The following is a 122153-nucleotide window of genomic DNA, read 5'->3' on the forward strand; positions in this document are numbered from 1 at the left end:
GGGTTGGACGTGCTGCGAAATTAGAATCAGAAAACAAAACATCAATCGACGAGGAGTGGGAAAAGATAAACAAGATCTACACTAAGACTTAGTGAACAGTATATTGGATGTAATAGTTAGATCATATTAAGTAAAGTAAAGAAGAGGCGTAGGAAGCGAAGCGACCGAGGGATTAAGTACATCACTTTAGACTATTTAGCGATTGCTGATTGAATGAAAAAGTGGGTTGTGTTCTAAATAAGCATTAATAAATGAGTAAAGATTGATAATGCAAAGAACATGAACAATAATTGGCTTAAGAAAAGATGACAGAAAGAAACTAAATGAGGCCCAATCTGTGAGACTCAGACAACAGCAGAAAGACAGTGATATACAGAAGGGAGCGGAAAAGGTTCTATGCATCGATAAGAGAGCTTAAGTGAATGATCTACCAACAAAAGCAGAGGAGACCGCAAGCAGAGGGGAGCAAGAAAATCTTCACAAAATTGCAAAGGCAGTGTGTGGCATGAATAGACTATCCCTGAAACTCCATATCAAAGACAGAAGAGGAAAATTGCTGGCATCAGAGAAGGAGAGAGGAAATCTTAAAGAGACCAAATCTAACTCAAGATATTGATATCAGTGATCTAGAAGCAGGTGTAAACATCAACGTCAACGCACCATAAGTTCAAGGAATTGTCTCTGCAATACAAACTTTCAAAAAATGGAAAAAGCCGCTGGAAGTGACAATTTAATTATATGCAGAACTGTTAAAAAAAAAAGACACATTCCTTATTAATTTCATTGCTTTCAAAAAAAAAAGCCTTCGACAGCATTCATAGGGGAAGTCTCTGGAAAATTGTGCGATTATATGCCATCGACCAACATCTAACACTAAGTAGATATCATCAGGAGGTTTTTTCCGTCAACTTTAGATGCAGTGTGGAAACAGCAGAATCGAAAACAGGAGTCCTTTATGGCTGTGTCAGGTCATCAACACTCTTCATCATAGCCATTGACTGGGTCATGAGGAACACAACATCAGGCATTCCACGAGGCATTACATGGGGTACAGTTACAACACTTGAGGACCTGAACCTCGCTGATGACATCGCCTTACTCTTTCACTCCCACCAGCACATTCATGTCAAAACCACCAGACAACAAATATGCAGGAAACATTGAAGATAAACACCAAAAAACAGAGGTCATGATCTTAAATGTCAAAAAAAAAAAACACAAGGTGTTATACAGCAAAATATTACAATATAACCTCCTAGGTACTAACACTTTCACATACTTGGGTAGTAAAGTAACAGTAGATCGTGGAGAAGCAACTGATATCAAGCTCTGAATGTGTAAATAAGTTAATATTTGCAAGCACATGTATGAAGATTCAGTTTGTTCAGATCTTGGTTCTTTTGGCAGAAATGAGCCTACAGAAAGAATTCAAGTATTAACATAGAGACAGGTATAGCAGATTCTTCTCAAAGACTTTTTTTCAAATGTGCTTAGTCATGTACATTCTATATTGTACATTCTTTGCCAACGAAAGGCAGGGATGGGGCCATAAAAAATTATATTGAAGAGGGAAAATTACAAAACTCTTTCTTAAAAATCCAGGGCTGCAAATTGCTAACTTCAATTGAAGTACATTATTAAGGCGAGAGAGGCCAAGTCTTTTTATTCATGTATCGCAAAGGAATCCATTTTTTTTAAAATCCCAAAATAAGGTTTCAAATCGTCAAAATATAAAGCAATTCTCATTAGCGTAAATTCAATATCGTCTAAACCATTGCCCTTTGGACCACGTGGAGATTCATAAGGTAAGAAAAACACTAACGTGCCTTAGGATGTTGTATGGATTTTAAAATTCACAATGAATCACTTTGCTTACGTACAAAGTACTTACATATTGCTTTGTTTTACGTCAATATTTTGCGATAGAATCAGAGCCGAAGGTGTTATGATCTGTTTTTATGTGATATAAATGTACATGTATTACAAATTCAGCAACTTATTTACGTTAATATCTGCTTAATAGCAAAAGTATCTGAGATTTGTTGCAAGATATACTTTTCAAGCTCAATTTATGAACGTAATAATTTTGGGAAATAAGTTGAATAAGCATTGATACTGTAACTTAATGTGAACACAACCACCTACATGTCAAATTATTTTCAATCTTATTCATGTATTAATGATTTTATGATTACAATGCAAAATCAGTCAAAAATTAAATTTAGCAATCACCAGTAAAAAAGCAGGTATGCTTGCATGATTCACATAAAACACACCTACTGTGGTTATATTTTGTTGGAGTTCAATTTTTGTGGGTACTACTACATTATATTTTTGCACAAGAATGCAGGCAAAGTTTGCATTGTCGTTATTAAAAGTCATATCATGGATACGAATATGTTTGTTACGTGCAAGACGTTTTATTAGAGGCAATTAATGATTTACACAATGGCTCCTATTGCTTTTATACTTTATTGTAGCTAAATGCATTGTAGTCATGAATTTTTGATTTTCAAATCCAATCAAAATTTTGAACAATGATTTTTTTTCAAATCTAGAATTACAACATATACATACTGGTTAGACTGTTTATTATATAATTTATACTCGTTCATATTCCGAAGGAACTTCTTAGGTCTCATGCATCACTCAAGTGTGCTATCTGTTCTCTTCGTGTGTTACCCGACTTGCATCTCAATAAGTTTTCACTTTCTTCTCCGGAAAGCCTGTACTAATTTCAACCAATTTTGATATAAAGCTTCTATGCGTAAAGGGGAACAAAAATTATGAAATTTAAGGTTTTTGTCTGCCTGGTACCTGAGGGGCGTGGCAAATTTATTAAAAAACAATGCAATCTTCAAACTCTTCATTACCCCTGGATATCAAGCAGTCAGTCTACTGACATAATCATTATAAGCCATGAGATATTCACCAAAATTGTGAAATTCATGGCCCCTGAGCCGATGCGTTATAGGCTACAGGGTGTGGCTTGAATGGACATAAATTGAATAAAAAAATATATTTCTCAAAATTTCTTTACTCTTAGACATCTGACAAGCAAACTGTTTGTGCATTTTTAATAAACACTGAAACCTTTTACCAAAATTATGAAATTAATGGCCCATAATTCAGGTTCTAGGATGGAGCCTAATTGGTATTATCTCAAAATTCTGAAAGTAAAACAAATAGTCGATGTAATTAAAATCATTTTAACATTCCACACCGTCGGAACCCACAGGTTTTCTCATACAACATAACTAAATTAACATCCAAGAAAAATATGATAGGATTAGAATAAAAAAAACCATAAAACATCAAATATCGCCCACTTACGAGAAGCATGATTTTATTTCTCTAATGTTAACATTCAATTTATACATGTTGGCATGTTTATTTTAAAAATATTGACGTATATACATTCAACATAAATATTCTTACATGCATCTTATTTGTGTTTACATTCGACTTGTCTTGTTTACTGAATATTTTTTTGGTATACGGCAAGTTCAAACTCTCTTCACATACATATAAACTAGGTAAATTATTAGACTAAGTAACTTTTCAGCTGTGTATAGAGACGATAAATAAGTTCCGAACTTGAAGCTTTTCTTTCCATTACAAAATACAGAAATTCCCACAAGCTAGCTAAAAAAATTACATGTGGGTGAAATTGAGTTGTATGTGGACATAAGTTACATCTGATGACATGAATACATGTATTCACATGTATATAACTGTTTTAATCATGCATGTTTAAGCCACATGTGGCAATATTTGATATTTTCTGAACATTTTCCTAATTCAAAGGTGTATTGTATTTTCAATATATTAGCTGTTAAACTCAGTCTTGGAAAATATTAGAAGTTCCGAGCGACCATCTCCACATAAAGTACAAGTAAAATTGATGCAAAGCATCAAATAGGCCGCAATAAAATTTAACATTTCAAAAAGTACTTTCATAATTTAGCATCCAAGACAATCGCAAGATATTCAAAGCTGAAAGACGGATCATGTTCATTTCAGACTGTCTTCAAAGCCAAAAATAAAAAATATAATAAATAAAAAAAATTATTAAAAATAAATAAATAGAAATTTCATTTGTTCATTAAATTAATTCATCGATGTGGTAAAGGCAGTGATAAATGATAAGAATTAATTGTCATCAAAATGAAGATGTAGACCTATTCATATTCAGATCTCAAGATGAACCACGTGCTGATACCGGGGTCTTTGTCACGTGATGATGCCGATGATTTCTGTAAAGTAGGCTATGCTGCACGGCGCGGTGCAAAATGTAGAAAAAATTATCCTTGTGTCATTCGCAGCTGTAGAATATTCAAAATAATTTTTAATTGTTGAACAACTTTTCAATTTTTATTCATCATGCACTTTTACCTCTTAATTATTATCCGGAAAATCATAACGATTTGCATTCATATCTTACACACCCCCAGGTTGGGGAGTACCTATTGTAAACTCTTTTTACAAAATCATAAATTAAAGACTATCTGATAAGAAATGAAAATGAAATTGAAATATAATAACAACAATTAAGACTTAGTTTAAAACAAGTTTTCAAAATATTTTAATCATGATTTTATACATGTTATCATTAAAGAATTATTTCCATGAACTAATAAAGAAATAACGTCTCATATCCCCATGTGCACTTTCTAACACAACCACAAATAGATCGGCCGCTGCTGAAGCCGATAATAAAAAAAACACCTTCACATAAAAAAACCCATCTTCACATGAAAAACCACCTTCACGTGAAATAACATCAGCATAACATAAAAAACACCTTCACAAGCAATAACCACAGCATCCACAGCATAACATAAAAAACCACCTTCACATGAAATAACCACAGCATAAAAAAGCACCACCTTCACATGAACTAACCACAGCATAACATAACAAGAAAACATTGATGTAACCATCAATTGTCGCCCGGGAAATAAATAAAGTAAACAATGGAAATGAGTCTTGATCATCAAACCGCTTCGATATGTGTGAAAAAGGCATGCGTCTAAATGATGGAGACGATAGTCGAGAGTATTTTGAAAACTTATAGTCGGATGAAAATCGAACAAAAACGATACCCTTTTAAACTTTATCAATATTCCTCAAGTAAATGTTGGCTGCATAAAATATAATTTGAAACCAGACACATGCATCACCTATTTTCAAAAATGTCTTTCACTTAAAGAATATAAAACACGAACTGTGTAAAGTACTTTTTTACGTTTTTATGCGATAAATAAAATTCGATGTTCTAAAAAAAGGGACCTGTCGTTTTTTCGATAGTACATGATAAGCAACTTTATATAGTAAATATGAAAAACATACATATTTTTACAGATTCACTTTATGGAAGTAAATATATTGTGTATCTCGTAATTTATAAAGGGAAAGAACATTCTGATTAACAATCTTTTTATTGTTTTGAAAACCTTTAATTCTGAATAACTTCTCCCACCTCAATCCCAATATACCAACACTTAAACTTATATGTATAGAGCAGCCCGGTCCTCCGGGCTGCAATAAAGCACATCCTTCACATGAACTAACCACAGCATAACATAAAAAAGCACCACCTTCACATGAAATAACCACAGCAAGCACCACATTCTCATGAAATCAACACATAAGGCAGCTTTGGCGTTCCATACTGATCAGTACTGACATATGATGGACATATGTTTACAAAAAGAGTGATTTCATTAAATTTGGTCAAAAGAGGATGAAAATAATTTTTAAGAAAAGGTTAACATTGTTGATTTTTTTTCATGGTTTAATATTCAGATAAAATCCTGCTGGAAAACCGTATCCCAGATTTGGCTTCTGTTTTCCATAAACGTATAAAGAAAAGCTTTCTTTTAAAATATTTCTTGCCACGTGATATCCGGGCTGTACCGGTAAGGCTATCACGTCATATGGTTTTGCATTGATGTCATAAATAACTGTTCTATTAACATCTACAATATTTTCGTCAAGTCTTATATTTGATACGTTTCTACTTATAACAGTTATATAACTTGTTGTATTGAGATCAGGTACAACGAAGTGGTACTCCGAAAGAAGAGAGCGCTCATCTGGAATATACAACATAAATGCTGTTCCTATTCCGTCTGTATTGTTCTTGCCTGGCGTTATCACAGTCACCGAGACAAATCGGCTCGTCCGGATGTAAACGGGAATATTTGAATCCACATCTATATCCACATAATTATTTTGAACAAAGAGGGTCTCAGTTTTATTTTCTTGCCCCATAATATACTGTAATCGATAGTCATTTTTCATGGACAGTATCCTAATTTTATATCCTCTTAAGAAAGGATAAAAGAAAGGTGTAACAAACACGTGTTCAGAATCGTAATGTATGTCAAGATGAGAGTTATCCAATGGAATCATGAAGTTCATTCCACTACACGCATTATCATGATGCAAACGAGCACATTTGTTTCCAGTTGCCACAAATATGGGGTCAATAGAAGATATCGTACTTCCGGTTAAATCTACACCATGTGATATTACTAATGATTCATATTTGTTCATAATAAGTTGAATACTGTCATTGTAGGCATATCCTTGATTACCAATATGAATTGATTCACCCTCTGTCAAGTTTAGCTGAATTTTCACTATATTGTTGTCCCCACTTGATACAATAGATAATGTACTGTTGTAAAGATGAGCATATTTCACAGACACGGGATTCGGTTGAATAGAAGGGATATATCTATATTTATAATGAAATCTAGAATGTATAGGTAAAACCAAAAACACTGTTGTGGTGAACTTATCATGTTTAGCAGCGTAAACATTAACAAAAACATCGCATTCAATATGGACTCCTTTTTTCTCCACTTGATTTTCAAGTGCCATGTAGGAAGATGGTAGAAAGAGTTGATTTTCACCTTGTTTAAGTTTCAAGATGTATCGTTTAGTCAGCAGTGGTAGTGCCACCGTACAGGATCCAGAACTAATAGACACTATATACAATACACAGTAGCTTCTTCCGTCATCAGCAAACAGAGGCGGGAAGACCATGTAAAACTCCATTCCCATCAACCTGACAGGATCTGAAAACAAATATTAAAGTCACTGAGTCCTGATTTAAATAATAATTTTATAAATCTACCGTCAGACATTAAAAATATTCGCCCTTCTCCCAAGGTCAGGTTCCTATTTTTGTAGATGTAATTTTTTGATTGGGACAAAATGCATGGATCCCAGTAGTTTAAATTCATAAATCTCTCCATATTTATTTACAGTTTTGTGGCGATGTGTAAATGCATGTAACTTTAACAAACAACTAAAGTTAAACCCAAGAGTACAGTATACCTCCTATGTTAGCTGGAAAATAAATTGGTCTTTAGAAAAAAAAATAATTTTACATGTAGAAACAGATTTAAAGAATAAAAAGGTCTGATTATAACATGTGTGAACAAACTTTATCCATTTAGTTCTTTAGGACATATCGAGATATTAATGCTTAAATATTTTTAAAAACTCTTCAAAACATTAAGTTTGAAATAATGATTTTAAAAACACACCTTCTAGATTATTTGCCTCAATCCTGCTGATTTGGTTCTCTAACACTTTTATTTTGTTTTCGTAAAGGCGTAACTTTTCAGCAATTTTTATGTCTCTCCTCTCTTCGCATCGGAAATCTTCTTCGCGGAACAGGGACTGGGGATGTGAAAATTCCAAGCTTATCATTATTACATAACATGATATAATAAAACGGGTACTCATAATGTTGACCAGCCTTCTTTGCGAGGTACTAGTATTCTCCGCACTGTAGAGAGATGTGCCCCTAAAGCATGTTGACGCGACGAAGCAGTAAAATTTTTCCGAGCATGAAAATCAGATATTTGCAGATAGTGATTCAAGCGTGAATTTATCAAGGGGTCGCCATAGTCCGTTAGAGTTAAAGGGAATTATTAATGGGTGGGATTAGATAGGCTAAACTGCTGGAATATTGTCGTAAATAAAAATAGTCCAAGGAAAAGTCTATAAACTTCATTTATATCCTTTGAAATGGTTACATAATATTAGCTGTATTATTTTCCCTTGTCGGTACCCCATTGTATTCAAAAAAATATTTCTTTATTTAGTCAGTAGATGCCAGGTTAAAACCGGGTGAAGTCATCACATGTTGGGAAGGTCATTTCTTTGAAAGAAAACATTTTTAAAGTCCTACCCAGTGAAACCAATTTAAACGGCGCAATTGTCTAATAATAACATTTTTGCCAGATGATACACTTTTCACTTTAAAGCCCACCTGAACCAGAGTGAACTTACAGATTATCTATAATTTTGACGTCCGTCCGTCCGTCTCTCTTTCTGTCTGTTATACCTTTCACATTTTCAATTCTTTTCCAGAACAACTTGGCAGACTCAATCAATCTTGATTCGAACCATTCTAAGATAAAGCAGAATCAATATATGAAAATGGACAACGTTCCTTTTTAAGGAGAAATAATGAATAAATTATTAATGGGATCATTTATTTATCTCCTTTCTTTAAAAAATTATCTTTTTAATTTTATTTATTTATTCATTTATTATCATTTTTGTAAAAGTAGCGTAACATTACTTATTAATTACAAATATTATTTTAAAATCTGTAAAATTCCAAACAGTTAAAACATATCTACATATTTGTACATTGGATTGGGTTAAGAAATGGAAGCCAGTATATTTGTTCTGATATTTACTTTTCCCGTTGATACGCTACGCCGTAGCAACGGTTTTAAAAGGGGGGGGGCACCTCCCGAAAAAAAATTGACAGGCAAAAATAAATAAATTAATCAATTAATTAATTTAAAAAGTTTTTTTTTAACTCTAAACTTTTCACATTTTCGACTTCTTCTCAAGAAGCCATTTTCATCCAAACTTAACACAAATCATCCTTGGATTAAGGGTATTCAAGTTTGTTCACATGAAGGGTCACGTCTTCTTTCACGGAGAGATACTAGTAATTAAGAATTAGTGTAAATTAAATGGCATCTTTTAAAAATCTTCTTCTCAACTACTTGGCCAGAAAAGATGAAACTTGTGTGAAAGCTTCATTACACAGTGAAGATTCAAGTTTGTTCAAATCATGCCCCCCCCCCCCCCCGGAGGTTGGGTGTGGCTACAACAGAGTATCATTTTTTTTTTTTACATAGGAATATCTAGGAAATATCTTTAAAAGAACAGCAAAGCCGTGATTGGTTATATTAATACAGAAGTATCCTCAGGTAGTGTAAATTCAGGTTTATTCAAATCGTAACCCCCGGAGGTAGGATGGAGCCAAAATGAGGGATCAAAGTTTTACATAGGAATATTTAGCAAAAAATCTTTAAAAATCTAATCCTCAAAAACTGCGAAGCCATGATTAGTCATGTTAATATAGAAGCATTCTCAAGTAGTGTAGATTCAAGTTTGTTCAAATCATGATCCCCAGGTGAAGGATGGGGTTCACAATAGGGCATCAAAGTTTTACAAGAAATATATCTAGGAAATATTTTTAAAAATCTTCTTCTAAAGAACATCAAAGCTATGATTAGTCATATTAATATAGAAGCTTTCTCAGGTAGTGTAGATTTGAACTTTATCTCACTATTAAGGAAGGAGAGTAATTCTCCCTTTTAAGTAATTTAAGTAAGTTTGTTCAAATTATGAACCCTAGGGATAGGATGGGGCCACAACAGGGAATCAAAGTTTTATATAGGAATATGTAGGATTTTTTAAAAATCTTTTTCTTAAGAACAGCAAAGCTATGATTAGTCAACACCCTCATATAGATTCAAATTTCAAATCATGACCCCCTGGGGTAGGGCGAGCCACAATAGAAGATCAAAGTTTTACATAGGATTATACAGGAAAAAATCTTTCAAAGTCTTCTCAAGAACAGGAAAGCAATTAATATGGATGCATCCTGGGGTAGTGTGGATTCAAGTTTGTCCAAATAATCACCCCCAGGGGGTAAGGTGGAACTACACATATTTTTATTTTTTTCTCTAGCAGTAGTCAAAGTGCTCATGTGAGCGATGTGGCCCATGGGCCTGTTGTTTCATAAATTTATTTATTTATTATTTTATTTTGTCTTCTTTATTTTTTTTTTAATTTTATTTTATTTTGGGGGGGGGGGTCTGGTTTCTGACTAATTGAAATATTCAAAACTTTATTTGATTAAATGTTGTTGTTGTTGTTGTTGTTGTTTTAATTTATTTATTTAGATGTTTGGAATTTAAAAGATATTTTTCTTTTCTTCATACAGTTGTACAACTTTAAATAGGAATGGTAGGCTGAGTTTAAAATCAAACAGTTTTAAAATCTGCGGCGTATGAAAACATCTCCTCTTCTGCTTTGCAAATCTATACTTATAAATTAATAATTTTTGCAAATAAACTCCGAAACGGATGCACCAGAGTGTTCACTTACTCCTCTAAGAATACACTAGATACAATATGATGTCCGTAAACTATATTTAGATTTTACTCGCATTGTAAGTATCGTACATTAAATTAAAAGTCTACTTTTATTTTCTATAAACAGCCATGAAATAGCAAAAACGTGAGTATGGTGGCGTATCCGGTTGGCGGATCTAAGTTTCAGGCAATTTTTTATGAAACTGACAACAATCAATCGCGTATTTATCTCATAAAACGTCATCACTGAATTATTCAATCAAAATTTGATTTAAATGACATAAAAGAAATAAGTTGTGATAACCGATTAAAAAGGAAAATGTGCAAATTATTTTTGTCATTCACCGATCTTATTATTGACGGAAGCTTCTAGAACATCATATAGCATCGAGCCCGATGTTAAAAAGAAAAACGAGACAATATTATAGCTGTAGGAACATAAGAAAAGCTAATGTGTGAATGGCCATTGAAATAATGGTAAATCATTGATAACACTATAAGTTGTGAATATATTTATATATCGAAAGACTATTACATATATGTAGTAGGTTTTCCTAATGAATTTATCGGTAAAATGTGTATATATTCCTCACTGCTTACATGAAAAGAGAAAATTAATGAATAAGATATTGTTCAAATACAATTAAAGCTGTAAAAATTTTGTGCTTTAATCAATACATTTCAGTTTTTGTTTTTTTTTTGAATACTCGGCCTATTCATAGGGCGTTAAAAGCTAATTTTTACACAGATACTTGCGTCTTGGTTTATATATATGTATAAACCTTATTGATATGTAAAAAAGGTAAAGTATATTTTTTACATATCAATAAGGTACATACATATTTATAAACCAAGACACGAGTACCTGTGAATTTTTAACCCCCCCCCCTCCCCCAAAAATCAATTGATCAGTAAAATGTGCATATTCGCTGCTTTTAATTTAACCTTGACGGAAATGAAATAAGAGCATACAATATATCCATAGCATAGTATAACAGGTTTCACAATAAACATCAAGTAATGAAATTGTGTGTCAAGTTTTTGCAAAAGGGGGTGGGGTGGGAGGGGGGGGTGGAGACGCACATGCGGGATTTTGAACAAAGTGTTTCTTCCTGTTATAACCCTATAGGCTGTCAGTAGAAACTACAATATATTTTCTGTCGGTAGTGGTATAAATTCAATTCCCCGCGCTTGCGCGGGATTTCATCTAGTGTATTACAAAATAATGAATTTAGTTAAAAGTTTTAAACAATCGAAGACTTACAGAATTTTCTGAATTAACTCGGTGAAATTAATAATAAGGGACTTGTGTTTTCCAAACTAGTTAGCTTTTGAAAGCTTCCATTCTATAAAAACAAAGAGTGAAAAATCAGTAAAAGTGTTGATTTTTTTCTCTCTCTCTCATTAAACGCTCAAAACTTTTTTCTGGTATCATTTTGTATCTATGAATGACTACTTCACCATACATAAAAATAAGAAAAAAAAATAAATATACGAAGCATATAAAGTGAAAAAAATACCCTATAACTTTAGAAAAATAAAAGAAATTCGGGGTGTATCATCTAAGAGACCCATTGTTGCATTATCTTATTATGTAAGAGGGGAAATCGTTTAATCTTTTGAAATAAAAGTAGTCATTACATAATTGGCAACGGTAAATATTGATTTTTAATGTCGAGGAAAAAGACAATGACCTTGATCCTAAAATAAAACGGCTAAATTTAACCTAATTGATACCATCACTTATAGTGATATTGTTTCCTTTGGTCCGTGAAAATTTCATTATTATTTAAACACAATAAATATGAGAGGAATCCATCCTTAAGAAAAATCTTGTTATAAGCTGTAGACACGTGCTCTGCTTTTCATATGAATTTTAAACTATGTCAAGGTCATCAAACGTTGAAAATTAACAGTCGTTAAAATGGCAGTTAAATTTTGCATGCGATATAAAACAAGCTTACCTCTCGCCATTCAAAAGAAAGAAAGGGAGAATTTCTCTCCTTCCTAAATAGTGAGGTAAAGTTCAAAACCAATACACGTTCTAAAAAAATAAAGTCATTAAGATCCAAAGATAAAGGATGGAAATGAATGTTTCAGGTCCGTAGGGGAGGGGGGGCAGTTTTATCGAAGGGGGCGCAACCTAACAGAAATTCTTGAGAAGCAAACAAGAAAAGAAATCAGACATTTTTGAGGGGAGAAAAGATCTCGTAATTGCGAGAAAAAGATTTCGATAAAATATCTCGTAATTATTAAGAAAAAGATGTAGTAATTACGAGAAAAATTACCTTGTAATTACGAGAGAAAAAATCTCATAACTACGAGAAAAGATCTCGTATGTATGCACATGAGAAAAGATTTTGTTAACGTTATTACGAGAAAAATTATGCATATAGAATTGAGTTGCACAAACTATGAATAGCCTTGGGGTTTGTTTTGGTAACGGAAAAATGTTATCAAATCATGTTATCGCATTACTTTTTTAATGATGTAGTCAATTTGCATGTTTTCATGAAAATTTATGCATAAACGCCGGAAACATTTAATATGCAAATTCGAGAACAAACCGATTGATTACATCTAGAAACGAAAATTCTGAAGGAGGTCAGGGGCATATGAAAGAATACAGTCCGTAGGAGGGGAGGCGAGGACCGAAATTCCTTAAAGGTATCTTGGACGCGGGCTCAGTGGGTCCAGCCCTCGAAGCCCACGGAAGTCCCTTAAGGAGGTTCGATCCTGAGCTTTTGAGCAGATTTTGGTCTGGACCTTTATTTCTAAAAGTCTGCATCATTTTTAAGTTCTAACATTAAATCTGGATTCTACAATGCAAATTAAATTATATCCAATGAAAAAACCGCGATTAAATTCCATTCAAATAGGATTAAGCCAGGAACTATATTTTGTGGCGGAAGGTTTTTAAGAAGAAAATGATCAATTTTTCCCTTTTGAAATATATACAGTACTGTTAAGTTTAGATTCCTATTTTTCCATGCTGGTTGCACACAGAGCTGTTTTTGCAGTGAAATGTTTTATGCTGGTTCTGAAATAACTATTAAATTATTTCTTGTGAATTCTTTTATTGTATTGTGACAAATATAGTAAATATATTCTGAAAGTCCAGGAAAAAATTGAGCCAATTTTAGCATAAAATTAACACTTTTTTAGTAATATCTAAAAAATTACATCATAGACCCCCCCCCCCCCCCACACACACACACACTTTTGTTTTTCTTTTCTGAATATATAAGATAACATTGATCAATCTGCTTAAATTCAGCAAAAGTTTAAGACTTTAAAATAATTTTCTTGCTTGTTAAATTTTTAATGCTAGAAAAATCACATTTTGTGAGTGCAGAAAGGTCAAATAATTGATTATGCGAAGCAATTTGAAACTTTTTCTTAGTCACAATTTTAATGTGTCTTTTTTTAAAATAGACTAATAGTTTACTTTGTCCCATGATTTATTTGGATAAAAACATTGGAGGGTAAACGTCAATGCAGTAGTAAGATCTTTATTGGCGTATACATTACATATATTGCCACGAAGTTATGATTTTTGATTAAGACACAAATTTCAGTGCAAAAAGGTCATATTAGATATACTGTAGTGCCAAAAGAAGCATATTGATCCCCATTTTTTGTTCTGATTTTTAATTAAGCTAAGTGTGTAGAAACTAAAAATATACTTGACAAAAAAAGTTTAAGACTTTAAATATCAGGATCCAACCTCGTTAATTAGTTCAATAAAAAGTATTCTAATTCCATTTACCATAGCAGTGCAAGTAATTTTGGTACAAACTAGAGTGAATTATGTGTTCATATTATGGTCTCTTTTATATATATAATATTTTTTTTAATCAGGTCATTAAACATTTCCTTGGTTTATTTTCAACAAAAAGTACATGCACATGGTTTTTCCATTGTATGCAAGAAAAAATGGTAAGTACAGACCAGGGAAGGGGTAATTGAAAAAAATAATTGTAATTGACTGTAATTAATTACATTTTTTGAAGTAATTGGGAGTAATTTGCAATTCAACATTTTTTCAATTACTTGTAATTGTAATTTAATAAATTACACTGAAAAAATACCATGTAATTTCAATTACTTTTTCAATTACATTCAATTACTTTATTTAATACACATTCATGATATATTGTCACCACTACCTCCCCATTTTACTGGTTTTTATTTTATTGTTAAACATATCCTCAATCCTTCAATTATACAAAATCTTAGGTTAATGCTTACAAAAAAAAAATAATTAAATGATTGGCTTGATAATAATAAACTAGTTTCTTCCTAATCATTATGTTAATTTTGAATTTTTTGATCTACAGACGCTGCGTGAATTTAGGAAATATAGGGTCTTCAGAATTCAAAAGAACTGACCTATAGGAGAGAACAATTTCCTGCAAAATGTTACATTTCAGAATCAAAGTTCATTACTTATTTCCTATCGTGCATATGTTTTTTTTTTTTCAAATTTGCATATTGAACCTAAAAATTTATTATTTGCAAGCATTAAAATTGGCTAAAACAGCATTTCCCCGTAATAGCACCTATTTTTGCATGAATTTTGGCCTAAGAGTCCTCCAGAGCAGGCCTGCATCATAGAATTATGATATTTTGAAAGAATGTGACCGAAGGTATAATTAAAAATAGTTTTTTTTTAATTTATACCAACAAGTTATATATTCAGAATAGATCAGATGGTTAGACCGCTGACTCTTGAGCCGCAGTCACTTTATGTAAATGTTTTACGAGCTTTTTCTTGCACTTTCGTAACGTATTTACGAGAAATATTTCCTCATAATGAAAAAAATAAATGGGGACGTGGATTCGTAGATTTCTTTTAAAAACGTCGGGGCACCGTTACGAGTAGACTTGCTGACGTTGTGAGGATGACGTAGAGTTGGATTTTTTTTCCGAAGGGTTTAGAGTTATCGATCTTTGCTTATGGGTGATGAAAGGAAATTCCGGAATTAACAGCGATATGGTTTCATCATTTATAATTTTCCTGGAGCTTGATTACATCCGGTGTAGTTCCGCAAATTATTATTATGGGGAAAGAGATTTCATCCAATTGCCTCTTTTACTATAATTTATAGATTTACAGATGAAAAAAGCTTTACAAGTTCTCTTGTAAAACAAAGGTGATATTTTTGTGCTCAGAATCGATGATACTTATATGTTTGTCTCGAATTTCCTCAGCGTTATTTATCATATTTTATCACAAGCTTATCTTTTAAAAAGATAGGTGAGCTAGCGCTGTAGCTATCATAAACCACAGAATTAGATATCTGAATTATTGGATTAATTTGCTGAATCGATTAAGGGGACGACCATTTGATTTTGAGGAGGGGGGTCGGGTGGGAGGTCTGGCAAAATCTTTCGATTCAGATTATTTATTTTCATGCCAGTCAAGGACAGATTATTTTTTTTTTCAAGATGATCAAGAACAGATTATTTATTTTTCTTCTTCACTGAAAAAGTTTGACAAAAACAAAAAAAAAAGTTCAAAGAGGGACCGGGGGGGGGGGGTTTAAGTAGCAATAGTCAATGACAGATTATTTATTTTCTTGCCGGTCGTGGAAAGACAGTTATTTATTTTCAACTTTTTTGAGGACAGATTATTTATTTCCAAAATCTGCCACCCCCCTTCAGAATCAAATGGTTGTCCCTCATTATTAATAGGAAGACACAGTGGTATACTGGAGGTAGTGCTGGGCGGGGGAGGGGGGGGTGACTTAATTAAGAATGGTGAACGTACCAGCTATTCAGTGTTTTATGCAGAATATTCATCAGACTATTTATAAAAACGGCTATTGTTGGATTAAATTCAGGATACCCAAAGTCAAAAAACCTCTACAATATTGAACTTCAAAGCTTTGTTTTGAGTGGGTTTTCACATTGGCAATGGAATGAATCATTAACTGTGTTTTAAGCATTCTGTTGTTTACTGTAATTTCAATTTTGAAGTGAAAAATAAGAGATAAGAAGAACCAACGAACACCTATAGTTTAAAAATATTCCAGTGTGGTACTGTTTTGTAGCAATCGCATCCTTTCGGGCCTTTCCGGCAAGCTCGGAAAACATATCCGAGGTTGTTATTCTGAGCTTGCCGGAAAGATCCAGGAAGATAGTTAAAAATAGTAGTTTTTTAAATTATAATTTTAGAAATTAGAACTGATCTGTACAGTTTTGGCATTTTCTGTTACCTTTTGTACATTTATTTAAGATTAGACAACAAAACGCGAAACTTCAGTTCATATGTATTTTCAGATTAAAAAACGAAATTGACATTATACAGTTTATCTACAGTAGTATTCCCAGAATCCCCTACCAAGAAGTTGAGCATACGTATTCCAGTAAAAAAGACTAATGTAGTTGCTAGCGCTCGAGAGCGCTAGCAATAAGATCAGGGACCCATATACTAAGTCCCTGATAAGATATAATAGCAAATTATAAGAGCGTTATTCTCAAATACTTGTTTGATTTAAGAAGTTAAACGATAAAAGGTTTTATTTTTTAATCTTATGATAATAATAGATTAATAAATAGGTCATGTGCCAGTGGGAGACCTATATTTAATCAGGTCTGGTACAATCACTAGATTTAGCTACGTAGCTTGAATTACCTACATTGCTTTATTTACCTACCTGAAGTAGCTTTATTCAGCTACTGAAACTTATTTCTTAAATTTGCATTTTTCTCAGGATGTGCAGAAGATCGCATTTTCAGTCATAGCAGAGATAATATTCAACTTTCAATTGAACTCATCTGAACACAATTCAAGAAAAAAATCGCTTTCAAAGATGTGTCTTTTCTGCACAATTGCAATCAAAGTTCTGAAGTTTTGGGGCTATATACAACATTTAATTTGTGACCATGCAAACAGTTACTTTTTGAATGAAATAACAAAGTAGACCAGCTCTGGTTAGCATGATAATTGATTGGTTATAATTCAGCACAATGTGAAGTAATCGTGTTGATGTGCCTCAATGCACACAAGGTGGTGTACAGTTACTCAAACAATGAAAATACATCTTTTACCTTAAAGTGTTCAAGCGCAGCAATGTTTAAGCTATCTCTGCTCTGGATTGCTTTTTTAAAAAAAATCCTAGTACCGGTATAAATATTAGTAGTCATTTACTTGCGAATTTCTGTCTTTTTAAAATTTAAAGCAAAATTCGGAAAAGTTGTATTGAAATAGCTAAAAAAAAATAATAATAAAAAAGCTACGGTATTTCTAGCCAAGTAGCTAAATGCACTGATTGTGCTGGAACTGTTAATCAGAAGTGGTAATGTAATATGAAATACTTTTTTTTTTACCAACTCTGCCAATTAATTTTAAGTAACTCTATTTTATCCAAATGATTTTCAAAAGACTTGGTAATAGCAGCTGCCAGCATTTATTTTTACCACACACCAACTGACAATCTCCCTTGCAGAGTTGTCGTTCATTCCTCTCTCAGACATCTCTGCACTGGGCTCTTGTCAAGATTTTTGACATAAAGTTTCAAGGATTATTTAAAATTTTACAGATAGTTCTAGATCTCTTTAGTAAAAATCTACTTTAAAGGACCAACATCAATGCAGGCGTGTAATTATTAATGAATTAAAAGAAGCGCACTATTTCTTGTGCTTATCACAGTGATATACGCAAGCCAACTACAGAGGTGTATACAAGAGCAGATGGTAGAGAATGACCAACTGAGTGTAATTAGTATTATGATTCCATATATTGTCTTTGACAGATGGCACTGAATATAGAGAAACTATTGGGGGATGCCCAGATTCTGGTAGCCAGACTTAGAGACCATGACTCTACAGCTGATATTCTTATAGCACATACACAGACACTGCACAAAAGACTAGAGGCCATGAAACAGGTTTGATATAGCCTGATGTCTCACTGTATCATATTACTTTTTCATTTTCTTTCAGTACTTTTTAATTAATGCAGGAACCTTTTATACTGTATTTGTTAAGTTAAAAAGAAAACTTCCACGAGTGACATATTAAAAACAATTTTGAATTTTCTTTTAAAATCTTGGAGAAAAAGGGCATACAATATTGGATTATTTCACATAAGGTGAAATTGAAGAGTTCCATTGTATCATGCTACATCATCAAAGCAATCTATGGAGCTCAAAAATTGGCATTTTTCATGACCATTTTTTTTTTCCTTTCTGCTCATCTTGATTCTGTGTCTTCTTGAAGTTTTCAAACTAATTTCATGGTTAAACATTTTATAACAATTTTGGAAGGCTTGTTATATGATGCTTTGTTAAATTTCTTATATTATGAGTAAATAAATAATAAATAAATATTTTTATGCTACCAAAATGTATTTTCCACGTTTGCACACAATCATGTAGGCACTGATATAATTTCTTATTTTCAACAAAAGATTTATGACAAAAATGACTAAAAAAAAAACCCCCAAAAATATACATCAGTGATCCATAATATATGAATTTGCATCATTTCACAATCATGTCAAAATGAAATTTTTTTGAAATACTTATCTATTTTTAGTTGGTTTAGCTTTCCATATATACATTTTCTTACCCATGAGGAAAATTGCATGGTCAAAGCAACAAATAAGCAGAGTGAGACCATTTTTGAAACTGATTTAGAAAGATTAAAATAGACTTGGAATTAACTGAATGATATATTTTTTCTAAAATGCATACATAGTGCATTTGAAGAAAATTACGAACTCTGCTTCAATTATTTGAATTTATTTGGCTGAAATATACTAATAACTTATATATTGATGCAAAACATATTGTAAGAGGCAAAAACGTGACTTTCTTTTTTGATTTGTAAATAATTTGTGCATGTGTTTAAATTGCAAAAAATAAAAAATACACAATACAGTAGATGGCCAATGCATTGAGAAGCAAGTATACATAATCACTAGAATAACAAATACTGTACGTAATTTTCATAAAAACTCACAGTCATGAATGACTCTCTTTAGGTATTATCAATTACTGCTAAAATAAAATCTACACACCATTTTTTAGCATTTTTAACTCATTAATTTTCAGTTTCAGTTGTTTCAGACTCTGGACCAGTAGGTTTTTTTTTTAATTGAAATAATTATATTTCAGAAAGTAGTCATTACTTAAGAGAAGCAGAAATTACTATTCAGTCATGTTACATAAACATACTATTAAATAATGTAATTATAACCAATCCATGATTGAGCTAATAAAAGTACCAGTGATTTATCTTGACTCTAAAGAAAATTTTAAAGAATATATTTATAACTCCTAACATTAATATTATATAATTTTTTCCTTCTAGTATCAAGAAGATATTAACGAGCTCAATGAGATAGCTAAGCATCGTCCCAGGTCTACCCTGGTGCTGGGTATTGCCCAGGAGAACCGACAAATACGAGAGTTACAGCAGGAGAACCGGGAACTTCGTCTCTCTCTGGAGGAGCACCAGCAAGCCCTGGCTCTGATCATGCAGAAGTACAGGGAACAAATGATGAAACTGATCCAAAGTAATAAACAGGAGAAAGCCATTACACAAAGAAAGGACCAGTCACAGGTACACATAGAGAGATCTCATATAGTTATTAGAAAAACAGTGAATTTCATTTCAGTGTGTATCTGTTTGTGTATTTCATAGCTTAACAATTTTCTTGACATAAGCATACAAATATTTCATTTATAGGTCGTTTGAAATTTTTATGCTTATATGGCTAAAATGTTTTGGTTTTTTTTCATAAAGAAGTTTTGTTTTTTTTTTCAGCATTTAGAAAAGTTGATTGATAAAATCAGTGAAATGGCAGCAGTGATGCAGAAAGCAGTTACTACTGATGATGAACACTCCGCAAAAGACAAAGAGAAGCTGGTTCAGCTTCAGTACGAAAACAATGGCCTCCGCGAAATCCTAGAGGTTTGTACTACAGCCAAACAGAAAATTCTGGAGAGTGTTTCCATAGATGTGGATAGTAAAGCCATCCAAACGGAGGACTTCTCTAAAATGTCTGACTCGGATGATAATATATCACTGGACTCAGTTAGTACTGTAGTTGAACAGGACGATATTGGTCAAGAAACATAGACCTGTATAAATAGAAGAGAGAGAAAGTGATATTAGCTGCTCAGAATTGAGCTCCATTGTCTTGTTCTGTTTATTTGTATTTAGAATTTGTGTGCATTAAGAACAATAACCCATTTCACTGCTATATATATTGTTCTGATAATTAGAATTTTTCACTTGAATATTATTTATTATATAGTTGGTTTTCTTTGAATTTCATATTTTTCATTGCAATAAACATGATAAACTGTTCCGACATATAATTTTATTAATGTGATCATTCATGCTGTTATTTCTTGTTCCACAATTTTTTCTTGTCTTTAGATTGACAAGAGCAAGTCTTTTGGTGCCAACTGTCAACTTGTGGAAAATTAGGTTTTTTTGGTACTCTTTTTAAGTAGTACTTTGAGACTGCCAACTTGTGGAAAATTAGGTTTTTTTGGTACTCTTTTAAATAGTGCTTTGAGATATGATTGAAACTAGGATTTTTGCTTTTGTGATAATGAGATACAGAACAAGTTAAAGTTTCAAGGAATTTTGTCCAATATTTACAGAATTATGGCTCTCTGACACTGACAATTCAGTTTTCCAGACTTTTTAGATGTAATGCTAGTTTTGCCCCATTTTAAATTCACCCAGTTGCAGCTCTGTTTAAGAAATTATACTATCTTTGAATTCACTTCGTTTTGAATTTGCCCACCTGTGAGAAGGGCGAAAGGGGCGAAAATTTCCCTGTATACAGTATATATGTCAAGCAAAGGGTTCTCAGATACAAAAAGGACACTATCTTCTTATGTCCAGAGCAGTTTGACCCTATGGCCTAAAATGAATAGTGGTCATCTACTTACTAGAGGATACCAGTGTACGAAGTTTGATATCTGTCAAGAAAAGGTTTCTCAAGATACTGATATAAAAACATTTGGTCTACCAAATGACCAACCAACAGGTGCAAACCAAAATGCTCCATTTTCAAAGGGAGCATAGATAAGGTTATACAAGCTGTGCTTCATACAAAGACTACTTATGACCTGAGGAGGTGAGTCATAAAAAACCTAAACCCAGAGTCATTGTACAAGTTCAATTTCAATTTAATTATAGAAATATTTAACTCCAGTCCTCTCCTGGCCACATCTTGTAATAAAGAAACAAAGTTCATACATGGCTTAGTCTTGTTTTATTCCCAAAGGGAGAATTATTAGGATAACGCTCTGCAGGTGCCTTATAGTGATCAACTATCCTTTGTCCAACTGTCTTTTGATTTCATTTGTCTGGAGCATATTTTCACTACCCATAGCCCAGTTGGACTCAAACTTATCCCAGAGTGCCCATGAGTAAAGGGTATGCAGTGACCTTGAACCAATTTTCTAGATCTAAGGTCGAGGTAAAAAAAAAAAAACCTCTGTAAAATTTTTGTCCAGAGCATATTTTCTCTTTTCTTGGCCCAGGTGGGTTCATATTTCACGCAAAGTGTGCCCTTGGTAGAGGAAGTGCAGTGAGCTTGCATCAGTTTTCTAGATGAAAGGTCAAGGTCACAAGACCACTCCTTGTAAAATCCTTGTCTCTCTCCCCTTGGCTCAGTTGGGTTCATACAGTGTCTGTGGGTAGAGGATGTGCAGTGTCCTTGAACCAATTTCTGGATGAAAGGTCAAGGTCAAAACCTCTCTGTGTAAAATCTTTGTGCAGAGCACATATTCTCTCACCTTGGACCAGTTGGGTTCATACTTTACCCATAGAAAGCCCAAGGGAAGAGGGTATGCAGTGACCTTGAACCAATTTTCTAAATTGATGGCCAAGGGCAAAAACCCTCTCTGTGTAAAATCCTTGTCCAGAGTTTTTTTTCTCTCTTCTTGGCCCAGTTGGACTCATACTTCACCTTTATAGTGCCTGTGATAAGAGCGTGTGCAGTGACCTTGAACCAATTTTCTGGATGAAAGATCAAGGTCACAAAACATTGGCAAAAAAATCCTTGTCTGGAGCATATTTGCTCTCCTTAGCCCTACCTGCCTCAAACTTCACCCATAGAGTGCCTGGGGTAGGTCGTGTGCAGTGTCCTTGAGCAAGTTTCTAGGTTAGTGGTCAAGGTTATGTCAAATTTCTGTAAAGTTAGTTTCTTGAACATTTTTCTCCTATTGGCTCATCTGGCTCAAACTTCTCCCAAAGAGTGCCCTCACCTGCATGGAGCAGTGGTTAGAGCATTTGCTCTTGAGTTGTGGAGTAAGGAGTTGATCCTTATGTCACGGGTTCCAATCCCACTGGGGGACATGGAGATCGGTCCTTGTGATGAGACAGTATAAACCGAGGTCCCCTGTCACAGTAGGTGCTGGCACGAAAAAGATCCCTCACTGCTCAATGGCCCCAAGTGCAAAGTATAGGTAAAAATTTGCAGCTCTCCACCGGCAAGTGGTGGCATCTACATATGAGTGAAAAATTCTTGAGAGGGACGTTAAAGAACAATAAACAAGCAAAACAAACGAAGAGTGCCCTTGGATAAAGGGTCTTTCATCCTTATGTCCTTTGCTAAAAGCGAGCCCCTTTGAGATGATCACCTTCTTAACAATGTCTAGTTATCCAGTAAAATCTGAAGGAGTTGATTCCTTTATGTAGGTAAAAAATCTAATTCTCTGACAGTGGATGAATTTTTGAGTCTTTCTTGAACAATAGCTTCCTGACTAGAGTGCAATTCATGTCAAATTTACTTAAATATTAAAGTAATAAGACAAATTTGAAAACATAATTAAATTCTTTGGTAAAAACTTTCCTTCTTCCTAATAACTTTTCATTTTTGTAAGATATATGGTGTTCATATTTAGAAGCTAGCTTCCTGACTAGATTATCCTTTAGATCTAGCAAACATTATAATCAGATCGATTCCCAAAACGTCAAAATGACTGACTTCCGTGGAAATTTCATCTTGTGTTTTTTCAGTCAGGATCATTTAATTTAATTTATAATAAAGGATTATTATGGCATGTCAAACGTTGCAATATTCGATCTTTTCCATTTGTATTGTATAACTTTCCATTTGTATTGTATAATTTTTATTTGTATTGTATAATTTTTCATTTGTATTGTATAATTTTTCATTTGTATTGTATAATTTTCAATTTGTATTGTATAATTTTTATTTGTATTCTATAATTTTCCATTTGGATTTTATAATTTTCCATTTGGATTGTATAATGTTTATTTGTATTCTATATTTTCCATTTGTGTTGTAAAAAAAATCATTTGTATTGTATTATTTTTCATTTGTATTCTGTATTTTCCATTTGCATTGTATAATTTCTTATTTGTATTGTATAATTTCTTATTTGTATGCGATAATTTTTCATTTGTATTGTATCCGAGGATTGTTTATTTATTTCGTTACGAAGGATGTCATTGGTCATAAAATTTAGTCTGTATAAAGGTCTCAGGTGCCCATCACAAACTTAGTCTGGTATCCTTCCCACAATTCCGATCGCGACTCTCTACAAACACAAACTCGGCTCCTCTATTTGCGGTGCATGCTAAGGGACGACCATTTGATTCTCGGAGGGTGTCGAATCCGATTATTTATTTTCATTCTCTCGCAGGAGAGAATATTTATTTCCAATATGACCAGAGACAAGGAGAAAAACAAAAAGAAGAAAATCCGCCCAAACCCGAAAACTCAGTTTTTTGGGGGTGGGGGTAGTTACCACCACTCAAGGTCAATTTATTTATTTTCTCAGTCAGTATTCCTAAGGACAGATTATTTATTTGCCATCTACCAGCGCTCCCTTTTTAGAATCCAATGACCGTCTAACATGCACGCAAATACATATGCCGCCGAAATATGGCTGAAATATTGCCAACTCGGCGTTAAACAATAATCAATCAATCAATCAAGCAAATACATATGAGCCCAGTTTGCTTTGAGCATCCGGAACATCTTCAACCCGATACAGGCTGAAACTTGACCAATGAAATCCTTCGTAACGAAACAAATAAACAGTCCGCGGATACAATACAAATGAAAAATTATCGCATACAAATAAGAAATTTTACAATACAAATAAGAAATTATACAATGCAAATGGAAAATTATACAATACAAATAAAAATTATACAATACAAATGAAAATTATACAATACAAATAGAAAATTATAGAATACAAATAAAAATTATACAATACAAATGAAAAATTATACAATACAAATAGAAAATTATACAATACAAATAACAATTATACAATGCAAATGGAAAATTATACAATGCAAATGCAAAAGATCGAATATTGCAACGTTTGACATGCCATAGATTTTCCTGTTTTTTTTTTTTTTTATTTCCCTGTCATTTGATTAGTTACTTGTATCATTCCAATGAGAGGAATTCAGCTGTTATGTAAAGTTTACACTGACTTTGTGTGTGTGCAGCTGTATTTTTGTACAAGTGGCACAGATCAACTTGTCATGATTAAGAGAAATGTCTCGATTTGTTTTAAGGAACCAACTGATTCATTAAGATTAAAATTTACAGTTTTTGATAAGTCTTTATGCAATTTTTTTTTTGCACCTTTTATTGTAATTTTCTTTACTTAATGTGTCATGGGTATAAATTTCTACACATCTCTTAGTTAATGCATAAATAAATTTTGCAAAAATTTTGGATTTGTGGCCTTAACTTGACATTGTGTCAAAAATCTTTCTGTGTTCTAGCTTAAATTAAGCTATAAATATGGACATGCGTGTATTGGCAAAAATTAAATTAGGTGCGAGAATTCACCATTGCACCGAGTATATGGTAATCCTGCACTTTTGATACCCATTTTGATTTTTTTGTATGATACTTACTCCCTGGAATACTCAGCAAGCTCTGATGCCTTTATCAATAATCAAACTTCATTATCTCAAACTCAATAGGACTGAGCAACAACTTCAAAATATCTGAGGTTTCAAGATATTAAAGTTACAATACTTAAGAAATAAGTGGTTGGACTTCCAACTCAATTCGACATATCCACTGCATGTAATAGAGATATCAATGTTCAAGATTCTGAAGTTCAACAGTATATCACTAGCCTTCAGTCAAATGATGTAACTTCCCATTTTTACATCCATTAATTATTTATCTTAGCAATAAACAAGACTTCAACACAATGCAACACAATATTTCACATTTATTGGGTAGATAACTTCTACCAGCTATTTAGCATCAAATGTAACAGTTTATTGCACACAAATTGTTCTATACAACAACTCCATCATTTGCTTGATATTTGCAGGGGTATGTAATTCTAACAATTCACCACTGACTTCAAATGTCAGTATCCTACTATGGCCATCCCTAAATGTGAACAGGAATATGTTTCTTATCAATGCTGTTATAGTGCAAATTTAAAACATACTAAACTCCAATAAGCACATTCAAAGCATAAAAACTATGTAATGAAAACAATGTGGACTAGAACAAAACATTTGATATACTGAGTAAAACAAGGGAAAAAAATGTCTATTTATTTTGATTAATAACAATGAAAGGTAGGAAAAAAGATGTCTAATCAAAGAGAGATGGCATGTTTTTTGAAGAAAAAGATTCATTTTAATCTCCATGAAGATAAAAATAAAGTGGATGAGCGCTTAACTGTTGGATTTCTTAATATCATTTTTTAATGTATACTAGTAAGCAATTCTTTCACCAAAACCTAATTCATGGCTATCTCTAAATAAAAAATTCTAAGACTCCCACTCATCTTTGTGTATGTCAAACCTTGACCTTACTGAAATAAATGTACTGTACACTGTCAATTTCACAATGATAATAACCATACTAATTGCTTCATATGTACATGGAATTCTGCACTGACAAAAGTAATTTATGAAACACTTAAACAGCTTGTCATTTGTGTTATGAGGAAATCCATTCAAGTTTTAGAAATGTTCTCACTGAAAATTCAGCCGTTTTTCATTTACAAAAGAAAATTTACTTGCAAATCAAACCATTAATTACATTTGGCACCTTCAACATTATATTTTGCTTGCATAAAAAATTCAATAGTTAAACAGAATGCAATTCTTTGGTAATCGAAGAAACCAATTCTTAGGATAATTATCTTTGAAAGTTAGGTTTTATATACCAATAACAGTATAGAAAGCACTATTGTTTTCCCAACCTCATTAGTATATTACAAAAACGTACTACACTTATTACATAGGTATCTTATATAACAATGTTAGCAGAACAGTGGATGTCAAACATTTACACTCCATGTGTTTTATTCAAAAAGAGAAAAAAATACAGCATATGTTGCAATTTCATCATTTCCTCTAAAGTGACTCAAATTGGTAACATTAGTATAGTTTTACATATTAAATGATTTTGGCATCAAACTCGACAAAAAATGTGTTTAACACTAGTAACATTTCTAACTTAAATGTGTGTTACTCTCAGTATCTGTGAATTGTGATTTCTACAGCATAAACAGGTTTCAATGTAGTTTTTTTTCTCAGTTTTTCTTTTGTTTTCTATCTTTCCCTTCTACTTCACTCTGGATCTAGCCTTGCATTCAATATCAAGTTTATTAGTTTAAAATATACAATATGCTATAACTTTGGTCAATATTGGACAATGACTGTTTTTATACATCAATTACGAAGTGCCAGCACAATAATTCTTGTGTATCAGAGAGTAATACAAATGTAAGATGTCCCATTTTCTACCTGTTAAACAATCTTGTCAAAAAAATGTTATCTGAAAAAAAAATCATTAGTTTAAGAAGTAATTTTTTTTTCAAGTTACCATATACCTAGAGTAACTGGTAATTTTAACAACTTTTAATGTTCCAATATACTTATTTTGTTATGGGAAGCCTTGTGGTTTCTTAAGGAATGTTATTGCATGGGTAAAACAAGTTGATAAAAAAAAAACCAAATACTAACTCTGAAAAATTACCCACTGAACCTTAAAATATATATACATGTATATTAATTGATATATATAAATATTTATATCCTCTTGATTATTTAGTATTAAATTTAAGTTATAACAATTACAAATATTTTTTTTTCTTTTCTGAATTCCCTCTCATTAATCATTCTTAATAAATATTTTGAAAGGCATTCTTTCTATAGAAATCTGCAATATTACATGCACCCTTTCTACTGAAGTTGTGAATACATCTGAACGCTTCTTTAGGCAAAACTGCTCATTTATGACCTTTCATGCAACCAGTTCTAAGAAAAGCACATTCACTGAAAATTACAATAGAATGTAGTTAAAGTAGAGATATTTTAGTAAAGTTTTTCCATTTGCACAATGCATATCGATATATTAGAGTATCTGTTGTAATAATTCCTTTTCAAAAAGTACTAACATTTGACTGGACACCCCCCCCCCCTCCCCCCCCCCCCCCCAACCAAGAGAAACTTTATATCTTAATCAGGAAAATATTTTTGTACACTGTTCTTCCTATAGTTGATATAGGTGTATCAGCATTCACAATTTCAAGCACTTTGTAGGATATGTATACCTTGAAATGGATATTTTCTGCTGGCCCAATGATCTGAACTTATAAGATACCAAATGAATGCTAAGTAAAGTAAATTTCTGTGTCTACTGACTAGTTGTTGAGTAATGTAACCTCAATTAAAAGGATTTATGTTCAAGCACTATCCACAGCTTGCAAATAAAACTTATTTTAATTAATTTCATGACCTTTGGATACCAGCAGAATACATCTTTTCCATTGAAACTTATCACAACAATGAACAAACATCGGAATAGGCATGTGCGGTACATTAACAACAAAAACCATTGTATATACCATTAAAAAAATACAAATAAATAAAAAAATTGCTGTGCAACATTCTTGCTTTTTGTCTCATAAACATTAACAATGAAGTCTGTCAGAAGCAGCAAATCTTACTGTTTCAAAGATACAATTTATGAAGGCCAGCTTGCAATATAATGTCAACTGTTTAACACTCATATACATCATCCTATGTACACTTTTTGTACAGCTATGTACAGAATCCTATCTACATCACAAACACAACTGCATGAGATCCTTGGAAAAAGACAGTGATGTAAGCTTAAAGTGTTAATCACCATTTAGTGCACCCAACACAATATTTACCATTTCTAGACATGTTTTGGCATCAAAATTGATTTTCAAAAATCAGAAAGATTTCTTTTTAATTATAAGATGTCATCAGTAAGAATTATGTTACAAACTTTCATGACTGAAAGGTAGTACATGTACTTGTCTATTTTAAAAAGATGTTGAGTATTTAAGAAACAAGGCAGCTTAGGATGCAGGTCAAAAACCTCACAAAACAAATGTGAGGGGAGAAACCTGGAGTACTATTCATCCCTTAACAAACTAAAAAAAAAATATCTGTTTCATTCATGAGGTATTAATAATGAAGTTAGATTCCTGCCTGCAAGTAAAAGCTCCAATTTAAGACTATTTGTGTTAACTGATGTAAGCCATTACTGCTAAAATGGACGGAAAGCACTTGTCATATTTATTGTCCTATCAGCTGGCCTCATCACCCAAACTAATCCCAGCCAAATTCTTAACACCTGAAAAGCCATTTTAGCTGTTTTTAGTTAAAAACATAACTAAAATAATTAAATAATGTACGAATTATCATTTATATTTAGTCTAAGGCCAAGCTACTTAAAAAAAATCACGAACCAAACTACTGCAGGATATTTACGATAAAAAAAAGGGTTGCTTTCAAGCATTCATATTCAAATGAAGAGTTTACTTCTATCCAGTTATAATTAACTGGACAAGCATTTCATCCCTGTATTAGCTTCCATAACACCCACCAGATTTTATGTCAAAATATCAAAAACAATAATTATAACATACAACGATCCCAAGTACACATCACAAATATTACGATGTATAGTAACTATGTATCACATTGTTTTATATGTGTGTCGGAGAGACTTCCATACTGACACAGTTATTGTCCTTGTCTGAAGATGGCGCTGTGTTTTCTTTGCCTTCATTTTGATTGGGATCTGGAAGAAGCTGAATTAGTCCCTTCAGTAAGTCTTGAACCACTTCGTAGTCTTTCTCCTCAAGAAGGTCAAATTTTATATTGAACACCATGAAATGAGTAAACAAGCTGTTTAGATGACCATGCATCTGTAGTGTTACAAAGTCACTGTAGTGTACATGGTATATATGGGCTAGAATGTGGAACAAATATTTGTGAATCTTCTTCACTGTGGACTCAAATGTGCTTGGAAAAGTTTGACCTACAAGAAAAGATTACATTTTAGTACACATGTAATGGGTTACCTCCCTTGGACTAATAATATATGATATAAAAGTCTCACTTTCATTTTAAGTCATTAATTCATAAAATTACATCACATGGTATTTATATCGTATTCCATCAGTAATGACTATTTATAATCCCCATGTGATTCCTAAAAACTACGCCCTTTTGATAACAAAAAATACAATGACATTTATTGTGTTCACGTGGAATGTGACACAGTCTCAATTTGAACTCTATCTTATCAAATATTTACTCTTCACAGAAGTAACAAAGTATAAGGATAAAGATAATAAAGTTTACAAGTTCACATAAAGTAAAATTAGTACCTGTCTTAATCTACATAGGTAATGTCACATCATCCCATATTAAATTCTGAAATATTTCCAGTAAATTAAATTTCACATAAACTTTGCCTTTTGACAAGACTTACCAAACTTTGTAGGAAAGACAGTTTCATCGGAGATTTCTCTCTGAATGTTTGTGGTGACAATGTCTACATACTGAGGAGCACTGTACTTGTATTTCTTCCCTTTGTCATCATACCACAAAAATTGCCTGGAAATGAAGATCATCATTTATCAAACATACTACAATAGTATTGAAGTGGAGTGGCTACAGGCATAAACCTCTTGGTTTATAGGTATTTTCAATCATGGTGATTTTTCTTGATTAAGTAATATACTCATAATTATCAAGAATCAAAAATAAGAATTTTTTTTCTCAAAAACAAAACACACAAAAACAAAAAAAAAAAACAAAAAACAAAAAAAAAAAATAAAAACAAAAAAAATTGGACTCCTCAACTCTAACAGTATAATGCTATTTTCCCCTAATTATAATTTCTTTTAAAACACTGACTAATTTTTTCAATTACAGTGCTAACCTATTTTGAAGGGGGGAGGCTGTAATTTGTTTTTATTTTATTTTTTTATTATGCATTACTAGAATTTTGTTGAAAGTTGGTAGTACATGTATTTATGTTATATAGACTTAAAAGCAGTCAGATGCCTTAAATAGACCAAAAGTAAATTTCATATTTAAACCTGTTCCGTAAATAAATCCAAACATATACATCCCATGAAAATGACCCTGATCATTAATTGTCACTAAAATCATTTTTTACTATACCTGAAGTCATGTATATTTATTAATTCATACTCTAAAAATGAGACTCTTTTACTGTAAACATGTCATGAATATACCCATGTTAAACTAGTTTTCTGAACACAGAGAAAATGTAACATATATAATAAACAAGAGAATCAATATGATAATGAAACTTTAGCAGCAAACAGCTGTTGAATGTGTGCTCAATAATTAGAAATCAATGCAACTTATTATGTCAACCCTAACACATTGCTCATACTTGAAAAGCTGAATAAAGAAATTATTTTCCATAAAAATGGTAAAATTTAATATGTAATTTAAAACTAAATACTGTGAAATGCTTTGATTTTTTGCAGCCAAAACTATATCTAAAGATTTTAACCTCCAATTATTGTAGATGTTTTCCCACTCTCATGTGTTGTTATAAAAGTAAGCTAGTAAACAATCAGGTGCGGATGTCAGTGAGGATGAGTTCATTGACTGAACAGAGCTTACTGATTTGGACTTCCAGAGAAGTACAATTACAAAATTCAACATATTTAGAGTGCACATGGACAGAAGAGAAGCAGTGGACTATATCTTAGTCTTTCATTAACATTCAATGCATAACATACATAAAAATGCTATGGATAACGAAGTTTGAATTTTCTAGTAACTAGAAATAAGAAAACTGAGACAAATTTATGGTCTGTGTCTGCATGTCTATATATTTGTTGTGTTTTTTTTTCTTTATATCACCTGCAAACTTTATCAACAATCTTTACTATCTATTACATGTACTTTTAAGTTCTCATTTACATAATTATATATTGATACTTGACATTTGACACATCAAGGATGCTTTTCCAGGAAAGAAATAGTCTGATATAAATCACTGTTTTAATAAAACCTCTTTAATATGGCACAGAATATTTCCTTGTGTATACATACTTTGCACGAATCAAAGTTACTACTGCAAAATCCCCACCCTTTAAGTAAAGTTAATAACAAAGGCTTTATGAAATAAATCATCTGATATAACTGTTATCATGACTTTGAATGTCCTATGCATACAAAGCTACACTACCATCATTACCAAACTGTGTAAAGTGTTTAGATTATTGTGTATTGCACAAAAAAATCAAACAACCAATTCATTAATTTGCAAGTATAATTACGATATATCTATGTTTCAATAAGGGCACTTAAAATGAAATGGTAAAATATGTATGTTTTCCACAAACAAGGAGAGCAAAGTTAAGTGTTCTATTATGGAAATGACCTTAACCAATCAATAGAAGTGTATTCCTGACAACAGTCAATATAAATTTAGGAAATTGACATTAGGGAATTCCATGTTGGAGGTGGATCACCTCCAACAAATCAGAATTAGGATTCTTATCTATAAATTTTTATTTCCTGGTTTAAAAAGAAAATCAGGATTTGGGAATAAGATGAAAGATACAGATGGTACAGCACAATGGCTGGTATTCCTCAGATAAATTTCCTTGATAAGAATTCTATCTTAACTTCCCTCTGAAATTTTATTTCTTTTATAAATATATTTCTATTTACAGTCACCAAAATCAAAACCCCCAATTACTTTTCTTATTCATTCCTGCTTTATTCCACCAATACACTACACTACACATAACATACCTACCCACACTATTACCCTATACAAATGATTGACAATACCCCCACCCCCACCCCACCCCACCCCCAAGTCAGTTAGATTTACCTCCCCTCCAAATATACATGTATATATACTTTTAGATTCTCTTCCAGTAAGAGTTGCTTTTCCTGTTTCCATATACTTACACATTCCCTGGGCCTGTCATTGTACTACAGGTCTCGGAGTTACAGTACTCGGACACCACACCATACACAAGGTTCACATGATTAAAAAATGAGATTGCTGCAAAATAAAAATGCATGAATTTGTTAACTTTAGTATTGCAATTGATAACATAAATCAGAAGCAGTGTTATATTAAACCTGTAAAGCATGCAAGGTCAGCTAAATGTGTTGGTACAATATGCCTTAAACTTTATTGTTTTTTATGCTTTGATACAGTTAGCCTAACCTACACAATTGTTTTATACTTTGGTACAGCCTGTGTTTAATAACTATACAATGTTGTTTTTAATACTTAGGCTAGCATATTGTCTCAAATATATTGCTAGATTCTTTCTTTCTCCCTCTCTCAGAACACCAACACTTGTGTTCAATATTCACTTTGTAAAAAAGGCTGTCCATGCATATTATTCAAGGATACCATACACAATTTTACACTACAATTTAGGCAGTTATAGAATGTATGTGTTGCATAATTTCAAGTAATTTACACATAATAATACTTGAATGTTAATTTTTGGATGGACGTCCTGACAAGGAAAAAAATGAGCACGGAGGTATAAGTAAACTTCTCTTTCTATGTTAACATCGAATCATCGTACATATAAACAATTAAGCTAATTTTAACCAGTGTACAGTGTTTAAACATGCAGTGTTTAGCCAAAGTGGATTCATTGAATTTACTATTCAAATGAAAGGCAAAAAATATATAATTTCATTTCTTTGGTATCTACCTCTCAACTATAGTGGTAATGTTAAAGGCATGCATTTAATAGACCTGGTCTTAACATAATGCAATTTTTTTTTGTTTCAAAATTACTGCGCTATTGAATTCTTTAATCATTTTTGGTACATACAGTAAAACAAGATCATAGCGAGCATGCTTATAATAAATAGAACATTTTCAGTGAAGAGATTTTTATTCCCGGTGGTTTTAAAATAATATATTGTGAACTTAACGGATATCATGAATTATGTTTATAAAACAAAATCATCTGTCCCTGGCACTTTGCTTTAAGCATGTTTTACTGCACATATGCCTACAAGTTATACCCACTACATACCATGTGTTGCTAGCCACTCGTTTTTATCTAGACTGTGCGGAAGTGATACCAGTCGGAAGAAGTCGGCATCAGTCACTCGTTCCTTTATACAAGTGTCCTCTAGGTATCGTTTACTTTCCTCCGCAGCAGGGGGTGTTGGGGAATCCTTATCCTTCCGTCGGCCTTTCCTGAAGAATACACAATACCGTCATATTTCATTCATTTTGATTAAATCCAATTAGTAACTTGGTAACTTGAGACATAAAATCTAAATGTAAAATAATGTTTGTAATCTGGTTACATAAAAAATGCATCTCTGAAAAGCAATTTGACCCTAATACTTATTTATCCCTGAAGATCATTTTCATCTGTTAATGTAATGTATGTGTATCAATGAAAATAGTATGCAAAATCATGCACCATGATTTTGCAAAATCAATATTATAAAACATAGGGCTCAAATATATATAAAAACTGCATGGCTAGTACAGCTATTATAATCATGAACTTTAGCTTCTTGTCAGTCAATTAAAAAAAAACAAGTATATGAAATTTACTCTCTAACCATCTGACAGCCCAGTTTTAATCCTTTATTTGCTTATTGTGACCAACCATTGATAAATAAAAAGATTTATATCCCAGAGTTTAGATAATCACTTTTTCATGGGGTGATGCCTTAGTGGGCTGTGCTAGTCCAAAAGAGAAGCTTTTGTAGTGATCTAGGTCAGTTACATTTATATCACTGGTTTCTTGTCAGTTCACCTGACTTTAAGAAATGTGGTACGATTCCAATTAAAATCTGACATTCAAATTTAACATATAAATAGAATCCCTGCAGGCACGAAAAAATTATATTTTGCATGGAGTTATGGCTCAATAGCTTATAAAAATTGTACTGCATCCTGATCTTGTCTGAAATATCAAACCTCAACAAAATCTATTTTACTTTACAAATTGGCATATCTTATATAAAGTAATCAGAATCACAAATACAAAAAAAAAAAAAAAATAACAAAAAACAAAATCAACTTCATGTGTGTGTCATTACAATAAGCATTAAGACATATCTTAAATTTAGAAACAATAACAGGACACATTTATTGGAGACATATAGTTTAATTGAGTTAAACACAATACACCATTCCCCATCACACATATGTGAAGTGGTTAGAATCTTTTATGCTGATTTAATGGAGTTTGTCCTTTTATGAATAGCTAGACAATTAACGAATGATTGTTATCTATACTTTGTAGGTATGCAGGTGCGAACTCTTACACAAAACATTATTACAGAGAGAACATGATCTCCCTGTGGGTAGACACGTGGAGATGGGGACTCAGATGTTTCACCGTTACAGAACATATACACCTCTAACTTATAGTCCCCCAGAAATAGATCAATAAATGTTATTAATTATTCTAAGTACATCACATTGTTTTAAACTTCAAATATTCACTAAAGTACCAAATATTGTCCTGTATTTTAAACAATACACATTCTATTTTTTAAAATCAATAACCAAAAAGAAATCCATATTCCGAGCGTCATATAGATCTACTGTTATGCAGAATATTATGCACAGGAACTTGCAAGAGTTCTTGAAAGTTGAATACAATTAAGGAACTTAGCTCAGAACTTTGAATGACCTTTGTCTTGCAGGATATTTCACATCCGTATATTTAGAGTTATACCAGAATAATGCAGTAGGTGAATGCTGAATAACATCCTACCTGTGTCGCTTTTCAAACATTTTTCCTGCAAAAGCAGTGTGCACTAGTTATGAATATTAACCCCTTGCATACTGTCACAACAGTCAGTAAATCATGTGTCATACTACATCGTAAACAGGATTGTGAAATAGATATGTGTTAAAAATTACCCAATAAAACACAATGTAATATCAATTTGGAAGGGAGGAGGAGGGATATAATAGGGAAAAAGACTTTTAAACTACGTATCATTTATTATATCACTCTCTTCATTCAGCCTTCTGCTGGAAACTTAATACACAAAAAAATAGCCTAACTTCAACATGATCCATTAAGATTACAACAATCCAGGTACATCTGACTTTATCTTACCTGTGTTTTAATCCCATCCCACCTCTCCTTTCAATAGGAATCTGATGTAACACAGAATACAGCAGATCTAAACACATTACAATTTACCAATAACCTCAGATCAACGATGTACAACAACGTAGAATATGCAAATTGAATGCAATATCCCTCCTTCCCTGAGATTCTAGCTCTTGTATATCCCGGCCTCCAGGAAGATTATCCGACAAAATGACGGCTAATCATTGGTATAACAGCTGTCCTTTTGTCATCAATATTGAACCAGAAAACGAGTTACTTTGACATTCCATTGTATAGAATGAATTCCTGCAGCATCTGTAGTCAACTGTTTAATGCAGGACACAGTGTGATACAGACAGAAGAGGTTTAACCGAGGAGGAAATGTTGTAATGCAGACAAAATTTACCACAATGTTATATGTAATAATAACTACTACACATTAAATATGTTTAAAAACATCTAAAATTGAGAACTAGTAAATAATATAACTAAGCATAAATTCACTCCAAGTCAGCGGTTTTACTTATTTAAAAGATAAATTTGAAAAACCTTTTTTTATAAAAAGCACCTTAATTTAAAGGTAAGATTGATTGATTGATTATGTTGTTTAATGTCCCATTCAAGAATGTTTCACTCATGTGAAGACCTCACCTTCTTTAGGTGAAGTGACACAAATTTTGACCAACACCTGCTAATATGGGAACTATGTTTTTAAGGTCCTATCTGAAAGACCCATCATTTTCACTTCTAATGCCAAACCTGGGCAAAGAAACTTTACTTCTACCTCTGTTAATTAAATGTCTTAGGTTTGAAGCAGCCCTGGGAGTGAGAATAGAACCCAGACTCCTGATCACAAAGTGGTCCCCCAACCCACTACGCTACCATGACCACGGTTTCAAGGAAAAACATTTTAATACATGATATATACACTTTCAAACAAGACATAATTATGAATGCCCAACACATTAGTTAAAATTAATAAATGACCATCACTCATGACTTAATTCTTTGTATCATACGAGCGCTGACCATAACTTCAGATAAAGCTTTGAGGCGACATCTGACCAGACTTCAACTTAATAATAAGCCTTGATTCAAACAACAACTGAAACTGTGAGTGTGCCTTAACTTTTCATCAGGGATATGTTGATTGTATGTAGTACTACTCCTGTGCCATTAAAAGTGATATAAAATATAGTTAATTTTTCATCTAGAGAGCATGAAAATAATCCCAACTTCTTGATAAAAAGATTTATTCATCATAACAAATTGATGTTCAACTAACCCCCAGGTGAATGACCGAGAGTTTGACAAAGAAAAAGAAAGTGGTGAAAACCAATAATTGAAAAGATTTTATCTCATCATTGAAGCGAAAAAAGGACACTGCCACATCTATCATCATTTAATATGATCAAAACTGAAAAATGTGTCCTCTGTTATAATATAGAATTACATCATAATATAAAATTGTATTGGTGATTTAAGACTGCAGATAATTAACACTATTCTGGCTTGAAATTACATCTTCTCTTTGTTTCCACTTCTAGCTGTCATACTTGTAAATTTGATAACCGGTTCAATGTCACTGAATCTTATCAGTCTAGAGATATATACAGATGGGAGTTTATTCATCCTAGGTTAGATAATTATTATCTCATCTAGACAATGGTCGACATTTCATGTACAGGTCCAACTCTATAAATGGATGAAAGACTGGTACACCTTTAATATTATGTTTTGCATGAGCTATTGTTATAATTGATATGGCTATATGCCACATATCTGACTAATGATGCAATAGATACATGGGGCATATCTATACTTTATACAATTTCTGCTGACTCCAGCTTAAATCTGCACTCAATTGACCATGCCACAAATCTGTACTGCGGAGACCGCCACTCCATTACTGCCTCGGGGAAGAAAACTGTCCCAGTGTTGGCCTTTGGACTGTATTGCAACAGTCCAAATTTTTCTGACAACACTATTATATGATTAATTAAGCAGTACAAGGCATCATCTGAGCCTCAACATATCAATTAAATAGTCAGGTATCTATTTTGACTGATCAATAGGCAATACATGTATACACCTTATGACCCTGTCTTTTAAATCTATTGTCCTTTACTTAGTTAGTTTGTCTTATGTCAAGCTGTTCCAGGGGCTTGATGTAAGTGCTCTAATGTGTTTTGTACACTGTCTGAATAACTCTTTTCCGATTTTTTCCCTATGATAAGCTGGGTGTACTGCAAATTTAACTGTATGGAAAAAAATTCCCTTTACCTTCCTGTCTAACACAAAATACGATGTAACTTGTCGTCGTGACTAAGCTTACAAGAAAAGCATGTGTCATTCCAATCAGATTAAATAAAGAAAAAAAAACAGCTTATTTTAATATACAGTGATATACCTTTCTAGACTAATATATGAACTACTGCACCAAAATATGAATCATTCATGTCTTTAAATTCCAAGTGGTCTTACAACAAATGACTGTGCATGTCACTTCAACACATCATCAGAATTAGTTTTTTTATATATATATTTTATCAAGCAATAGTAACCTTTGTTTTAAAAATTCAATAAGACTTGATCTGTCTCTTTCAACTTTCACATCATGACATACCAGCAAACCAGTAATCTAACATTCAAAACTTTATAAATTAACTTACATTCTTCATTTAAATTAAGTCACCTTTATGCATTACATGTATGTATGTCAGTCTCAAACCCTGTGAATGCATAGTATTTTTGATGTTCTTTCAGAGCCTCTGAGGTATGTCAAGAGTAGTTTACAGGTTGTTAGTCAAATATTCCATACAATTAGTAAAATTTTGTATACAAAATATATGACTGCACCATAACAAGTTTAAAGGTTCTACAAAATTCTACCTAAAGCATCACCTAAGTCCCACCTAGATTCTTTCTGGACATCTCCCCAGTTTCAGAATTGGCTGTTTTAAAATAGAGGTGACCCCTTCCTGATTTTGTTAACAGATGAATCACAACTGTTAAACATTCTTGTTACAAAACCTTTACAAGTTTCAAGGAAACATTACTCATTGTTGAAAGTACATAATTATAATCACACTGGTTCAATAGGGATGTTTTTTCCTTCAAAATCTTAGTCTCTTTTATCTCTTTATTGTAACAGTCCACGTAATCAATTTTTGAAATCCATTCTTTCATAGCTGAACATGGAAAGGATCCAAATTCATGCTGACTAACACACAATCATTTAAACTGTCTGCAATCATTCTAAAAATAAAATTCTAAATATAAAATTTTGTATTGATCCATGGCAGAAACTACGTAATCAGTACTTTTACTCTCCAATGAGCTACATGTTGTCTTATAATCTGTTTAGCTTCTGTACTCAAGATTAGTACATCAGTATTTTAGTATCTCAAACACTATCAAATTCAAGGAATATATGTCAATGTAAGTTGGTAGTGTACCTTGACACTGAGACCATGCCTCTTTATCAGGAATTCCTAAATATCATATAATGAATTTATTCTCACTATGGTGTACTTATTGAAGTTTTACTGCATCTCTTTATTTTTTCTATCGGGTAATTATTAAAAAACCTTTAAAACTTTGTTTAAAAAACAGAATCCAAGTTTTCCAAATCTTTGCTTCATTTAAGGAGTTAGCTTATAACAGCTTACCCCCCCCCCCCCCCCAAAAAAAAATAAAAATGAAATGAATACTAAATCTGTAAATGTCCTTGCAATAATGCAAACAAGGAAAACCAAGAAAGGAAACTCAGTGTTGAACCCTATTTCCTAGCCAATGTGTATGTAATATGGACTGCAGAACTTCCTTTACTATAAGAGCCTTGATATGTGATTTTACTAACAATAGTTACTGAACCCCTCCAGTCTGATCATATCTTCTCTCGCCAATCCAACTGACCTTCAGATTACATATTGACGTACAAAACTTGTGACCTTACTGACTTCCTAAAAGGACCAATAGATAATGGTCACAAATATATTAACTAATTCAACAGCAAGTCCTTGTACTTTAAGGACACACCTATGTTTATCAGCACCCATCGTTGAACTGGCTGTTGTGGAAACTTTTCCAGTAAAAACAACTTGTGATGATCATACCTATCTTCTGTAGAGATAACAGTACAGTCAGTGCATATAGGTACAGAATTATAAATGATGAATGGTTAACAGATTCCTTAATGATGAAACCAAAAGGATTTTATTATAAAGATGAACATCTCCAGAGACTTTACTATACACTAGTTTTATCAAGCTGTAACTGTTCATAGGTCATAATCTATCATTACGTTCTTCTTCTTTTTATTTTTACAAAATTTTATTATAAAACAAATCTATTGCTTCATAACAAAGATGAAAACTTTAATTTCCCGTCTTTTCCAGATATAGACATCAGGCCACATTTTAGTCACCTCATATGAACAGGAAATAATAAAACCACAGAAGTCATGAATTATTGAGAATATAAACTAATCACTGATGCATTATATAAGACTGCATGTTTAACAACATGTAAGATAAATACATACAACCAGATTATATAATAATTATTTCTGTTACAATTTATTATTGTGAGTATAAACAAGTACATCTTCCAATTCTTAAAGATAAAAACAAACAAACAAGATTACTTGAGTAAAATGTTGAATAATATTCAGTTTAAAGAAACTTTTTATGAAATATTCACTCTTCCATCGATCAATGTAAATTCATTAGAAGATGCCTACAACTTTATTAATTTACAATTTAAATATATGTAACAGCTAGATGCGGACAAAGATGCCCAAGCAATGTCACATCAGCAAGAAGTAAAATATGGAGTTTCAAGTTTATATTATCACAATTATAAGCTGTAATTTAAGGAGTTTTTAAAGAAATATATGGATATATATGTAAATATAGTTATAAACACCAACTCACCAGAAATTGACAACAAACAACACTCCTGATGTCATCTTCAGAGTTGATTTAACCTTCAACATTCAGATGGTATTCAAGTTTGTAATTAAGGTCACCGAATTAATTAGCAATCAAGTAACAAGAAAATCTTAAATCATCTAGTTTCACACATATTTCATGCCAAGTGTACCCAGAAGACAATTCATCACTGTGGCACGGTTCTACAAGTCTATAATAATCCCCTTCTGCTTTTTCTTCAAATTCTCACAAAAAATCAAACTGATACACAAAAAGTTGCAACTGATAATTTAATTTGCTTGTCTTTGAAACATCGAATCATCATCACTTTTCAATTGCAACACGTGATACCAATAACATATGGTTTGTATTAACTGTCATACTTTTAATGACACCACCATAGCACAATCATTACAACAGCTGATTGTTACATATATCACCTGACCCGCTATTTGTACTTATGTAGGTAAACAGGTAAGGCAAGACAATCAAAGCCTTACTTCTCAGGATGACTTAGACCCCTGATAGTGTCACACTAAGATTTATAAATATAAATATGACTAAATCCTCCTTGTTTAGGAAACACGTGCTTTTACTACTTGCTGTATACTGTGTGGTGATTGATATGTAAATTACCCTAAAGATCTATGTTTGCTAATTTCTGATTGGTTGGTTTTTGTGGGCTGGTATTTGTTATGATTTTTCACTCGTGGCCAAGGACCTCTTTTTAAAATTCTACTTTAACTTTTGAAATTTTATATGTCCTGTTTACAAATTAGGGTCTACGTTAGGCTAAACCTTTAGTGATAATGATCATCTTACCTGCAGATAATAATTTTTTGATATTTCTTACCTCTAGTAAATACTCTCACTCATAAAGAAACCAAAAAAAAAAGAAGAAATGAAAAATCTTCACACAGCAAAAAGGAACACAATTAATGCTTCACATGATAAATTGATAATGGGGCAGAACAATTTATTTGTGTCCCCTCTCTCAGCCTGTAAATAGACTATAATGGTGACAAATTTTATGTTATTTCTGGCAGGCAGGGGGACAGGTGTCGAGAGACTGAAAACATCCTTATTTATAGAAACAGTAATTCAGCATTACCTGGAAGATTATATAAAGTTGCACATTTTCTTTAACTGCGTATCTTTGCTATGCTCATTTCCTGCCTATTGTAAGACAACTGGTCTCCCAGCAAGCACAAACAGAAAAGCACACATATCAATAACAAAAAGGTCAAAATATGCATTATTTTTCTGATTTCCATCAAACATTAAAAACATATTCTTAATGTAAAACTAGCAAATGGAATGTTGACTCACAGATTCTAATAAAGTTTATAAACCTTATATTCTTGGTGCAGTACTGGAATGTTCATGAATATTAAATAACAGTTAAAATTGTTGAATATGTTTTTTTTAAGGACATACGCAACGTAGTTTGAACTTTACTGTCTTTTCCCCTGGAGTTGAAGAGTTCAATTATTAAAGGAACTGTGTGTTACATTTTAATGTCTATATATACTATTGTACGCTTCTTCTAAAACAAGTTTGGATAAACAAAACATGTAGAATATATGTTTAGTAATTTTTGTGTATTTTTCTTTAAATTATAAGAGAATTTTCATCAACTGATATCTTTTCAAAACCCCTGGTAATGCATGCTGATTTTTTGTCTACGAACATTTGATGGCACTATAGTCTTAAATTAAGAATATCTTGAAAAATTATCAGTAGGTAAGGTACGTTGCGTATGTCCTTAATACCTGAGAAGTCATGCTCTAATTGCCAATGCAATGTTTTTCAATAGAATTTTTTCATTTTTTATCATAGCAATTTATAGTCTTATTATCATGGTATCACTGCACATGAACGGGAAAAAACAGAATTCTTGGAAGGACCTGAATGACTCTGCATCTTGTGGTATCAGTTTATCTGACACATTTACTCTCCTGTTCTAGAGCTTCTACCCGTATTTTTAACATTTTTAAATCATGAAATGAAGGTAAACTTTCTTATAGGCACCACACCATGTTAAGTGGCCATATCCTGCTCTCAGCAAGGGTTGATAAGATAAAAACAATTAGACAAACAGACATGGAGCAAAAAATCCTGTTTCTCCAGATACCACCAATTTGCTAACTAACAAGAGGTGAAAGCAAAATAAACTTCAAGCTGCCTTCTTTGTGGATCTTTCTTAGTCTCATTTTGAGCTAATTACATGAACATTTTAAACTGAATATAAAATTCTGACCTGAAAACCAGTCTTACCAGAACTTAAAGGTGCCAATTAAGAGAAGAATACCTGCATATAAAGGTTTCTGAATTTTGCTCATTACAAAATATAGAAAAACAAAATTTCCAGTGGTTTAATATTCAATTTATAAAACATATTAAAATACTTGTCCTAGGAATATTAAAAGAATAAAATGCAGGACCAGATAAGGATCCCTATCCCATACTTCACAGATTTAATTTTTCAACTTCCCCTTACTCTTTTAACAACATACCAAGATGACAGTTACCTTGAACTAGAGTGCAACCTTGAAAACTGCAGCAGAACATTCATCCTGATACTCCAATACAACGCACAAATACACTGAACCCAGCTTTAAAAAAAGAACACTTGTAAATCATTGACAGATCTAATTAGGGCTTCTGTGTGTAATATGTATTAATTATGGAGTGAAGACCAGATGTGAGCTAGCCTGCCAATTCAGCTATCTTCTACATTCCTGCTAGTACATGTAAAGTATACTGCATCAAAGAAACTGATTTCTAAGTTTTCATCCAAAATAATGTCACCCAATCTCTAAAAACTCTCACAAAGCTAAAATTTATTTAATATGGAACTCTTTGAAGACTTCAAATTGACCAGATCAAGAGAACACACAAGATGTTCACTTGCAATGGTCATGGGTTGATCCAAGCATGAGGTAGTTATTACTGTACCTACAGAATATGTGAAAAGTACATAAACTCATGTACATTTCATTATCACATGGTTTATTTCCCAATCACATGGAGGTTGGTTGCACTACAGCTAAGTATTTCAGTGGCTGTCTGATAATCTCCCTCTGAATCTGATGATCAAGTAGTAAGCTAAATCAATATACAGGTGACGGTATGATACTACTGGAGACTGTAGTGCTACAGAGCTAGCCTGAAACCCTAATCAATTGTTTTATAACCATAATTTCTCTTGTATAGTTGTATCTTTAATTAACCATGTTCTGACCTTAATTATACACTTACAACCGATTATTCTTGGAATCACCTAATGAAAACTATATTACATTTAAACTAAGTTAATAAAACGTGCACAAATTCAAAGCATATTTGTATTTCACACAAATTTATGTTCATGGCTGACACTGTTAGCTTGAATAAATTTGGGTTATCTCTTAACTTCCTTAATAAAATTTCCATTCAAAGATCAACCACAGTGGTACATAAAATGACCTGATTTTGATATTGTTGCCAACTTTTCCTAACCAACACTGAATTTACAATGGAGATAGCTAGAAAAATTATAATTATGAAATGCAAATCAAATTTAACAGTTTCCAAATTTCTCCATGTGATTATAAATCAAGTACATGCATGTCCATGTAATTTGTGTATACTGTCAATTAATAACATGATTACATGTACTGATTAATCAATTAAATCAATTTTCTAATCAAAATGTCTCCCAATTATAGATAATTGATTATAATTTTGATAATCCATTGTTCAAAATATTAATTACCTATGATTTCTTTATTCATTCTTCTTTGGATGTAACTAAATCCTCAGTAATAACACTGTTAATTTAATAAATGAATTAAATGATAGAAAATACATCAAAAGTGCATTTTAGAAATCACTCCAGTATTTTTTACCAATTTTAAGTCTTCATTCAAAAATGAACAAATTTATTTTAATACTTGAAACCAATCAATTATTAATTAATTATAGTGCATCCGATTATTGATTATGAAAAAAATTCCAATTGCCCATCACTACTGTCAATAGTAAACACATAAAGATAAATTGATATTTTTTCACTATATAATAACAAATTACTTATTGCATATAAAGCCAAAATACTCCTGGCAATTTCCTTAAACATGTTTCAGTATATGCTGAATACTCAAATTTTGAGATTGTAGCTCTCCAAAGATAGAAGCACGAGTAGTATCCGTATCAGCATGGAAGTGGGACAGGTTGTCCAAGTACACAAATGTGCATAAATAAATTAATGATGACTAGGGCTTTTAAAATTCATTTAATGTTATGGATACTCATATATTATAAGGTCAAGCAATGATGAGTTTGATGATTTTTATGAGCTTTCCTATACACGTTTTACAAAATCTACTTTTTAATTGAAAACAAAAGAACCATCATAGTTTTTATCAGATTACTTTGTCAAAAAGACCCTCCTTGATTGTACAAACCTTTTCTAAAAAGTTAGTGGACTCTTTGAAATTATTATAAAGGTAAGAGTCAGTGTGTTATTCAGAATGCTGATGTGCAATGATCAGATGCGTATGCATTTATTACTATTAATTTCTTTTGTTCCGATTTTTTTGGTAGAAAAAAAAATGATGTCTTTACTTAAATTCAGTAATTTTCAATTTGATGAGTTCATCCCAACAAACAGTTAAGATAGACAGGCATTATCCATGAAGTAATGTATCCAGTATAAATGACTGTCCCACCTGCCAGTTTTCAGGGAAACAAAACTCCCCTCTGTAATGAAAGAGTGCACTAAGGGAGAAAATTTCGAAACTTGGGTATTCAATACATTTATATAGTAAATTAGCGTCTATGCTCTAACACGATTGCACTGAACCTGCCTAGAACCAAGGCTATATGAATTGAATTTTTTTTAAGAGCACTAGCTATCTTAATTACTACAAAGAATTAATAATGATTGCTTGCATAACATCAATCTGTACCTGAAATTGAATGAAATATTTGATTCAATACATCAATTAGGAAGTTGATGGAAAAAATGAAGTTCTGACCAAATTAACAAAATGGAGAAATTCTTTACATGAATATATCAATATCTTGATACCTTATGTCTCAAATCACTTCAATATTTATGGTTTATAAACCTTTCATAAGAATGAGAGTGAAATTGCCGCAACAAATCTAATTTAAAGAGCAGATATTTACACAAAGGGCGGCTAGGCTAGGATCAATAACGTAAACTCCATCAATTGAATTCTGTTGTGTTTGACCACAAACAAGCCTACCTTCAAAGACAAACTATTTTAACCTATTCTGGACCTTGGCCAGTTTGCACAATTGCTATTTGGCTGATAAATTGATATAATCTACATGAACTAGATAGTCTTTATTTCTTATAAGACAACTGATATGTCTTACATACAGTCAAACCTTGTTATCTCAAACTTGATGGGACTGAAAAAATACTTTGAGATATTTGAGGATTCAAGGTATCCTGGGTAAAATACTTAGGGATTAAGCAGTTAGAATTTCCAAATCACTTCAACATATCCATGGTATTCGAGATATCGATGTTTGAGATACTGAAGTTCAACTGTATGTACAGTTAGCATAAGTTCAATCCCCAATTTCAAATGCATATGCCAGTTGCATTCAATCTACATACTCTGTTTACCGGTAGCTGCATGTTTCAAAATGTGGGTGAAATTAATCAAATATTAATATTTAGCCAATTCATTTCTGGTTTCAATATTCTTTTCAATTAATACTGATGGCTTAATTAAAGTGCAAGTCTAACTCAAAAGGAAGATATATACTTTAAGACTAGTATATTAGCACATAACTTACATAGCTATCATATGTTTTAGTTACACTCTTTTCATATATGAATCCACTTTATTTGACTTCATCACTTTCAGGCAAAAACCACTGTGACATCATAACTACTGATATGAAAATGATATCCACTGTATAAAGGAGTAAACAAGTGATATAATATTTATTGAAGGGCTTTTGAGGATATATCAGTCTTCAAAATTTGTTTTTCCTTAATTCACCCAGGAGTTACTTTTCTGATTGTACACAAATTGTAAAGAGCCCTCTGTTACATTTTCTATTTGTAATGGTACATGTAGATTAGTCCTTGTATTTACCAGATGTTGCTCATTTTCTTTCACATACTACTTGTATATGCATTACTTCTGATATCTGGAGAAAACTTTATTTAATATGTATATATAACAAAATATTTCCACACCAGTAGATACTTCTAATGCACCTATCAATTAATGTAAAGTGCTTTCATTAAGTGTTTTGAGTAAGTAAAATAGAGCAATGTGCTTTATTATATTTAACCTTTTCTGTATAGCCTCATAAAAACTTGTTACCCAAAACTGTTAAACTCTCATCTAATGCTCAGATAAAATAGATACAATAAACATTGTGAAACTTACTCCACCATGATGATGTGAGATGCCTATGTTTACAAAGAATATATACATTTCACAACCCAGTGTGTATGATCTAAGTAAAAGGCCGCATATCTCAAAGATAGGCTTAGGTAACCACATGGCCTTCATAATTGTAGGTTTGTGTGGAGTTAAGATTTTCATACCTTGATAATGATAGATTAAACCACATGTTTTGAAAGGGGTCAAGTTATACACAGCAGGATTTTCTATGCCACACAGGTCATTTACAACAATTTAGGATGATTGTCAACATTAAATGATTTTATTCGTTACAGCATGAAAACATCCTGCAAATATGCTAATAATACTTAATACTATTTAGTTTAATCATGGGGACTTGCTCCCCGCACATTAAGGAAGATATTAAATAGCAATATCCAGTTTTTTTTAAAATTCATATTCATATACATGCTATAGATATCTAATCAAGTCCTTGTACTGACATTAAACCTCTTTCTTTCATTTAATCTATATATATATTAACCAAAATATTGTGAACAAACTCATTTGACTAGTTATGTTTAAATTTAGGGATGACATATTTACCACAGAATCATAACCTTTAATAGCACAAGAGATATTTTGATAAGACCGCCATTTAATCAATATCTCTGTTTAATTAAAGGAATTGATGTCTGGATGTGCATGACCACAGACATTTTTTTTTTCAAACAAAATGGCAATTTGAGGCATGTTAACTTTTTTTCACAACAATAAATTTATAAAAAATACTGTTTATCATACATTTTTAATGATAAGCAGAAGCATAAATAACATCATTATGAGGTTTATGTTTCTACAATAACTTTGTTATTGAGTAAACTGTTCCAATAACTTATTGTTTTACTAAACAATTTCAACTGTTAATGTCCATGACCTTTTCAGACTTTTGGCGAGAACACGACAAACTAATTATGCTAGGGCATTGATTGTAATCAACAGTTTAAGTATAAAATTGAGACCGAGAGTATTATTTCGAATTAAAATTGCATGTTCAACCATTTTGATATCAATCGAGCAAAGGATCTTTTTTAAAGAAAAAAAAATGCTCGGATGCTTCATCGATTTCTGATTTACACATGCAGACGATCAAACAATATATTCACCAAATGCATCCACAAAATTTATCATTGAAAGAATCTACTTACCCCATAAACCAATCCATAGTATCACGAAGATACTCTGGTAGCCTGTCCAGTTTGGTTGTCTAAAGTTCTTTTGTAGTATATCGTCAATTTATCTCACTTGATTGCTTCAAAACAATACATCAAAGCAATATGGCGATGGTTGAACAAAGTCACTGCAATACACAGAAGAGTTCTAACATGGGAGATAAGTAAGCCTAATGATAATATAGCTCTTTTAGTTAAATATTATCCATACATTTATTGTTACAATTAAAATATAATAGAAACATATACCAAGGATATTTCACACACGATTATACGTAATTGATGAACAACAAAAAATGAAATTGAAAATATCATCCTGTAGAAAAATATACCTGGCTACTTTCATTATGCCTTCCAGATACAGGGACTTTCTCAAGAATCATTTTCGACACCACGCAAGTCCCATGGGCCAAAACGCTCACATAAAATACGTAACTATAAGCTTGATCTGAACAGGAAGCATTACATTTCCCTGGAAATTTTGTACAAAATAGTCTCTAAGAATATGAAACTTTCGATTTCTTCGAAATAGGCCTAACAGGATGTACATGTAGGCCTTTGATTTGAACAAATGTCAAATCAAACCCTGTACTCTCCCTCGCTCTCATCGGTTACACTGATTGAATGGCGGGTTAATAAATAACAGAGATTCGAACCTCTGCCATAATTTACGGGTTCATTTGGTAAAATATGTCAAGGACCCGGCATTATTCTTAAAATACTCTTAATTAATATTATACGTATCTACCTGTGTACAATTTGTAAAGTTTCAAAACTAAACATTGATGAAATAAAGCAAACTAGGTAAATAAAAGGGTCGGTGATCGAAAGTTAGCAAAATCTCGGAGGTAACTCACCTGTTGCTTTCTTTGTTATTGTATTGCCTTCAACTCGACATTTAAATATATCAATTGTCAGCAAATACATTATACAATCTATCATTAAGTCGAATGCTGACGGACGTTTTCATACAATTAAATTTTTAGGCCATTATTTACACATTAAATTGTCTACAGATTTTTCCGTTAGCCCGATCATGACAATGAGCACACGGCGGGTGTGTCTGGTCGACAGGGGATGCTTACTCCTCCATGACACCTGATCCCACCTCTGCTCGTTATCTTCATGTTTTATAAAGAAGTTTACGAAATCAAAACATTTAAAACAAAACGTTGATATGAATAAAAAAGTTTTACTTCGTTACCTTTGATTATTTTTAAGATTTATGTGATCTATACCGTGCCATATTTGAAAAAAAAGTAAACAATACTCGCCAGATATCGCGAGATTTCGAATAGATGCGAATCTCTTATATTTTATGTCTTTATTATAGGAAGACTAACTCTAACTCGCGTTACTCAATTTGTTTGCACTCACTGTTGCAGTTATGAGACTACATTTTTCAAAAAATAATTCAATGCTTATAAATAAAGTGTGTGGAAAGCTACGAGTTAAATTCTGCAACACAGACGGGAGGGGGGGTCAAAAGGTTAAAGTATAATTCTTATTTTAACGTCACAAACGTTGTTCAAACGCGTGATTGTGCAACGTCATTAGAGAAATCAGAATTCACGCTCACGTTGAACAGTTTAACGGTCGTAGCCGTTCCAATGGCTCTTCCATTAATTGTAATTTAGCCAAAAGACAATACAGGGATTTTGAAATATAAATCACATTTGCAGACAAGGCAGGGTGTTAAGAAAATGTGAATATAAGCACTGAATTATTATTTTTGAAAGATATGGTCTCATACATGTAACTGCAATGGTGTTTGCAAACAAATTTTCTTAACGCCCTAACGCGCATTACTCAATTTGTTTGCACGCACCGTTGCAGCTTTAAAAATAATAATTCAATGCGTTGCCAATCATTGTTGTTCTTACATGTTTCGGTGTCAGTTAATCGACATAATGAAAACCTATTTTTAGCCGTGTATAAACGTAACTTCTTAATCATTTACCACGCATGTGATCATTTGACTTGCCTAGTGCACATGTTACATGTACGAGTGTTTATTTTTGACATTAATGTACTTGTGTATATAAATTATACAGTTTTAAACTGAGACAAATGACACAAACAAAAATTTGGATATATGGATTGGTATATATTTTAGAACCTATTTTGGTTGTTAATGATCGATATAAATATCGAATTTCTAAAATAAATTATTAAGAAATGGTAAATTTTCTATGATGTTCGAAATCCTACCTTTCACTTTATAGGACATTACTGAGAAACTCTCACTGAATAATTAAAATATATGCTGTTAAACTCACTCTTTTTACTTGATACTTATATGAACATGACTTTAGTTGCTATTTTCAAGTCTTTAAAAAACAAGATGTGTTTGTAAAACACTGATGCCCCCGTATGGCAGCTCAAGGCCAAGGTTAAAGTTTTTTTCAAATGTAAGTCAAACTCCAAGGTCAAGAGTTAAAAAAAATGTTGAAACCAAAAGAATGGTTTTATCACAAGGAATATATTACACATGTGAAATATAATAGCTCTAGTAGCAACCATTCAAAAAATAAGGCCAAGGTTAAACTTTAAAAAAAAAAAAATATGGTCATACTCCTGTGGCGGTCAGGCGGGTTTGATCGCCGGTGGCCAGATAGTTCAGTTGGTAGAGCACCTGACTGGAGATTCAGGGGGGCCCGGGTTCGAATCCCGGTCTGGTCCACTGTATTTTTCTCCTCTCCCGTTACATTTGGTGCCGTGCCATGCCCTGGAAGTGACAGGTGAGAGGCCTGCCAGGGATGAGCCTGGGTTGGAGTCTTTGGGGGGGCCAAAGACCTTTAAGGAGGGAGGAATGTGGCGGTCAGACGGGTTCGATCGCCGGTGACCAGATAGCTCAGTTGGTAGAGCACCTGACTGGAGATTCAGGGGGGCCCGGGTTCGAATCCCGGTCTGGTCCGCTGCATTTTTCTCCTCTCCCGTTACACTCCGAGGACAATGTCATGAGGACAAAAAAAATAATGATACCAAAGGAAAAGTCTTACCACAAAGAATGCGTAAGTGAGAAATGAAAGCCCCTAGCAGCAACCATTCAAAAGTTTTTTGTTTTGTTTTGTTTTTTCAAATGTAGGTAAAACCAGGGACCTATATACTTATTATATAGGTCACTGGTAAAACTCGATGGTCAAGGTCATGAGGTAAAAAAATTATTGGTACCCAAAGAAAGGAATACACATGTGATACATGAAAGGCCCAGCATCCACCGTTCATGCAAAAGTCATGACAAGGGTTAAAGTTTTTCAAAAGTAGACCAAACTCAAAGGTTAAGGTCAAAAGGTAAAAAATATAGGTAGAAAGGTCTTGTCACAAGGAATACACATGCGAAATATGAAAGCCTTAGCAACAACCATTTAAAAGTTATGGGAAAGGTTAAAGTTGTTGCTGACAAAACGGATTAACAGACAGACAGACGGATGGACAGACCAAAAACTATATGCCACCAAATCTTCGATTACGGGGGCATAAAAATTTAAAAAGTGTGTAGTCTCATCTGTCCTTATAATATTATACATGTACATATATTACATGTATTTGAAAACTAGTGTAAAACCGTTGTCCAAATCGGGCCAATGCCATCTTGGAACACAATTGAAAATAATATTAAATCCACAAGCTAAAGAAAAAACACATAAATAGATTGAAAATATCAAGTAATGAACTATCTTAAGAGATACAAACTGTAAATCACAATAAAATTGTTTTCTTCTTCTTCTTCTTCTTCTTTTTTTTTTTTTTTAATTTTTTTTAATCTCTATATTTCATGTTTTGATTCCACCCCTTTTCAACGATTCGGAACTCTTCCTAAAAGAAGGTAACTGTAGTCAGTATCCAAGCTAAACATGGCGAATGTTTGATAAACTTTGTCCTTCTTGTAAAAGTTGTAAATATATTAAAATATTTACAATATGTAACAATGACAAATCCAGGAAAATGTTATTAAAATGTTAAAAGTCATTATGACAGCTGTTAGTAAAGGTAGGTCTCGCTACATTTGTCACAATCTTAGCAAATGTCGGGCAGTCCTTCTGGCCTAGATAATGTTATTATAATCCGAGATTCCTCTGACTCTAACCCCTGCTTTTATATTTTGACATGTGCAGGGGAGAGACTCTCCCCTGCACATGTCAAAATATAAAAGCAGGGGTTAGAGTCAGAGGAATCTCGGATTAATGTTATTACTGACATATGTGCACTTGAATCGTGTATTCCACTTGATCGTTTGGTATCTTTAATGATAGAATAATTTCTTCCTTTGATATGATTAGAATCTTGAGCAAATGATTCAATTCTCCAATTTTCGATTTCGAATTTATTTATAATTATCTTTTACGTACATAGAAAATTTTGCATGCATTAGTGCCATAAAGGTCCACAAAGAAAGTGTTTCTACAGCATGATTAATGATTAACTCATTGACTTCTGGGAGCAGGATATGAATTGCTTGACTTTTTCAGGGACCTATATATTATATATGGGTCCCTGACTTTATGAGTTAGATATGACATTTAATTCCAACATCACTGCATATAAACTTATAATGTGTTATTAAAAAGTCTATCATATTGCCACCATTGCAGCTTTTTAGAGTAATACACTCCTAATACAAATAATGTCTTGGATACACCAAAGAAAATAATATATTGAATACCTGTACCTGATCTTGGCTATCACTTGTGATGGCTGAATCTGCATGAGCAGCGAGATCAGTGGTGGATATCCAACCAAAAAAAAATGCATGTTTCGTCATATTTTCCAGAAATCTAATGCAATCCACACAAAATTGGCTGGTCCATTTAACATATCCGGTAAATGTCATGCAACTCAATATTTCAAAATCAAATTAAGACTACTGATAAATGTGTTAGTTCCATCTTATACATTTATCTACCCTTATAAACAAAAGATTGTAATTTTTTAGTAAAAGTACTCAAAATACCAAATGGCTTGTAAAAAAAAAATAATTTCACAATTGCAGCCTAATATGTACTAACATTCAATCCAACACTTGCACAAGTCCTGGAATAGATGATCAGCATTTATTTACCTTAGATTTTAATCTCAGTTTGTCTAGATGAAAACTACAATGGAAATTTCAAAGTGACAAGTGCAAGTTTAAAGCCATGCCATTAAAATTATTCAAATGTAATAGAAATTTTCTTAGCTTTCATTCAGAAACATGTTTACAATCTCTCTTTCTTTCTTTCTTTCTTTTTTTTTTTTTTTTTTGGTTATCATGGTTATGATACTGAGAAACACATTTAATTTTTTGGGAGGGTGGATCTTATCTTATTTTTCAAGACCATGACTCATGTTTTAAGGAAATTGGTATTGAAATCAGCAAATACGAGTATTTATGGTGGATTTTCATATGTGTGCTTCTACAGCTTTCTTGGCTTTAAATTCATTTCAAAATTAAAAGTGCTGACACATCTGGGTTTGCAGATATTTGTATATTACTTTATTCTTTTTAAATAATCACACCTGATAACCAATAAATGGAAATATTGTTGCTATTTTATATCTAAGTTTCTTTTATGCCCATGCATGTATGTTGAAAACATTTTTAACAAAAGAGCATGTGCAATTAAAACCTCAGATAAGTTTTAGACATGTTTGAAATTAAATATTCGATTTTTGTAATTTCTTTTTAGCTGCTGGATAGTTAAAATGAATTTATAAATAGACCACTGTATTGTTTCCTTCTCTTTTCTTGTTTTTCTTTCTAGAATGTTTGTTTAATGAATTAATATACTTATAGTGTGTATTCAGCTTGGCCCTGATGTAGGGAGAGGGCTGATATAGTCTAGTTCTGCTGCCCAATCCCATTCACTTTTTGTGAACAAAATTATGTATAAATAAAAAAGATACAGATTAATAAATTTATGTTTAGAAGAGATCTAAGGGGTAAAAAAGTTGTCATAATTTATTAATTATGTTGTTCTGTATTGAAAATTATTACCACACATGCAGCATGTATAATGTACCTATATCTTTTTCTTACTGAATTCAAGATAAAAATAGTAAAATATCCTGACTACAATTTTTAAAAGATCATCATTTTTAGCATCAGCATATTTTATTGGTATATTTGTGGTAAAACTGTATACAAAATTTTAAATTTCTAAATGTCAGTTTCAAAAAAACTGGCACAAATGTGATGGTTACTTCTTTCAATATATACAGTGTAGGACAATTTTGGCTGACCTGCTTTTCCACGATTTTATTTTTGGAACCTTGTTGCTTTTCCTTGACTACTTTATACTGCTTTTCTGCGATTGGTTTTTACTATATGTTATGTGTTATCTCCTTTTTTTAGATCCATTCTGCGATTTTTAAATGGTCACGCTTAGCAATTTACATCAAACAGTTGCCAATATTTACCTGTATTTCCAAAAGTTTTCTACTCGGTAGTGAGTACTTACACATGGTGATAAAAATTGAATGAATCTCACATTTCACACAGGTCGGTGATAAGTTTTAGATGTTTTAAATTGTTGATACAGAAATGAATCGGGGGAACAAATGTATAATCTACAATGGATTTACATACAGAAAAGTAAATGTTTTAAAGAGTGGGGATGTGTGATACTGATGCTGTGTTAATAACATCTGCAAAGCCATGATTACAACTGATACTGAAGGAATTGCCGTGGTGAAAACGAAAAATACTCACAACACCTCAGTTATGAGATCCTACTGCTTAAAATCCTACTTCCACCTCCCCGTTACTAGTTAGCAGGGGGCAACATGTTTTACCTGCATGGGTAACAGAATAGGTACGAAAAAAGGTCTCAGAAAAGCTTAAAATTATAATCGCAGAAAAGCAGTAAAACTTGTCACGGAAAAGCAGGAATTTTTTCGCGGAAAGTGAAACTGCGACAACTTTGAGATTTAAATAAAGGAAAAATGAAAAGTATTTCAGAATCCTGGTTAGGGCATTGGCATAAATTTTAATGGTGTTGGAAATTCTACACACACAAATAAAAGTATCATTTGAAGGTTGGAGAAAGACATAAACAAAACATGCACATTCAATTTTAGATTACAATGGATTGAAATCCTAAGACAACTTTAAACAAGTGTTTGGTAATGGTTTTATTGAAGTAGACTTTTAAATTGCTAAATCATTCCCTTTAACTGCAAACATGGTTGACTTATGACTACAGTGTTAAAATAAGAAGCAACATTGAATTCAAAGAATATCTTAACCACATTCATTTCAAAGGAAAAATTGTCAGCAGTGCAGCCAGTCAAGTTAAAGGTCAAAAACTGAACTTGCCTTTAAATATTGCTATACTTGACTACATCTGCTTAGTTTGGGTTTTGAAGAGACTAATTGATTTTTGGTATCTAATGTCTATCATGGGGTTTTTATGAGAGTTATCGAATGAACACATTTTCTGGTCACCATGGATTATTCATAGATTTACTGTGTGAGTCCTTCCTCATTCAAATGTAATGCTTTCCTACAGGATCTGGAATATTGATTCTCTTTGATAACCTTTAATTGCAGGTCTGTTAATTCTGTCAACATGCAGCATGCATACTATTGTCAAAGTAGAAGTTGGCATCCTCATAAATTCTTCAATTGGTTTTCTTTTGTATAGATTCAAATTTGTAGCCAGACACTGAAATGTTTGCAGAAGTTATAACCCCACAAACATTGTATTCCTCAGACATGTATTTAAGCAAATATTTACATTGAAGATACAAAACCTGTACATTTGGAATGTGTTGGTGAATTTGAGGAATTATATCTTTCAGTAAAACCTCTGCCATTGGGCAGTGGCACCGGACTCAAGGGTCCAAGGTCACAGCTCAGGACATTCCAGTCACAGAGTAGTCCTGTGTATAAAGTCCAGACAGAGTCCGCTAATGGCATGAGGGGAGTCCGTAACAACAGAGTGAAGGACAGGTAAGTGGACGGTTGATATAATTTTTAAATTCCTTTTTTACATGCTCAGTACATCTGAGTCCAAACCAGGAAGTTTTGTAACATGGATCATATAATACTTGTACAAAATACAGATGGTTGTAGCAAATTTTTGTGTCACTTGCAGAGCAGAAGGAAAAAAAAGAACAGTTCATAAGCATTGCTTATGACAGCTTATCAATTCAGTGAAACTAGGAGTCTTACTATGTTTTATTAGATATTTTAAAATTGGGGGAGGGGGGGGGGGGGTAGGAGAAGACACTTTCTTAAGTGAAATATGGAGATAACGAACGGTATTCAAGCTCAAAGTCCATTAAAACAATACAAATCAGGAGCAAAGCAAACACAGACCTGCAAAAACATCAGAGGTGGGATCAGGTGCCATAGAGGAGTGAGCATCCACTACCCACCGGTCACACCCACCGTGTGCTCCTTATCATGATCAGTAAATAACGGAAAAATCTATCAACAATTCAGTGTGCAAAAAATGGCCTAAAATTAGTATGAAAAACGTCAGTCAGCATATGGCTTAATGATAGATTGTATTTGCTGACAAGGTCATTGTATCGGCCATAGAACTTACGAAATGATGACTTTAAATGAGACCATTGATATTATTGTTTCATCAGCTTGTTTGTCAATAACTTACCTCATTTTAGAAATTGTTCATACGTATAGTATGCTCTTGCATATCGAATCAACTTCAGATACCTGACTCTCCTTACCATTTTAAGAGGAGAGTGTGACATTTAATAATTAAGAAAATTCCAAGGGGTCCAGACACCCACCCCCACCTCTCTCTAGATCTGCCCTTGTAATAGAAGATATATAATTTAGGTATTTCAGTTTGTATTGTTATGCAGTCTATGTTTTCAAAATAATGTACGTGTAACTTGCCCATATATCATTATTGCAGGATAGCTCTAATGTACATGACTGTCACTTTTACAGGAGAGGAATATTTACAGTTGGAGGAAACAGTGACAAGACCAAAGTGAAATCTTTGGAGGATGTTGCCATAGCAATAAAGAGTGATGCATTCCAGAACATTGTAGTGGTGGCAGGAGCTGGTATCAGTACCCCAAGTGGGATTCCAGACTTCAGGTAGAAAACCGTTTTTTTTTTTTACTCCATATCTATTCATTACCTGTTATTGTTTCTGTATATTAAGCATTTTCTGAGAATGTTTTCTTCCCCTTAATCATGAAATCCTTAATCAATTTTTTTTTTTTATAAAAAGACACAAGGATTTTGAAGTGTCTTTCGGTCATTATTAAGGAATGAGAATTAGAGAAAATGCTGTAACTAATGAGTACACATAATGGAACCTTTTCTTCCTATTGCACAACTGAATTTCTTCATACTATGTGTCTCCTTTTATTGTGTGGATCATGATCACACACAACCCAGTACATGTAGTATGAGGTCTTAGCTTTCATTATTATGATATCAAAATAACTAAAATGCTTGCTATTGTTTCTGTAACAGAAACAAAAAAAATAGAATTATTGCTTGGGAGTGATAAAACAATATAACAGCAATGGGAGACGGTATTTTCAAACAGAATATTACATGTAGTTTTGGTGGCTTTCCCACTTTCTACCATCGGCTCATACATTCACCTCTGGCTCTGTCTTTGGCTTGTGTTTATCACTGTGTTAAGCAAGAAATAGTGTGTTTGTTTTAATTCATTATGATTAAATTCCTTCACTAATGTTTGTCTTTTAAGGTATGTATTTACTAAGTAGATCTAGAACTATTAGTTTAATTTGAAATAATCCTTGGAAGATCATGTTTTTTACCTTATTTCAATAATCTTGACGTGGGCCAATTGCAGAGGTGTCTGAGAGGGGAACACATGACAATTCTGTAAGGGAGATTGTGGCTTTCTGTGTACAGTATTTTACCTTGACAGCTGGACTCAACTTTTGGATCAACTTTGCATTTGGCAAGATCATATATGTCAAGGTTAAAGGTCAAATTGGACCTTGTTACTCCCCTATAAAATTGGAAGGGCATCATTCTTGAGCATATCTTGTTCTCCCGTGATCTGGAAAAATTTAAAATAAAACATTTACCCGGTACACATGTACAAGCCAACACCCAGACTAGAAATGAAATAATTAAGTAATTAACTACTCACCTTGACTTGATGAGAAATGTTCTACTCTGTTGCTGAAACCACAATCAACAGTACTAGTATTTGTGTGCATGTCAGATATTTCTGTACTGTCTTCATCTTCCTATAGGACTCCTGGCACTGGTCTCTATGACAACCTCCAGCAATACAGAATTCCCTACCCAGAAGCCATCTTTGACATAGAATTCTTCCATCACAATCCAAAGCCTTTCTTCACTCTTGCCAAAGAACTGTATCCCACTGGAAAATATAGACCTAATTACATACATTATTTTGTACGCCTTTTACATGACAAGGGGATGTTACTCCGCATGTACACACAAAATATTGATGGCCTTGAGAGAAGTAAGAATTACAACTTATGATTTCATGTATATTTATTGTATTTAAAGCATCATAAGTTAAAAAATCTTGAAGGATACCAAGTGAATGTATTAACTTAATAAAATTCTGCAATGATCGGCTGAAGTTGTAAACCATATGTGTTACAGTTGCTGGCTTACCTCCTGAAAAAATGGTGGAGGCCCATGGCACATTTTCTGAGGCCACATGCCTTATATGTAGACAGAAACATGACAAAGAGGAAATCAAAGTAAGTCTCTTCCTTTCATTAGGGGATATAATGTAACTTTTAAAATGACAGAAATATTTTACTTGTATTTTAGTTCTGTGCCATTGACAGTAAAACTTGGTTATAGTGAAGTCCTGGGGACCTGTGAATTTACTTCACTATATATGTATTTTGTTCAATCCATATAATGAATTTGTTAAAGTATATATAGGGCAATACATGTAAACATGTTTTCCTTCAAATTTGACTTCTGAATATGATCAGGGAAATATCACAAAATTTACCATGGAGTACTAAATTTTTCTGATGAATTGCATTTTAAATATAAATATTTATGAAATATTTATGAAAAATTATGTAAGTTCAATATTTCAAATTTTGAAATCTTTAAAAAATTGCTATAAAAGATGTAAATTTCGTTAGTTTTAACCTCTGTGGGATACAAAATCAGTTTGATATATCTGTAAATTCGTTTTATCAGAGTGATTGGGATCACGAAAAACTTCTCTATATCCAAAAATTAGCTATATCCATGTTTGTACTAAACAAGTTTTACTGTAATATATATGGTTATCCTTTGTGCTCTTATGTACATTCATAGCTAAATATGCAGTATCCAGCGCATGCGCAGATAATGACCACTAATTCACAGAAACAATAAAATATGGATATACAGTGCAAAGGATTCAGAAATTAACTAGTAAAGTGTGTGATGGATTTTGAAATTATGCCAAGAAGTAACTAATAACAACATCTTTTTTAGGGAGCAATATTTTCTGATAAAATACCAAGGTGCAAAAAACCAGGATGTATGGTATGCATTTCCATTTAAATAAATTTTGTTTAATTGGTTACTAAGGAAACACACATACATTTCAAATTTTGAAGTTCTTGATAATCTTTTAATATTAGTTTTGAGAAGAGAATAAAATTACATGTATGATATTTTGTAATTTCCTAGCTAAAAGAAGTCATATAGCAGAGAATACACAGATGAGTACTTAGATACATATATTTTCAGGGAGTTGTGAAACCTGATATAACATTTTTTGGAGAAGACTTACCCAAAAGATTTTATTTTTACATGAGGGACATGCTTCAGGCTGATCTGATCATTGTCATGGGGACATCATTAGAGGTTTGTTGATGAACAGTTGCTTTACTCATGAAATCTTAACTTCCTGTCACCTGCAAAGTAGAGTAATTAACACTTAGGGATCACTTTGCAGGAATCTGTTGTTTGGTTTTCTGGAAAACTGTTGATTGGATTTTCTTTTGAATTTATGATTTTTATTGATCATTTTTTTTATTAATTTTGAAGATAAAAAAGGATAACTATATTAAGGAATCCATGACTATGTTATGTATTTCAGGTTCAGCCATTTGCTGGGATCATTGACTCGGTGAAGTGGGGGGTACCTCGTGTCTTGTTTAACATGCATGCCGTAGGACCATTCAAATATCAGAGACGAGCTCAGGACTTCATTTCACCAGGTTACTAAAACACTATCAGTTTTAATGTTTTAGGAATTGTTTTCCAAGTTCACCTGAGCCAGAGGTTCAAGTTAGCTTTTCTAATCAAAGTTTGTATGTTGTATCTGTTGTCATTAACTTTTATCATTTTTGAAATTGTCTTCTGAACCACAGGATTAACTCATCAACCAAACTTGATGCAAAGCATTCTTATATGCAGGAGGTTTTTTTTTTTATAAATGAAGGCCCATGCATTCCATTCAAGGGAATGTGGTCACAAAAGGAGAAGGGGGGAGTGGGTCCGTTAAACATCTTTTTTAGCTCACCTGAGCCGAAGGCTCAAGTGAGCTTTTCTGATCAAAATTTGTCCGTTGTCTGTCGTCGTTGTCGTCGTCGTCGGCATTGTTGTCGTTGTAAACTTTTCACAATTTCATCTTCTTCTCCAGAACTACTGGGCCAATTTCAACCAAACTTGGCACAGAGTATCTTTGGGTGAAGGGGGTTCAAGTTTGTTCAAATGAAGGGCCACACCTTCTTCCAAGGGGAGATAATCATGAATTCATGAAAAATTAATGGCATCATTTAAAAATCTTCTTCTCAAGAACCACTGTGCTTGGAAATATGAAACTTATATGGAAGCATCCTCAGGTAGTTAGATTCAAGTTTATTCCAATCATGACCCCCGGGGGGTAGGGTGGGGCCACAATGGGCGATCAAAGTTTTACATAGGAATATATAGGAAAACTCTTTAAAAATCTTCTTCTCAAGAACAGCAAAGCCATGATTGGTCATATTTATATGGAAGCATCCTCAGGTAGTGTAGATTCAAGTTTGTTCCAATCATGACCCCCGGGGGTAGGGTGGAGCCACAATGGGCGATCCAAGTTTTAAATAAGAATACATAGGAAAAATCTGTAAAAATCTTTTTCACAAGAACAACAAAGCCATGATTGGTCATATTTACATGGAAGCATCCTCAAGTAGTGCAGGTTCAAGTTTGTTCCAATCATGACCCCCGGGGGTAAGGTGGAGCCACAATGGGTGATCAAAGTTTTACATACAGCGCAGGGAACTAATTTTGTTACATAAACCAGCATAAGCATTAGTAGCGTCGGGATCGAGCTAGCATCAGCATCAGCATTTAAAAAACAGCATTACCAGGATCAGCATCAGCAAGCAAAGGATAAAACCAGCATTGACCTACATAAAATCAGCATTATCCTACTAGCATCAGAAAATCAATGAGTTTTAATTCAGTAAAAAATTAAAAAAGAAAGAAAGAATATTGGTTAAAGTATTCACATTATTGATACATAGTGAGATATTATGATCAAATAATTGTAAAAGGCACTTTTATTGCTTTAAACGGCAATGCTGAAATTCATTATCTACTTCCGGTAGCATGATGCTACTTCCGGTAGCATTGACCTAATTATAAAACAGAATCAGGATAAGGATTACTAGCATTAAATCAGCAAGCAAAGGAAGCATTCAAATCAGCAAGCAAAGGAAGCATTCAAATCAGCATCGATGCTGTAACAAAATTAGTTTCCTGCACTGTAAAATACATAGGAAAAATTTGTAAAAATCTTTTTCTCAAGAACAGCAAAGCCATGATTTTTTTTTTTATGGGTGCATCCTCAGGAAGTGTAGATTCAAGTTTGTTTAAATCATGACCCTCCAGGGGTAGGGTGGGGCCACAATGGGCGATCAAAGTTTTACATAGGAATACATAGGAAAAAGCAAGCCTTTTAAAATCTTCTTCTGAAGAACAGCAAAGCAATAATTAGTCATATTTAAATGCAAGCATCCTCAGGTAATGTAGATTCAAATTTTGTTCAAATCATGCCCCCCCCCCCAGGAGAATAGAGGGGCCATAACAGGGGATCATAGTTATACAAAGGAATACAAATGATATATCAATAAAATTTGTCTTCCTAAGAACAGCATAGCCATTATTTGTCATATTAATTCAAAAGCATCCCTTTGAAGTATAGATTCAAGTTCAAATTACCCCCCCCCCCCCCAAACCACTTTTATATCAAAACTTTTCAAGACTCAACTGATTTCTGCTTTTTCCTAGCCAGAGTGCTCAGGTGAGCGATGTGGCCCCTGGGCCTCTTGTTCTCAATAACCACATGATCAGGGAAAAAAACTTGCAGCATAAAAATTTCACTGTGTTGTTTAAATTGAAAATTACCATAGTCAAGTCATTGCCACAGAAGCTAGAATATGGCTGCAATAGGGGTTCAAAGTTTTAAATAGGATGATTTTAGACATAATAGAAAATTCTTCTAAAGAACAGTATGGCCACATTTACTCATACATATATTAAAATTTATGTTGATGTATCCATTAAGATAGATATTCAAGAGTATACAAATCAAGGCCTACAGGTTTTGATTACAGTTGGAGATTACAGGAATATATATAAAGAAACAGTCTTAAAAATCTCATGCATGGCTTCAATTAGTCAAGTCAATGTGCAAAAATACTGCATGTGTACTTAAAATAGCGGGCTTCATATTTTAGCGGCTTTGGCGCGGACAACAATGCACTAATTCATGAATACCACTAATAAATCATTTATAAATACAATATATGGCAAGTTTGTGTGTAGCGCTAATTCATGAGTACGCCAACAACTCAATACCCAGTGATTGCGCCAAATTTTGAATACCCCAATTAATGTACACGTACAGTATATCTATGTAGTTGATTAAAGAATTATCCAATCATAGTCCTAAGGCTATATCAAATGAATTTTACATTTCATATTCTTAATTCACAGATTGGTGAAATTTTTGAAAGGACAGAATTTTGTTTTTAAAGTATGAGAAATTGTTTCAGGTGACCTCATTAACAGTGCTCAGAAGTTCACAGACCTATTGGGATGGAAAGATGAAATGGTGGAACTTATTACCAAAGAGGAGGGCAGATTTGTTTTAGTAAGTCTACTAAAAATGTTTACCTTTGAGAAAGGAAAAATGATAATCACTTGATAAGTGAGATATAATCAATCAAGAATTTAAAAGATATGTTGTACCAGAACGTGTACAATGTAGGTGTTCTATCAGCCAGTACATGTGTACAATGTACAGTTGAACTTTGTTATCTCAAACACTGATATCTCAGTACCATGCATATGCTGAAGTAAGTTGGAATTCCCAGTCACTTTTTTATGTATTTTAACCTTGATATCTTGAACCATTGGATATCTCAAAGTTTTTTCTCTGTCCCATCAAGTTTGAGATAATGAGGTTTGACTGTATGTTATATATCTTTTTTTCAATGTACGTAATATAAATATGGAAATGTATGCATTTAGAAAAATTACAACTGTTTTTTATTTTGATGTAGAAATACTTTCATAGAATGCATGTAAACCAGTTTTTCTGCTTCTTCAGTGCTCGCCAGACTACGCAAAGAAAATGAAAGAAATGCAGCAAAGACCACCCCCTCCACCCCCTAAAGATCCACCAATTAGACTTTGGAGACAGCCAGCTAAACTTGATTTATTCAGCTCAGAATCTGAGAGCTCATCAGAAGCTTCAGAGACAGAATCAGAATCCTCCGACGAAGATGAAAGACCAAAAAATATTCGCAAGAACAACAATTACAGAAAAGGACTAGGTGTGACAAGGAGTGCCCCAAAAGGAGGCAGTAAAAATGACCTTGACCTGAAAAGGAATGGCAAACCTGGAGTGAATGGAAAAAGGAACTACAGCACAAGTTCACCGCTAACAACCAGATCAGAGAGAGCTGTAGGAAAAACACGGAATCATGCTACTGCTACAAAAGTAACAAGTGAAGTCAATCAGGTAGCTACACGCTTTGACAAAGTCAGTGTACGTACTAGATCCAACACACCCGACTCTATAAAAGGGAAGCCAGCCAAAGAAAAGTCTATACGAAGGACTGTTTCTGATAGAAGTTTGAAATCTAATATAGCTGGTGCTAGTCGCCCTCCACTACAGAGATCAAACTCTGCAAAATCCATAAATGAGAAAGAGGCAAGCAATAAAAAAGATCAGAAAGTGACTGAAATTCGAAAATCAGCCAGTGATTCAAAATTTGATCGTAAAGCTGCTGACAATATGGTGCTAAAATACAAGGATGGGAAAATATCCCATGCCAATCACTCTGTCTCTAATGGAGTAAGGAATGGTTCAAAGTCTAGTCAACAGGTAGAGGACAATTCAGAAAACAAAATGAACAGGGAAAATTTTCTTAAATCACACCCCAAGCCCCCGCTCCCTCAAAGCCAAAGAAATGGAAAACCTCCCCTAAACCCACTGAATCCTCGACCCTATGGATTTTTAGCACAGAAAAAATTGCCCCAAAGACCATCTGCTCCAGCTAATCTGATAAGGGAAAAGTTTTTCAATGAGTCTAAAGACAGTCGTCCAGCATCTGCTGAGATGCCCAGAATTGCGTACCGACACCGATTAAAACCGTCATACGATGCCAGAATCTTCGCCATCAGAGTGGCTGATACAAGCTCAGAAAGTTCAGATGAAAGTTCCAGTGAAGAGTCACGCTGATTATATTCTTCAATTATTATCTAGAAGTAACTGTACAAAGTAAAAGATATTTTCATCACTTTCTTTATAAATGTACATTATTCCATGGTATATATACAAGTACTTGGTAGTGGGAAAATTTAATGTTATATAGAGCTTCCTAAATCTCTTGTGATATAATATGTTGACTTAATATTACTTTATAACTCAGCATGTGCATTTACATAATCTTTCTGTTATGATTGCTTATTATATTTAAGGTATGTTAAAGGTAGCATTCATTTGAAAATTAACACGGGTATAATGAGCACGGCGTATTAAAACAGTGCAAATCATGACCCCATTATACATGTAATACTGTATATCAATATCCAAAGATTCTATACTTGATTGACAGAGGCATTCAACACTTATATGTATGCTTTCTTACATTATTAGTCTTTTTAGTTCTTTTTCAAAATGGTTATTACATTGAAACGGGTACTGTATGTGAATGCAAGTAGGATTAGCTTGTGTTACTTTTTTGGAGATTTACATTAAAACGTGTATCAAATACTGAAATTGAAGAGGTTGGAATTTTTCATTATGACGGTTTCAAAAATACATTGTACTGTCCTTTATAATACAGTGTACTTGATAATGTGCGTTTTTAGAAGAATTTCAACCTCTTTAATTTCAGTATTTGAGACACATTTTCGTGCAAATTTTCTGACATAAAACTCTGAAAATGGTATGATCATCTTTTGTTCCTTTTCCTTGACAATATTGCCTTCTTTTATTAAGATGTTCCTCGATCCTGATATTCTGCTCAGCATTGTTTGTTAAGTTTATTGGTCTGTGACATTAAATCAATTTGCCTTATTTTTTGTGATACATATATTTCATCTCAAGGCAAAGGTTCTACATAAGTCATTTTTGGGAACCTGTAGGAAAATGAGAGTAAGAAAAATGCAAGGTAGATTTTTTTCAGTTTTTTGTGCCTTTGATGCTTTAGCTTACTATAGGATTAAACTCAGCTAGGTGGCTTTGCTCCCTTTGAATGGACCTGTTTTGTAAGAAATGCGAAGTATTTTTTGTTGTTTTTTTTTTTTAGACAGGATTTGCAGTTCTTAGCAGATACCTTCAATATTTGATGAGCAATGATATGCTGTAAAGTTCTTATACACAATGTATTTATTTTGTCCTTTGAAATTCAGTGGTCCTTTAACCTCATTTTAGGAAAAAAAATCAAAAGATTGGCAAGGATGGTGGCAAGTAATATATACCCTCCATGCTGGTAGCATTATAGTGGCAGCCGTTATTATGGCAGATTAGCATAGGAAAATTCTGTTTGTTTATGTTATTATTGTTGATTATGTAATGGATATATACTATTAAAATAGAACTTTTAACACACTCTTCTGTCTCTATCAAGCTGCTATATATATCTTAGATGTTGTGATCTATGTGATTTGAATAGATACAAGTTCCTTCTTATTTATAATATATTAAATGTGAACTGTGGAACACAATGGTAGTAGCCATGTATATGGTCATTCCTATGTCAGGAACTTTCATCCAATAACAATTATGCTTTATCTAGAACTTCTTAAGCAATTAAATATTCCCACTGATTATACAACATTGCTAAATATTATTTTTATTGTAGTCAAAACATCTCTCAAACAAGGACACAATATTTCACAAAGACTTAACAAAGTATTCTGACATTAATACCATTATATGCTCAGATTATTAAAAAAATTAACCTGAAAACTGACATTGTTAAGATTCCCATGCTCGTCAATGAAAAATGCAATCTGAATAAGATCAGCTGATTTTCAAGCTTCCTTAGACTGATGAAAAGTCGATCTTGGACCAAGTGACCTCAAAATCTAGGAATGGTTAAAAAATATGCAAGTTCTTACAAATAGCCTTGAGCTTTCCATGCTATTTGTATCCTCAAACTCATCTGTAGATGTGATGTTTGCAGGTCAAAATGTTTTGCATTGCATACAAGTATTATTGTCCTGCATTTTGATGAGGGGTACAGTTTATGCTTTTTGTTTGTCTTTAAGTCTGATTTTCTTAATCCTTGTACAAAGTAATTTATACAAATATTGTTTCCAAAGAAAGAACATAAAAATGCAAGTTAATTATTTAAGTGCATTCTGTACGAGTATGTTAAAGTATAAATCTAGGGCAAACATTTAACTTCAACAGTTTTCATATTGCAAATCTATAAACAACCCAAGATTTTTTTTTAACTGACAAACTATTTATATTAAACTGTCCCAGGTCAAGATTGAAATAAGCTGATTCAAGATCTGCTTTAATTAAAGCACAATTAGAACAACTTTTATCATAGAATTAAATTCATAATTCAAACTTCTTTCATGAAATAAATGTACTGATTTCTAAAAGCATTTTGTTGTTTAAATTATATTTTATTCTTAAAAAAAAAAGATGCGTCTATAATAATACTGATAATATGAAACACTATAAAGAATATAAAAATTGACCAATCAGCTTGGGCCGTACAAAGTTCTAACGATGGATAGGAGGGGTGTGATTGTGATAAATAGATAATGGAAAAAGTTTTAAAAAAAGGAAAATTAAAATATACATGTAAGAAAGAATTACAGTAATTATGAATTATGACAGATAGACTGACAGAAAGGTATGGTGATTACTGTACCACCTGCATATCCTTGTGGGGCCCTAAAAAACAGTTGAGGTAGGCATTCCATTACATGTATGGCTTAACACCGGTATGTTATTGCAGTGATTCACTTAATGTACAACTATGGTGTTGTAAGACAAAAGTGTCATTTGTGACCCTTGATTAAGAAATATAAAAAATTTACAAATAAACTATTCCTTAAATGTAACAATGTAAATAATGCTGACTATAACATATCCAACCACCTCACATATAAACACACATAAAAAATACAAATAATGACCTGTTTTTTCATTTGAGTGTCAGATTGCAGCCAAAAGGCTAAAGTCAATATACATTGTATTTTGAGAATACATTGTAAAAACCACTGCAAAGTGTATTTAAAACAAGTTTTTATTCACATCCTTTATATGCATGGCTATATCTCACACTTATGACAAACTACCATGTACTGTACCCAGAGAGTAACAAAGATGTAAAAGCCATATAAACTGATGGTGAAAATTTTCAAATTGTGTATTGTTTATCAAAAATATTTGATTAAATTAAAATGCATTGCAATAAAAATATATGGGTTTTTAAAAACAGAATAAAACACACTGGCTGTAAAACCGTCCAGTATAAAAAGCAAACATAAAACAAAAAAAGAAAATGTTAAAAAATACTGGTAACAGAAATCTAAGTAACAAAAGCCATTTTGTCAGTGCTTATGAATAAAAGTTACAACTGGAAAAAAAAAAGAAACATATTATACTTCTATACACTCAAATTGACAAAAAAGCTGACTTAACATGAAAATTTTGAATCAGAAATCTTTAACTTCATATACATGTACTTGAAGTATGTCATTTTTGGACTATGTAAATTAAATTTAATTCACTTTTTAAGAAGTGTCTGCAAAAGTCGTGAATATCACAAAATATCACAAATACTGTCATACCAGAGTAACATGACTAAAGATACTTATTATCACCAATCCTATTTAAACATCAAAAATACCATTACATCTTGATGTAAAACAAAGAACAAACCTGAGTCTCTAACACAAATTTTCCTTTCAATTTCAAAATGATGAATCCACTGAGAAATACTTTGGATCAAATTGATCAAAGCCAACTAAGAGTCCACCATCTTCTTTGACAATTACAGGGTAGACAACAGAACAAATGCCAGGTCGCTTAGGTTGCTTTAGCTGTCCTGTGTCAAGGTCAAATCTCCAGCTGTGCCAAGGACACCTCACACACAGGGAATTCCCAGGGAGTTCTTCTATGTCCCCTAAATGGAGAGGACCACCTATAATAAAGTAGAATTCAAGTAATACAATGTAGTTGTCAATATTAGTCTTAGTAGCCAAGTATTCTGTAGTAAGTTTATATGCTTATCACACCATTTGATCTGGACTATCTTTAATTGCAATTTGTTGATCCATTTAAAGAACAAACTTGAATATCAAAGAAAATCTAATGAAGTGTATGTTAAATTTTATCTTATGTAACAGGAGAGGAGAAAAATGTGACAGACCAGACCCGAATTCAAACCCGTGGCCCCTGAATCTCCAGTCAGGTGCTCTACCAACTGAACTATCTGGCCATTGGCGATCAAACCCGTCTGACCACCACATTCCTCCCTCCTTAAAGATCTTCGGCCCCTGTAGATACCAACCCAGGCTCTTCCCTGGCAGGTCTTTCACCTGTCACTTCCAGGGCATGGCACTGCACCAAATGTAACAGGAGAGGAGAAAAATGTGAGGGACCAGACCAGACTTTGAACCCAGGCCCCCTGAAACTCTAGTCAGGTGCTCTACCAACTGAGCTATCTGGCCAAAGGCGATCAAACCTGTCTGACCGCCACACTTACTTTAGGGATAATTTATAAGCACCAGTATTAATAGAACTATATAAGCAGAAAAAATATAACTTTGAAAAATACTGACATTTATTTATTTTGATCAGATAATATCTAGCAGCAGCTTGCTCTGTAAATCATATCAATTGTTCATATACCTAAATTAGTGGTGTTCCAAACTTCCAATCATCGATTATAATCGAAAATCAGTCAATTGCTGGCATAATTCAAGCGCTCGATTACAAAATTTTTATTCTGATTAATCGGTTTATTATCTTTTTTAACAAGCATAATATTCCAGCTGCAACTTATCTATCAACTTATTTGGGTATCGTAATGGCCAGAAAACAGAATTGTATCCATACCTGGGTAACAAAGCATGTTCCCGGGTAAAAATGTACATTTTATATCTGTACAGTGTATGAAGAAAAATTAAAGAAAAACAGATACACACTCAATAAAACACTCAGATGATATCCATTTATTCTTATTCAGCAAAATAAACAACAAATACATATGCAGAAAGTAGTCATTTACCCACTCTTACCATTTAATTAACTTAATTGATAGACTTTGTAAATGTCCGATTATAATCGATAATTAGTTACATAGAGTAACCCGATCATCGATTATGAAATTCTTACAGATTCCCATCACTAACCTAAATGTGGACATTTCTCCTTGATAGCATACACCTTGTTGTGGTACCTAAAGATGGCGATCTGTTGTTCGTTACATGATACAAGGGTTCCCGTCTTACTGTTCTGTCTCTTCAGACCTGGCCTTAATTGGACCGTCCTCTGCATACACTGGTATTTCTCCTCTGGTTTTGACCAGTCATAAAGTTCTGAAATAAATCAAATGCTATGCTGTACTTGACAGAAATTAAGTTGATTACAATTTCTACCTTTTTTTCCTTAATGTAGTCTTAATTTTCTTTTTTTTTTATTAATTATCCGTTATACAAAATACCGTGGAAGCTAATGTCTAAGGGAAGGTATATTTTCTGGTCATCTTGCATTTTTCCCTCCCATTTTTGTTTACATTTTTCTAATATAAATCTTGATCCCGATGTTATTACATTTAAGAAAAGAAAATGACAAGAAAAGGTATACTTATAAAATTGTAAAAAGCAAGGAATACCGGTTTTAGCATATACATACATATTAATGTACTGAAATAAAGAAAAAGAATCAAAATAATAAAAAAAAAAAAAAAAAATGTATGCACATCGGGCTAGATTTACGATTTGGTTCTTATTTTATTATTGTTCCGGAATACTGAGAAAAGAGCGAGAAACTGGTAAAGGTTATAAGATAATATCACTGGTACTAGAACGCTGTTGTAGGGTTAGAATGGTGTCATCATAGTAAGATTTTATCTTTAAATGAGCATTAACTTTTAATAAGCTCGTTAAATCTGTACTTGCATATGGGACAATTTCAATTTGAATTTCCTCTGCGTGCTGGCATAGTTGCGATCACTTTGATGTCCTTGTTTCAAGGCATTTCCATAACTTTCACTTTTAGCTGCCAAAAATGGTACATAAAGATGCAATTTTAATCATGAGCACATTCTCAATAAAATAATAATTCAGCATACTAAAAATCATAAATGAACTTAGTCTTAGGATTGTGTGTGTGTGCAGAATTTTATGGCTCTTAATATTGAATAAAATCTCTCAATTCTAAAATAATGAATGTTAAATTAAGTTAAGATACATGTATGTCAACTCTTGGACTACAAGTATTTTTCCAGTGGTATACAACAAATCTCAACACTCTGTCACAGACAAAAATGCCTGTCAACTTTTCTGAAAGTAAAGAAAATAAGGAACACTTCTAGTATACCGGTCCCTATAGATATGGCGCTAAAATAGGTGCCGCCAAAGGCAGTGTACAATATAATACGAACGCGTGAGCGATCGACAAAATTGATAAAAAAAAAGGCCACAAATCGCAAAATTGAGCCAAAAATCGTGTTCCTTGTGAAAAATTGGGTTTAAAAAACTGGTTTTTAAACAGTTTTTTAAATGAGAATTAAACGGTTTCGTAAAATAACGTACTTGTTTAGTAGATAAAACTCCATTTTGCGTTGTTTAGGAATGTGGTCACATGATCAGTTTTTGACATAATCTCATAAATATTCATGACGTGCGTCACTTGTGTTTTGACGTAATGAAGACTGATGAAGAAGTAACTGATAGGACTCGAAGTGAAATGCTACTAAAATTGGGAGATTTTGTGAGAAATGCAGGGATTTAACAAGTGATAACTAATTACTAGTAATTGGTTGATTGAATTGTGCATCACCATTAATTTGAAAGAAAAAATATTCTGAATATGGACATTATGAGGTTAGGATATTGAGCTTAAGTTAAGGGTAAGTTACCAATTACTTGCCAAAACTTAGCGCACAATGTTGGGCATGTTTCAACATTAAACCAAGGCTAATTCATCCAAGTTTCGGAAAACTTTCCTGTTCTTTGTAAGCAAAAATTGCATGAATAAGCCCAAAGTGATATAGATGCGAGCATGGGTGAATATAAAACAGTTACAATATCCAAGCTATATATACTCTAACCCTAAGACGTAGATCGCATACAATGCCATATTTAATTAACGGTTTGTTTAAGTTTTGCATATTTCATGCTTTACTCCTATGAGATGGTATATCGGCACGGTTCGACTTTAGGCTGATTCATGCAAGTTTTTGGTCACAAAAGGCACTTGGCAGTGCCTTTTGTAAGCAAAAATTACATGAATTAGCCCAAAGTCGTGAAGATTTAAGGGTGGATTTATAACACAGTTCCAATCTTAAAACAATATACCCTAACAGTAACCCTAATCACTCGATCGAATGCGTTTTGTTGAACGGCAAGGGAAATAACTGCTCATGTGCAATCGCGTGATTCTTGGGACCGGCATACTAGAAACTTCCCGAAAATAATCTTAGTCTATAAGTATAACTGACTCAGTCCACTATTAACTCAGCCAATTACAGACTCAGCCTATCACAAGAAATATGGAAATTCATTAAGAAAAACTTTGATGATTTGGACCTAAATGGGTGACAGTGATTGGTATACTACAGATGTAGAATGCTCGATTTTAATTAAATCCATTTAAAACTGAAATGCCTTTACATCAGAGTATATACTAAAGCATGCATAATCTTATTTTAAAAAACTAAGACTTTTACTAGAAGAGAAAGCATGTTCTAAATTTAAGGGTCATATCACTTTGTCCATCTGTATGTATGTATGCCTGAATGTGTGTTTTTTAAGTCCTTTTAATTAACAGCCTTTCCATGATTAATGCCATAATGCATTATGTATTTGGAGAAATAAAAACTCTGCCACTTGAAATAAGAATTTTGATTTATTTTTTTAATATGCCATACATTAACCATCTTTCTTAAATCATTATTATACATTATGTACTTTGAAAAATTTCATTTGAACTTTAGTTATTGCCATGGACTTAGAATGTTATAGGTTGAGTCTTGGTAGACTGACTTAATAATGGTTTAAATCAGTTACATGCTGAATTAGTTATAGATCAAAATCTGAAGTAATCATTTTCCCTACTATATTTGAAGATGTCTGTATAAAACTAAAAGTATAATTATACTTAACCACAGACATGGGAATCTTCTGTAATTTCAACCTAAAGGTGTTGGTTTCCATTTTCCTACACAGACAATTCAACTTGATCTTAGATGAGAGCATTAAGCAAAAGATTTTTTTCACAATAAATATTCAGAACATTTTTGATTGTTTTGAAATATGAAGCGGATAATAAAAGCAACTAATTTGAAATTCATTATTTATATTTCCCTTTTGAAGAATAATGACGATGACAGACTTGGACCCAATCTTTGTCAAGGCTCTGAGACTGCTTCATTCTAAGAGCAAGGACTCAGCTGATCAACTCAAACAATTACTGGATGATGTGCTACATACAAAGAAGGGTCAGAAGGTAGTAAAGCACTCATGTACTCACTGCTAGTGTATAATGATAAAATCACTGCTCAGAAAGTTTATTTTAGTCCACATGATACCAGTAGTTACCATACTGTAAAATGACATGTTTAAGTGGGGTCAATTTTTGTGTTTTGAGGTATGTATGTGGGTTCATTAGGATTAAATTTTATGGATGCAGAATTGTTGAGTAGTTATGTACAGTTGAACTTTGGTATCTCGAACAGGGATATTTTGAATGCCATGGATATGTCGAAGTTATTTTGAAGTCCCAACTGCTTATTCCTTAACTTAAGTATTTTACCCTAGATATCTTGAATCCTTGGTTATCTCGAAGTATTTTCTTGGTCCCATTGAGTTCGAGATAATGAGATTTGACTGTATATGAAATTTTACATTTTATGATGGACATGAATTTGTGGTTCTCTTCATACCTCAAAAACAATGAAAAATTCCCACACGAAAATTAGTGATTTTACAGTATTTTGTTAAATCATAATTTTGATGACTTTTCAGTTGCCATTAGAAAATGTCAGGTAGATTGTTTTCTTTTAAAAGCTTACTCAATATCTGTAATTATTTATTCTCAGGGAGGATCAAGTTCTGATTCCAGATCGTCTTCTAAATCATCACAAAAAGAAAAAGATGACAGCAAGTCAAAGAAACGAGAAGCTGAAAAACGGAGCATTGACAAGGTTATTAACTTGTCCATTAATGTCTTGGAAATTTTCAGAAATGAAATTAGCACAAAAAGATAAATGCAACCTTGAAAACTGCTTTTCTTTACTTCCAGAGAACTATCAGCCAGATGATTTGCATAATTTTCTTCAAAATTTGAATATTTAAATAATGGGTTCAGGCACCAGGGTGGGGCTAAGTTGGTCATTTATTGAAATTGCATGATGTCCTGAAAATTATTCTTGACATCTGAGCTAAATAATCTTTACTTGATAATAACAACGAACAATGTCCCCAAGAACAGATTTTGTTAAATTTTTGTCTCTATGTGAGGGGCGAGGTCTTAAAATAGGGCAAACGTGAAAAGAATTTCTAAAAAAAAATATTATAATCTTGGTAATGGTTATCTTTTTTCTCACAGAAGTTTATTGGGTTTTTTTTCATGTATACACAAATCCAAGCCCTTTGCAAATAAAATAAAGGTCATACAGCTGTTATATACAAAAGACAATGTTTGCCCTTTTACATGCATGACAAAGGTTGACTGTCTGATAATTGTAATACATTTAATGATTAGCGGTAGATGCTCACACACATATTAAGCTAACGACCATAATCTATGACAGCAATGATCCAAAGTTCAAAGTCACTGTGAGAAAAAAGGTAACCATTACTAAGATTTTTTTTTTTTTTTTTTTCAGAAATTCTTTTCACATTTGAAATTAGAGTGTGAGTGTCCATCTTTAGTAACACAAAAAAAAACATTGTTTGTTTATAATTGAAAAATGTTTAGACCTTTCGTCTTCATGTATAGCAATTCAAGGATTTTATATGTAACATACAGGTGATTTGTGTTGAAATACTCACAAAACTCAGGTGAAAATATTTATTATATTCGTAATACTCTGATGGCCAATGGATCCCTTTCATTACATAGGTGAAGCAAGAGAACTTGGAGGTCCCTGATGAAATTCCATCCAAAAAATCGCGGAAGGAATCACCAAAACGCCCCATTAGTCCCTCAAGTGATGAAGAGATGAAAGTCAAAGACATCAAACAAGAGCCTGTGGAGAAACCACAGAGTAAAGACAAGGAAGAGAAAGAGAGGACCAGAAAGGATGAGGAAAAGAAAGTGAAAGTAGAGAGGGAGGACAAAGTGAAAGTAAAAGAAGAAAACAAAGGTTCAGGGGATAGTGATGATGATTTCAATGATTTTGCCTTTGGACTAGATATTGCATGTGTTGTTTGCAAGTAAGTAAATATTAATCATTGATAACTGATATTTTAATTATTTTTTTCCAATTTTAATTACATTTGAAAGCAGTTACCGGTACATGTGTTCTTTAGGTCTTTTGATGTGAAGACTGGAAATCAGCTGGTAGAATGTCAGGAGTGTCATCATCTGTATCATCAGGTCAGATATTTTCTTGTGACGTACTAAAACCGACATAACCTGTACATGTTACCGTACAACTCATTTTTTTAAAAATCTAAACGTGTTTGAAAGCTAGATGCTGGTTTATGATTTAATTGATGATTATGATACTGTGCCATTCATTTCTTTAGCTTTTGAGTTATTTTTGGAAAAACTAAACAAACAAACAAAATCGAGACTGTGGTATACAACAGTTTGACAAATTTCTAGGAATGCCACAAGCCTCCAGTGACAGAACAAGATGTCCATGATCCCCGGTTTGTCTGGTATTGTTACAAGTGTACCAAGAGTCTCAAGAAAATGGTATGTATGATAGTTTGTGTGTCAATATAAAGGCTCACATGAGCTTTTCTGATCATTTGTCTTGTGTCTATATTTAATTAATGTTCAAAAACTATTTTACACTGAACTGATATACATATGACATATGAAAATTGCATAACTTCATATGAAAATTGCACATTTTATTATTTAAATTCACAAATTCAAAATTCACCTCAATAAAATTATTATCACCATATTAAATCTTACATTTTGAAAATATATATTACCATTCCTGTTAGATATATTTGGGTTTTTTTTCAATGCGAGCAAGAAGTGTGTTTACAAAATCATAAGTTTTACTTTTAACTGCTTAGGTATTTGAAATTAATTGTTATTATTTAAATTAACGTATTTTATATTATGACTACACTACTGTACAATGAAGGGTATTAATTTTTGATAGGTGAATAAACCAAGTAAGAATAAACTAGAGGAATCTAAGGAAAAGGTCCGCTCCTCTGGTTCTGGCAAGTCTGGTAAGAGTGATCCAGCAGGACTCTTCAACTTCAGGAAGGTATATGGCTTTCATTTAATAATAATTATATAAAAGAATTTGTTAGGCTATATGGCAAAAAGCCTTTTTTTAGCTCACCTGAGCCGAAGGCTCATGTGAGCTTTTCTGATCAAAACTTGTCCGTTGTCCGTCGGCATTGTCGTTGTAAACTTTTCACATTTTCATCTTCTTCTCAAGAACCACTGGGCCAATTTCAACCAAACTTGCCACAAAGCATTCTTGGGTAAAGGGGATTCAAGTTTGTTCAAATGAAGGGCCACGCCCTATTTCAAGGGGAAATAATTAGGAATTAGTGAAAAAATAATGGCATCATTTAAAAATCTTCTTCTCAAGAACCACTGGGCCAGGAAAGATGAAACTTATGTGGAAACATCCTCAGGTAGTGTAGATTCAAATTTGTTCAAATCATGACCCCCGGGGGTAGGTTGGGGCCACAATGGGGGATCCAAGTTTTACATAGAAATATATAGGAAAATATCTTTAAAAATCTTCTTCTTAAGAACAGTAAAGCCAAGATTGGTCATATTTATATGGAAGCATCCTCAGGTAGTGTAGATTCAAGTTTGTTCAAATCATGACCCCCGGGGGTAGGGTGGGGCCACAATGGGGGATCCAAGTTTTACATAGAAATATATAGGAAAATATCTTTAAAAATCTTCTTCTTAAGAACAGTAAAGCCAAGATTGGTCATATTTATATGGAAGCATCCTCAGGTAGTGTAGATTCAAGTTTGTTCAAATCATGACCCCCGGGGGTAGGTTGGGGCCACAATGGGGGATCCAAGTTTTACATAGAAATATATAGGAAAATATCTTTAAAAATCTTCTTCTTAAGAACAGTAAAGCCAAGATTGGTCATATTTATGTGGAAGCATCCTCAGGTAGTGTAGATTCAAGTTTGAACATATCATGACCCCCGGGGGTAGGGTGTGGCCACAATGGGGGATCAAAGTTTTACATAGAAATATATAGGAAAATATCTTTAAAAATCTTCTTCTTAAGGACAGCAAAGCCATGATTGGTCATATTTATATGGAAGCATCCTCAGGTAGTGAAGATTCAAGTTTGTTCAAATCATGACCCCCGGGGGTAGGGTGGGGCCACAATGGGGGATCAAAGTTTTACCTAGAAATATATAGGAAAATATCTCTAAAAATCTTCTTCTTAAAAACAGTAAAGCCATGATTAGTCATATTTATAGGGAAGCATCCTCAGGTAGTGAAGATTCAAATTTGTTCAAATCATAACCCCCGGGGGTAGGGTGGGGCCACAATGAGGGATCAAAGTTTTACATAGAAATATATAGGAAAATATCTCTAAAATCTTCTTCTTAAAAACAGTAAAGCCATGATTGGTCATATTTATATGGAAGCATCCTCAGGTAGTGAAGATTCAAATTTGTTCAAATAATAACCCCCGGGGGTAGGGTGGGGCCACAATGGGGGATCCAAGTTTTACATAGAAATATATAGGAAAATATCTTTAAAAATCTTCTTCTTAAGAACAGTAAAGCCAAGATTGGTCATATTTATGTGGAAGCATCCTCAGGTAGTGTAGATTCAAGTTTGTTCAAATCATTACCCCGGGGATAGGTTGGGGCCACAATGGGTGATCAAAGTTTACAGAGGAATATATAGGAAAAAGTCTTTTTCTCAAGAACAGAAAAGCCATGATTAGTCAAATTGATATGGAGGCATCTTTGGGTAGTGTAGAATGAAATTTGTTCAAATGAGGGCCCCCGGGGGTAGGGTGTGGCCACAATGGGGGATCAAATTTTTACAAATGAATATATGGGAAAAAAATCTGCTGCTCAAGAACAACAAAGCCATTTGTTATATTGATATGAAAGCATCATCAGGTAGTTTAAAATTCAACACCCCCCTCCCTGTAAACTTTTCAATACTGTACTGATTTTTGCTTTTTTTCCTAGCCAATGTGCTCAGGTGAGCGATGTGGCCCATGGGCCTTTTGTTTGCTTATGTTGAGGTCACATAGAAGTGTGTTTGTACATCAGAGCTCCATTTTACTATCATGTAGCTGAAAATCAAATAGTTCTTATGAAAATCTAGTATTAGTTAGATCTTTTACAATTTAAATTTTCAAATTGATTAATTTACTCTTTCTAGGTTTCCACTTCAAGTAATAATTCAAACAACTCCGGAGCTAAACCTATGAGTGGATTAGCTAGTTTGGCTGCCAAACCTGCTAGTGGATTGAGTGGTCTCTCTGCTAAACCTATGAGTGGACTTGCAAGTTTAGCAGCAAATCTATCTGGAAAGACAGAACAAACTAAATTGACCAAATCAGAACCTGGAAAATCTCCAAAATCTGACCAATCCAAACCCTCGTCTGGAAAATCTGACCAATCACGATCAAGCAAGTCAGATATACAGAAATCTAGTTCAGTTTCTTCAAAACCAGACTCTGGAAAGCAGATATCATCAGAAAAGTCGAGTGGAATGTCAAAATCAAGCTCATCTTCCAAGCTTAGTTCTAAAGGTGAGGAGTCTAAATCAAAATTATCATCAGAGATGACAAAATCAAAGACATCAGAGTCAGGGAAATCTAAATCTATGGTAGATCCGGCTAAAATTGAGGCCTTAAAGGCAAAGACTGCAGGAGGGGAATCATCAAAATCTAAATCTCCAAGTTCACCTTTCGAGGTGCCCAAATCTAAAGCTCCTGGATCTAGTAAGCAAACCTCAGGTGGAAGCACATCGGTTGTCAATGCAGAGAAAAGACTGCAAATGATGAAGAAGAAGGCTGCTGTTAAAATACAGGAGAAGAGAGCCTCATTGAAGTGATCAGGCAATAGCTGACAATGTGTGAACGATCTTGTTTGACCTTTCTCCATCTTTATTGTGGTGAACCAAATATTGGCAGCATGAAACGAAAATCTGAGATCATGTGATATGTATATGCATACTGAATTTTGGTGGAACTTTAATTATATTATTTGCATGATATTGATACATTTTAGTAAATTAAAATATTGGCAGAATTTTACTTTGTTGCTATTGGAAAGGTTAAAGTTACATTTGATACAATGGTTCTCATTCTTCACTGTAGTATTCAGAGTAAAATATTTTCATGCCAGGATCTAAAAAAGGGGGAGGGAGTTTTAAATTTTGATGTAAATTAACAAAATGACTTTGGACACACACCCATCCCCACCCCCGGCCAGGAAACACCAAGCCCTTGTAATATGGTAAGGAAAACAATTTTTCTAAAGTGAAGTTGACTCGTTACATCTTTGAATCTGTTTGCACAATTAAATTGAACATTCCAGCCTTCTAAAAAAATGTAAAACTGATGTCCTTCTTCAGGGTTCAGGACCCAAAGTAGATGGTCGAAAATATAGTGTACGTTACATTTTTTTTACTCCTGAGCTTGTTGGAGACAATCTGTATAAATATGAATGGTGGTAGAGTCCTCACCAGACTTAATTATTTTGGGGACAATGTGGATATAGTCTAAGATACTCAGGCGACCGTCAAGACCCATGGACCTCTTGGCTTTTTTTTTTTTTTGGTCCATAGCAAAACCTCAGTCCTACCATTGCAACCCCAAAGAAGGACGACAATTTCTATAATAGATACTAAGGAAACTTTATAGATCTTTTGTTTTCTGAAAAATAAAGATAAAACGAGAAAAACTGCTTTATTCCATTTGTTAAAATCAATCGAAAATAAAACATATTGCGATAAAGCGGTTAGAAATCATGTTCAACATCTTTACAACATTTCATAGGAAGTCTATTAGTATCAAAAAAGAAACAAGCATTCCGAGAGCATTGCATTAGCAATACTAGTCCCCTACCGGCAAGTGTAATCTGTTTCCCATTAAAAATTGAAAATGCCATAATTCCGTCAACAACTGTTGAAGCGGAATGAAATGCAAACTGATCGATAAGTAATCAAGGTTAAGTCACATACCAAAAATCAGCCCAATATCTGCAAGCGTTTAGAAAAAAATCGCGGAAACCCTTAAAAATTGAAAAGGTAGTTATTCCGTCAAAAATCATTGAAACAAAACGAAAAGCACTTGATCTGTAACTCATCAAGATACACTCAAATACCAAAAATCAGCTCAATATCTGCAAGCGTTTAGGAAAACAGTGCGGAAAACCAAGTGGGACAGACAGACAGACGGACGGACAGACTCGGAGGAAACCTATAGTCCCCTCCGGTTTCACCGGTAGTGGAATGATAATGACGCCGCACTATCTCGTAATTACGAGAAAGGATTGTAATCATGAGAAAAAATCTTGTAATTAAAAATGATTCCGTCAATCTGTATCAACGAGATAAGGATCCCATAATTGTGAAAAAAAAGATCTTGTAATTACGAAAAAATAATCTCGGAATTGCTAGAAAATTATCTCATAGGTACGAAATAAGGATCCCGTAATTATGAGAAAAAGTCTCGTAATTACGAGAAAATTATCTCGATAACGGGAAAAGATCTTGTAATAACAAGAATATTATCTCGTTATTACGGGAAAAGATCTTGTAGTTACAGGAAAACTATTACGAGATTTCTGCTCGTAAAATTACGAGATAATTAACTACTAATTACGAAATTCATAATTAGATCTTTTCTCATAATAACGATATTTTTTCCCCTAAATACGAGATAATTTTATCGTAATTACAAAATCTCTCGAAAATGAGATTATTATCGCGATGAATTAGATAGTGGGAACGTGATTTTTTTTTTTTTTTTTTTTTTTTTTTTAATTTTTTTTTTTTTTTAGTTACGAAAGTGATCAATTTTATTTTCATGGTCTTTGTTAAGTAAGGCTCAAAAAAGAATAAAAGTAGCTGAGAATCTAAATTTTTTCCGATTTTTACGAGTTGATGGTATCAACTCATGTTATGTGACTTGTAAGGGATTCCCCAATGTATCGAAACTAATCACTTTTTCATTTGAGTATTTTGCGTTCGGGTTCTTGTATAATATTGGTTTATTTACAGTTTTCATTATCTACAGAACAAGAATATGTTTCCTGATATGCTTTGAAGTGTTTATAAACATAAATATTTATTATCAATTTTATTGGAATTTGTGTCCATCCGCAAAAGAAAATAGTGTTAGGGACATGCGGTCAACAAAAGTGACATATCCTGCAAACAAAATTTTGATTTATATATCAATAAATGTTTTATATAATAAGAAGTATTTTGAAAACAATTTTTTAAAGAAAATTCACAAAATTGAACATTGTACAAACCAGGTTATTTTTAAAAGATTGACGTGCCGGTGGTATATAAATAAACTAATTCTTGCGCTGTTATGCTAGTGAACAGAGCAGGTTTCCCGCGCTAGTGATGAATCGTTCAACACAGAGAACACTGCCTATGATTGTAAACAAAGCGAGAAGTTTGCAGTAAAGGAGGTCACAGTAAACCAACTACTAATCTCAAAGAAATGAGATGTACCAGTAAAACAATTTTTAAATTAAAGTTCTTATTTCTTGTGCAAGCAAAAAAAGATTTCAATTGCTTCAAGGGAAATTTTTTTCAGCAGCGGACAACTTTGTGCTCCAATTTCTTTTTCCCTGTTTAAAACCTTGTCTTCTACAATCTAGATCTGTTTCACAGCAAGCTTTAAATACAGTAATGGTCACTTAACACGTACGCCTGTGATTCTTATCTCATTAATTGTCGGCACAACACTGGAAAGTGTTTTCTTTAATATGTCCAGCTGTGTTTTGCTATCAGATGCTGGCCATGTTATAGAGTGAATTAATAGTACTGAAGGCAATAAATAAAAAGAAAAACAAAACAAAACAAAAAAAAATTAAGTGGGTGTTAATGATCAATTAAATGTGAAATGCATATTTATAGATGTGAAAAGATCAAGAAATCAAATTAATTCAACAGTAGATAGATCATGTAAATAGTCAATATCATGCCATTGTGATAAATTTAAAGTCTTCAGTTGAAAAGCTGAAAGAATTGAAATTTTTTAACGTGCATACTTGTATCAGTGAAAGTCAAGTAGTTGAATTTCAAGAAGGCTAAACCGAGAGAAATGATATATAAAATGTGCATATCAATTAAAGTCAAGTAGTTATATTTCAAGAGTGACTAAACCAAACGAAATGACATATAAAATGACCATTTCGGTTAAATGTAAAGAAGTTCAATTTCAAGAGTATAGCGTAATCAAGAGAATTAAAATATTTATTGTGCATATCAATGATCATAAAAGACAGAGGGTTGAATTTCAATAGTAACTAAATCAAGAAAATTGAATTATGTAATATACATATAAATGAGTGGCTAAATCAAGAGAATTGAAATATCAAATATGCATGTAAATTTTGAAAGACAAGGAGTTGAATTTCAATAGTAACTAAATCAAGAAAATTGAATTATGTAATATACATATTAATGAAAGTAAAAGATATGAATTTTAAGACTGGCTTAATCACGAGAATTGGAACATATTGATGTGCATTAAAAATGTTAAATTGTTTGTCAATTTAAGAAAGCAATAAAAATATTCAATGAGCATGTTGATGAAATAATTCAATTTGCGCTATTTGTAAATAATAATTCCCTACTTGTAATACTATTGTAGGTTTGGCCTATTAGTTTGAGATATGTGTTTAAAACTTTTTCTTGTTTTTTTTTTTTTTTTTTTTTTTTGTTTGTTTTTTTTTTTTTTTTTTTGTCTACTTAGTTGTTTTAATTCTGAAATATGATTTTACAAGAGTTGTGCCATTTGTCTTTATTTGAAATTTCAAGTCACTTGATATATGATATTTCTGTCAAATGATATCGAGTGCCAAAAACTGTTCTCGGTAGTTTTAATGATGATAGTCTGTGCTCTGTGACCATTTCGATGGTGGTATCCTTTAATATTTTGTAAAAATACAAATTATTTAAATGCAAGCTACATTGTCATTTTACGGAAAATCCAAAAACTAACTTAGTATTATTTGTTTTGTATGTTTAAAGGTTCGATTTGTGATAAATTATTATACATTCCAGTAGATATTAAAAAAAATATATACATGTTAAAAATTAGGGATGGCAATCGATTACAGAATTGCTAACCGGTTAACCGCAAGACGTTCCGACCGATTAACCGGTTAATCGTATCAAAATTCACGTTTTCTTGACAATTGCTTTTCAAGTATAGCTCTGTCCATATACACAAATAGACCCAAATAAGACGATAGAAGTTAAAACATTCCATAAGTCTTGATTCTGGATCAGAAAAATACGGTACATATTTTTTATTTCAATTTCAGTCGACAATAAAAATTGAGAAAACCATGAAAAAAAAAACCTAAAAAATCTTTGATAATTTTCCAGAGCAGATGTCATAAAAGTTCTTTCTGCATTTTTACTATGATAACCAAAACTACATGTGAACTCTATATAGCCCTTAATTTACAATGTTTGTTTAAAAATTACAAGTAAATTGGATGGAAAACTGAAAACGACAAACACACCAATTCACACTGCTCAATGATTCAATTATTGTCATTAAAGAATTACAGGACAGTCGGGGTAACGACATAGTGTTTTCACAGTACTTAATTAACACTACGTAAACTGACCAATTACTCAACGGTCTCAATCTGGAGATTCATAATTACATGTACGTCCAAATTATATCCTTTAAATCCTAAATGATCATCCTTTGTGCAGAGATTTCTTTTATTAAAATAAATTTTTTAAAAATGTGTTCAATTTAACAAATATTTTATTTTTTCCGATTAACCGATTACAGATTTTCTAATCGATTGCCATCGTTCCGACCGAGTAATCGGTTAACCGGTTACAAATTGCAATCCCTATTAAAAATACATGATGGAAAAGATATAAATAAAATGATATAATTTTATTTCTCAAAGAAAACAACGCTTCGTGATCGGGAGGTCGTGAGTTCGAATCTCGGCCGCGACTGACCTAAGTTGATAAAAAATGCGTAGCAACTGTTCCTTCGCCATGCGCTCGGCACTTTGAAGTGAAAGTTGTAGTCCTTCGGATGAGACCTTAAAAACCGAGGCCCTGTGTCAAGGTGGGCGTTGGCACGATAAAGATCCCTCACTACTCAATGGCCCCGAGTGCCGAGTAAAGGTCAACATTTGAAACCCTTCACCAGTATATGGTGACGTCTCTATATGAGTGAAAAATTCTCTAATGGGACGTAAAACAACATACAATCAGTCAATCAATCAAAGAAAACAAAGAGAAAGGATTTTAAAGTGATAGTTTTCATCAATGCACATAATATCACATAATCCATATATGGACTAGAGACCTCAACTCATTTAAACATTATATAATCAATACCATCAACTCGTAGTAGTACTTTCAGTACTTTGATTCTGTGTGTTACCATGGTAATCAATTTACTTACTTACTTATAACTAATGCCTACTACCCCTCCTAGGGCATTAGGCCGCCCGTAAGATTTCTTCTGGCCCCTCTATCTTGAGTGATGTTTTCCAGTTTTTAAAAGATTTTCCTATATATCCAATCCGGTATATAGGACAAGTATTAGCTTTCCTAAAAAGCTTGTCTGACTTGAGCAAATTTATTTTTACGCGAAGAATCAAGAAAGTTAAATCCAGTGTAAACAACGTGACTCAGTAATGCCTTTGCTAAGAAACAATAAAAGTTTAAATCAGTGGCATCAGCATAAATTTAAACTTGGACATGAATTTATTCCATATACACTATATTTATACTTGTAATTTCCTTTTTTATGGACGTAGGGTCCGGCCGGGGGAGGGGGAGTGCCCCCCCCCCCCCTATTTATGCCGATTTATACATAGCTATATTTTATGATTGGGTCTCCTAAATCATGTAATTTATATTTAACGTCTGATAACTTGATAGTGTCCATCTTAAACTGAAAATTTCTGAAATTTCTTCCAACGGGCCTGTTCATGGATAAAAAGATATGACCAGTGCTTTTGAAAGAAAAACTACAACACATAAAAATCTAAACATCAACTGGTGAACAATTTTGATAATTAAGAAATGTTTTATTTAAAAAAAAATAAACGTGTTACAAATGAGCTAACATCTTTGCATTTAGCAAAAGATTATTCAGCATATATCAATCACTTTGATATTTTTTTACTATGAATAAATGAAACGTCTGCAAGTTATGAATATGTGTAGATTTATAAAAATTATAAAGATAGAGAGACTCAGTATGCATTCAAATTAAACATCCATTAGTTAATCTGATAAAGATAATCGACAAGTGTTGACCTGACCAGCTTCATTCATTTCTGTTTTGCTGGACATGAATGATGCATTCGAGTTTGGCCAAATGTTATGCAACCTGTAATGTATAATGTGATAATAGACAGATCAGCTTCAATACTCTGGCTTGTTTGGGTGTTTACTCTTCATGCTCTCCAATTGATAGTTAAGATAGTATGAAGTTTCCAAGATCAAGTTATCACAAGAATTCTATTGAACGACTTGACTAACAAGCCTTGGCTAAATCTAGTACTGTCTGACGCCATGACGTCAGACAATAATTTAATAGAAACATTGCTAATTTATACACGTTATAACGTCTGATTACCTTTTTTTTTGTTAAGGAATTTTTGCTTAGTAGTGCCCCCCTCCCCCAACTTAAAATGTTTGGTTGTGACCCCCCAAACTGAAATTGCTTCCTAAGGACCCGTTTACAGGTCTTCCATCCCAGTTTTTCAGACCAGAGAGCTACAGATCTGCAGCTAGTGTTCATAATACTTTGAGTCTTTTGTAGTAAAACTCATTTTTTGTCCTTCCTCTTCATCATTTGTTGGAGCATTTTGTGTAAATAATCAATACCAAATTCTAATGTAAGATGTTTTTCTGGTGTCAAGCCATAAAAATGAGCAAAGTTCTATCAAAATATGTGAGCATGCGTACCCCCAAAAAATCTAAGGAGTTACAGAGAATAGATCTTAAGCAAGTGTCCTCTTGTTTAATATGTAGATTGTAGTAAGAATCTTTATTAGCTCACCTAAACCAAAGGCTCATGTGGTTTTTTCCTAATCAGAGTGTCTGGCGTTTTGACAACAGATTGTAATAGGTGGTGTTACTTGTGTAAATACGCATAATTTAGAGGATTGATGCATGAATGATAGAAAGCAGCAAGGTGGAAAAGGCTTGACAAACCTGATCTAGAAGAATCAGGCGGTGGAAAATGTGTTCTTTGTACATCAACGGTAAAACCCTATCTCCAGTGATAGGGAGGCACTGCATCGCTTGTTGTAGAAGGAAAAAAAGGACGAGCAACCCCCCCCCCCAAAAAAAAAAATTAGATATGTTATTTTATTTAGGCATATGCAATAAATCCTTGTCTTTTGTCCAATAGAGAAACATTTACTGAACAAACTCAGGCCCGTAGCAACGGTTTCAAAAGTTCCCCCAAAAAATCTGACAAGCAAAATAAAAAAAAAAGAAAGAAAGAAAAATAAATAATTGATTTTAAAAAATTTAAAAACCTGACCAAAAGTGGGAGGGGGTGGCAACTTCCCAAAATTCTGACAAGCAAACAAAAGCTAATTTACTGTCCAAATCCTGGAAATTGCCAGTGCTCGACCTTACAACATCAAAAAGTGGGGGGTGGGGGGGGGCACCAGCATCTAAATTTACTAAAGTAAAATACTATACCCAGAAAAAAGTGGGGGTGGCTCCCCTGCCCCCCCCCCCCCCGGCGTTCTACGGGGCTGAGATTCATAGACTGTGGTAATGTTTCTTTGAATTCTATTTTTTAATTATTTATTCATTCATTTATTTTAATTAGGGATGTCAACGAGTACCCGGTTAACCGGGTACTCGATCGAACGTCCGAGTATCGAATACTAAAAATGGTACTCGGTTACTCGGATGTGTATTTTTTTCTTATTTCAAAGTACATATTTTTATCAAAAACTTATCAAAAAATAACTTAAATATGCATACGGGTAATTAGCATGTCGTCATCTACACATGTAAACACCCGTTATTGCCTATGGCTGTGTATATACAGTAATTAGTGACCAATCACCTGGTACACAGCTTTTCTCACCTATTGTGGTCCTTTATTTTTTGATGGCTTCAATGATTGTTTTTTCAGTGAACATCGTGGTCTATTATGATTTATCTTCAAATCATTTTAAAACTATTTACTTAATATACGGCAGCGAAATTGGACATGCATAGAAATGCCGCTACCCACTTCAAAATTAGTAAAGATTCCAAAAAAAAATGTTTAAAGTCAGTTTCCCTAGTAAGTTTAGTGTATACGGGGGAAACAACCAACATATGGGAAAAAAAATAAATAAACTAACGATCTAAACAACGTCCGTTCCTTCTCTATCGCTAATCTAATCATCACAAACTTCGTAACAGATTGTCCTCCTTTTGCGTTGATGAAATAGATCCTAAACAAGAACTGTAAACTATTTGTAATTTTTGATGTATCAATTGTGTCTTTTGTATTTATTTAGTACAAAAATCATTTCCCTTGGACCCCATGTTTATATATAATGTGATAAAAACAGCTATTGGGTTTAACAAATTAACAATTAAAAATTGACAAACTTGTATTTACATTTTTAACGAGTACCCGGGAACTCGATCGGAAAAGCGTCCGAGTAACCGATTATCAAAAATTGACCGATTTGACATCCCTAATTTTAATTAAATTTATTTCTCTTGCTCTTACTAGTTGTCCATTCACAGCTTTAACTTAGGACATATTAACTTTTTTTAACACTACTTTTTAACGATGAAGATAACAGTTAGGTCAGACAGAATGTCCTGTAAATGACATATGTTACCGCCCATGCTTTGTTTTCAAACAAGACTACAGCTTATTGTAGATGTGCCACTTTACGAACTTGGTCGTACAAAGATTGATAGAAAACTTCAATGTAAGAAGAAAAGGTTTTTTAGTAAAGCTTCATTCATGCTGATGATTATTTGATTATTCAAGGTCTTCATAAACGTTAATCATTTAAGTTTGTTTCTTGATATTGGAGTTCAAGGCGTTCCTTGAATATAGAGGTCATCAAATTGACACTTGTGTTCATACTGGCTCATTACAAGGTACTGAACTTGAATAAACAATTTTAAATGCCAGATACAGATTTTGTTCCAAACAATTTGTTTTGTTTTGAATTTAAATACATGTGTACTGCACATGTATTTAAACAATCATTTCTAATTGTCGAGTCGTAACACTAAGGTAAGTCTATAGCCAGATTTTGGGTTTCTTTTTTTAACGAAATGATATGGGTGAAAATATTTTAAAAAAGTGTAGATATACATTAAACTTTTATGTTGTCATCGATCAGCAGGGATCTTTTGTATTTGTCTAATGGACAATAGCTTACAAAAAGTTTGTAATAACAATTCCAGACAGCTTGATTAACCAAAAGCGGAGAAAATATCAATCCTCATCAGATATACTTTAGATAGACAGATTTACAATGTACGTCAAAATGTATAACCAAATTTTAAGGGGGGGGGGGGGTCATTATTCTGATAATTTAGTGCAGCCGATATTTGGTATTTTAATGCGTATCTAATCGTAGCCAGTTTTCGATATCTGGGAGTATCGCTTGATGCTGCTTGTCTTTTTATGGGCAACTTATATTCTAGCACAGACCGACGGGCTTTGATGGAGGTGGGCTCACAAATAGCACTATGCACTCCTTACCAGTGATTAACACTTATGGATTTAGTAGGATTAACTTTGTTTCACCTTCCACGAACCCACAAGATATACTGTTCTTTAAATGACCTGGATTATGTTACTAGTATATGTTGTAATGGATTGGTGTGTGCATGTAATTAAAAACACTACTAATTAAACTCCATCATATGCATTTGAACTCTATTTCAGTAATGAAGTACTCTTTCCGCTGTTATCGAACTAGAGCGCAGTCAACCATCCTCTTAAGTGTTCTCGCCATGTGTTGTATTGTATATCTTTTTGTCTCTTCTAGTGGTACGTATTTGTGTGATTTATTTCATTTAACTTATATAAAAGATATTTTTAAATAATTATATATTATTGCAATATTTTTTTGTAAGTATAATATAACAAAATTATAGGTCTTCAAGTAATATTTGAAGTACCTGACTTCATGATTACGAAATTACAGATGTAGACAGACGACTCTAGAAAATTTCTAAAGTCAATATGCTACATTTCAGACACGAGTTCCCATTGTTCATACATAACTTCTACACCCCAAAATCAGCTTGGAGTCCCTTATCAAGTACCACCCTCCATGTTGCTAGTTAACGGTACAACAAGGAAAGGCAGATCCAAAGTTTCTTCTACTTTTAGGGTAATTTTTTTCTGATTAAGTGATTATATTCCACAAACCCGGTTTGTGCACAAACCCGTTTTGTGGAAATAGAATTCACACTAAACCCATGGCTTGCGACGATTGGCCTTGCTAAACTATGAACCGTAAGATCGAGCTAGGTTAATAAAGGCAACAACTGCAACACACTTGTTTCCATATCATCGCAGGAAAGTACTAGTGTTCCATGAAACTGACCAATTCTGAGTCTAGTGATTCAAGATTGTAATATGTTTTGCTACAAAATTTTGTTTGGAATAACCAAGTAAATCTCAAACTTAAATACCTTCTTCACCTTGACTCCTATAGTAATCAAGATACACATATGTATGTGTCAATTTCAGGAGGACACGGGTTTACCACCTATGTTACAGGAGGGCCCTGACAACTTCATCTCCCAGAACGAAGCAGAGTGGTCATCAAATACAATGCTCTTTGGACAGCCAAAGAATTCCATTGGTACGTGTATCTTTAAAATAATTCATTACTATGAATGTATAGCGTATAAAATTCTTACCCATTATTTTTTTCTTGCACTGCACATTCTAAAGATGAAGTGACTGAAGCATCAGCACCAGTGATCGGTACTGTGGTATTATGGTGATCAAAAGCTTTTTGCTCATTTCTTTGTGAAACTAGCATTCACACATAATGTTTTATCATTTGTTTTCAAAGTATGATTGCGCTTCAAAAAGTAATCCCACTCTCATGCTAAAAGCTTCTCTGTTTGTTTTGCCCCTCCAGTCACTGTATTGGTCCAAACGGTCTAAAACGCTTTTTTGCAGAATGTTGTTTGTCCTGGTTTGGTTAAACGAATGACATCAAAATAGGAGCATAGTGATTAATCCATTGCCAAAACTCAGCATCAAATGATCTGTTGGAGGGGCGTTGAGTCGTAGGACCCGTCATGGCCGTAGGAACCGGGGGGGGGGGCACAGGGGGGCCGTCCCCCCCAATAATTTTGCCGATATATAGAATACTATAGAAAACATAGCTGCCATATGCTTGTGCCCCCTCAATAATAACGTCTGATGACCTTTTTTTCTTTTTTTTTTTTTTTTTTTTTTTTTGCTTGTCAGGGAATTTTGGTAGTTGATAGTGCCCCCTCAACTGAAAATGTATGGTTGTGCCCCCTCAAAGTGAAATTGCTTCCTACGGGCCTGCCCGTACTGAAGCACTAATGCGATAAAAAAGAATCCTGCATTGACATACTTTGTAATAACATACCTAAGTTCTTCTGTACTGCAACTATATATAGTTTAAAACCGGCATACCTTCTCCTTCTGGTTGCCGAAAATAGACGTCTTTTGACTATGTCTTATACCCTATCCATACAATTAATCAATCAATCGAACGCACCACTGTGAATAAATAAACCAATTCTTTCAAAGTTTAAAAAAAATGATACGCATAATTATATAGTAGTTGAAATCAAAAGATTGTAATACACTGTATGTGCACCATAAAATCCACAATAATTTATTCTTTTATGTATTTCAGGTTATTTAACTATTGGCATACCAGTGGTAAAAAGGAAGCTAGAGGGCGCGTTATATGTCTACTCTACTATATCATCCATCATAAAGGCGACAACAGACAGGGAAAAAGAAAATATAACTCTAGTTATTTTCTTATCAGATTTTGATGAAACTTGGAACCTTGATACAAGTCGACGTATCAGTGAGACGTTTTCAAAATATATTAAGACAGGGTTTCTTCAAGTGATTCACAGTCCATTAGATATTTATCCAGAATTAGATAAGAAATTCAATGCTAATTTCAACGATGACTCCAAAGACAGGACGATATGGCGATCAAAACAAAACATAGATTTTGCGTATTTGATGTGGTACAGTAGACGGTTTTCCCAGTTCTATCTACAACTGGAAGACGATGTGGTTGCAGCCAATAACTTTTTTACTGATATTAAACTTTTTATTGAGCGAAATCATAAGATTCGTTGGATAACATTAGAATTTTCTCGGCTGGGATTCATTGGAAAATTATTTCGGTCCAAGATTTTGTCACGTTTTGCTACATACTTGCTGTCTATGTATAATGTACTACCCTGTGATATCCTTTTAAACAATTTCAGAGTTCTTCATGATCAAGTTTCAACCATTCAAAACCCAAAAGGACTCTTTCAGCATATTGGAAAAATATCATCATTGAGGGGAAAACTTACGCCTATAACAGATTTCACATTTAAGGACTCGTTCAACTACAGTTCTTTTGATATTCCTGGAGAAAATCCACCAGGAGAAATTTTTACCAATATGGAAGCAACATTCGGATCTTTTCCGGAAAATGCTTACCAAAGAACTGATGGCGATCCATTCTTTTCAGTTGCAAGCTTAAAAGCTAATAATCTATATAAAATAGTGTTCCCTGAACCAATCAACATAAGTAGAATCATTGTATCTACAGGGCATCCAATTCTAAGAACCGGTATTTTAAAATGGGGTGTTGTAAAAGTAGGAGTGGGTATCGGATATCCAAAAGAACAATGCATGGCGTCTCATTTGGTGGGAAGGCTGTTTGAAGGTGAATTCGATTCAGAAATACAGGGGTATTCTATTCCATTTAATGTGAAGTGTATTGCTGTTGTATCAATACGGGACAAACCAAATCTAACGATTATACGGAAGATTCAAGTGATCCTAGATACTTTATTTTAAAAAGAAGAAATAACCGTATTAATGTCTATACATATTTTCTTTCGAACACTTAGCATTCTTTGTAAGTTATGACCATCATATATCTATATAGTGTTTGTAAAAAAAGTTCTCTTTAATTTGGTCTTAAACGACTCGCATAGCATGTCTATGATAACTGGCATTTTTAATGTATGTAATAAGATTAACTCCTTAAGTAGATTTATAAAAATTCAAGATTCCAAAGAGTAAAGTATACAATAAAACGAAGCCATAGCGTCTTTGAAAATCGTTTCACTTCGGATTTGTATGAATTTGATTTTTATTGTTTGTAATCAGTGACAAAATTCAGTTTAAGGAATTCATTCATCAAAAGTGTGCTCATGAAATACCTGCTACACTGTACAGTGACCCAGACTACTCTCTGCGAATTTTATTCAAGACAATCTGTCTGTCTTGACCCATACATATATAGGTTATAGGTTAGAACCGGTTTTCAGCAACGGATAATTGCTATAGTCTGTTTCAAAATTTAAATACCTTGGGAAAGATGATTGATTAATGTTTTACGCCGAATCGGCACTATTTCAGCCATATATTGGCGATAAAAAGTTATATCATGTGGCCAGTTTTGAAAGTTTTGGGTTTCTCTGGCGACCCCCAGTGAGTTGGGAAAGAGGTGTTTTGGCTACTACAATGATTTTTAAATTTTCCGGAAATAAGTTTTATACATCGCAATGAAAAAAAAAATAATATAGAAAATCGGAAAACATATTTACCGATTAAAGAAATTTGAATTTTTTTTAGAGAAAATTCGAATACATTTAATCTACGTATAGTAATTAATTAAAACTAAAACGTCTTATAACGTTTCTGTTTATAAATGTTTCCAGGAGCCTGGTAACACAATACCGAAAATAAAAAGGTTTTGAAAAAATTCGCAGGGGGGAGGGAGGGGGCACAACTTTTATATTTGATATTTTTCAAATTGAATGAGAGATTCAGAACAAAGTGGGAACAAGATGTGTTTATGAAACACTGATGCCCCCGTATGGCAGCTTATGGCGAAAGTTAAAGTTTGTCAAATGCAAGTCAAACTCCAGGTCAAGAGATCAAAAATGTTGGTACCCAAAGAAAGGACTTGTCTTGAGGAATATACTTGTGAAATATGAAAGCCCTAGCACCAACCGTTGAAAAGTTATGGCGAAGGTTTAAGTTTTTTATAAGTAAGTAAAACAGCAAGGTCAAATGGTGCCCAAGGGAAGGTCTTGTTACAAATGATACACATGATCGTGAAATGTGAAAGCGCTAGAACCAAACGTTCAAATGTTATGACCAAAGTTAAAATTTTTTTTAAAAAGTTCAAACTCCAAGGTCAATGCCAAAACTGTTGGTATCCAAAGGAAGGTCTTGTCACAAGGAATACACATGTGAAGTATAAAAGCCCTAACACCAACTGTTCAAAAGTTATGGCCAAGGTTAAAGTTTTTCAAAACTAGGTCAAGGTCAAAGGGTCAGGGTTGTTGGTATCTGAAGGAAGGTCTTGTCGCAAGGAATGCATATGTGAAGTATGAAAGCCCTAGCACCAACTGTTTAAATTTTCAAAAGTAAGTCAAACTCCAAGATCAAGGTCAAAGGGTCAAAGTTGTTGATATCAAAAGGAAAGTCTTGTCTCAAGGAATGCATATGAGAAGTACGAAAGACCTAACACCAACTGTTCAAAAGTTATGGCCAAGGTGAAAGTTTTTCAAAAGTAGGTCAAACTCCAAGGTCAAGGTCAAAGGGTCAGGGTTGTTGGTATCTGAAGGAAGGTCTTGTCACAAGGAATGCATATGTGAAGTATGAAAGCCCTAGCACAAACTCTTCGAAAGTTATGACCAAGGTTAATGTTTTCCAAAAGTAGGTCAAACTCCAAGTTCAAGGTCAAAGGGTCAAAGTTGTTGGTATCCAAAGGAAAGTCTTGTCACAAGGATTACACATGTGAAGTATGAAAACCCTAGCACTAACTGTTCAAAAGGTATGGCCAAGGTTAATTTTTTTTTTAAATTAAAGTTGATCAAACTCCAAGGTCAAAAGGTCAAAGTTGTTGGTATCTGAAGAAAGGTCTTGTCAAAAGGAATGCACATGTAAAATATGAAAAACCCTAGCACAAACTATTCAAAAGTTATGGCCAACGTTAAAGTTTTTTTCAACAGTAGGTCAAACGTCAAGGTCAAAGGGTCAAAGTTGTTGGTATCCAAAGAAAGATCTTATCACAAGAAATACACATGTGAAGTTTGAAAGCCCAAGCACCAACTGTTTCAAAGTTATGGCTTAGGGTTAAAGTCTCATAAAATTTTGCAAAAGTGGGTCAAACTCCAAGGTCAAGGACAAAACGTCAAATATGATAGTACCCAAAGAAAGGTCTTGTCACAAGGAATACACATGTGAAGTATGAAAACCATAGCTCCAACCAATCAAAAGTAATGGGCAAGGTTAAAGTTTTTGCGGACAAACAGACAGACAGACAGCTAGACAGACAGACGGACGGACAGGGCAAAAACTATATACCCCCGAATCTTCGATTACGGGGGCATAATGACTGGACTTTTGATTCTGGTTAAGTTATTCAAGGTGAAATTAAAAATATATTACAAAGTCCATAAATGACTTATCGAAAACATCGAGATCAAAGCAAGCCAATGATCAGGACAACAATTAATCTAGAAATCGAAAACGAACGGACCTAATTCTGAGACCCAAATACAATATAACTGAGAATATGATATGCAAATGTATATCTGTCTTTGTACTGTAAAGCAGAATTATAGGATGGGGACTCTCCTTCCCATAAATTTCCGAATAGAGTGAGTAGCAAGAAGAAATCTACCTTCATTTCGAAGTATATACAAAACTTAACTAGTAATATTTTAAAGGACAAAAAGTATCACCATTGAATAACTAAAGCGAATGGGTTTTAAGATTTGTCCAAACCCTTGGTAAGAGCCAGACACTCAATCTGCGCTTTTCACAATAAAAAAACAAATCTTCGTTTGCATGCACTTAATTTTATTCTTCTATAAATTATATCTAAGTATTTAATGTTTAATTCAAGTGTAGTTCACTTGTAACTGATGATTCTAACAAAAACTTATGTTAAATAGTTTTTCCGCATCACTCCTGACCATGGTGGTGGACTCTTTCTAACGAGATCCTTTACGGAAGCAACAAACACATTCCATTTTCCTGGTTTCTGGGGAGTACACAAATATCTCCTCCAAGAGATCTCCCTCCCTCATAACCAAAATAATTTTTCTTTGTTCGTAGGCGTTACGGACACTACGAGGGGAAAATAATCATCCTTAGTGGTGGATATATCAACAACTTATTCTGATAAAAGACAAATGTTTGGCTATACTCACAAGAAATACTTGTATTTAGGAGGAATCTGTTGAGTTTCTGCGTCAACTTTTCGAAATGGAACACGGTCTACAATGAACAACAAAGAATGCCGTTATTAATAACAAGTGTCTATATTTAATCAAAGTACTGAAAGTACTACTACGAGTTGATGGTATTGATTATATAATGTTTAAATGAGTTGAGGTCTCTAGTCCATATATGGATTATGTGATATTATGTGCATTGATGAAAACTATCACTTTAAAATCCTTTCTCTTTGTTTTCTTTGATTGATTGACTGATTGTATGTTGTTTTACGTCCCATTAGAGAATTTTTCACTCATATAGAGACGTCACCATATACTGGTGAAGGGTTTCAAATGTTGACCTTTACTCGGCACTCGGGGCCATTGAGTAGTGAGGGATCTTTATCGTGCCAACGCCCACCTTGACACAGGGCCTCGGTTTTTAAGGTCTCATCCGAAGGACTACAACTTTCACTTCAAAGTGCCGAGCGCATGGCGAAGGAACAGTTGCTACGCATTTTTTATCAACTTAGGTCAGTCGCGGCCGAGATTCGAACTCACGACCTCCCGATCACAAAGCGTTGTTTTCTTTGAGAAATAAAATTATATCATTTTATTTATATCTTTTCCATCATGTATTTTTAATAGGGATTGCAATTTGTAACCGGTTAACCGATTACTCGGTCGGAACGATGGCAATCGATTAGAAAATCTGTAATCGGTTAATCGGAAAAAATAAAATATTTGTTAAATTGAACACATTTTTAAAAAATTTATTTTAATAAAAGAAATCTCTGCACAAAGGATGATCATTTAGGATTTAAAGGATATAATTTGGACGTACATGTAATTATGAATCTCCAGATTGAGACCGTTGAGTAATTGGTCAGTTTACGTAGTGTTAATTAAGTACTGTGAAAACACTATGTCGTTACCCCGACTGTCCTGTAATTCTTTAATGACAATAATTGAATCATTGAGCAGTGTGAATTGGTGTGTTTGTCGTTTTCAGTTTTCCATCCAATTTACTTGTAATTTTTAAACAAACATTGTAAATTAAGGGCTATATAGAGTTCACATGTAGTTTTGGTTATCATAGTAAAAATGCAGAAAGAACTTTTATGACATCTGCTCTGGAAAATTATTAAAGATTTTTTAGGGTTTTTTTTTCATGGTTTTCTCAATTTTTATTGTCGACTGAAATTGAAATAAAAAATATGTACCGTATTTTTCTGATCCAGAATCAAGACTTATGGAATGTTTTAACTTCTATCGTCTTATTTGGGTCTATTTGTGTATATGGACAGAGCTATACTTGAAAAGCAATTGTCAAGAAAACGTGAATTTTGATACGATTAACCGGTTAATCGGTCGGAACGTCTTGCGGTTAACCGGTTAGCAATTCTGTAATCGATTGCCATCCCTAATTTTTAACATGTATATATTTTTTTTAATATCTACTGGAATGTATAATAATTTATCACAAATCGAACCTTTAAACATACAAAACAAATAATACTAAGTTAGTTTTTGGATTTTCCGTAAAATGACAATGTAGCTTGCATTTAAATAATTTGTATTTTTACAAAATATTAAAGGATACCACCATCGAAATGGTCACAGAGCACAGACTATCATCATTAAAACTACCGAGAACAGTTTTTGGCACTCGATATCATTTGACAGAAATATCATATATCAAGTGACTTGAAATTTCAAATAAAGACAAATGGCACAACTCTTGTAAAATCATATTTCAGAATTAAAACAACTAAGTAGACAAAAAAAAAAAACAAACAAACAAAAAAAAAAAAAAAAAAAAAAAAAAAAAAAAAAAACAAGAAAAAGTTTTAAACACATATCTCAAACTAATAGGCCAAACCTACAATAGTATTACAAGTAGGGAATTATTATTTACAAATAGCGCAAATTGAATTATTTCATCAACATGCTCATTGAATATTTTTATTGCTTTCTTAAATTGACAAACAATTTAACATTTTTAATGCACATCAATATGTTCCAATTCTCGTGATTAAGCCAGTCTTAAAATTCATATCTTTTACTTTCATTTATATGTATATTACATAATTCAATTTTCTTGATTTAGTTACTATTGAAATTCAACTCCTTGTCTTTCAAAATTTACATGCATATTTGATATTTCAATTCTCTTGATTTAGCCACTCATTTATATGTATATTACATAATTCAATTTTCTTGATTTAGTTACTATTGAAATTCAACCCTCTGTCTTTTATGATCATTGATATGCACAATAAATATTTTAATTCTCTTGATTACGCTATACTCTTGAAATTGAACTTCTTTACATTTAACCGAAATGGTCATTTTATATGTCATTTCGTTTGGTTTAGTCACTCTTGAAATATAACTACTTGACTTTAATTGATATGCACATTTTATATATCATTTCTCTCGGTTTAGCCTTCTTGAAATTCAACTACTTGACTTTCACTGATACAAGTATGCACGTTAAAAAATTTCAATTCTTTCAGCTTTTCAACTGAAGACTTTAAATTTATCACAATGGCATGATATTGACTATTTACATGATCTATCTACTGTTGAATTAATTTGATTTCTTGATCTTTTCACATCTATAAATATGCATTTCACATTTAATTGATCATTAACACCCACTTAATTTTTTTTGTTTTGTTTTGTTTTTCTTTTTATTTATTGCCTTCAGTACTATTAATTCACTCTATAACATGGCCAGCATCTGATAGCAAAACACAGCTGGACATATTAAAGAAAACACTTTCCAGTGTTGTGCCGACAATTAATGAGATAAGAATCACAGGCGTACGTGTTAAGTGACCATTACTGTATTTAAAGCTTGCTGTGAAACAGATCTAGATTGTAGAAGACAAGGTTTTAAACAGGGAAAAAGAAATTGGAGCACAAAGTTGTCCGCTGCTGAAAAAAATTTCCCTTGAAGCAATTGAAATCTTTTTTTGCTTGCACAAGAAATAAGAACTTTAATTTAAAAATTGTTTTACTGGTACATCTCATTTCTTTGAGATTAGTAGTTGGTTTACTGTGACCTCCTTTACTGCAAACTTCTCGCTTTGTTTACAATCATAGGCAGTGTTCTCTGTGTTGAACGATTCATCACTAGCGCGGGAAACCTGCTCTGTTCACTAGCATAACAGCGCAAGAATTAGTTTATTTATATACCACCGGCACGTCAATCTTTTAAAAATAACCTGGTTTGTACAATGTTCAATTTTGTGAATTTTCTTTAAAAAATTGTTTTCAAAATACTTCTTATTATATAAAACATTTATTGATATATAAATCAAAATTTTGTTTGCAGGATATGTCACTTTTGTTGACCGCATGTCCCTAACACTATTTTCTTTTGCGGATGGACACAAATTCCAATAAAATTGATAATAAATATTTATGTTTATAAACACTTCAAAGCATATCAGGAAACATATTCTTGTTCTGTAGATAATGAAAACTGTAAATAAACCAATATTATACAAGAACCCGAACGCAAAATACTCAAATGAAAAAGTGATTAGTTTCGATACATTGGGGAATCCCTTACAAGTCACATAACATGAGTTGATACCATCAACTCGTAAAAATACACATGAACATTTCAATTATCCTTTATAATATATCTTTCAGGTACTGCAAGCCTCCTTTCATGACCTTGATTATGCGTCTGTATAAGTATGTGGATCAGTTCTACAACTGTATAACTGTACCAGAGAGGGCAGCAACAGCAGAAACACCCATCTCATTTGCCATCTATTAAAAAAAAATATGGGAAAAATGAGTATTGCCCATTAAGTAAATTACCTAGACAGCACATTATTCATTACTGTCTGTTGATCGAAGTGACACAAAACAGTTTGGAAAGGATTCTGGAAAGGGCGGTTGTGCTCAGAAGAGCCTGGGATGCTTTACTCTTTCATGGACTGTAAAGTTTCTGATCGTAGGGGAAAAGACAAACCTTTTATTATCTGGTCTGACACAAGGTTTGGTGAGGCAGTGGTGATATAAGCTATCGCAAATATAGAATTTTATGGGCATCCTAACACTTAAACAAGTAAAAGATTTGAAGCCTGCAAGACAATCAATATTCATCATTAATTATTATTCATAAATAATATAGTAAGTATATGAATATGACTTATAATAGAGTGATGATAATTTAAAGATTTCATTATAACTCCCATACTCACAGTGTAGAGGTCCTCATCTCCTGGGCATGGTTTTGGTTTGTCAAGAAAACCCAGCCAAATTCGAAACTTCTCAAAATTGCTGAGTGGTTTTTCCTTACTATATCAATGAAAACGACTCATTGTAATATAAAGTTACATATTATAATATGTAAGAAACTAACTTTGAAAGTAAGGAAAAGATTGCTTTATATTGGGTTCCATGAAATATACTGGAATTCAACGGCACTCCCCATCGAAAATTTTAATTGAAATGCATTGTATACATTTCTTGGTTATCATATAATCAAATTAAAATACAGAATGGGTATATTTCCCCAGGTATGTTTTACTTACCAACAGAAGTACTCTCTGTGTTTGGCCGTTATGACCAGCAACACAAAAGACAACACTGTAAGGATATACGCTCTTTTTGTCCAGTGGAATGCATAGAAAGCCATGTTTTAATGCTTGAAAACTATCACACAAAAATTCAGTGGCGCAAATCAGCGAAGATTGTTTTTCACAGAGATAATGCAATGACGTCACAATGGGTAAAGGTTATTGTTACGTCACAAACAATTATGACATAACAAAAATGAAATCAACTACCGTTTTGGTGCCCAATAAGGCTTTTATATTTAACCTACAATATTTAACTAAAGTTTCTGAAACAAGGCAGATATATAACCATATGAATATTTAGTAAATTGAAATTCAGTATAGATACTTGCGCAAGTTTCCAATGAAATAAAATAAAGAACAATAATTAAGCTCAAAAGTCTAGAGGAAACACAGACATCTAAAAACACCAGAGGTGGGATCAGGTGCAATGGATGTGTAAGCATCCCATGTCTACAGGTCACACCCGCCGTGTGCTTTTTGTCATGATCGGGCAAACGGAAAATCCGCAGACAATTCAATTTGAAAACAATTGCCTAACATTTTGTATGAAAAACATAGGTCATCATTCGATTTCTTATTCATCAGTAGTTTTTTTGTTTTAGAAATTGTTCCTACGTAGAGCATGCTGTAGCGTCAGGGACGTAGCATCGTTTTTGAAATGAAAGGGGGGGGCAGCCAGAGAAAAAAATTTCAATTTACCAGGAAAAAAAAAACTTGACAAGCAAAAAAAAAAAGGAAAATTGTCCGAACTCGAAAATCCTATTTCGTGGGGGAGGGGGGGGGGTTGTAGGTAGGTTCCAACTTCTTTCTTACCAAATTTTATTCATACACTACTACAAAACTCATATTTGACTATTCTACAACAAAAAGTGGGGGGGGGGGGGCAACCGGCCTTTCAATTAACAGAGCGTATCGAATAAACTGGGAGACATAAATATGACATATTGCTAATAAATAAGAAAAGTTGACGATAGCAGAGTTGAAGTCATCAAATTTATCATAAAGTTTTGTTGTTATGTTGTCATTGATTAACTCTTTTTCTAGTAAAATACCCAAGCATGAAACAGATGCATGTGTCAGACTCTGTGTCTTTTATTTCGAGTTTTTTTTTTATAATACATGTATACATACATTTTTAAATTTCAAAGTTGCAAAGTGGGGATGTTACGGGCAACAAAATATTAGCCAATCAAAAGAACTATATAAAAATTATTTAGATTGGGGGGGGGGTTACGTAAAATTTAAAAATAAGTCCACCAAATGAAAATGGAAGCTTTTGATTTATTTATGTGTGTATGTAGGTTTTGTTTTATTTTTTAAAAAAAACCAAAATATACGGTCCGGAATCCGGTTTTCTCTTTTAGTCTTCATCAATCATTTCCAGTTTTGAGTTGGTCAGGCCTAGTAAACCAAAATTGGCAAAAAATCTTGAAAATGCCCGTAAAATCTATTTCTGTCTTGTGTATCTAAATGTTGGTTATGTCTTAGCAAAGACCATCGAGGACTCTATAGCAGTGGAGCTCGATACAGGTATACCTAGTTTTGTAAACTATTTTTCAGTGTTGATGTGCATATAAGTATCCTGGCACGATCACAGGTACCTTGAGTACATTGGTTTATAAACTTGTATGCCTATTGATATGTAAAAAAAGAGTGTTTTTACATATCAATAGACCAAAGTACCTGTACCACCTCAAACTCGTATTTTATTATAAATTTGTAACAAGGAAGGAGAAAATGTTGTCGAAATTTTTAAATCACTGTCAGACATTTGGTCTGACAAAGTCAAATGTTTATTAGACCTAATACATCTACTTTATTTTGTACATTGAGAAAGGAAAATAAATAAGATTTTAACTGCACCTTAATGTCCTTTATATTTTTCAACAGTCTTCAATCTCATAAGTTTCTTTTCTTTGGACCAGGAATCAAGCCCAGAACCCCTGCATCACTAGTTGTGTGGTCCCCACTTAGCAGTCTGATATCCTGGCCCAAAACATAACATTTCACTTTCCTTAAATTGTCTTTGCCCTTGAAGACACAACCTATGTTCTTATTGTCCCTGGCATGACTTTCACATGCAAGTTCAGCAGTGGTCAACAGTACCAAATTCTGTAATGGGAAAGGAGAAAATGTATGGCTGAAATGAGAATCGAATCCAGAACCCCTGCATCACTAATCCTCAGACCCTAACTTCTCTTTCAGCATTGTATATATGATACATGCATATATATATATATATATATATATATATATATATATATATATATATATATATATATATATATATATATTTTTTTTTTTTTTTTTTTTTTTTTTTTTTGGAAAATATCTGCACTCCAAATTTTACAATATGTACATGTACAAACATTGATAATAAGAAAGTACAACAACAAAGTTATGCAGAATACATTTTTTTTAAATTTAGAAAGAATAACACATAAACTATGGAGATTACAATTATTTTATTATTTAATAAAAGCAATGTATTTTTAATTTCATTTTTTCCATTGGTAACAATTTTTAACAAAATTACAATGTAAATCCCAAATGAAATTTTTTAAGTGGGTATATATTGAATACGGTTACAGTCAGGTTACCTTCAAAACAATAAAATTTAATCCCCATTTAACCATTTTAGATCTGAAACAAATCAATGAAATTTTATCCCCACAAAAATTTCTGCTTCTGCAGTATTTGAAAATTTACAGTACATCAGTGCATTTGTTTGGGGGAGAAAAAAAACCTATAAAACCTACCCTAAACTCTCTGCATACCATATAGTGTATGAATTTCTGTAATTTTTTACAGGTTTTGAAGAGAAGGTGCCACCAAGAAATGCTGGATGAGGCGGAGGATGATCTTTAAGTTTGGTCTGACTGTCATTATTGTGATCGCTGTTTGTATGTTCTATTTGATTCATCAGCAAAATGATGAACTTAGCCCAGAACAGCCCTCAGAAAATGACAGCATTGTTGGAAATCAGTCAGGAAGAACTGAAGAGATTAGTGCTGAAGAAAAATTAAGAAAGGCTGAACTAGAAAAGTGAGGATTATCACTTAATGACCACTTTCTGTGAAAATGATTTTTTTTTTTCAAAAGTTCACTATTTTGGTCAAATTTCTTTAGAAAACATTTCCTATACCAAGTAGTTAAAGCATTTATTTTCTATATGATTTTTTTTATATTCATTGAATTTGAAATTTCAAAATGAAAAAAGTAATCAATGATAATTATGCAAGTTGTAAGCCTAAACTAATACAGGTTTTTTTAATGTACATGTATCCTCTGTCCTATATACTAATGATTGTCTCCATAGCCAGTAAATAGGTACTTATTGTATTATCTTATGTTAGGTTTTCATTGTCCATGTATCAATAATTACCAATTCTACATAGAATATGTACCAAAATAACAATAGATGTTTCCACATGATACCTCATTTTCCTCATTGATTTCATTTTACTCGAAATCCAATAGAGAAATAAGAAAATAAATTTGTTACAGGAAAGCGAAAAGATGGAGAGAGAGTATCCACCTTTCCATTGTTGTATGTGGTGACCGTGGGAACGAATCCATCATTCTCATCAAGTCTGCCATCCTCTTCACCAAAATGTACATCATCGTCCACATCTTCGCTGAAGATGACTTACATTCCTCACTGCAGCAACAGGTGGTTGCTGCTTTTTCAAACTTGCAGTGATTTTCATGTACCTTGTATTAGTTCTATTTGTTGATTCATTTCATTGTTTTTCCATATGAACAAACATATGTTGGAGCATATTTTGAAAGACAAAAAGTTATACCGTATAAGCAGAATTTTTAGCAAGGATTCAATTTTGGCATTATTAGCAAGGGTTTTTGATATTGCTAAAATTGATTATCATTAACATTTATTCCATGTCTCTTGTTATAGCTATCTTTCTTGACATTATAAAATCACTAAAATTGCTTCATGCTAAAAATATATACCAATTTTTGGGATAAATCACTTAATTTGCGTCTCACTAAAATTCCACTTATACAATATATTCACATGAAACTAGTGTAAAATAAGATTGCTTAGAATCCAACAGGTACAGAGCTGTTATATGCCTGTACTCCTTCATAGTTTTGCTATTAAAAAATGTCAAGATTATATGTAACATTATTGAGATCGATGAGGATGAATTTTAAACTAAGAGCTTTCAATTTTCAATATTATGAGATTTTCCCCCTATTTCTTCTTTTAAAAAGTGAGGTTTTATATTTTGGATGTTTAATAAAATTTCTTTTTACAGCTTACATCATGGCCAAGTAAAGCTAAAACCAAATTTGAATATCACTTATATGGTATAACCTTCCCCGACTCAAATAATGAGTGGAAGAAGCTTTTTAAACCTTGTGCCTCTCAACGACTTTTCATTCCAGTAAGTGTATTAGTTGTAAAGAATTAATTATAAGAATCAAGTAAGTACATGTAGTTAAAGATGTCTATGTTTAGGAAATTCTACATTTTTGAAAAGTTTAAAAAAAAATAAATTACAGAATATCATGCATGAAATCTGGGCTGAGATTCAGTTCTGCTTGATATTTGGTCTAATGCCTTCACAGAAAAGGCATCAATGGAAATATCCAGCAAAGCCGAGTCTCGGCTGAGATTATCTTGCATGATGACCTCTTCTTTTCTTCATAGAATCATTAGTAAGTATCTTGTCATGACTAAATTAAATTAATCTGAATAATTATATTAATTCAAGTTTAAAAAAATGTGTCTGTTTTTTCCTGTACAGTGTATTTTATCCTGTTGATAAAGTGGTGGAAAAAAGTTAACAATTAAGTGAAAGCTTGCTAAAATGAGTACAGAAATGTATTTAAAACTAAGAGTAATTTCTTTCCAGTCTCTATTAACCAATGTGGATTCTGTGCTGTATGTTGATACAGACATTTTATTTCTGTCTCCACTGGAGGAAATCTGGTTTCATTTTACCCGGTTCAACAGTACCCAGCTGGTTGCCTTGGCTCCAGAGAGTGAAGACAGGCAAACTGGCTGGTACAATAGATTTGCTAGGCACCCATATTTTGGAGAATTAGGTAATTTTCATTTTATGACAGAGACTAGTTAGTGAGTTTCAAATAAGTTAATAAATTGTACTACAAAATAGAAAATGCTTTTAAAAAATATTCATATTCTTTTTCAGGGGTCAATTCCGGTGTGATGTTGATGAATTTAACAAGGCTTCGAAACTCTACTTGGCTTCCATCTATTGTGAATTATTACAAAGAGTACAAACTAAAAATAACCTGGGGGGATCAGGATCTCATCAACATCTACTTTCACTTTCATCCAGGTAAGAAAGGAATCTCAAAAATAATTCTTATATCCGGCTAACTTGGGAAAAATTCAAAACAGAGAAAGTATTTCACTTAGGCATAGGCTTTTAAATTTATTTCACTCACTAATTTCAGATGGGTATTAAACCCCCGCTTTTTATTTTTTTTTTGCCACAAGGCATGTACATGTAGTAACAAATTCAAGATATTTTTTCGGGTATGGTGTATGTATTTACTTTTGAGAAGAATAAAATATGAAAGAAAATGAAGGCATTATTTATGCTGTAACATATGCAGAATTTAAAGTAATTAGTAAGCATCATACAGTGTACATGTATTATAATTTCTAGTCAGAGTGTAAATAATTATGAAGTTCATATGCATCCATAATGCATCAAAGTAATTAGTTTAATGAATTTAGACCTTGCATGGTCAGTCTAATGCTAATGCACAAAAAAACATTTGTAAAGTTCACTTAGTTATCTATGCATAAAGCAAATCATATACCTTTCCTTTTTTTATGATATGGTGATGTCAATTTTTTTTATCACAGATGAGCTCTATGTTTATCCATGTGAATGGAACTATAGACCTGACCACTGTATGTATATGAGTGTGTGTAGGGGTGCAGAACGAAGTGGGGCATATGTGCTTCATGGTAATCGACGAGCAATGCAAAATGATAAACAACCTGCATTCAAAGCTGCTTATTCAGCATTTAAAGAAGTAAGTGCCCCTACTTAAATGGTGATTATTTATTATGTTAAAACTATTTTTAAAAACAGATCAAGAAAGATTTTAAAATAATAGATTCAATATGCATTTATTATACTTAAGTAAATTTTATGAGAGGTGAAGACGTATGGAAGTATTTCTAATTTGAAAATATAGTGTACATTTATATGTAGAGTCAAACTCCATTATCTTGAACTAGACTGGACTGAGATTAAAATTCAAGATATCATAAAATTCAAGATATCATAAAATTCAAGATAACAAGGTTAAAAAAACAAAAAGAAAGAGAGGCTGGGACTGCTATTGCACTGCAACAAATCTCTGGTATTTTAGATATCAGTGTTTGACAAAACAAAGTTTGACAGTCTATGAAAAATAAGCCTTTCATAGGCTATTCTTTACTGTCACATTGGGTTAATTGTGTTATGCAAAAATATTTGTGAATAATTCTGCTGTTATGCTATTGATAGCATCAATAATTTTTCCTCAAGATAGACTGTGTCATTTTGCTTTTTCCCCCCCTTTTTCAGTATGACTTCCATCAGAAAATGAAGACGTTCCTCCTGCCTCCTCTCCAGGAGAAACTCGAGGCTACAGCTAAGACTCCGTGTGGACGTGTCAGACATATATTTTCAACCAGAGTTGCTCAATTTGTTAATCATGCCGAAAAATGACTAACTTGACTTGTGAAAAAAGGAATGCAAAGCTGGTATCATAGATTTTTAAAATTTTGCAAAAGATTCAAGATGATAGGTTTCCCTTTCAATGGTATACATATACATGTATATATAACATTAATATGTGGAATTTGGAGGTAGTTTCAAGATCAACTATGATTTGTCCTCATTGTATTTTTTCTTTGTAGCACAATAATGTAGCCCTCTCCCTTTTTTGTTTTCTTTCTTGGTCAGAAAGCCCTCTCCTAAAAAATATCAGATAAAAAAAATAGAGAAGACTACATTATTGCAGCTATTTCTTTTTGGGGGGAGGGGGGTTATGTCAAATAATCAATGTAATACAATGAGGGATTATTTCTTGTTCAGACCACAATCTTGACTTTCTTTATAAAATATCAGTTAGATCTGACTTACTGTGAAAATTTGTACTGTCTCCTGCAGAATACCTGGTATTCGCTGATAATGATTCAGTCTTATATCTGAATGTGATATTCTTTTATAGACAGATAACTTGATTTTATTTGTTTTGTCTCTGAAATATAGTGTTCATTTCATTTACTGTTACTAGCATATCATTTACATTTTGCTTGACTGATTTTGTTACACAGTAAAGCTGTATTTATTTGCAAGATGTAAAAATTATCACGCATTTTGTCTTGCCTGAAAGTAATACATGTAATTGCTTTGAAAATGATTTTAAAATAAATATTTTGTTAATCAACACAGAGATAAAAGGGATTTATGCTTCTCTACAAAATACGTGATATTTGAAACAAATGCTATTTACTACTTAGCATTTTTGGAGAACAAAAAGTACAGTCAAAACGTTGTTACTTCAAACTTAATGGGACAGAGAAAAAAACAGAGAGATATTCAATGACTGGAGATATTGAGGGAAACATATTGATAGTTCGACTGTAGTTTCAAACTACATTTGTATTATAATACATGTATATAATGTCAAAAAGGAAAACATCATATCAAGGGTGAGAAGACGAGAAGAGCAGATCATTACCCTTGGCTAGAAAGGTGCCTACCTCTGAAATCTGAATGATTTCAGATGGGGGCTTCTTCACTAGCAAGGATGATCCGCTCCTCTTATAGGTGAAAAAGAGAAGAGGAGTGGATCATCACCCTTGGCCAGTGAAGATGCCCCTTCTCAGATCAGTGGTTATTGTTAATGATAGGATGGATTCTTTGTACCAAGGAAACTTTTTACAAGTATGCAAAGATCGTCACCCTTGGCTAGCAAAGATGGAAAGGAGGAGGGGTTTAGAGTATTTTTTCTTGACATTTACAAAGCAATCAAACTATTTATGGAATGCACAAGGAAATAATGTGAATAGGCGTTATAATGCGAAATGAAAAGGTTTTGTGATGTGAATACACGTTAAGGATGACATTTACTGAGATGACAAAAAATTTCACTGATAGGAATAAAATACCAGTACCACCTATTGTAAATTGTAAACCTATGATTATAGTGTTATAATTCACTTTCAAATAACTACATATAGGTCAATGACATACTTATAATTTGGCTGCTTTGTGTCCCATTATTTTCAGCTCACCTTTACGAAGTCGAGATGAGCTTATGCTATACCCCCAGCGTTGGCGTCGACATTAGCGTCGGCGTCCCGGTTAAAGTTTTAGGAGCAAGTCCATTCCCAAGTAACTATAAGCCCTTCCTGGACCAAACTTCCATGGATGATACATCTAGGGATGGACACTACCAGATTTGCTTCGGATGCTGGATCTGACCTACATTTTTCAGATGAGTGACCATGGCAATGTTTTTGGAGTAGCTCTATAATTATATGGCCTGTTACGATTAAACTTGAATGGATGATGCATCTAAGGATGAACAATTCTAGACATGCTTTGGATGTAGGAAATGAAAGACATTTTCTTGATGAGTGACCAGGTTAAAGTTTTTGGAACAGGTCAATTCCCATTGAACTATAAGACCTACTTGCACAGAACTTGCATGAATATTGTTTTCAGGATGCACACTAACTATAAAGAAAATATGATATATGAGATTTGCATTACATATACTGATAACATCCGTCGAGGTGAGCTTCGTAATCTATGATTACCTATGTTTTAGTTGTATGTGAAACTTCATACATGTACATCTGTTGTTCAAATAGTTTAATTACTTAAATATTCACCTAAAATTAGGCTGTGTTTGTTCATAAATATCAAATTCTGACCATTCAAATTGATCAGAATGGTCTTTGATAAAATTATTCCAAGTTCCATTTTTTACCAAAACTGCATTATATTACTTTGTTCTCCGTACCCAATGCGATGCCTATGTTCAGGGATCTTCAAAAGAGAATAAACACGAATTAACAATCCTTGATTGATATAATGTTTATTGTTTCTGGTATGATTTATATATATGTGACGTGATTAACTTGGTATCAGATTTTCCGTTCCGCGTTTTAGCAACACCTATACCCCCTCAATAATAAAGCCTTTTCAACGCGTTATAATGTCTTCCTAAAAAGGTTTAATATTTACATTTTCTCTGTGTGCAAGGACACTTTTTCATACAATTTCGTTTATACATTGTTAATATAGACTGGCATTTCGACTTTTACGCGTACGACTTAAATTTATAATTACCCATTGTAAATTAACTGTGAAATAAATTTTATTTAAGAATATTTCATTTCATCACATGTTGAATATTCCATGTACGAGTGAATAAATCCGCACATATTCACACTACGTAATCCGCACACTTATGAAAGATAACTCGTGCTCATGAAAGATAACTCGTGTTCGCCTACCTGTACATTGTACCATCTAGCGTTAACCTTTTGGGTTTTTGTTACGCTTTGTTACAACGCGAAATGTAATAACAGCGCAAAATGTAATAAACCGGGATTATTACATATTGCATTATTACATTTTGCGTGGAAATCAACTCAGAATGAAATAACGCAAAATGTAATAAGAAACTTTAGGAATATTACATTTTGCGTTATTACGTTTTGCGTTGATGTCAACTCAAAATCTAATAACGCAAATTGTAATAAGATATTTTTTGGATTATTATAATTTTAGTTATTTTGCGTTTAGTTATTAAGCAAAACGCAACAATTCAAAATGTAAAAAAAACCCCCACTTTTTGATCAGTCAGCCTCAGGTTGAGAATAATTTCATACCAATGATAATTTTTTGCTTTATTATTAGCCGTTTCCTGATCTACGAAATAATGCAATTAAGTTCCATTTCGAGGGATCAAATTATTTCCTGGCTTTCAGACATAACAGTTTTTACCAAAATGCAAAAGGACATGCCCGTGTCTTGTGTTTACGTACATGTATATTTGAGTAACTAGTATTTGATTCGTCAATTATATCATTGAATAAATTCCATCGATTTTAAATCATCTTTCCGTTCAGTACTACTAGTACCACTCAGTGGATATACATTTTTATGATAGAAGCTTGCAATGCAAAAATTTACTAAGAAACAAAAACTCAAATTCTATGAGACAAAGCTTTATTTATGCACAAACAAAGGAAATATACATGTATATAAAATACCTTAAACGCATTTCATACTCCTAATTGACTTATCCACTTCGGCACAACACCTATTCATATTTTATAATATTAAAGATATGTGTAAATCAATTTTATGATGTTTTTGTGTTGAACACAATACAGAAAAATTATTATGTATTGTGTTGTTATATTTTCATTTTATTACATTTTGCGTTGCCCTCAACGCAAAAATTAAATAACGCAAAATATAATAATCAAAAAGTACATTATTACATTCTGCCCTAATCTCGACGCAAATGTAATAATACAAAATGTAATAATCCTAAAAAGTCTGTTATTATATTTAATTTGTATTATTACATTCTGTATTGATTTCGACACAAAACGTAATAACGAAAATGTAATGATTCCAGTTTATTACATTTTGCGTTGTTTTTACATTGCGCGTTGTAACAACGCTTTCTGAAAGCATAATAGCGCCTTTTTGCATTATTACACCTTTTCTGCTTTGTAATGCTTTCGACCCCCACCCCGAAGTTTGCTTTCAAAAGGCTTTTGTAAATATGCTTATAACTGCGTCGCGCGTAAAGAGTGGGGTTTGAGTGGACGAAGCACCTGCTTAACAATGCGGAATTGACCACAAATAGACGGCGCGATTATACTTCACACAATTTATCTTAGAAATATGAAAAAAACATTTGTGTTGGACATCAAATTTTCTCAGTCGAAAATTTTAAAGAGATCATTGCTATTTCATTGTGCTATCTGACTATAAGCCATTTTAATATCACATTCAGGATATTCGTGTTTCACAATATTGCTGATATTAAATATAACATAAGTTACTCTCATCGTATTGATTGAAAGAAATACATATTTCCAATAATCTGAATGAACAAAAACACCCAGAACAACAAAAAATCAAACGCTGCGCAGACAGACCTCCAGGTGACAAGGCGTTCGATTGTTTTTTCTTTAGAACTCAACTGACCGTCGTCTTGTGGTATTCGTCGCGAACACTTTTTCTTGCAGTTCAAGATGTGTACAATTTTAACCATCTTAACAAGGTGGCTGGGCACTTCCTTGCTGTTGTTATTGTGAATAGTTCGCAATAAGACTGCCGTACAGAGTATGGAAATGACGCCAAATACATATTGATAAATGATGTAATAGCTCAATATGGACATTTTGTCCGAGTTTGCGGGTACTTTGTCTACAAGAATTCCGATGTATACATTGAATGACAGGAGAATGGCTACAGAATATTGTAACTTCTCGCCGGCGTTGGCAGGAACAATAAAAACAAAAACATTTAAGAAGCCAATCAGAACAGTTGGTATGATGAGATTAAATACAAGAAACTTGGATTTCCTTTTGGCTTTAATTGTGCACGTTACTGATGACCTTGTTAACTCTGAAATCACCTCCACATTGGTCCATTTAGTATTTACATTTTCCATGGTACAGTCACCATATATATACACCTCCTTTGGTTTACTGGTAATTTCAAACGAACACTCTTGGGTATCGAAAGGAAAGTAAGTCATATCAATGTTGCAATGAGATTTAAACAGCTTTCTTCCATATACATTTATAACCCCTGATTCATAAAATCCTTGCCCAAAAATGTGTGAAAAACTTCCGATATTTGATTTTTGTCCAATGGAGTTTCGCAGCAAGATGTTGGGTGTCCATATTGAAAGCTCTTTTTTGCTCATGAAGACGTAATCTAGTGGAAACTGAGTAGTATTCCAACCAATACGATCATCTTGCCAGGATAGAAAAAACAATGCGTTTACTTCCATCTTGTTTTCTATGTCATGGATTTCAAAGTCTTGGATAATGAAATAAACAAATGCCCCTGTCAACATGGACAGATCTAGTGTTGGTCTTATGTCCACACGTTTCGAGCTTTGATCCAATTTCTCTAGAAAAACACTTTGAACATCAGAAAACGTTCCATTTCTACCTTGACAAAGTTGTGGTAATAATAACAGAATCCAAATAAAAAGCATTTTTGTGTTTAGACTCGATGTGTTTAGATACACTGGTTAAATGTATGTATTTTGTCTGTATATACTGACTGTTGTCTGACCAGGCACTTTATCCCCGGTTATCAATTATGAATGTATGCATGAAAATCAATAAATCATAAAATCAAAGGGTAAAATCATGCCATACATCACAAGAATAAAAATAAAATCTATAACCGTGGTAGTCGCATGATTTGCCTTGTTTCTGGTCAACGGCCAGTGAATCGCACGTTCTTCCGTACTTCGTAAAAACTTGTGTTATTGTTTTATACAAACACGTCAAAGCTAAAAATGATTACATGACAATTGCAATTCATTTATATGAACTTCAATCATCTAAATTGAAATATTCGAAGTTAGATATGAAAAATATTGAAAATATAAGTTTTTCTGCAGAGTATATATATATATATATATATATATATATATATATATATATATATATATATATATATATATATATATATATACAACCATATATTCTTATACCCATCATTATATTAATATTCCATTTGAAACTTTGACGTTTAATTGGGATTGAAGGAGGTAAATAATATTATTTATAAAATGTACACTATTTAAGCGATTCATTTCATCTGTCTTCCCAAACTACCGTCAGCAAACGTCTTATATTTACTTGCTATAAGGATTCTTCCCAAGCAAGTAGGGGTTCCTCCTAATCAAGTATAATTATTCAATTTACTGAGTGAATGATATGATTTTGAAACCCTCGAAAAGTGACCCACTGGGTAAAAGTTCTTTACCTAAAGCAAACACAGAGTCTAGGAGATTCTGAACACTGCACACTGAAGAGTTTAAATTTGATGGTAGATTGGTAGTTAGACAGATCTCGCTTTAGATGTAATATAGAATGAACAGAAATCTACAGTGAATGGCAAGTGTAGTCTACTTGTGCGCCAAGTTAAAATCAGACCAAAACTATACGAGGAGTAGCGTACTGAAAGAATTTAACAGAAATTCCAATTTTTAGTAACCACGGCAACACCGTTCATCAACGGTTCAAAAGAGAATTATCTTAGTGTAGTCTACTTGCATGCCAAGTTATATCAAAATCAGACCAAAACTGTAGGAAGCGTAGCGTATTGAAGAATTTCACAGAAATTCCAATTTTTAGTAACCATGGCAACATCGTTCATCAAAAACCGATAAGAAGAATTATGTATCTTAGTGTAGTCTACTTGTCTACCAAGTTATATTGAAATCAGACCAAAACTGTAAGAGAATATCGTTTTGAAAGTAATTCACAGAAAATAATATTTTTAGTAACAAATATATATATATATTTGATGCCAAATTGACAGAATTCTTTAGTTAATATACAAAAGTGAAATAAGGTTAAGATATAAAAGCAACAGAAGCGACCAAAAACCAAAACCAAGCGTTAAGTGCAGTTATCCTTTATCCAAATTTTAGATTTTCTTTCAGGACTAAAGACAAGGATTTTCTATGCCAAGAATTGTACGGATACACGTGGTCAGAGTACGGGCTTCTACCCATTTCAAAAACTGTTACGCTTGAATAATCAGGATTTTTTTTTATCACAATAGAGTGTAGCTTATTTCTGTTATATAGGACGTTTTGTTGTAGACGTTCAAAGTTTAAAAAATTGGACATTTACATCTATACCTTTCTTTTTTGTTCAGTATAGTAAACATAGCAACACCATTCATCGAAATCAAAAACCGATAAAAAGAATATTGTCTCTTAGTGCAGTCTACTTGTGTGCAAAGTTATAATGAAAATAGGCCAAAACTGTAGGAGGAAAAGCGTTTTGAAAGAATTTCACAGAAATTTCTATGTTTCAGTAACCTTGGCAACACCGTTTAATTGAAATCATAAACCAATACACAGAATTATGTACCTTAGTGTAGTCTACTTGTTTGCCAAGTTATATTGAAATCAAACCAACAATGTACGAGGAGAAGCATTTTGAAACCAGAAGTCTCTTACGTGACTGTAGCTCTACTGGTTTGTACTCATGACAAAGGTAGCGAAAAATAGCACTTTGTCTTGAAACTGCGCAACAGCAATACGTAGAATAATGATCCTTGATTTACTCTTTTTGTGGCAAAATTTATTCCAATCGGACTAAAACTGTAGGAGGAATAGCCTTTCAAAAGAATTTTACAGGAATTTCGATGTTAGTAAACATGGTAACATCATTTATGAAAAAAAAAATCGATGAAGAGAATTATGTATTTTAGTGTAATCTACTTTTGTGCCAAGTTATATTGAAGAAATCAGACCACATGTAGGAGGAGGATTTTGAATGTATTTCTCAGAAGTTTCTATTATAACCATGGTAACACCGTTCATCGAAATTAAAAACCGATAAACAGAATTATGTATCTTAGTGTAGTCTACTGGTGTACCAAGTTATATTGAAATCAGACCAAGACTGTAGGAGTTGTAGTGTTTTGAAAGTATTTTACAGAAAGAAGATGGGTGAACAAGGCGTGCAGAATGCCTATAGCTTCAGATATTTAAAAAAATCATATTCACTTTGTAAATAAAGTATTTAAAGTCAAGTTCTCATTATTGAAATTTATGAAATTATGATCAACAAAACTTTTCTGAGAAAAAAAGATCTCGGAAAAAAATTCTTTTATTTAAAAAATAAAATGGTATTCGTGGGATTCGAACCCCTAACAATAAAATCCGGAGTATCATATTGATTTGAGACTAACACGCTAACCACTACGCTAAACAGCTATTGATGAATAGTGGCGTTTAAATCATGTTTGTGATATGACCCTTGACTTAATGGACTTCAAGCATTTCTCGGAAAGATGCGAATGCTTTGTCATAAAAGTGTACTTTTAAGGTATAGTGGGTCTTTGCTCCATGTTTTTGTAAACCAAAAAATGTACATTTTTATGCAAACTTTTAGGATTAACTTTCAAAAAAATGGAGCAAAGACCCACTCATATCGAAAAAATTTGTTTAAGTATGAGAAAGTGATCCTTTTTGCCCTCTTTAGTGAGTGTATGCTATTTCGTAGGCAAATAATTTCAGTCTTTGTGAGATTGTTGTAAATTGTTGAGATTTTTCATCAAGTATACTTTAATGTTAGATGAAATATCAAAGAAAATTTTGATATAATTGAGATTTTATTTTTCACTTCATGTTTGTCGCACTATAGGCACTTCGCCCGCCTTGTTCACCCATCTTCTTTCTATTTTGGTAACCATGGCTACACTGTTCAAGGAAATCAAACCGATAAACATAATTATGTATCTCAGTGTAATCTACTTGTGTGCCAAGTTATACTTATTTCAGACCAAAACTGTACGAGGAGTAAGATTTTGCAAGTATTTTACAGAAATGTCTATTTTTAGTAACCATGGCAACACCGTTCATCTGAATCAAAAACCAATACAGAGAATTATGTATCTCAGTGTATTCTACTTGTGTGCTAAGTCATATTAAAATCAGACAAAAACTGTAGGAGGAGTAGCGATTTGAAAGTATTTAACAGAAATTTCTAATTTTAGTAACCATGGCAACAAAGTTCATCGAAATCAAAAAAAAAAAAAAAAAAAGACACATAAAAATATGATTCTAGCGTAGTCTACTTGTGTGCCAAGTTATATTGAAATCAGACCATAACTGTAGGAGGAGTAGCGTTTTGAAAGTATTTCACAACCATGGCAACACCATTCAAAGAAATCAAAAACCGATACACCGAATTATGTATCTTAGTGCGGTCTCCTTGTTTGCCATGTTATATTGAAATCAGACCAAAACTGTAGGAGGAATAGAGTTTTGAAAAATTGTTTACAAACGGACATCTTAATTCCGACGCAGATGCTCTAGTATGCTGGAGAGAGGGGAGGGGGATTTCAATGTGATTTTTGATCAGGAACAGGTAGATGAAGTAGTAAGAGATAAAAAAAAAAAAAAAAAAATAAAGAAAATTATATAAAAAAATTATTATAAAAAATTCTTTAAAGGAAGGGGGGGGGGGGGTTGCGTGGTAAAAACAGGGTCCTGCCTACAAGCACCTGTAATATAAAGTGCCTCAGGACCCTAAAAAATAATTTTAAGTGATGCCTCAGGCTCTGTTATAAATAGAAGATTGGTTTTGATATGTTTATAGAGTTCATTCGCAAATGTGTATTAAACAATGCGGTAGGCAACATCGTCCTTAATCATGCAGTTTGCAACGATTGGCAATGAAAACCGACATTGCCAGTCAGGAATATCATCATTTTCTCATTTTAATAATATTTTATTTTCACATGAAGAAAATCTTATCGCATGAAACATTTTAATATCAGAGGGTTTCAGTAAAAATCATAGTGAACGTATAAAATACTTAATTCAAATAAGAGCTTTAATTATTCATAATTATCTGTTTCCGGTTTGCATGAGGAAAAAAAACCTTTACCAGTTTTAAAATGTGCAGAATTGTCAATATTTGACGTATACAATAATTCTTGTTTCCAAGCATTATGTTTTGATAAAGTTGATCTTACGTCAATGAGTAACAATAACGCATGCAAGTCAAGGGTTTTCGGTCTGTAGCGGACCGAAAACCTGATAAATGTATCCTGTGCAATACTAATTTAAGATACAATAATGATAAAATATTCAAAGGCATCCACAATTTCTGTACTAATTTATCAGTGGATTTTATACCATTGGTGGTTTTCGCAGTCTCTGATGGATCTGACACTCTTGAAATGTTTCGAGCTGTTGTAGCAGAGCACTCGAAACTCGCAGTAGCTGCTCTCGATCCGCATTTTTTCGCGAGATTTTATTGGCGATAATGATGGAAATTTATTATATACTTATTCTTTCTGAGAATATCCAGCTGATGTATCTGGTTAATTTATCAAACTTCTCCTTGCTCGGACCTGAAGTTGACCACTGCTGATGGTCTTTGTGCCAGGGTTTGTAGTAGACCAAGCTTGACCAGTGGATCCTAAAAGTGACCATTACTGACTGTGGTTTCTCTGTCTTATACTGGCCGGCGGGTTACTATTGTCACTGACGTCCTGTTAGGGATTGTTAATAGTAAAGTCTGTCCGGTGGGTCTTGGAAAACCTCACGGTGATCGTCCTGTTAGGGATTGTAAATAGTGAACTCTGTCCGGTTGAAGACATTTACTCCTTGAGATGACCGACTGTAACCGATGTTCGAGATAAAATCTTTTCAGTAGTTCACGGTCTTTTGTCAGGGATTGTAGAAGATGAAGTCTGACCGACGACTCCTAGAGATGACCACTACAGTATTGGACACCAGATCCATTGACAGGTTTTTGAACGTTTTAGTGATCAGATTAGCTACCTCCTTGTTTTGGACCCATACATGGAGGATCTGCTTATTCCATTTCTCCAATGTATTTCTGTTTGCTTGATTTACCCCTGCAAGAGAGAAAATTAAATTATTTGATTTATGTATTCCTGCAGCGTAGAAAATAGCCTCAGCAGTTGGGGATTAAAGGCGGGGGAGGGGGGGGGGGGCGGGCACACTCTCCCAAGATTTTCAGATTTGCCAAATGTATAAATTACAGCAAAGTAACAAAAAAATTACTTTGAACCCTTTCCCTCGTTTTAGGAAACACAGACTCTTGTAAGCTGGAAAGAAGAGTCATTTATGAGTATATCATGTATAAGAAGGAAAGCGGCTTGTCTACGAGAAGTCCCCCCCCCCCCCCCCGAAATAGGTTATCGTGTTTAAATTTTTTTTCGTTATCCCTTGATCAGAAAATATAAAATATAGCTATAGTATTGTATGCACTATACGTACCTCTCAGCTTCTTCGTCAGGAGATGTTGAGCGTCCTCCTCTGTAAAGTCGCCTCGGTACTTCATAGCACGTGTGACAGACACGCCCACTTTTGTGTCGAAAATTTCACAAACGTAATCAGTTATAGAACCTCCTTCTGGGAAGTAAGAAACCTCCATTTCAGTCTGAAAGATGTTAATTTACAGAATTTACAAAACGAAAATGCCACATCAGTGCTGTAATTTATTAGCATAGATGCATATAATACTATTTCTTGCTTAAATCAGAAGAAAAATAGATTTTTTAACTTTACGATACGTGATTTTCAAATTATTTTTTGTCAATTAATTTATCATTCAACATATTAGTGTTTGAACGTAATTTAATACTAGGATATACATGTATCTGGATTTATAAGCCAAACGGCATATGAAAGTACTAGTATTAGTATACAAGGCAAACTGACTGTGGATCCGCTCCCCCTTATAAATCGTTAATGTACCCACCTTGAGAAGCTTAGCGTGGAAACATCTGTGGAACGTTTCAAAGGAGAGGACTTCCGAAATAACAGAATTACCCCCAGCATTAGGAACACTCCATATTTTCTCGGCTGCCGTGGACAGCTTCATGTGTTTGAAGTGTATAACTGGGTCGAAATCCAAATGAACCAAACCCCCATCCTTGTTATTCTGTACAGACTTCTGTATTGCAAAATAATCGTAAATTCGAACGCTGAAATTATTTCCAATGTACAGATTACAAGGAAGAGCTTTCACTTGAGATTGGGCAGAAGCTTTCTCCCAGTCCCCAAGCTTCAATGATGAATTTACAGTCACCCTCCTCTTGTTTGACACGGGAGGTCTTAGAGACCCAATGGTGGGCCGGACTAGAGAAAAAACGGTGGCGCTTAGGCGCCCCAGGGGCGCGCTTCCCTGGGTGACGAGTGGAATGGTGCTGATTTCGCTTGTTATCCATCGTTAAACGTTTATTTGTCATCTATTAGATTAAGGCTCTGTTCACAACTCGATTTTCAGTGTATGATGAAATATCACGAAGGAAGATTGTTTATATATTGACGACATGTGCTCATTTCTATTTTTAACCAAGCCAAATATACTAACCAATCAGAATTAAATACATAATAAGTCGGATGTTTAACTGTGCTGTGATGAACCTTTTAAATGTACAGGGTCATTGATCTTTGGTATTGAGTATTTCCTAGCAATATTTATTACACTTTGGGATTCCATGATGTAAAAGAACAGGCCCGTAGGAAGCAATTTCACTTTGAGGGGGCACATCCATACATATACAGTTTGGGGAGGGGGGGGGGTCATCAGACGTTATTATAGAGGGGACACAAGCATATAGTAGCTATGTTTTCTATAGTATTCTATATATCGGCAAAATTATTGGAGGGGAGGGGGGGGGCACGCGCCTTGTTCCTACAGCCATGAAGAAGGTGCAGTTGCTGAGGGAGACACAGAGCAGGTGGAGATTTTTAACATTTTACTTGTTTCTTTGAGAGTACTTTTCATTTCTGGATGAAATTTTCATTGAAAAATGAACAATTTCCGGGATTTTTCCAAAGACCTTGAAAACGTTTCCTGAATATTAGGCAAGCTTTTAAATAAAACAAACTTTTGTTGTTGTCTTGGAAGAACTAGCAAAAATATGTGATGTTAACTCAATTCGACATCATTTGCATTAATTCACCGACTGATTTAACTATATACATCGGCGGCATAAATGCATATATTTTTATAAAAACATACTGTATGTCATTCCTTGTATATTAGTGATGTCGAAATGCCCGATCGATTTGGAATATTATGCAAGCGCGAATCTAAGATTTTTTTCAAGGAAAATGGGGAGGGGGGTTCCACAGAGCAAACAAAATTATTATGACAGTTTAGTAACATTCTTAAGTAAACTTCCTTATTTTAAGCGGGGTCCGTGTTTTCTATGTGGTTTCTTTACATACATATCAATTTAATAACTTTGAAAATTCCGGGGGGGGGGGGGGGGGCTCACCCACCCCCTACATCCGCGTATGTTGTGATTTACCGATCCCAACCACCCAGCCCAAATCAATAAGAAAAGGAATACATTAATCAGCGGTTGTTTATTCCTTAAGTTGATAAAAATTAGAATTTCTCCTCAGAAAAAGAATTTTATCCAATTGATAAACAAATATTATCAAAACTAAACAGCGCTTGTTCACGCAGGCAAGTAATATCATCCCCTCCCCCCACTTTATCGAGAATAGTGGAAATTTCCATTGAAAGGTGTATAACCTCCACCCTGTACTATTTGTTGCGGTATGGTTAAATGGTTAAACCCTCCTACTTTAATGTATCCTTAATTTTGTTCCTAGAAGAAAAGAGTTGGAAACATCCCCCCCCCTTTTCGAGTTTGGACATTTCCGTTTTTTTTTTTTTTTTTGGCTTGTCAATTTTTTTCCCAGGGATCTATTCATTTGTCAGTTTCTTTGTTGGTTCCTCTCCCCTTTGAAAAAGCATGCTACATTCCTGTAACGATTTATAGAAAAAAATCTTAGCTTCTTTACACAATACCTAAAAATTTCATAATTCTTACACATACATGCATAAAGTATGTATAAATATTTCTCCAGAAAAAGTCCAGAAATGTGAATTGCTAGTCAGTCATGCTACAAAGTTCTTCGATCCTTAAGGACAGACGATACGTTCCTCAATAATATATAATTTTTTCTAAGATTTTGTCATTGAAGTATTGCTACTTTAACATGTTTACTCGCAAAAAATTGAGGTACCTTACCAGGCATTTGTGCAAGATACCAGAGGATGTTTTTCCTATAAAATCCCTTTGGAAAAAACTTAATTAGCCAATAACACATTTTTTTGGTGTTTCATTTTTTAAAGACAATTAGAAACCAGTTTAGAAATCAGAAGGTAATTAAAATTTTGAATATTTTCCAAATAATTCGAAGGTATACAAAACAGACATTTGAGGAACGTATCGTCTGACCTTAACTTACCAAAATAACAAAGACTATAAAAAGACAAAGTACTGGTACATGTACCTACGCTAAATCCTTAATGCCCCAATGATAACATGCATTTCTAAATCCAATGAAAAAACCTTCCTACTATTTCAGTATCCTTTCCAAACGTCACCTAGATGTATTAAAATCAAGCGAACAAAGAGGACTTCTGTAACTAAAACTCTTTGACTTCCAGTAATATTATAGGACAATTTTCAGTCAAGGTAGAATTTCACAAACATAAAAATCCCCACCTCTGCTATATACTGTTCTGAATGTTAAGTCAATAAATCCATGCCACTCAAATTTGATGCTCAAGTCTTTTAAACAAAAGAAGTTAACCAAATCTGAATCAATTATTTGTCAAAAACTCAACCGTCAAAAATTCTTGAAAACAAAGGAGTGGAAGTGAAGATAAAACATAAAGCACTTCCATTTTCTGACAACATAGAGACAACAGACAAATATATGCTGTATTATTCATCTGTACAATGTTTTCAGAACACATATTGCTGTGTCTACTAGATTCAGTGCAATAATATGTCAAACATTTTATCTTCAAAATATAGAACAATGCCAAAAATATGGGTGAGAAAACTAGAAAGAAATGAGACTAAAATCATAA

The 122153-nt window shown here is 33.1% G+C and overlaps 9 protein-coding genes, 1 long non-coding RNA gene and 1 other non-coding gene across 15 annotated transcripts; 6 read left to right on the forward strand and 5 right to left on the reverse strand.

The window, feature by feature from the left end:
• Positions 1-5790: 5790 nt before the first annotated feature.
• Positions 5791-7847, reverse strand: LOC133196653 (uncharacterized). The gene is made up of 2 exons (XM_061332515.1): positions 7563-7847; positions 5791-7088 (listed from the first exon to the last, which is right to left on the reverse strand). The coding sequence occupies exons 1-2, from the start codon at positions 7762-7764 to the stop codon at positions 5791-5793; spliced, it is 1500 nt and encodes a 499-aa protein (XP_061188499.1). The 5' UTR covers positions 7765-7847.
• Positions 7848-15481: 7634 nt separating this feature from the next.
• LOC133176700 (FGFR1 oncogene partner 2 homolog) lies at positions 15482-20752 on the forward strand. Its single transcript, XM_061311804.1, has 4 exons — positions 15482-15583; positions 18188-18322; positions 19749-20000; positions 20205-20752. The coding sequence occupies exons 2-4, from the start codon at positions 18188-18190 to the stop codon at positions 20517-20519; spliced, it is 702 nt and encodes a 233-aa protein (XP_061167788.1). The 5' UTR covers positions 15482-15583; the 3' UTR covers positions 20520-20752.
• Positions 20753-27870: 7118 nt separating this feature from the next.
• Positions 27871-48517, reverse strand: LOC133189139 (MOB kinase activator 2-like). Of its 5 annotated transcripts, XM_061324572.1 has the most exons (6): positions 48347-48505; positions 40762-40814; positions 33767-33933; positions 32667-32763; positions 30190-30314; positions 27871-29733 (listed from the first exon to the last, which is right to left on the reverse strand). In XM_061324572.1, exons 2-6 carry the CDS (start codon positions 40794-40796, stop codon positions 29399-29401), a joined length of 759 nt encoding a protein of 252 aa, XP_061180556.1. In that variant the 5' UTR covers positions 40797-40814; positions 48347-48505; the 3' UTR covers positions 27871-29398. The 5 variants fall into 5 exon arrangements, with proteins under 5 accessions (XP_061180556.1, XP_061180563.1, XP_061180549.1 ...); XM_061324579.1 differs by lacking the exon at positions 40762-40814 and having other exon boundaries at positions 48347-48517; XM_061324565.1 differs by lacking the exons at positions 40762-40814; positions 48347-48505 and adding an exon at positions 43290-43368.
• A 2696-nt stretch (positions 48518-51213) lies between these two features.
• On the forward strand, positions 51214-51287 carry Trnas-gga (transfer RNA serine (anticodon GGA)). Its single transcript has one exon. It is a non-coding gene; the product is annotated as a tRNA-Ser (tRNA).
• A 939-nt stretch (positions 51288-52226) lies between these two features.
• LOC133189177 (uncharacterized) lies at positions 52227-66423 on the forward strand. The gene is made up of 10 exons (XM_061324588.1): positions 52227-52363; positions 56153-56303; positions 57273-57425; positions 58571-58806; positions 58953-59053; positions 59796-59846; positions 60054-60170; positions 60406-60526; positions 63356-63453; positions 63913-66423. Exons 1-10 carry the CDS (start codon positions 52330-52332, stop codon positions 65047-65049), a joined length of 2199 nt encoding a protein of 732 aa, XP_061180572.1. The 5' UTR covers positions 52227-52329; the 3' UTR covers positions 65050-66423.
• Positions 66424-68062: 1639 nt separating this feature from the next.
• Positions 68063-70580, reverse strand: LOC133176802 (Rieske domain-containing protein-like). The gene is made up of 3 exons (XM_061311904.1): positions 70508-70580; positions 70197-70382; positions 68063-68983 (listed from the first exon to the last, which is right to left on the reverse strand). The coding sequence occupies exons 1-3, from the start codon at positions 70554-70556 to the stop codon at positions 68754-68756; spliced, it is 465 nt and encodes a 154-aa protein (XP_061167888.1). The 5' UTR covers positions 70557-70580; the 3' UTR covers positions 68063-68753.
• A 2790-nt stretch (positions 70581-73370) lies between these two features.
• Positions 73371-79469, forward strand: LOC133189187 (integrator complex subunit 12-like). The gene is made up of 7 exons (XM_061324597.1): positions 73371-73515; positions 74108-74212; positions 75133-75446; positions 75543-75609; positions 75841-75933; positions 76358-76468; positions 78594-79469. Exons 1-7 carry the CDS (start codon positions 73387-73389, stop codon positions 79269-79271), a joined length of 1497 nt encoding a protein of 498 aa, XP_061180581.1. The 5' UTR covers positions 73371-73386; the 3' UTR covers positions 79272-79469.
• A 10686-nt stretch (positions 79470-90155) lies between these two features.
• On the forward strand, positions 90156-92478 carry LOC133196663 (alpha-1,3-mannosyl-glycoprotein 4-beta-N-acetylglucosaminyltransferase C-like). Its single transcript, XM_061332525.1, has 2 exons — positions 90156-90259; positions 91301-92478. Exons 1-2 carry the CDS (start codon positions 90166-90168, stop codon positions 92476-92478), a joined length of 1272 nt encoding a protein of 423 aa, XP_061188509.1. The 5' UTR covers positions 90156-90165.
• Positions 92479-99388: 6910 nt separating this feature from the next.
• On the reverse strand, positions 99389-100490 carry LOC133189206 (uncharacterized). The gene is made up of 3 exons (XR_009721427.1): positions 100421-100490; positions 100088-100184; positions 99389-99650 (listed from the first exon to the last, which is right to left on the reverse strand). It is a non-coding gene; the product is annotated as an uncharacterized LOC133189206 (long non-coding RNA).
• A 1402-nt stretch (positions 100491-101892) lies between these two features.
• On the forward strand, positions 101893-107866 carry LOC133189197 (glucoside xylosyltransferase 2-like). The gene is made up of 8 exons (XM_061324606.1): positions 101893-101998; positions 103280-103513; positions 103976-104141; positions 104749-104877; positions 105349-105541; positions 105649-105798; positions 106335-106507; positions 107047-107866. The coding sequence occupies exons 2-8, from the start codon at positions 103314-103316 to the stop codon at positions 107188-107190; spliced, it is 1155 nt and encodes a 384-aa protein (XP_061180590.1). The 5' UTR covers positions 101893-101998; positions 103280-103313; the 3' UTR covers positions 107191-107866.
• A 10061-nt stretch (positions 107867-117927) lies between these two features.
• On the reverse strand, positions 117928-119480 carry LOC133196675 (AAC-rich mRNA clone AAC4 protein-like; the record flags this gene model as incomplete). Its single annotated transcript, XM_061332536.1, has 3 exons — positions 117928-118140; positions 118526-118688; positions 119010-119480. Coding segments are annotated over 3 exons (825 nt in total), but the record flags the coding sequence as incomplete, so codon positions are not given.
• Positions 119481-122153: the final 2673 nt, after the last annotated feature.

The sequence above is a fragment of the Saccostrea echinata genome, unplaced genomic scaffold (genome assembly GCF_033153115.1).
Source record: "Saccostrea echinata isolate AGI-Se365-2 ecotype Australia unplaced genomic scaffold, CSIRO_AGI_Sech_v1 ptg000001l, whole genome shotgun sequence".
In the NCBI taxonomy this organism is placed as follows: domain Eukaryota; kingdom Metazoa; phylum Mollusca; class Bivalvia; order Ostreida; family Ostreidae; genus Saccostrea; species Saccostrea echinata.

What these genes read in the sequence shown, in the direction of transcription:
- LOC133196653 (XM_061332515.1), bottom strand. Translation starts at nt 7,764, where the DNA reads ATGAGTACCCGTTTTATTATATCATGTTATGTAATAATGATAAGCTTG. An exon ending in TGAGGCAAATAATCTAGAAG is followed by an intron (nt 7,089 to 7,562) that starts GTGTGTTTTTAA and finishes ATTTGTTTTCAG; the next exon opens with ATCCTGTCAGGTTGATGGGA.
- LOC133176700 (XM_061311804.1), top strand. Translation starts at nt 18,188, where the DNA reads ATGGCACTGAATATAGAGAAACTATTGGGGGATGCCCAGATTCTGGTA. An exon ending in GACTAGAGGCCATGAAACAG is followed by an intron (nt 18,323 to 19,748) that starts GTTTGATATAGC and finishes TTTTCCTTCTAG; the next exon opens with TATCAAGAAGATATTAACGA. An exon ending in AAAGAAAGGACCAGTCACAG is followed by an intron (nt 20,001 to 20,204) that starts GTACACATAGAG and finishes TTTTTTTTTCAG; the next exon opens with CATTTAGAAAAGTTGATTGA.
- LOC133189139 (XM_061324551.1), bottom strand. Translation starts at nt 35,904, where the DNA reads ATGTGTTTAGATCTGCTGTATTCTGTGTTACATCAGATTCCTATTGAA. An exon ending in ATGACAGGCCCAGGGAATGT is followed by an intron (nt 30,315 to 32,666) that starts GTAAGTATATGG and finishes CTTCATTTCCAG; the next exon opens with GCAATTTTTGTGGTATGATG. An exon ending in TGTCTTTCCTACAAAGTTTG is followed by an intron (nt 29,734 to 30,189) that starts GTAAGTCTTGTC and finishes CTTTTCTTGTAG; the next exon opens with GTCAAACTTTTCCAAGCACA.
- LOC133189177 (XM_061324588.1), top strand. Translation starts at nt 52,330, where the DNA reads ATGTTAAAAGTCATTATGACAGCTGTTAGTAAAG. An exon ending in TATGACAGCTGTTAGTAAAG is followed by an intron (nt 52,364 to 56,152) that starts GTAGGTCTCGCT and finishes TATATCTTTCAG; the next exon opens with TAAAACCTCTGCCATTGGGC. An exon ending in TATTGATGGCCTTGAGAGAA is followed by an intron (nt 58,807 to 58,952) that starts GTAAGAATTACA and finishes TATGTGTTACAG; the next exon opens with TTGCTGGCTTACCTCCTGAA.
- LOC133176802 (XM_061311904.1), bottom strand. Translation starts at nt 70,556, where the DNA reads ATGCAAGATGACCAGAAAATATACCTTCCCTTAGACATTAGCTTCCAC. An exon ending in CTTAGACATTAGCTTCCACG is followed by an intron (nt 70,383 to 70,507) that starts GTATTTTGTATA and finishes GATTTATTTCAG; the next exon opens with AACTTTATGACTGGTCAAAA. An exon ending in GGAGAAATGTCCACATTTAG is followed by an intron (nt 68,984 to 70,196) that starts GTTAGTGATGGG and finishes ACTTTATTATAG; the next exon opens with GTGGTCCTCTCCATTTAGGG.
- LOC133189187 (XM_061324597.1), top strand. Translation starts at nt 73,387, where the DNA reads ATGACGATGACAGACTTGGACCCAATCTTTGTCAAGGCTCTGAGACTG. An exon ending in ATACAAAGAAGGGTCAGAAG is followed by an intron (nt 73,516 to 74,107) that starts GTAGTAAAGCAC and finishes ATTTATTCTCAG; the next exon opens with GGAGGATCAAGTTCTGATTC. An exon ending in ATTGCATGTGTTGTTTGCAA is followed by an intron (nt 75,447 to 75,542) that starts GTAAGTAAATAT and finishes TGTGTTCTTTAG; the next exon opens with GTCTTTTGATGTGAAGACTG.
- LOC133196663 (XM_061332525.1), top strand. Translation starts at nt 90,166, where the DNA reads ATGTTACAGGAGGGCCCTGACAACTTCATCTCCCAGAACGAAGCAGAG. An exon ending in ACAGCCAAAGAATTCCATTG is followed by an intron (nt 90,260 to 91,300) that starts GTACGTGTATCT and finishes TATGTATTTCAG; the next exon opens with GTTATTTAACTATTGGCATA.
- LOC133189197 (XM_061324606.1), top strand. Translation starts at nt 103,314, where the DNA reads ATGAGGCGGAGGATGATCTTTAAGTTTGGTCTGACTGTCATTATTGTG. An exon ending in CTCAACGACTTTTCATTCCA is followed by an intron (nt 104,878 to 105,348) that starts GTAAGTGTATTA and finishes ATTTCTTTCCAG; the next exon opens with TCTCTATTAACCAATGTGGA. An exon ending in CCCATATTTTGGAGAATTAG is followed by an intron (nt 105,542 to 105,648) that starts GTAATTTTCATT and finishes ATTCTTTTTCAG; the next exon opens with GGGTCAATTCCGGTGTGATG.